The sequence below is a fragment of the Lutra lutra genome, chromosome 13 (genome assembly GCF_902655055.1).
Source record: "Lutra lutra chromosome 13, mLutLut1.2, whole genome shotgun sequence".
NCBI classification, from domain to species: Eukaryota; Metazoa; Chordata; class Mammalia; order Carnivora; family Mustelidae; genus Lutra; species Lutra lutra.
The window spans coordinates 9,664,722-9,808,900 of NC_062290.1; the positions used below are offsets into that span (position 1 = coordinate 9,664,722).

The 144,179-nt window shown below is 46.2% G+C and overlaps 2 protein-coding genes across 3 annotated transcripts; one reads left to right on the forward strand and one right to left on the reverse strand.

Moving 5' to 3' along the window:
- Positions 1–4,123: 4,123 nt before the first annotated feature.
- Positions 4,124–113,916, reverse strand: DMRT1 (doublesex and mab-3 related transcription factor 1). Of its 2 annotated transcripts, none has more exons than XM_047698938.1 (5): positions 113,387–113,916; positions 109,634–109,817; positions 69,279–69,562; positions 48,907–49,054; positions 4,124–5,318 (listed from the first exon to the last, which is right to left on the reverse strand). In XM_047698938.1, exons 1-5 carry the CDS (start codon positions 113,741–113,743, stop codon positions 5,164–5,166), a joined length of 1,128 nt encoding a protein of 375 aa, XP_047554894.1. In that variant the 5' UTR covers positions 113,744–113,916; the 3' UTR covers positions 4,124–5,163. The 2 variants fall into 2 exon arrangements, with proteins under 2 accessions (XP_047554894.1, XP_047554895.1); XM_047698939.1 differs by having other exon boundaries at positions 48,907–49,051; positions 113,387–113,915.
- On the forward strand, positions 74,063–75,451 carry LOC125083044 (syntaxin-7-like). Its single transcript, XM_047698940.1, is given in 1 exon segment — positions 74,063–75,451. A coding segment is annotated over 1 exon segment (786 nt). The 5' UTR covers positions 74,063–74,201; the 3' UTR covers positions 74,988–75,451.
- Positions 113,917–144,179: the final 30,263 nt, after the last annotated feature.

Genomic DNA, 144,179 nt, shown 5'->3' on the forward strand with positions numbered 1-144,179 from the left:
GTGGTGTGTATATTTAAAAGCTGGGAATGCAGACGCCCTAGCTAAGAAGCCAAGGATGTTCTGACTCCAAGTCCAGGAGTCCTGGGGGATGTTCCTCCCCGCAAAACGAAACAAACAAAAAAACAAAAACCAAAACAAAGAAAAAAACCCACTTAATCAAAAGGACAGTTTCACATTGTCCCGGATGTAGAATGCGGCAGGAAATTTTCTGCTTTGCTGGCTTCTCATGGAGGGGGAGGTCAGGGTTCTTACTTTGCGTTTTAATCGCGACCACGGTGACGCTGGAGGCCGGGCCGTGCAGAAAGCCGGGTGCATGCAGGAAAATGAGCCCCCTCTGCCCGCGCGTGAACTTCTCGGCTCTCATCCCGTCCACGCCTCTAGGCATGGCTCTCTCTGGCCAGCTTCAAACTGAAAGTGGGGAACGAATGTCCGGTGAGGCGGTGGGCCAACCGGCAATTGATTTCTTGAGGTGACAATAATGCCCTTGTTCTCCCTCAATTAAATGGGGAGAGACTCCTGCGCACCTCCCACAGCATCCCCGTAGCCAACCTCTGGGGCGCAGGGTCGAGGGCAACCGCCGCGCGCGGCCTGGGGCGGGGTGGGGGTGTTGAATGAACACGTCTGATGGGCCTGGAGACTGGGCCTGGGCACAAGGAGAGTTAAGGACGGTCCTGTCCCCACACCGTTTTGGCAGTGGGCAGCCTGAGGATCGTTAAGGGCCAAGGCATTCTTAAGTAAACGGGGCATAGACCAGCCCTCAGGCCCTGTGCAGACGGCAGGTGCTACTGCTGGCTCGGTGCTTCACGTTCTCGAACTTTCGAAACCATCAGGGGCTCAAGCCTGGGCGCGAGCGCTCCCATTCGCGCAGGTGCCTCAGACCCCGTCCAAACACTAGGCCGTGCCCGCCGCCATCCTTTCGGGGTGGACTGGGGAGTGTCGCTCCAGCTTTGCTGCATCTGAGGGGCCCACGGAGCGCCCACCTCTGCCCCGAGCTTCGCAGGGGGAAGTGGAAAAGCGCATCCTCAGGGCGCTCCCCAGGACAGACCCCGACCCGCTTCGCCAGGAGGCCCCGGGCAAGGCCTCTCCCTTCCCGAGGGTGCGCTGGGGATGGGGCTCCCGGGCCCGTCCCGACTCACCCCCCCCCCCCCAGGCAGCAGGGCCCGGGGTGCCCTTGGGGCGCCGGTGCTGTCCCTACAGCACTTTGTCGAAGGCTCGCCGTGGGCGGCCTGCAAACCCTGTCCGCCTTCTGAGCGAAGGGGGAAAAAAAATAGCATGTCCTCCCCAAAAGAAAATTCCAGCAGCGCGGGGCCGAGAACATTCTAAAGATGTTTCCCCTGCGCCTTCAGCATTCAAAACAAAACAGAAGGCCAAGGAAATCTTTTTAGCTACTCTGAGCAACACCGAAGGGGCAAGGAAAGTTTCTTTTCACCGCTGCTCGCTCTCGGGGCCTTGGTTCACTTCTTCCCCAGGACCAGCCGCTCTGCCAGGACACCCTTCTCCCCCCGCCTCCCCTCTCGCCCCGCGGCCCGGGAACGAAGTCCCGCTGCGGGGGAAGCGCGCGGCGGCGCGGGATTCCGGGAAAGACGCCCCAGCTCAACGCTGGGGGCCCGGGGATAGCGGGAAACGGCGGGCGCCACCCACGCCCCAGGGACCCTGGCGGCGAACTCCACGCACGGAAGGCCGACCAGAGGCGGGAGAGTAACGCTGGGAGGCGCGGGGCGGCGGCCTCGTAAGGCGCCCCACACCCGGGCCTAGGCCCGGACGTTCGGCTCTCACCGCCTGCTCCGGAGCCTCCTGGGCGGGGCGACTTCCGGGGCGCTTGGGGCTCCGCCCACCCAGCCAGCGCCCCGCCCGCTGCGCTCTTCGCCCCGCCCACCCGCTCCGGGTGCTCGCGGCCGGCTGGGCCGCCTCTCCGAACCCGTGGAAAGTAAGCGGAGTGTTTTGCCCTAGAGAAGGGAGGGAAGTGGGCGAAGTAGCGGCTGAGCGAGATCGCTCGCGTTTCTGTGAAGGGGCGGCCGGCGTGGGGCTGAGCGGGCAGCCGCAGGGCTCAGGCCGCGTCCGCGCGGGTGCGCGCAGAGCGGGAAGGAGGGCGAGGGCCCCGCGCGGAGGCCCGGGCAAACTTCCTGTACAGGCAGCCGGCAGACAGGGCCGAGAAAAATCCCTCTCTTTCCACCCGCAGCCTTCAGGCATTTTTTGTCGCGTGGCCCCTTCCACAAAGCTCTTTTAATACAACTTGATGCAGAACGTCAAAATGCGGGGCCGTGTGCGTGTACGTGTGAGACCGGTCCGGCTCCGAAGTTCCCGGGAAGCGGAGAGGGGCTCGGTTTTTGGGTGGGCGCACCAGGTTCCACGAGGTGCGAGGGAGACAGTGATGACGACTCGGCGGGTCTGGCTCACGCCCCTGCCCTGAACCGAGGTTTCGTGCTTGGGTTTCGGAGGGAGCCCCCGCTATGACTGTGGCAGTGGCTGTGACAGCGAGGAAGCAGTGTCATCAGGGTCGCCCCGGGCCTGTAAGGCAGCTTTCTCTGGTGCCCTAGTCCTGCAGCTCATTAGGATGAGTGCAGGGGGCACCGGAGTGGGGCGCCGCAGGTAGTGGGGGGACGGTCGCCTCGCCCGAAGCCCCTGCAGGAGCCCGAGGTGGCCTTGGGGAAAAGCACGCGTTTCGTTTGTCCACTGCCCCCACGTCGCGTGGCGGCAGCTTACCCAGCTCCCGGGAGGGGAAGTCTCGGTGAGCCCGCCTCGGTTCCCCCGAGATGGAGCAGCAGAAACTCCTGGAAAGGTTCAGGTCTGTCCCGAGCCAACGCCAGACGCACAGGGGATGCCCGACATGCCCACACTTGCACACGCGTGTTGGGCACACTCGTACACCGCACACTCCATGGATATCGCCTGCACGAGGAAGCGGCCTTGCTGTTAGAGGCCTCCGTACAAAAGGGGCAAAGCTTTAGAAAAGTGATTTAAATACGTGTATCCAGATAGGGTTAAAACCCAGCCACAAAGCCTTCCTTCTTCCTTCCTTCTTTGCTGTACCTCCGGTTCAGAATTTGCCAAATTCCTAACGCGGAGCACCTGCTGGGCCAGCCTGACTCCCTCCCTAGCAGTCAGAAATAAACACCACCAGGGGAGTAGTGGACCTGGGGCCCCGGCCTTCCCGCCAGGACTGGCCCTCCTGGGGGCAGGGTAGCGCAGGGTTCAGAACCAGATTCAGCACTGGGCGCTGCAGGCCAGAGGAGTCTCTCTAAAGACAGGAGCTGCCCACCTGACCTGATCCTGAGGCTTGGAAACCGGAGCCCGGCCCAGGGTAGAGTGGGGTGGGCACCCGGGGCCTAGAATAGGCTAGGCCACGGCTTTGACAGCGCGCTGGCCATGTTTCCCCAGGCTCCCCTGGCTTTTCAGAAACGCAGGGGCACTTAAGGGGCAGCCCCCACCAACCCCACGGAGGGGGTGTGTACAGCTTCTCCAACAAAACCACCCTGCAAAATTCTTGTGCTGGGGTCCTCTCTAGAACGGCTGAACTGGAAGAGTCCTGGATCCACAAAGCCAGGATTATTTTTTTAAAAATGTAGGGGGCCGGGCTGTGGGCAGCAAGGGCACGATGTATCTTCAACTTGGGAAAAGCCACCATGAAGGCCTTGGGAGGCGGCGACTGCACCACCAGGTCCCTTCCTGGCGTGCCCCGCAGCTTCCTGGCTACGCCTTCACAATAGCTACAGCCACCCCGAAGGGCACACGGCCCACAGTAGCAGCGGCCTGACAAGTGTGATAAAATGATCTTCCTTAACTAAACTCGTAAAGCACTGGGCAATAAAACTCAATCTTCTGTAAAATCCAATTAAGTCATTATCTGACTGATTGTATCTTTAATTGAAAACAGAAGTGACAGTAAATTTCTGTGATATATCAGGATCAATCGATACCACTATACGATTCAGCCCCAAGAAGTGATTTATAATGTCAAACCTATATAGGTAACTCCACATTATTCTCTCTAAAACCACTGGTGGATGAAATTAAGAGTAAGTGCATTTAATAAAAAACAAGATGGTCAGGTTATTGATTACAACAGACGGGGGTGAAATCAAATAGATGTTTTCAAAGCACAGAGCGAAGAAAATACAAGTAATTTCTTTTTTCCTGTTTAATACCGCTCACCAAATATACACACAAGGAAATTCAGTCATCAATAACATTTTTATTTCAGGTACAGCTGCAACTACACAGAACAATGAATTTTTTTCCGACTAGTTTCATTTCAGGATGGCTTCTGTTACATAAGGAAGTACTCCACAAGCAATTTTTAACAAAATAATGAACTCAGAAATCCGTAGTAACTTTTAAAGATGTACTTATTTTCAAATCAGATTACAACCTAAGGTTACAAAATAGTCTAGATTGCATCCATTTTTTTCCCCCTGTAGTAGAAAGAATGTGTAGGATAAACTCTCCTATTATTCTAGAAACAAACCCAGGAATTCTGTATTGCTGAGTTTACTTTAAAATGCTTTGTTTTGAAATTACACCCTTTACAGAAAATGCAGTGGTTCTTTAGGGCTTTAATGTCTTTTTCCAACTGTATTTCAATCATGTTTTTGAGTTGGGAGGATGGAGGAGGGCTTGGCTTTTCCAACAGCAACACAAACACACAGTACTTCCAATTACTCTGACCTTCTACAGATTTCTAGAACAATCACTAAGTTTGCGCTCTTCTTCTCACTGGTCAGGCACTTGGCTAAATTTATATTTTTGCGGTTTTATTAAAATACTAAAATAGAAACGTCTAAGGCACCTAAGATTTCATTTTAAAACCAGAAGTAATATCGAATTATGACACATTTAGATGCAAACATACTCCCTGACTTTAGTGAATTATTGTATTTTTTGAAAACTACATGTAAACCAGAATCATAAAAAATGGGGGGAGGGGTACTACTATTTAACTCCATGAGCAAAGCACTTAGTTCTTGCAGATGGTACTCAAGGATCCTAAACTATTCCAAATGTATTTTAGCCTCTGGGCTAAGCTCTAAGGAGTATAAACCAAACACGCTCTCAACAGTTAAGTCGACATGAGTCAAGGCAAAATATTAACAACAAACCCCATGTCTAAATGGAATCAGCCTGCTATTCCAAGTGAAGGAAACAGCCAAAGGCACGAGGCATCATTTACTCGTCCTCTTCGATGACGGGAGTGACGGTGAAGCTGCTGGGCTCGGAGGCAGACTCACATTCGAGCACTCCCTTTGTGCTCTCGTTACTAATAGGAGAGCTGCTGGAGAGGGAAACCAAGCCAGAATCTTGACTGCTGGGCGGCGAGAATACTGGGACGTGGGGAGAGACAGGGAGGGAGAAGAGTGTTAAAAGTGGCTAGTCTTTCCGCATTCAGTATTCAATTAGGTTCCAACAAAGATAGAGGCACTGTGCATTTCTATTCTGAGTTGAAAGTGTTGTTCTAGGCACTCATTAAAAACCCCAGTGTTTCTTTAGGAAAACACACACACACAGTATTTCTGCACAATATCTATTCAGTTATCTGAGTTGAAGGGGAAAGTTAGGTAGCAGAGTTCTGAATTTATGTGCATAAAGAGGAAAATAAAAAATTAAAAAAAAAAAGTCTTTTCCCCCTTCCCCCTCTGTGGAAACTATTTCCTCCCTTCACTGAACCCCTCCCCTTTATGTAAAGGATGCTAATAGACTTGTCTTGTCAAATGATCCGTCTGACAAATTACCCCAAGCAAGGCTCCATGCATGTGTTTCTACTGTTTGACAGGTAACCCTAAGTTTTCCAACATGTAGCCAGCGAAGGTGATAGATTAATATACCTGGTATTTCTCTTGGACTTACAGGGCCAAACACTTGCTATTTATATAACTTTTGAAAACTAAAGAGTTGTTGTTGTTTTTTTAATATAAAAAGTTAAAGGAATACCTTCACTAAAATAGGAGTCAGGTAGAGATATTAAAAGCAAATCCATGAACGTAAAACTCTACTAGGACCTGACATTAAATATGAAGGATGATAATGTGCTGAGCAATTTCTGCAACCTTACAAGCCACAGTAGATACAAAATTTAAGCAAAAGGGTCTCTGACCTTCTTAACCTTAGCCGAGTTCAGACCCACCCCCAGAACTCCCTTCCTGCCTAGAGTGAATGTAATTAAGGCGAAGCCGCAGTGGTAATTTCTCTCCTCATTAACTTCCTGATTGGTTTCAGCCTCAGGATTCTGCCGGGCAGTAGTTTGTCACCAATTCCAAATGGCCAATCGTTAATACTAATGTTTGTGTAACTAACTGCCAGCATCTGCCACGGCTTCTTGTACAACAATAATGGTGAAAGGGTACATTAGTGCTCCTGTGTTAATTCAGTCTGTGTTCATCAATAGGGAAATCTATGATGTAATTAGCAAAATGCACTGGGAGCTGAGTGCTGGAGTCATTTGTAGAGAACTAAATCATAGTAGAAGCTGTACCGGGTCCTGATGTGTTTGCCATCAATACTTATTATGTTTGGGATTTAATAAGGTATATTACCATGCTGAAAAGAGACCTTTTTACAAGAGAACACTATTTACGCTTGTTATGGGTTTGGAAAAGGTTTGCTGCAGCTAGTGGAACCACACAGAACTAAAAGAACAGAGCTGGGATTTAAGAGGCAGACCTTGAACCACACCACTAGACCAACTCGTTTCAGAAAGCCCCTTTATTCTCATGTGACATACAGATGGACAGACAGAAGGACGGAGAGTTTTATATGACTACCTCAAATACCTCCAATAAGGAAAGGCACAGATCTGAGAACTTAGTGAGTAAATCTGAGAAACAATTAAGGCAATTTCCTGACCAGCAACTATCTTTGATATTGATAGTATTTGTTTAGTCGCTTAAATAAAAAGCAAAAGTGTGTAAGCTCTTTTTTTTAAATTTTTAAAGTAGAACGTTGTTAAATGTACTTTACAGACACCAAAAAGCATACCCATGCTTATGTAAATACATATGGCAACCAAAAAACCCTGTGAACCTGTGAAATCTGAAGCCTTCATCTTATTGCAGTTCATAAAGGCTAAATTCAAATTGTTCTATGGATGCAAAGTTCCCTGCAAATCCAAGATGATTTATGAATGGCGCTGTGTGCCCACAAGGCTATATATATATACACACAAAGAAAGGTTTTCCAAAAGCAGCAGACTTTGCTCTGACATCTTGGTCCCCTACACAGATCTGGACAGCGCAGGGCCAAGTGCAGAGTCCATGAGCTCATCAGCCCACTGCCCCATCCCACCTCAAACCAGTGACAGAAGGTCCTCTGTCAAGAGCAACGGGGACAGGAGGGAGCCTTTACTGCCTACTTCCTGCGTGCCACAAATCTTAACAAAGTATGTAATGCTCCAACCATTCACTGGAAGAATTATTCTCAAGGGGTGACACAGGGGACCCCCTGGAAGCTGAAGGGCAGTGTGGCACCAGCCAGCCTGACCCACAGTCTCACTCTTCCTGCACCGTCCCCCACCCTTGGGCACCACGTTTAGTGACCGGCCACGGAAATGTCCTAGTCTCTGAGTTTAAGGAGGCAAAATACCTGACCCTTGTCACACTCAGGCAGCAGCGGGGAAGGGGTGAGTGCTCCCCTGACATGTCCTGGGCCCCCAGTCTGCCTCTTGTCTTGGGTCAGCAGCCGACCTAGGAGACGCCCCCTCCCCATTACACCCCAGCCCTACACCATCCACTCACAGTTAACCTATCTGTGACCAAAAAGGGGAAGGGCAGGAATTCTGCAAAAGGAAGAAATCAGGGGATAGCCCCCTTTGCCCTCACTTGCCTTGTGGGTGTTTTCTTGGGAAGTGTTCCTGAGCCTCTGGCTCCAGAGACACAACAGGGTGTCACCTGCACAGACAGGGGCAGGGCTGCAGCCGCCTTCACGCATGACTGCACTCCAGAGAAGACGCAAATAAATGAACGCAACCTGTTTTGAAAAATGCCAGTATTTTCCACTGTCTGTCTCTGTTGTCTATGTCGTTCTTACTTACGTCGAGGCTTAGCAGCGTCTTTGAAAAGGAGGCTGCTGAAGTTCAGGACAGGATTTGCTGAACTTAGTTAGTGTGACCCCTCCCAATAGTAGTTACAGTAAAGATGTCCTCAGCATTCTCTTGGGAGAAAAATGTCCAAACCGTATTTTACTACCACCCTCAAAAGGACCCTCTCCATTTTAATGCAGCTTCATTAAATGTTGTTGGGGGAAGAGTAATCATTGACAACTATAAATTATTTTATACCAATTAAAAATTCAAAAGTCAGAATTATCTTTTCTGCCTTTCAATTTGATTCTAATGAGCCTGACACAAGGCTAATTTCAACCCAAAATGTTCCCCTTAATTATTTTGTGGAAATGCTAATGCCTTGTGTCAGTGGGACTGTAAGAAAAGATACACTGTTGGTAGCACTAGAAATCGGTTCAGTCTTCTGGACAGCAATCTAGGGACATGTAATAAGAACCGTAAAACTGTTCATACCCTCTGACCTGGTAATTCCACTCTGGGGAATAAGCCCAAAGAAAGAAAGAATAATTGGTCCAGAGATGCTCAACACACAACTATTTGCATCACTGAAGATGTTAGTGCTTTGCTTGAGTGGTGGGGGTGGGGATGGGGGGCAGCTGGGCTTGGGGTAGGGGCTGGGAGGGGAAGCAGCGAGCATTCACAGGCAATAAACAATTCAGGATTCTGCTACCCTTCCATAGATCACGGACAGGCTCCCAGCATTTCCCAGCATTTCCCGAAATGCAAAAAATGACTTCTGGACACCAAAATAGAGACTAAAAAGTAAGAAACAGAAAAACTTGCTCATTTGATTTCTTGTCTGTGTTTCAATGAAAAGTGGGCAAACCTCTTCCAGGCTGACCCTCGATTGAACCAGCAAGCCCAGTATCTGTTTTCTCTCAAGTAGCCTGTTTGTCTAAAAAGCTAAAGGGGCTTTCTTTTACAATTATTTAAAAGCAAACAAAAAAATCTTATACGTAAACACTAACCAGTGCTGGGGGAAAAAAAATTAAAGATGATTCCAGCGATACTATCATCTTACAGCACTCCCGTCAAAAAAACCCACCTCACGAAAAAAACAAAACAAAAACCACTCTAACTGCTAAATCTTTCAACATTGCAAAGACCCCTGACTTTTAACTTGAATGATCTGTTGGAAGTCAGTGGGCTGGAACGAATAATTCTCCTCCAGTGATGTGAGAAAACAGGATATTCATGCTTGAGAAAAATTTTCTTCCTCTCTCTGTTAAATGCTGTTAAACGCCCACTAAGAAACCCTTTAAAAATAAGAATATGAGTGGCACTCCTCAATTGTTAGCAGCTCCACGCCTCCATGTGGACAGGAAGAAAACAAAAGTGCTGGCCTCTGGTCTCCTGAGTTTGCAGGCCTCAGAGTCTGATGAAAAGCTAATGAAAATTTCTCAAACAACAAATTCTTCCGCTCGTGATAACTGCCGTGTTTGGAAATAAAATCACGTCCAATCAACACCACTTAGCAGATATGTAATGTTTCACAATGGGACTCTTTTCCACAGCGGCACTGCTGCCCTTCTCACTTGCGTCTAAAATAATTAGGATTATCGGAGCCGTCCAAAGCTTGGCAGGTTCAGTCTGTACTTTCAAACAGCATTAATTCTTGGCACTTGGAACAAGGGATAAAAGGTAAAGATATGAATGGAGATCTTTATTCAACCCGATCTATCACGGATTAGCTCATTCTTTTCCAGTTCATGCCTGCACTCTAGTTAAGGGCAGGGCTAAGCTGTAACTGATGTAATTAGAAACCACAAGCTGAGAAAAATAGCCCTTTATTAATCCCCCCCTTTACTATATATTTGCTAAAAAATATATATATAATCTTTGAAACAATTAAATGTGTTGTTTTTTACCACCTACGTGTACTGAAAGGGCAGTGGCAAAGTGACAAAGAGGGGGCTGTTAGGATTATGTTCTTGGAAACACATCTTCGGGGCAGTGGTAAAATCCAGCCCCCATTCTGAGAGAGGCCAGCTCTGCGCTCTGTGTGCTGTGAGGAGAAGCGGCCCAGGCCCGTACAGGGGGTCGCTGAGGCAGGAAGCAGGCCCACAGCAGTCCTTCTCCCCCCACAACGGCACCACCAGTGCCAGCACCGGACGGCCACTGCTAAAAACTAAGTGACCTCGCAAGAGAAAGAGCGTATTTATGCACTAGTAACAGTACCTCTGTCCCTCCAAACGTCGTGTATGACTTGGATCCACAAATCCCATGGTTAACGCCAGGACAACTCTTTGGTTCTCAACATCTGCAGGAGCTGATCAGGCAGCCTGCAGCGCGCTCTCCTGCTGCTTCAGGAAGTCAGGGACAACACACCAAAGCCACTCCCTTACCCACCGACAAAGTCCAACAGAAAGGGAAGAATCCTTTCTGGATTGTTTTAATGTAGCACACAAAAAAGGAACCTGGGTAGCTCAGTCGGTCAGGCGTCGGCCTTCGGCCTGGGTCTTGATCCCAGAGTCCCGGAATCCAGGCGCACATTGGGCTTCCTGCTCAGCGGGAAGTCTGCTTCTCCCTCTGACCCTCCCCCATCTCATGCTCTCTCTCACTCTCTTGAGTAAATAAAATCTTAAAAAAAAAAAAAAAGGAAGAGCGAGAAGGGACACCATTCAGCCTCTTACCCCCAACCCCCAACCTGGGACCCAGGTAGAACCCTCTGGAACCAGACGCCCTCCTCGGCCCCCATCACCACCCCCGCAAGACAGACATTCCTAACTAAGGCATGGCAGCCTCTGGGGCTCCCCATTCCTTGCTTATTTCTTAGAGGGAGGTCAGAAAATTGGAGTGTCAAAGCAAGCCCATGAATAAGCAATGTGCCCCGACAACAGCCCAACCTGATGGGTGCTCAATGTCCCCAAGGACCTTCCTGCTCACCTTCCCAAAGCCCCCTACCCATCAGCAGTGGTGATACTGCTGGTGGCTCCCTGACCCCGAACTGTAGAGACATCTCTCCCTGACTCCTTCATTCCTGAACTCTCTCTGAAGGGAGCCAAGTGTGCACATGAGGTGTTCACTCATCATCACGGGCCCACAGACTTCCCTCACCCTGGGAGGCAGCGTCTGGGGAGATACACCATCCAAACGTTCACAATGCCTCACTGGGTTTTCACCAAAATATACTCGGTCTTAAAACTTACATATACTGTGGCTTTCACTTCACTTAGGTAACAACACCCCGAGACGAATCCTCACACTGGCCAACACTGCTCTACTTTGCCCTTCAGTGAACCAGACACTAGGCTGACTCTGAAGAAATCCCCTGTATTACCTGGGGGATGGACAGAAGCATCCTGTGCCTTGGTTTCCCCATTGTGACATGAGGCTAACCACAGGCCACTGTGCTAATTAGTGAGTAACAGTAATTAGTTTCCTTATTCCATTGGTCAGCAGTCTACGTCTCAGTGTGTTAAAGTTAGAAAGTTCTTGCTTTTGAAGGTGTAGGAAGTCACGGGGGATTTGGTACAAGATCTGCTCACACATACACGTCCCTTCCTGAGAGAGGGGAATGAGGAACACACCTGTACTTCACGGGGCCTAGAGCCTAGCCGGGGTGTTTCAACCAACCTAATCCTCACTTGGACAATAGGCCCCTTGTGACATAAGCTCTTGGGGGTGTGTGTGTAACAGGATGGCTGGTGTCAAATCAAAATCAAATAGCAGAACGTCTGTGGGCATGCTTTATAAACTGTACAAAAAATAGTGTTATCATCCAACGATCAAGGAAACCATCCCTTCAGACAGTAGTATCCGGAAGCAGGAAGACTCTTTTGTTTGAGCCTAAGTTTGTCTAAGAGGTGGGAACTCTGGGAAGTAGTGGGCAGAGGCATTCATGCTCCAGAAGTAGGGTCTCCCCAGTTTCCAGTCCACAGTGACTGGGTACCCGGAGCCCTGAGAATGGAGGCTTGCTGGGGCAGCCAGAGCTGATCTGCAGACAAAGGCAACAGGGCACAGCCAGGGGAAGGTATGCAAGTGTGGTCATTTCCACACCCTCTCCATGCCTCAGTGTCCTGTCTGTAAAATGGGAATAGGGTAGAGCACTTAGGATAGATGGTTCTACATACACTGGTGGGGCCCCATAAAGCCCGATGCAGCTGAAAAGCCCACTTTCAAAACACATAATGTGCCACGATTTGGTGATCCGCACGTGGGGCCTGGCCACAGCAGCACCTTGGCACTATCTGGGCTCTGCCCCAGCATCACTTCCCAGCCTCCCGCCTCCTCCCCGCTGCCCTCAGAGGCCTCTAAGAGAATGTTCTGAAAGACTGTGGATCTGACATCAGACACTAGCACCTCAATAAACAGAGTCTGGGTTTCTTTAATCGTCAGAGGATTTATAAAGAATAATTATGTGTCTCACAAAGCTGCTCTGAGGATTGAGATGATATATGACAAAACAGCTTGAAGACTTGATGACTCTACATACTTGTCAGTCATTACACATCCCCCCACACTGAGTCTGAAAACTTCAGGAAAAGTGAGTATATGTACGCCACTGTCTACACAGAACCAAGAAATTAGTAAGACTTGTAGTAACACTGGTTGAGAAAGGGAAAAGAAATGACATCACAGGTCAAACATCCCTCAGTGTTCTCAGATGGGGTTCAATTCTGATGTATAAGGAAAGGGAACTTGTATTTTGTTCATTTTTTTTTTTTTTAAGATTTTATTTATTTGAGACAGAGCAAGAGAGAGAGAGCTAGTGGCAGAGGGAGAAGCCAGATCCCCAACACGGGGCTTGATCCCAGGACATGGGGATCATGACCTGACCCGAAGGCAGATGCTTCATGACTGAGCCACCCAGGTGCCCTCTTTATTCATCCTTCTTTACACATCTGAAGACTGACAGTTAAAACAAATTCCAAGTTGAAAACCGAGCCTTTTAGTCTGTGCCTTCTATAGCGCCAAGCTCAGCACCAGAGTCACAAGTAACATTTCCCAAGGTTGCGCCCATGGGCCAGAAACTGACCCTCAGCCAGCGGAGCCCTCAGGCCTCCTCGTGGCAGAAACAGGAAGTCAGCCTACAATCTGGAAGACAAGCATCCGGGAAACTGAGACAGACTGAGGGCAACTACCATCTGTGCTCTAGCACCGTGCAGGGCATACAGCGGGTGTTTAATAACGGATGAACCTGTGGGAAAGACCATGGCAGTCAGTCTTCGCAGGACGTGGCATAACCAGAGGACAGGGCTCACCCACACACCAGCAGGAGAGTCGCAGGCCTACTGCCAGTCTGGGGGTAGAGCGTGCGCGGGTTTTAGGTGCTTCCGTCTGTGTGTCCTGCACAGACTCTAAGCAAAGCCGGGGCACACACGTTTCTGCGGAAAGAAGCTGCAGCAGACACACCCTGGGCCGGGCAGTGGACCTGCGATCTCAGCCTGGACCAGGCCCAAAGAGCCTGGCTCCTGGGGAGCACATGGGACCCTGCTCCCCAGGGACTCTGTAATGCCAACAAGGGCTCGGGTCCACAAGTAGTGCCTGACCGTGTGTGTGGGGTGTGTGTGTGTGACACGCAGCTGCAAACACAGTTCAAACACACCCATGATAGCATCTCAGAAACTAAAGCCGACCCTGCAAGCAGGATGCTCGAAAGTCATCTCTGGAGTTGATTTCCCATTTGATCCTGGGACCTGAGAAAATGGCAGGAATCAAACCTAGGACACAGGCTGTGTGTGGCATCGATCATGCTAAAAAAACCGGCCTGGCTCTGTCCAGATGCTCTGTAGCAACAGAAGCATTTCACGGAGCCCTGCGGTTTTCTGTGCACTGAGAAGGACAAAGGGTCACAGATGTTTCAGCCTTAAAGGGTAATACGACGCACCTTGTGAAGGCTGAGAAAAAGGATGTGAGTTTTGGAGGCAACACCTCTGCCAGGAGGGCAGGTCACAAGGAGGCAGAACCTAGCATTGGAAGGAGCTCAGTTTCTGGCTAATCCACCAGCCTGTGGCCTGCTTTTCACTTTGGAATCCTATCATCTTCCATAAAACACACTCTTTTACAAAACAGTCTAGATAATGTAGTTTTAGCCACATGCTTTTGTTATTTTTAAATTTTTCTTATTTTTTTAAAAAAATTATCGTACTTATTCATTTGAGAGAGAGCGAGTGAGAGAGAGCACGAGCAGAGGAAAGGGGGCAGAGGGAGAGAAGACTCCACCCAGAGCAGGGAGCCTGACAAGGGCCGGGCTCCATTCATGACCTGAAGATCACGACCTGAGCCGAAGGCAGACACTTAGCTGACTGAACCACCCAGGAACCCCTAGCCACATGGTTTTAAAGAAGTTCTTCATTTAGAGATATCCTGACACTTTGCTATTGAAATGGATATAAGAGAAAGTCTGTGAACCATTTCTCAAATAAAAGTCGTATAAAACTTGCAGCTTGTAATTCAAAAGTAAATATTGTGCCCCAAATGGTGTGTTAGAAGAAGGGCAGAGGGTGGTGTCCGGTAAATTATTTCAACCTTACTACCCGGGGACTCAGTCTTCTTCAAAGGCAAATACATAGCCTCAGGCTATGTATTTACTGAGGCCTGATAGCCCCAGTATTGGCTATCATCCCATGCCAGCTTTTCATTCTCCTTCCTAGCTAGCATTACAGGAAATCTAAGACCAGTAATTATTAATATTTTCCTCTGATACAGAATAAGGAAGCAGATGCCTGGATTCATCTAAAAAAAAAAATACACCAGATGAAATCAATCAGGATAGAAAATTCCAGGCATTTCCGGACAGGAGGATACATGCCTAGTCAGAGCCACACAAGCTACTTTACCACCTGAATACAACACGGCCATCATGGATGGACAAGGTAAGTTCAGGTTACAGGAGCAAGAACACACTATTTTGGAAAGGTTCATGCTAAAGGTGAAGAGAAATAACAAAATAATAGCACAAACTGTACATTTTTCCAAAAGACAATTTCTACATGTACCCTAAGACCCCAAAAGCTAAAGAAAAAAAAGGAAATTCAATATACATATTTCCTTGTTTTGTTTTTTAAGATTTTATTTACTTATTTGACAGAGAGCAAGAGAGGGAACACAAGCAGAGAGAGTGGGAGAGGGAGAAGAAAGTTTCCTGCCAAGCAGGGAACCCGATGCGGAACTGGATGCGGGGCTCGGTCCCAGGATGCAGGGATCACGACCTGAGCTGAGGATAGATGCTTAACCACTGAGCCACCCAGGTGCCCCTCAATATATGTATCTCTGAAATTAAATTTTTATGTAAAGTACCATCTTTTCATTTAGCCCCCAGGAAAGGATTTACACCTTTTCCATGGGTCCAGTTAATCTGTGAGTGACAGAAGGCATTCAGGGAGCATGATGGCGCCTTCTCCCCTCCAGGTGTCTGTGCTATGTTTTAACTGTTTCGAGAGAAGAGTTCATGTGTGGACAAGGATTTTAGTTTCCCTTCAAGAAAATGGTTTCCTGGGGCGCCTGGGTGGCTTAGTGGGTTAAAGCCTCTGCCTTCAGCTCAGGTCATGATCCCAGGGTCCTGGGATCGAGCCCCGCGCACTGGGCTCTCTGCTCAGCAGGGAGCCTGTCTCCCACCCACCTCCCGCCTCCTGCCTGCCTCTCTGCCCACTTGTAATCTCCGTCTGTCAAATAAATAAATGAAATCCTTTTTTTTTTTTTTAAAGATTTTATTTATTTATTTGACAGACAGAGATCACATGTAGGCAGAGAGGCAGGCAGAGAGAGAGAGAGAGGAGGAAGCAGGCTCTCCACTGAGCAGAGAGCCCGATGCGGGGCTCGATCCCAGGACCCTGAGATCATGACCTGAGCCGAAGGCAGAGGATTTAACCCCACTGAGCCACCCAGGTGCCCCAATAAATGAAATCTTTTGAAAGAAAGAAAGAAAGAAAGAAAGGAAGGAAGGAAGGAAGGAAGGAAGAAAGAGGAAAGAGAGAGAGAGAGAGAAAGAAAGAAAGAAAAAGAAAGAGAGAGAGGGAGGGAGGGAGGGAGGAAGGAAGAAAGAAAGAAAACATTTTCCTTTTTCTCCTCAACTGCATCCCATCTAAAGCCAAAGCTGACATCAGCCTGTACTTGGGGGCTCCACAGAATGACCCCCTCCAGCTCCTTGAGGTGAGATGCTCCTGCCCAGGGACAGCTGCTGCTGGTCCACAGACGACAGCTCAGAACTGAAGGAAACCAACCCTGGCAAGTAGTTACCAAAGCATGAGATAAATTGTTACTTCACTCTTCCTTCCTCTGGTCAACAGGCTGGTTTCCCTTTCAGGATTTAGTTTTTGGTTTTGAATTTTTTTATTGTGGTGAGACACACATAACACAGAACATATCATTTTAACCATTTTTAAGTGTACAGCTGAGGGGTATTAAGTTTAGACATGTTGTTATGTACCTGCCATCTCCAGAGCTTTCTCATCTTCCCAAACGGAAACTCCATACCTGCTCACCAGGAACGGTCTTTTCCCTCCTCCCTCAGCCCCAGGGATGGTCCTTTCCCTCTTCCCTCAGCCCCGGGAACCATCCTTTTCTGTCTGTCTCTGTGAATGTGACAACTCCAGGGAGCTCCCATCAGTGGGGTCATGCAGTATTTGTCCTTTTGCAACTGATCTTATTTCAGTACACATTGTGTCCCCAAGGTTCATCCATGTTGTAGCGTGGGGCGGGACTCCCTTCCTTTTGAAGGCTGAATAATATTCCACAGTGTGTAGATACCACACTTTGTTTACCCGTTTGTTCATCAGTGGATGTGAGGGTTGTGTGTGTCTCTAGCACGGTGAATAATGCTGGTGTGATCAGTGGTGTTCAAATTATCTGTTCAATTCCCTGTTCATATATCTTTGGGGTACATCCCCGAAAGTGGGATTGTTGGATTATATAGTAATTTTACATTTAGATTTTTTTAGGAACTGCTAGACTGTACTCCACAGCAGCTACACTGTCTGACATTCCCACCAGCAATGCATAGGAGTTCCAATTTCTCTGCATCCTTGCTAACACTATTTTCTATTTGAATAATAGCCATCCTAAGGGGGATTTGGTCTTTTTTTTTTTTTTTTTAAGATTTATTTATTTGAGAGAGAGAGAGAGAGCATGGGGCACAAGCGAGAGGGCAGAAGGAGGGAGAGAATCTCAAGCAGACTCCCGGCTGAACATGGAGCCTGCTACGGGCCTCAATCTCATGACCCTGACATCACAACCTGAGCTGAAACTAAGAGCCAGCCACTTAACTGACTGTGCCACTCAGGGACCCCTGGTCTTTTTCCTATTAATCCCTTCCCTCAATTTCTTCCCACACTTCTTAATGCTGACTTACTGTCCTGTCTCCACTGTATTACCACCAAACGTGACTGAAGAATTGCCCTCACTGTCCACCTGCTGGGTTACCCCTGGCAAACTGGTGGCCGTCTTATTCCCAGGCAAGTTTTCTTCAGGTCACCCGTGATGTGCTGATCACCGCAGCCCAGGGATGCTCCAGTCCCCCTTCCTCCCCTCAGGGGCACTAGACACTTGACCTTGCCCTTCCCCCTCCACCTTCCACTGTGGCTCTCCCAGCTTTTTCTGCCTTCCGTCTCTTCTCTAGCCTCTACCCTGCAGGCTTTCTCCAAACTGCATGATTTGTCTCCCCCTTATCACACAAACTTTAAATATCACCTTCTTGCAAATGACTACTTCAATTTATATCTCTTGCCCTGATTTCTGAGAACTACTTCTGTATTTTCAATGTCTGCTGGACATCTCTACCTGAGTAACTCCCTGCAGTGTAAATTCACTATGTTTAAAAGTAAACCCACCATCTTTCTCCACAGAGTAAACCCAACCCTCTTCTCTTGGTCCTGAGCCCTCCCCACTTTACCTGCTCAGGCTCCAAGCCTCAGGATTACTTTAGGAAGCTTCTCCCATCACTTTCCTCCCACCTCTAAGCACCGGCAAAGTCCTGCTCGGGTGAGCCCCATGGAGCTCTTCCACAGATCTCTTCTTTCGGTGACCCTATCCCTCCACTCCCCAGACTGGATCCCACACTTATCACCTTGTAGCTGATCTGCTAGCGTCTGGTTGTCCTGCTCAGGCCTCTCTCTTGCACTTTACCCAGGATGGTCCCTGTGCTTCCAGAGGCCCATCTCCTTTCCTCAATCAACACCTCTTGTGGTATCTAGAAACATCCAAACCTGCTGGGCTGGCATCTGAGGAGCAAGCGGATTCTCCACATGTCCCCTGCACTGGAAGCACGTTCCAGACTCCTCCCGCTCCGAACCCTGGTGCAGACCCAGGAGCATTTGATATGAGCTTGTGCTGATCCCACTGTCCCCCAATCTCCACAGGTCAAACCCAGCTCAAAGCCACTTCCTTGGTCGCTCTCAGCAGAAACAATGCCCAGGCTACTTTGTTGTGGCCTTTCATGTGGTTCTGTCACTTCCACCTTCCTTTCCCCTTCCCTTTCCACAAAACTGACCCAACAACTCTCCCCATAGAATAGGGTAGGGGGCGCCTGGCTGGCTCAGTGTGTTGAGCATCTATCTGGCTCTTGATATTGGCTCAAGTGTTGACCTCGGGGTTGAGAGTCTGAGTCCCATGTTCGACTCTGTGCTGGGCATGGAGCCTAGTTAAAAAAAAAAAAAAAAAAGAACAGGAACAGGGTAGGATCCACTTCGTATTTGTCTTTGGGGCCCTTTGGTGGCCACCAGTTAAAGTCTTACATCTGGTAAGTACTCAACAAGCAGTGGTTGATGAAGAAATGAGAGAATGAATAATTCACTGGTTAAAGCCAGCTGAGCTGTTTCCCGGACCGCAAGCAGTTGTGACTGGCATGAGAACAATGGCCCAGAGGCAGCTGTCGCGACAAGGGCAATGGGATGGCCGCCGACCCCATATCCAGGAAGGGGAAAGGAGCCAGGAGAGCTGGGAGTCCAATTATAGATGTGACAGTGAACCCGAACCCTCAAGAAAAGTTCAGCATCCTGAAGGCAAGAAAGAAGAGAATCCATTTATAGACCTCCCTGTTATCAGACGGTGGGAGGCAGGAACTTTGGCAACAGCAGGAGAAGTGATCAGTTATTTGGGAAACTCATTTCTGTGAAATAGCTGATTTCTCAAGGATGGAGATTTAATGAGGCATCATAAATCAACTTTTTCTTTTTGGGGGGTGGGGATTGGGAGGTTGGGAGGGAGCAGAGGGAGAAGAAGAGAGTATCTTAAGCACGTCCAGCCCAATGCAGGGCTCAATCGCATGACCCTGAGACCATGACCTGAGCCAAAATCCAGAGTCAGATCCTCACCGACTGTGCGGAAACTGGAGGACAGGAAGGCATATGGGCACTTGTTTTCTCTGCAGTGAAAGAACCTTATAAAACTACTACCTTTCAACAAGTAGGTAATATGGTGCCATCAGGTAGGTTTTGGAAAGACTGCTTTTATTATCGACTGACTGAAGATGTGAACACCACAATAAGTCGGCTTCATTCAACGACCTACAGAGAAGCTGGGCCTCAACATGCCTCACAAGCGGCCCTGACACACACATCCGCAGCAGCCAGAGGCCAGTGTGCAAAGCCAGTCTCGGCTAATCTCAGAGATGTCTATCTTCCAAAGCTGGAAGTCTTGGAGATTCAAGTCTGTAGTCTATCAGAATAACAACTAAGAAAAAAAACCTTTCAGCTTAAAAAAAAAAATGATCAACAAGAAGCATATAAATTTCACTGACTCCGAGTAACCCACAAGGCAGCGTGTGGTCACAATATAATTGATTCCGCCCTTAATGCTACTGTTGAAAGTCTTTAAATGCCCCAGCACGGACTCCAGCCCACACACTCCTCCTCGAGCCCCCATTCCAAGTAGATCAGGTATTTTCACACTTGGTTCATCTTCAGTGAAGACTGTAATTAAATCTTTAATTTGAAAACAAGAGTGAAAGTCCAGCACTCTGCATTGTAAGCTGCCTTGGGAGCTTGGAGCAAAGAACAATCAGATAACGAATGGTGACCTCAGCTCCTTCAAGCTCAAGGAATCTGCTAATTTCAGAAGGTACCAGCTCATCTCAATAGTGACCAATTTACACATGGAAGTGCTTTCCACAGTCACCTGCCCAGCCTCTTGGGAATCAGGAACGTTATTTAAATTGCAAAAACTGCCGAGTTTATGTGCTGCCGGCCTTTTGATGACACCATCATTGTTAAAGCACAAGTTTCAGGACACGTTTTATTTCACATCCAAGGGGTAGGCAGAGTTCTGTTAGGGAGTTGGGTGTTCTCAGGAAGGCAACGACTCCTGGTCCTTTTTACTTCCTCAGTCACCTCCAGAACTTGCTGAAACTCTTCTTAAGCAGAAGGCAAGGCAGGGTGGTGCAAACCGGTTACCTAATTCTTAAGAGTATTTATAAGCATCTACTCTGTGCCCTGCATGGCAGTAGCCACAGGGAATAGGGCTGTAAATAAAACCAGTCTCTGTTCTCGTAAGGAAAAGGCCAGGCACACCTGTAACCAGAGACACCTGGGACCGGATTCCAGCTGGGTCACTTACTGGGGATGTGACCGTGGGAATAATGTGACAGCTCTGAACCTCGACTCCTTGTCATGCATTAATGAAAAACAGTAACGTTAAAGGCTGATGCAATTAAAAAGAAAACATACCAAGTACTCGGTCGACATGGGTGTCCTCCCTCCCCTTGTTCCTCTCTGTAGTAAGAGAGCAGATAATCAGTACGGGCTTCAAGTGTATCTGAGGCATGTGAAGCAGAATCAGGAGGAAAGTGGTATTTTCTTCCCCATTCTGTTTGTCTGATCCTTTGTGTCTCCCTCAACTGCTGGCATGTCTTCTCTGTTGTTCGGAATCTGTGGGCCCTGCCCCCTTCCCCGGTCTCCCCTCTGCCACATCACCCCTCCCCCTTCACCTCAACCCGCTCCAGAAACAGTTCCAGCCATTCAGGAACCACTTGGAGCTCTTAACAAAAAGCTCCCAATTAAACTAATTCATGAGGTAAATGCAAGCTTCACGCTTTGACCCTCTATGTCAGTGTTTTCATTTTCTTGACACCGCAGGGATGTCATCTGGGGGCAGGGAAAATCTCTAGACTGCTGCCTATATGGCTCAATACCCAGAACGTGCTGTTATCACCTGGGTACATCTTGAGTGCCGCTTTGACTAGGTCAGGGTTTCGTACTGCGCAGCAAAGACGCTCTTGCTGAGCGAGGTTCTGGCCCACGCACAGCTGGTGGCCCCCTCCGGGCATGGCCACAGCCTTTAGAGCATCTACGGTGAGACACTCTCCTGCGGATAATCAGCTTCCCCTCCTGGAGCTTAACGAGAATGAAGTCCTATGGCGAACCAGAAAACCACTGGAATTTTAAGAATCGAAGTTACAAGATAATTGCTTTCCACTAAAAGTGACTGTTTTCTAGCACTTCATGGACACTCCAGAATCCTAATGAAGTACTTGTCAGAGCACTGAATAAAATGAACTTCTAATTATTTTTGTTAGGAAGTGGTATTAGTTTTCACTAAAGCAAGTAGAACTGAGAGAAAAGGAAAAGACACAAATATTAATGTTAGCTAACCGCGTGCTTGGGAGGTAAGGGGGGAATTTACCAAGCGAAATCAAGGTCATCCATTTATGTAAAAGTACTTAGAAGCTTCTGTGTCAAAATAAGCTATCAAATGCCAAAGGACTTAAGTTTGTTAAATGTGTTTAACAAACATGTATTATTTTTGTAGTAATAAAAAGTGATATAAAAAGGCAGAAAGGAAGGATAAGAGGAAATGAAAGAAGACAGAGGCCATGCTGGAAACCCAACCCCGCCCCCGCGTGAACCGTAGGAGGGAGTTCTTTAATGAGCACAGGCCGTGGACACTGGGAGATGAAGCAGGGATTCTGAGGAAGGCTGGACCCCCAGCCTCAGGCATGGGCTGAGTGCTGACCTAGGTAAGCAGGCCTGTGAAATGAGCCTCAGCCCACGTTATTTATTAGTATAATTATTAATAATAATCATTATCATTCACTGAGGCCCTATCATGTTCCAGGCTGTACTTTGCTTATCATCTGAACAAAACACCCTTTGGGGAGGTGGGGAGTAATAACCTCACTGGGCACATTTTACAAACTGAGGCCCAGAGATGGTGATTAACATCCAAGGTCACACAAGCGCGAGTGTCAGAGCTAGAATGTCCTCAGGCCTTGAACTGGGACTGACTACCACAAGGCCACAGCACCCAACGAGCGGTTTGCGGGCTTGCTGTCTCTGCCCGCCTATTGTCGATTGCACCCAGGAGCCTGCTGCCTGCCAGCTATCCCCTTCTATATGGTCACAAAGTTGCTGCCTGAGTTCCTCCCCAGAAAGCCACAGTTTTGCTCAGAGACACCTCTGATGTCCAAGCATCACCTGAGCTGGAGGTCTGCCTTCTGAAAATGAATCCAGGAAGAGGTAGCTACCCCAGGGACCCCAATTCCCACATTTTAAAAATCTGTTTTCCAAGCAAAAGAGATTTCAGGAATCCATCAGGCGATTTGGTGGAGTGAAAGGTTGGGGACAATTTACCTGTTTGCAGCTGATTGTCAGATGCTGGGTGTTTCAGAAAATGAAGTAGCAATCACTTGGCAGAACCCTCCATTCTCTTCCAAGGCCGCCTCCTGCTGAGAGCCTTGTGGGCTCCAAGCAGCGGAGCCAGAGGGGACAGTATGCCCTGGGCCAGTAAGGAGGCCACCAGGGGCCATGGAGTGAGCACTGACTTCTACCAAGATCCCCGGCACCTGGGAGGAGAGTCTGACACAACCTTAGGATCTGGGAATCTGAGAGCTACCAGATTCCCAGATGTGGACGGATGTGTCCAAAAAGTGTTCAAAGGATCTTATTTTTCCCAAGTTACATGTGCCTCAGGAGAGGAGAGGAAAGGGGGACAACAGATCCTTCCTAATGTAAACGCTTGCTTTCCCCTGCCTCTAATCTAAGAGCATGTCGACGGCTCAGCAAAGTACACATGTGAGCAAGCAGGGGCAGGGACACACCCCCACAGACCTCACGGTCCCAGCATGCTCCCCAAGCACGGACAGGCACAAAACAACCTAGTTCTGGGCAGATCCACAGAGGTGAGTGTTCAGGGTAGATAAATAATTCTCCAGTTCCAACCCTCGTGAGCTTTTGTGAAGTCAGGATGGAGACAGGGAAAAATGAAGCACCTCACCCCCGCAGGCTCCGCACCTCACGGTCAGCAGTATCAAGGCTCCTGATACATCTAACAGAAGTGCCACAGCGCCTGACCGGGGTGAGCGGGCAAAACCTATCCATCAGGGGCGCCTGGGTGGCTCAGTGGGTTAAAGCCTCTGCCTTTGGTTCAGGTCATGATACCAGGGTCCTGAGCTCGAGCCCCACATTGGGCTCTCTGCTCAGCAGAGAGCCTGCTTCACTTCCTCTCTCTGCCTGCCTCTCTGCCTACCTGTGATCTCTGTCAAATAAATAAATAAAATCTTTAAAAAAACAAACAAACAAACAAAAACCTATCCATCAATGAAACTCAGCCAGAGTCCTGCTCAGATCGGAGACCAGAGCGTCAGGAAATGGTTCATGGTACAATAATTCATTCCTGGATTCACACAACATCTGTCCTTAAGAGCAGGTCATCTTTGGGGCCTCAGTTTCCATATCTTTAAAGTTCAGAGGTTGGGCTCACTGACTTGGGCCTTTTCTCCCAGAATGAAAATTCTGTGTTATGATTCCCATTGTGCTACCATTTCTCAAATCTGCTTCCTTTAAGTTCTAAAGGGTTAAATGCCCAGTCAAAGTCAGTTAACCGAGTACAAAACAGAGCTGGGGAGTTTAACATCAAGTGGTTACTTCTGAAGCAAGGAATTAAGACCTTTTCTCCCCTAATAAAGACATGAACATTTTCTGTCAATAATGGATGATTCTTTCCAATCACTGGGATTTGGCCATTAAAAGAGATGTTCAATCTCTCCAACCTTGTGCTGCTAAAGAAAGTGGCTTAGGTGACAGGTGACAGCATCTGCCTCAGAATCAAACACTGATCATGTGCATCAGCTAATTTCCTCACAACCGGTCTCCTAACACTACTGGTTCTTTAGTACCCTGATGGATGGACTCAGTCTGTGAATCCAGTTCTCGAGGAGTGTCAACCGCTGCTCTTGTGGGACTCTCAGCTGTTGTCCACATGACCTCTTGGGCCTGGACACACACCCCTTAGCTCAGCGAGGATGTATCCTCAGCCTCTCCTACAAAGGAGACCGTGCGTTTTCAGCTGCACTGAAAACACAGTTCTCTCTACACCATGTCAGCAAGAAGGCAGGTGGGATTCCCTTCCTCCTTCCTGTATTTTGGGCTGCCTATTAGACTGGGACCTCTAGTGACACGAAAACAGCCACAGAGACAAGAATTGCTGGGGTGTTGACAAGCACTTTTGCTTGTCCCAGAGCTGGTGTTCCTATGTGACACTGACTGGGATTAGGAGCAAGCTGACCATAGACAGACCACGTAGAGGGGTTTGGCCTGGGATCTATCCCCTGCTCTTGTTGACCAGATGGTAGATAAGAGCACCCCCCTTCCCACCAGGCCACTCAAGAGAGCCTCCGGTTCTCTGATGGAAATGAAAAGCCACCACTCGGCTCCATTCTCCACCCACCAGAGTGACCAAAATATGAATGTTAATAGTATCATGCTAGCAAAAGTTTGGGGGAAGCAGCCTCTTCATACAATGCCACTAGTGAACCAGCACAGCTCAGTGTGGCAGTTAATGGGACAGCATTTAATACAACATGAGATGTAGGATTTTCTTTGAAACGCCCGTTCTTAGTATCTCCCCAGAAAAACTGCAGCATGTGTGTCTAAGGTTCTGCAACACTGGTACCAAACAGCACGGCTGTCAATCAACAGAGAAATTAACCAGTCAACTGTGGTCCATCCAAACCATAGAACTGCATGTGCCAGTTAAAGAAAAAAAAGCAGGGGTGCTGGGGTGGCCCAGTCGGTTCAGCACCTAACTCTTGGTTTTGGCTCAGGTCATGAACTCAGGGCTTGTGAGATGGAGCCCCATGCTGCGCTCTGTACTAGGCGTGGAGCCCGCTTACGATTTCTCCCTCTCCCTCTACCCCTGCCCTTGCTCATGTACATGCTCTCTCTAAATAAATAAAATCTTAAAACAAGAAGAATACAGCAGATTGACATGAACCAACATGAAAGATCTCTAAGGCCAACTGTTGATTGAAAAAAACAGATGTTAGCAACAATGTGTCTGCTACCACCCACTTTTCTTAAGATTAAGAAGCAAGCAAACTGCGTATCTCTAGACGGTATCTGCACTGACTGAATTCACAGCTCAAAGTCTGGAAGGACATACAGTTAAGAATTTAGCTTTTCAGGTAACTTAAAATAAATGAGGAAAAAGTTCACAACACAGCACACACGCTGAGACTACAACTGGCTAAAAAATATATATGTGTATTTTTAAAAAAAAGACAACAAATCACAGACAAAATAAAAACATCAGTGTTTTGTTCATTTAGGAAAAAAATAAACTTATTTTAACTGTTCTCTCAGAAACATGTTCTGAGAAACCACAGTTTTCCAAGTTATTTTTAACTGGTTTCTTTTAAATCTGACTTAAAAAGGTAGTTTTTAGATGAATAAAGCATGAAACATAGCTGTGTGGCAAGTTTCATCTTGATGGAAGAATGAAATGCCTGATTGCAAACTACTTTGAAAGAAAAAACATCTAACTAGAGAGTCTAGTGATGATGTTCTTATGAGCCACTTGAACCTATTTTGATTTTTGGAAATGTTACTTCACAGAAGGTCTAATATGCTGACAAATTCTGCAGTGTGTCATTACCACCAATTTGTTGTAAAACAGCAGGTCTTCAGCCAACAATTCTAGGTAATTCCTCTGGTTAAGCTGGTCATTTGGGAATGTGTGCTTTAGACAACTAGAGCTACTAAAGTATCTTGTTAACTTAATAACCTTCTAAAACACAACTTTATACACTTCCAAAAGCAAACAAGGGACTAGAAAGAAAATATACCATGATGTCTATGTTTGAGACATTACAGAATACTAACACTTTATGACACATTCCCTATTATTGTAAGAGTGATATTATAATACAGGCACAAATAAAATGTTTGGAATAAAGTCAAATTTAAAGCATGCTAAAAACCCAGATGCCTGAATCAGGCTTGGCTCCATGGACACAAAAGATGCAGTGACTTATGAACAAGTGATTTGAGATTCAGGGGGCAAAGATTCTGTCCTCAAAATATACCCGCTACCCACAGACTGAAATACCTGAAATGCCACCAATAGAGATTCACTTCTTCAGAATAAACACTGATGTCCCCTGAAAATGCAAATAATCAGGAGAACTAGGACATAAAACTGATATTATTGTACCATGTTATTTATCAGACTGTTTTCTCTCAAAAGAAGAGGGCCACAGGGGAGCAGGCCCCCCAGAATAAGAACAAGGCCTAGATGTGTGTGTGCCCAGACTCTGTGAAGAAGTTGGATAGGATGTTGAAAGCCAACCCTACTAATCCCTCCAATTCTGTCCTGGAATTGGTCCTGCCTACAAAACTGTCAACTGTAATCTTTCTAAGAATTTTGGCAGGCACAAACTCCATCAAGAACATAGAATTAAGAGCATGGAGTTTCTAGGAAACCAGTAATAGTAACTACAATTTCCTGAGCACTGGCCATATGCCATATGGGACAGTAATCCTTTGTCATACATTACTGTGCTCGATTAACACTAAAAAAAAACTTAACGAGATACATACTCTCACCTCCAACTTACAGGTGTAAAAACTAATGTTCAGAGGAAGGAAGACACCTGTCCAGGGTCGTATGGCACTAAGTGACAACCCAGGTCTGGCTGACACCAAACTCAATGCTCCATTATTCAATTGTGTCTCACAGCCCCCCCCCCCCCCAAATTACAAAGGAAAAGAAAGTAATTTGACCATGAATCCCTGTTGAAGCCCCCAAACCAACCAACTTCTCTGAATGGTCACTCATACTTTTAATCTTTCTTTGAATACATATGTTTTGGTTAAGAAAGATTAAAAGAGCTTCTTTCCCATGGTGACTTTCCTGCCTTTCTTACCACAATAAATCTTCTCTAGAATGTGGTAATTCATCAGTAAGTTGGAAACTGCTGGTAAATCTTCCAACATGTTGATTTCAACCGGTCTTTCCAGTCCCTTTCCCCGGTTGAAGTTCCCAGGTGGGAAGGAAAGCCGTTTGGCCATGTGCCATGGATCCCACCATCCCAGTGACTTCTGGACTGAAATAAAAATAATTCACACTACTCAAATCCAGGAAATAAGGGTCAGGCAGCTATGTGTTACTTTCATGGAAAACAGAGCTAGATTAATTCGTTGTCCTGTGTGAGCTGAAATAAGATTCCTATAAACAAACAGAACTAAACGCCTCTGGTGCCTGACTTACATCCACACAACTTCATGCTGGCTTTTGATCCTTTCCTCACTCTTCCTCCTTGGAATATATACACACAATATACCACAGCACACCGGTCCTTGTTGTTTTCAGTTCTGGTCTTCGGTAGAACCCAAGATGAGACAGACTTACTTTATATTCCACCAGGTGTGAACATGGAAGACAGTTCTGAGTTCAAATCCAGACCTCTGCCGTTCATTGGTCCCAATTTTTTTCTTTAAGATTTTTATTTATTTGAGGGCGCCTGGGTGGCTCAGTGGGTTAAGCCGCTGCCTTCGGCTCAGGTCATGATCTCGGGGTCCTGGGATCGAGTCCCGCATCGGGCTCTCTGCTCAGCAGGGAGCCTGCTTCCCTTCCTCTCTCTCTGCCTGCCTCTCTGCCTACTTGTGATCTCTGTCAAATAAATAAACAAAATCTTTAAAAAAAAAAAGATTTTTATTTATTTGAGAGCAAGAGAGAGAGAGAGAGAGCGAGAGCAAAAGTGGGGGCCAAGGGAGTGGGTAGAGGGAGAGAGAGAAGCAGACTCCCCGCCAGCAGGGAGTCTGACACAGGACTCCATCCTAGGATCCTGCGGTCATGCCCTGAGCTAAAAAGGCAGACATTTAACTGACTGAGCCACCCAGGTGGCCCCCACTGGCCTCATTCTTTGGGAAAATGACTTCTTGAAGGCTGTTGGCTTTATTACCACAAATACCCATACATATTTTTTGGTTGGGATTAAAAGAAAAATCTGGAAATAATTTCAAAAATCTCTTTAAGAACAACTTGAGTTATGTCAACCAAAACCTATGCATAAATAAACAAACTTGTATGATGGTGCTAGAAATGACTAATAAAACCTGTGAACCTTTGAGAGATCTGACCATGAACTCAAGAAACATATAAAGAGAAAAGCATTAAACAGACAGTAGTGTTTTTACAAATTTAAAAAATCATTTTAATTTCATATCATTCTGTTTCATCCTATGAGCTTATGACAACCGTGATGCAAGGAACATGAGAACATGATTAAAAATACCACAAAAAGAGGCGCCTGGGTGGCTCAGTCAGTTAGGCATCTGCCTTTAGCTCAGATCATGATCCCGGGGTCCTGGGATCAAGCCCCACATTGGGCTCCCTGCTCAGCAGGGAGTCTGCTTCTCCCTCTCCCTCTGCCTGCTGTGCCCCCCTGCTTGCCACTCTCCTTGCTTGTGCTCATGCTCTTTCTCTCAAATAAATAAAATTTAAAAAAAAATACCACAAGGGGCGCCTGGGTGGCTCAGTGGGTTAAGTCGCTGCCTTCGGCTCAGGTCATGATCTCAGAGTCCTGGGATCGAGCCCCGCATCGGGCTCTCTGCTCAGCAGGGAGCCTGCTTCCTCCTCTCTCTCTGCCTGCCTCTCTGCCTGGCTTGTGATCTGTCAAATAAATAAATAAAATCTTTAAAAAAAAAAATACCACAAAAAAGGAAAGTAGGTTGAACTCATTTAAGTACAGAAGTCCTAAAAGTGAACCCAACAAAATGCATTAAAAAGATGACCAAGTAAGATTTATTCTAGGAATATAAGGATGATTTTACATTAGGAAACCCATTAGTGTGACTTACTGCACTAAAGAGAAAAATCACATGGTTATTTTGATGGATGCCGAAAAGACACGTGATAGAAAGGTAGAGCCCACTCTTGTAGGTATTCACGGGCATTACCACAGCACACACCGGAGAGGGAAGGAACAGAAAATATGTAAATCTATATGAAAGAAATGAAAAAACTTCACTCTGCTTTCCTGTATTTCCTGATTTCTATATTATTTGATTTCCCCCCAATGATCTTTTTTTTTTTTTTAAAGATTTTATTTATTTATTTGACAGAGAGAGATCACAAGCAGGCAGAGAGGCAGGCAGAGAGAGGGGAGGAAGCAGGCTCCCCGCTGAGCAGAGAGCCCGATGCGGGGCTCGATCCCAGGACCCCGAGATCATGACCTGACCCGAAGGCAGTGGCTCAACCCACTGAGCCACCCAGGCGCCCCAGATCTTGTATTGCTTTTTGTAAAAATAACAATACTAATGGCCCCTTGAACCAGGAGTTATGCAGAGAAAAACCCAAAGCCATCTTCAGGCAGCTGTGGTCTGTAGTTAAGTGCCAATAAAGAAATAATAAAGTTCAAAGAACAAATGAGGAGAAGAATATTAACAGAAAAGGGTGCTTGGGTGGTTCAATCGGTTAAGTGTCTGCCTTTCCTTCAGGTCACAATCCCAAGGTTGTGGGACGGAGCCATGCATCAGACTCCCTGCTCAGTGGGGAGTGTGCTTCTGTCTCGGCTCCTCCCCTGCTCATGCTCTCTCTCTGACAAAAAAAATAAATAATCTTTTTAAAAAAAGAATCATTAACAGAAATAGGAATAACTATTTTCAGCATGTGTGTAGAAGTTTCCTTCTCCAGGGACCAGGGAAAACTAACCCTGTTGTAATTCATTTTGGAGGACGTCGGGACTTAGGAGTTCTAGAACAGCTACTTCAAGAAGAGAATTCAGCCAATGAAGGTGCTCCCGGACATGGGACAACATGGGAGGTAGTTCCACAGCAATAAGCAATTAAAAGGAAGTCCTTAGTAGCCTGGTGAGTGGCTCCTGGCACCTGGCAGAAGGTGAGCACCAGGGTCACCTCAAAAAGAAAGATCTTGAACCATCCAGGACATACATATGAGCAGGAGAAAGGTCAGGATCCGGCAGTTAGAGAAACAAAAAGGATTTTTAGGGGAAAGGGTCCATGAGGGATGACTGTGGGATCACTGATGTCCTGGGGGCATCCCTAGACTGCTGGGGCAGCCCAATCAGGGAGGGGTCTGGGGGGGTTAGTTAGAAGGCCACCCCGGAACTGCCAACCCCACCGGCCTCCTCTCAGAGATCAAGAACTGCCTCTGACCTTGGCTTAAACTTAGACTGTTACACGACCCTATAAATATGTATTTTTAAAAAAGATTTATCTATCTCTTTTTTTAGAGAGAGAGAGAAAGCGTGTGTGTGAATGGGGGAAGGGCAGAGGGAGAGAGAGAATCCTGAAGCAGATACCCCAAGGCATGCGCAGCCTAAGAGCATGACCTGAGCTGAAACCGAGAGTCAGATGCCCGACGGAATGAGCCCCGCAAGAACCCGATCCTGTGAACGTATTGGATGCCACTGAACTATATATTTTAAAATGGCCAATTTTATGTTATATATGTGTTTAGCATCATAAGAAAAAGTATAATCACATATAAATGATAACTAGTGGGTCAGTGAGACAGGCGTTACTGACGCGGCCCAGCAAGTTCTATGGAAGAGGTCAATGGAAGAAGACAGCGGCCCAACCAAAAAGAAAACAGAAGAGAAGGAAGACAAACAAAGGAGATGATAAGATGGTTCTTTCAGCTGGACCGAGAGGAGGGCTCACGGAGCCAGAGACGGCACTGGCACACCTGCCACGTCTGCAGCTCAACCTCTGATCACCTGAATTTGCAAAAGGACCGAACGCAGCCCTCTAACCAGTCTTCTCAGTGACCTAGGTAAGTAAGAACCAGGTAGCCCACGCCCTTCATACAGGAAGTCGTGCCCAGCAACCCAAGGTGAGAAATGCGTTTTCCAAAGCATGGTTCTTTTGCCCAGGAAGGTCTGGGGCGAGACAGCACGCCCTCTTCCCAGGGCCCGTGCACCACTGGCTCACGGAGGCACTGGTCTGAGCAAGGCTGACGCCCAGAGCGGGTACAGTTACCATCAAGTGTTCCCAGCCCTGAGAATGATTTGGGGATAATATCACTTGCTGCGCAGGGTCCCTTTCCTACCTATCAATACCCAGAACAATGAACAATGAACCGCCCTGGTTTAACAGCAGCAAAGTGCTACTCACAGGATTAAAAAATGAGCAAATCATTTGCCTCCATTTCCTGGAGACAAACATTCGGTTTGATAAGTAAACAAAAAGTCATTTATACTGAGAAGACCACTCACGTGGATATGAACAGTTCTGATTTACTCCAACGGGTCTGGAGGGGGTGTCATTTATTTCAGTCCACTTAGCGCTGTAACAACTGCTTTTCAAAAACCGACATTGATTCATGAAAATGAACATACGGAGTCTCTTTGCAGCGTAAACCCCGACAGCCTCAGGCGACAGAAATGTAGTACAAGGTGCTGGAGGACGGGCTGAGGACGCGAGCAATTACGCCGGTATTTAACACAATCTACTGCTCATCAGAAAAGCGCTTAGCACGGGAGTCAGACCCAGACAGCCACTTAACTGTCCCCTCCAGCGATTACACTCTCTCAACCCAAGAGTGTGTCAAATTAAAACAACTACACATTGACTTTTTGCTTCTGTAAACATTAAGGGGTGATTGACAACTTCAGGCTGCCGTCAGCCAGGCGTTAGCACCCGCCCTCTGGCTTCTCTGCTCTGCACTGTTTCCTTAGGAAGATTCCCACGGAATGCCAGAGGGTTTCAGGGCTTTCCCCCCAGGGGCTCAGCTAAGGAGGGTCTACCATCTCTTACATAGGAAAGGCTTCAGATGACCTTAAAAAACTGGGCATTTTAAAATTTAGTATTTGTCACTATCCTTTACGAGAGTTCTACGCACTTCCCTTTAGGAAAATGGAAAAACAGCCAGTCTTTTCCCCACACTACTATTCTCACTGCTCTACTGTGATCCTGGTTTTGGAAGGATTCCCTTCTCTTACCTTATTCTCGTTTCACAACTCTAAGGGGTGGAAAAAAGGTACAGTTGAAATAGCAGGGAAAGTAAACAAAAGTAAAAAAAAATAAGAAGATCTATTCGCCACTGATACCCTGGTGAATCAGCAACTGGCAACTTGACAGGCGTGTTCTGTGCCGTCAACACACAAGGCCTAATGTTCTCTGATGATCACAGAAAAAGGCCACAGGCAAGTGTGGAGCATTAACCCTTCTGATACTCTTCCCTCTTGGTGCCAAGATCATTCAAAGGGTGAAAGGAGTCTTCAATAAGGGAAAATTGGATATCCACATGCAAACGAGTGAAGGCGGACTCTTCCCTACCCAATACAAAAATTAACTCAAGATCGATCAAAGACCTGAATGTTACAACTCAAAGCCCAGTACTCTTAGAAGAAAACATGGGGGGTGGGGAGCTTCAGGATGTTAGATTTGGCAATGGCTTCTTGGTCACGACCCCAAAAGCATATGCAACAGAAAAAGACAAATTGGGATTTCATCATGATTATATATGTCTTTTTTGTATCAAAGGATACAACACAGTCAACAGCGTGAAAACTCACAGAAGGGGAAATCATATTTGTAAATGGTACCTCTAACCGGGGATCCAAGCCACTTGTCCCCTCCTGCTTTTAATGCAAGAATCCTTGGCGAGTCCCCAAAGACTCACATGCTCACATCCCACCCCATGGCCAGAAAACAACTTTTCCACCCATTCTTGGACTAAGATCAACCAAGTTCTAGCCTACTCACTTGCTTTCATCTAATTAAAGTTAAAAGTGTGCAACGCAGGTGAATCAGTATTTGATTATTCTTCCCCTAATTAGTCCTCCTCAACCCCACAGGTTATTTGAAGAAAGGCTGATGTTGCCACAAAAGTTAGGCTTCTACTACCTTTGCTGAATATTTATTTATTTATTTAAAAGTTATCTCTACACTCAATATGGGGCTCAAACCCAGGACCCTGAGATCAAGAGTCACACTCTCTTCTGACTTCGCCATCCAGGCACCCAAAAAGTTATCTTTGAAATGGTGTTTGTTGAACTTGTGTTATTCCTTTGTCCCAGGTTTAAACACTAGGCTGCCCCTTCTGTAACAAAATAGACCCCACTTGTCCCAGATGGAACTATGTTCAAGAGAACACCTGTGATGACAGACGGGTCTTATTTCTGCATTATCCAATGTGGCAGCCACTAGCCACACATGATTGCCGAGCACTAGGAATGTGGTTACTGTGCCAGAAGAACTCGATTTTAAATTTTAGTTCGTTTAAGTTAAAATAGCCCTATGTACCTAGGAGCTCCTATTATAGTATAGGCCTCAGAGAGCAGGCTGAAGACAAGAGTTGCAATGCTGACAGTCTGAGGTTGGACAGACAAGAGAGACATGGAGTCAGGAGACAGGCCAGGCTGTGTCACTTAGTGTCTATTGAGAAGATTACTGTGTTGTAAAATAAGGCCAGTGATTTTTGCTCTACTGCCTGTGGATTCACAGAAAGATACTCGGTCTTTGTCCCTGGTTCCTTACACAGGGCTCCTAAAAGCCCTGGAACCTGAGTGATAAAGGGTGACAGAAGCTTCTTTGATTCTTATAAGGTGGCGCTTGGTGGGCCCCTAGACATCTTTGGGATGGGGGCTGAGCACCAGAGAGAACCAGCCTTAGTTAGAAGTTAGGAAATTCCAGCCATACCCCATCAACATCCAGGGAGGGGAGAGGCACCAATGGCCAGTGAGATAATCAATCATGCCTCACAGTGAAGCCTCCGTAATGACAGCATTCAGAGAGCTTCTAGGTTAGTGAACACATCAAAGTGCTAGGGAGGGGGTGCCCCTGAAAAGAACATGGAATCTCTCCTCCCACTCCCCATTCTTTGTCCTATGCATGTCTTCCACTTGGTCCTTACAGAGTGACATCCTTGATATTACACCAGTAATGATCCTATGTGTGAAGGCCCCAAAATCTCACTTGCCAGGAAAATAAGCAAAGACTAATTTTGTAGCATCATCCTGGCATGAGTTGTTTAAGGTCATGCAGAGCACTACAAGGGCAAAGAGGACAACGAATCAGAAATCATTTTCCCAAAAGTCAGAAATAGGAAAAAAAAAAAAAAGTAAGTAACCAAATTCTAGGGGGAAAAACGTGGGAAAGAAGAGCAACAATCTGGAAAAGAAGTGCTCTGGGTGAGTGGGGTGTGCATGACTACAGAGCTCTCCATCTCTGCACAACACCTCTGGCTCTGGGAATCGCACTGTTAGATGAGGGCCTGCCATGGGTTTGGCTCAGCATGTCGGTCTGGAAGGTGAGTGAGCAGTCAGTAAATTCCAGACATTCCACACGAGACCAGCAGCACACTGGCTCATCAGGTCTCAGCATCCTTCTGTGTCCCAAGAACCTTGGCCAGAGGAGGAGACACTGAGAGACACTGAACTCTTCAACAGTGTCACAGTCTCCGCAAAGTCCCCCAAGGAGATTGCACTGGAAATTGCACTGGAAACTGGGCCTTTAGGGAGATTAAGTGAATTCAAATGAGGTCATCTGGGTAGAGCCTGGTTGGATAGGACTGGTGTTCTAAGAGGAAGATGGGGGGATGCCCAGGTTGGGGGGGGTGCTCAGTCAGTTAAGCATCTGACTCCAAATTTTGGCTCAGGTCACCATCTCAAGAGTTGAGCCCCAGTAAGGCCTCTGTGCTCAGTGGGGAGTCTGCTTGAGCTTCTGTCCCTCTGCCCCTCCCCTCTACTCACGCATGCACCCTCACACACTCGCACATGCACGCGTGCTCTCTCTCAAAGAATAAACCTTAAAAAAGAAGAAGAAAGGCAAGGAAGATGAAAGCTCTTTCTTTTTCTGACTCTGCCACAGAGAAAGGCTGTGTGAGGTCACAATGAGGCAGTGGCTCTACCCTCAACCGCACCTTGACCTGGGGCTTCTAACCTCTGGAACTGTGAGAAAATCAATGTGCTACTTAAGCCGCCCAGTGTGTGCTCTGCTACGGCAGCCCTAGCAAAGTAACGTAAATTATGTTAGCATAGAACAGGAAAACAGCACAGCCCTGTTTGTTCAACGTCTGTGCACATGAGCTCCTCTCCTGCCACACAGTAGTAGGCTCTACTCATTACAGGAATTCATGTGTCAAGATGGAAGACTGGAGATTTACTAAAATAAGCTTACACACATATTTCACCTTGAGAATCTTGTGGTTTCATAGTTTTTGTTGGGCCTTGCAATAACTTTCCAGTCAAAATAAAACCGACCCTTCCACATGATGGAGTATTATTTTGCCACAGAAAGGAATGATACATGGTTGCATGGGACAATATGGATGAACCTCAAAAATGTACTACTGAGGGGCACCTGGGTGGCTCAGTGGGTTAAGCCGCTGCCTTCGGCTCAGGTCATGATCTCAGGGTCCTGGGATCGAGTCCCGCGTCGGGCTCTCTGCTCAGCAGGGATCCTGCTTCCCTCCCCCCTCTGCCTGCCTCTCTGCCTACTTGTGATCTCTGTCTGTCAAATAAATAAATAAAATCTTAAAAAAAAAAAATGTACTACTGAGGGAAAAAAGCCAGACATGAATGGTCACATAGGATTCCATGTCTATGAAATGTCTAGAAGGGGCCAATCCACAGAGACAGAAAATAGAACGGTAGCTTCCAGGGGCTGGGAGGGAGGGGCAAAGGAGGAGTGACTGCATATGGGGAACCCTTTTGGGACGATGGAAACATTTCTGGGATTAGGCTGTGGTGATGGTTGCACAATTTTGTCAATATATAAAAACCACTGAACTGTATGCTTTAAGGAGATGAATTTTATGGTGTGTGAACTATGTATCAATAAAGCTGTTATAAGCAAACAAACAAATCAAGCCCCAGGCCACCTCTCTAAGCAGGTAAGTAACAAAGGCAAAACATGCCCGGACAGGACTGTGTATCTGCCCACACAGTTTGGCTGTAACCCTGGTTTCTCTAACTGAAGAAGACTACCTCTCCCTTGGGTTACAAAAGGACCGCGACCAAGTCCCACGTAAGAGCAAGACAGCCGGGCACATGGCTATGCCTTCCACAGCACAGAGAGGGAAGGCTGTTCTCTGTGGACACGAAGGGAAAAAAGCATGAGACTCCAGGATCTGCTGACATTTAAGGGTGACTGTCCCACGCTCCCTGCCGTGTTCATATCCTAGGCATGACGCTGGTCCACGGAGAGCTGGCTCTCCAGTTTAGTACCTGTGTACTGACTGAGCCGTCAGCTTCCATCCTGGTGGGGGTTCAGGATGGGGACTGAGAGGACCCAGTCCTGCTCAGTTTCCAGAGTCACTGTTCTGTCTGGAGAAGTTGTATGAGGACAGAACTGAACCAAATGCACAGAGAGTATAAATTTCCAATTTGATTCTGAGCAGCAGTGGGTTAAATTTTATTTGCTGCTGTATTAATGGATCTAACCCATAAAACATGAAAAAAGAAATGTGTGGACCCATGAATTACCCAAATGGAGGAAGAAACACTGAGAAAGCCATGAGAGGCTTTAACCAAAGAAACCCCTCCAAGCATCATCAGCCTGCCTATTGTATGATTTTGACAGAAATGCAAATGAAGCAACTCTTTAAAACTGCTGAGTATGCTTCCAGAAAGTACTGCTGTCCTCTGTCCACATTTTGCTTTTGTCTCTTACCCCATGGCCTTAAAATTGTCGTTCAGAGAAGACTCGAATGGAGTATAAAATCGCCATATTTCCAAATAAAAACACAGGATGCTATGATTTAAATTTCAGACCAAATAATTTTTTATCATAATAAGATACTGTGGACATAATTATATGAAAATAGTTGTTTGGGGTTTTATCTGAAATCGAACTCTCGCTGGCCATCTCGTGTCTGATGGCGCAGCCCTCCCAGAACGGGCGCATCGGGCTAACTCGGGGCCCTTCTCTCCCTGCCCTGGTGGCGGAGCCAATGGAAGGCTTCTGGCCCCTGTCCCACCTCTAGAGGCCAGCACCATAAGCCTGAAGTTGTGTCCTGCGCCGCTCCAGGAAGCTGGGAAGTGGCACCGTTAATCAATCTCCAGTAAGAAGACATTGCAACTAAGAGGGAACAGCCAGAAAAAGAGCAGAGGGCAATGACGGGAGGGCTGTGTGCCCCCGCGTTTCAGGTGGGGGATGCCCTGCCCTAGACTTGGTGTAAATGGGGGAGAAACTCCGGATTCATTGTAGCACCAGATACAAAAAGGCCACAAAATGGTTCTCCTAACTTCCCTGCTACACTGAAGAGAGGATTTAAAAACAAGTGTTAAGAAGATGACTGTGGGGCTGCAGGGCCTGAATATTATTTTTATGAAGCTCATTTTTAATATCAGCACTTTTAGGGTGAATGTAAATAAACCTGATCATGCAATAAATTCAGTGTGCTCTTTTATTTTGCAGATTCAAGTTAGAACACCATAAATCTTTTTTTGGAAGCAGCATCTTTCAAGATAACAGAGGCAGCACCCGGATTTTGATACCCACTGAAAAAACAATAAATAAGCAACTGACTTCAGAGACCTCCCCAAGTGCATCCACTTGGCTGACAGGCAAGGCGCTCGACAGTGGGTGGGATGGTCCTGCGGGGTTTCTCCGCTTGCCCTATATCACAGGGATCGTTCCCACGCACCACAACAATCCCGGGAGAGAGGGTTCCCTGGCTTTGCAAGAAAGGACAGTAAAAATGACCACTGCACAAGGAACAGAAGTAAACCCACTCCCACGATGAAATAACCATCCACTCTAGTTCCCCCCGAAGAGGCCGGTTACGCCGATTTCAATGAACCACCACTGGGCGGTACATAAATGCCGGTCGCCATTCTTCACAGCTGAAGCCCGGCTGGAAGCTGACCTCAGCATATACGGTGTACCCGTGTATATGTGCAAGGTGGGAAGTATATGCCCGTATATAAATACATATAAAGCTAACTTTCAGTGTTCGGAAAACAAAAGCTATCCCCATATAACAGCCAAATTCTGACATAACTCAATTTGGACACCTCATCTGGTGTGCACTGCACTCATTCCCAATGTAAACCCCACCGCGCCGGGCAGTGATATACTGTAATGTCACGGCGCAATCTGGATTTACTATAAAGGGCCGCGGACGAGCTTCAGAGCAGTAAACATTGCGGCGAGGTGTATTTCACACTGAGCTGGTTTTTATGAAGAACACTTCACCGCCCAGGCACGGCACCTGGATGATGGATGGTGAAAGATGCATGACAAGCTTCATCATTGTTTGTAAATCTTAACTGTTCCTGCTCACTAACTCTGGAGGCAATTTTCAAAGACAGCGGCCGACAGAAGGACAGCACAGCTCTCCTGAAGGTTATTCAAGTTGTACTTGGCCAGGGCCGGGCCTCTGAGGAGCTGAGGAGGGAAAATAAACTCCTGAGTTGAGTCACACTGCGCCTGAAGAGCATGGCCGAGGCCCAGCGGATCTAGACCAAGATGAGGGAACCTCCTGCATGAGGACGTGCGTTGCTCCAACCAGAGTGGCCACTGTCGCCTCCAAGTTAATGCCTGTGTGGACGCTGCCTCTTTAGGAATTAGAAATGGAAAGAGTCCCTCAATGAGTAACAGAATCGGCAAACTCGCTGTGTGATGTGCTCACAAAAGTTCAGGTTCCCTGCACTGATCGGGCAGGCTGGGTACCAGACGTCACCCCTGAACTCCAGTGAGATAAGATTAGCACAGGCACCCCCAGGGAAGCACTGACCCCCAGTAACTGTGTGCAACTTCATTACATCAGGACATGGAGGAACTCCCAGGAGTGTGGTTTCCAGAGCTAACACTCTTGTGTGCTGCTCTAGACGGTCTTCTTTAGCCCAAAGGAAAACCGTTGCAAGGGCCTTGAGTTTTTCAAGAATAAGTTAAAGATGTAAAAGCAACCCCATAATAAGCCAATGACAGACTAGGCAGAGCATAAAATACTGCCTCAAAAATTATCTGGAGAAAACAAACAGGCCTTTTATTCATCCTAATTTTTTTTTCATTTTTTAAGGATTTATTTATTTGGGGGGTGGGGAGCAGTGAGGGGCAGAGGAAGAAAGAATCCTCAAGCAGACTCTCCAATGAACACAGAAACTGACACGGGGCTCGATCCCATGACCCTGGGATCATGACCCGAGCTGAAATCACGAGTCAGACAGTTAACTGACTGAGCCACCCAGGCCCCCCTCACCCTAATTTTAAAATGATGCAGAATAGCCACAGAAAATAAAAACGACTATAGGAAAATAGTTGATTGTGTTTCTATCTACACTTAAAATTTCCAAGCTGGTAACTCTTTAATTTATTTAATTATTTATTAACTAAAATTAAGTTATTTAATTTTCTAATGTCTGCCTTCATCATATATTAACACTCTCTCCTGTTAAACACAAAGAAAATGCACATATAGCAACAAAATTAAAACTTGACTTCTCTGTGTTAAGTCATAAAGTATTCTGAAGTTTATATTGAGCTTTGGGAAGAGCACTGTAAATACTGCGCCTGATAAGCTGGTGGGTTGTTTCAAGGCTGCTTTTCAGGGTTTTTTTTGTTTTTGCTTTTTCTGTGACACCAACACACTATAGAAAGACACCCTTAGAAGGGGTATTTCTGCATGACGCATATGCTAAAGGAGTAGTTTCTAGAATTTTATCATTACAGAAGAGTTAATATCACATGCATATCTTCAGACTCAGCAGATAGAACCCAAACCCCAATTACAGCCATCATTTCCTTGAAAATACTTCACACACAGGAACGCCAGACTGTTGCCCAGTAAGGCCTTAGACAAGCTAAGTAAGGCATCACTGGGCCTCAGTTTCTTTCTCTGCCTCTTGGAAATGAGGACCTTTCTCCTCTCATTGTCTCTGTGCCTCAGTGTTCTCATCCATAAAATGGGGTAGTTACACTACTATTAAGAACTAAATGAGTTATCCCCACTGAGTGCACAGAACCTTGTCTTACAGACACTGTAAGAGCCACCTGCTTGTGAGGAGAGGAAAAGGAAGGGAGGGAAGAGAAATCAAGGATACACCATCAAAAAGAACGCCCAGGGGAGTGGTTTGGAGACCTGAGTTCCTATGCTGGCTCCTGTTCCCCAGCACTAGCAATAAGGCTCAGAGATGTCACGGCGCTCTGCCTGCAACCTCACCACGCTGGCCCAGCCTCTCTGGTTAGTGTGCTTAGTAAGGAAGACCCTCTTGACCTTGCTCATAGGGCTGTGTTATTTGTCAAAAACCAGTATATGCAAAGAAGGAAGTCTTTAAAATTTGAGTTTTCCAAAGAGAATATATGGAATATTCTGATTCCGATATGGATCCAGGATATGCGGTAGCCTGGAGGTCGTAGCCTATGTCTGCCCATGTCTGCTTTATTTCCATGCCTGTTTTACTGGAACTCCAGACTCTGGGCCAGTGAGGCACAGCGGGAAGGATTCAAGGTTTCTTATTCATTCAAGAACCATAGACCATCCCAGGAGCCCTCTGGGAACATGGCAGGATGAGTGCCCCTGGCACCTGGCAAGGGGCAAAGCTGAATGAACATGATTCCCGCCCTGTGTGTCAGACCACAGCTCGATGACTCTCACAGGAGGGCCGTATATGTGAACCTCTTCCTTATGTGAGCCTGACACCCCTCACGTGGGCAGTACTCGCTCTTTCCAGGCTGGTGGTGGCCTTGTCGAAGGGCAGTGTTTTACACACAAGGCATGCTAGGGGCCCAACAAGTCTCAGTCTTCCCACGGTTTGCCTTGTGTGGTGCTGTTCTCATGGAGGGAGAGAAAGGTCTGAAAAAACAAGGGAAATCTGTGTGTTCTCGTCAAACGGCATTTCAGCTCGCCTTACCAGTGCTGTTCTTCAGCCACGAGGTGACCTGCTGGTGTCCTTCCACACTCCTCTTCCCTCATTCCCTCTGCTTTACTTAGCAAACATACCACATACAATATATTAAAAATATGCCTCCACAGCCGCCATTTGTTTATTATACGCTTAAAAGGATTACACTTCATCTTCCTCACTCAGAAGACCACAATGTCTAGCTAATTTCAAAATCCCAATACACATATGATTAGTTTCAAACAGGGCCCCTGTAGGGCTAAAAACGGGCCATCTTAATGACTGTGGTGTCATTTGCACAGCCCCCTGCCAGGCACTGGCAGGAAGAGAAAGATGTGTAAGGCATGGTGGCATGTCTTCAGATGGAAATAAGGGAGTTGACAACTTCTGCCATGGCTTTTTTACGTAGCTTTTATGTAAAAAATTTTTTGACCCATATGTAATAGGTAAGGCTGTTATTTTCTTTCAACTTTCCAGATAAGGGAAGTGAGGATGGAAGAGATGAAGCGAGCATGTTACAGTCAGGCCCAGTGCTGGGGATCTGAGCCGGAGCTCCTCTCCTGGGGTGGGACCCATCGCCTTGCAAGCACTGGCCTCCATGGTCATTGCCAATGAATCCTCCACTTACCTCTCTGTTCAAAGCTGGAGCTGAGGGCGCCTGGGTGGCTCAGTCGGTTAAGCGGCTGCCTTCGGCTCAGGTCATGATCCCAGGGTCCTGGAATCGAGTCCCATATCAGGCTCCCTGCTCAGTGGGGAGCCTGCTTCTCCCTCTGCCCCCCCCAACTTGTGCATATGCAAGCGTGCCCACTCTTTCTCTCTCTCTTTAAAATTTAAAAAATATAAAGAAATAAAAGCTACACCTGAAAATAACAAGGTCACTAAGGAAGACAGGTTTCGCAGTCAAGTGCTTTTCTTTGAAATTTAACCCATTTCCTAAAGAGTCTGACCTCCCTCAAATCATTTCCTAAAGAGAAGTTTAAACTCAACATTCCATAAAAGTTGCATAAGACATATTCGGCTTTCCTTAAAGCAGAAGAAAAAGGTCAGTGTTTTTTCTCCCTTGTAGGCTTGCCATATGCTTCAGAGAATATACACAAAAAAGCGAGCCCTCAGATTCTTTGGTCTGCTCTCCTTCCTGTCTGAGCAGGACTCTAAAACATTTCCAGAACATCTTTCTCCCTGACAAGAAGAACTGCCTGAAATGTCAACACACCCCTTACAGAAAGGAATGGTGGAAGTATGTACAGTATTTTGCCATCTCTTGCCATATTTGGTGATTTATAGAGCTTGTTTCCATAAGGGACATGATTTCACCCTCACAACACCTACCTCCTCACCCTGTGTTAAGGGTGACGGAAGTAAGGGTCTCAGAGAAGAGTCTCATAATCCCAGGGCTACACAGTCAGCAAGCGGCGGCTCCATTCCGATGCTAAGCACAGAAAGCTTCTACCACCCCAGCCAGGGGCGCTGGCAGAAGGTCACCTCAGCTCACCAAAGGGCAGTTCTGGCCTCCCGGATTGTGAGTGAGGGAGACCTGCGGGTGCTTCCAACAGGGAGTACGTGCCTCACTGTTCTCACCTACAAAACTAGATGGATGGTCTTTCACTAGAATCCCGTATGTGGCGGAAGCACATCCATTCCACGGAGGGAAAGCTTAGCCATTTAGTCGTGGCAATTGCGGGGAGGGTTGGGGGGGCGTGTAGCATAGGCCATCAGTGAAATCAGGCACTTCCAGATTCACTGGGCTACAAAATTGCTGATGTTGCATGGATTCGAAAAGGCACGTTTGGGAACACAGACGCTTCTGCAAGCTGCCCAGACATTACAGAAAGAGCATAAGCCCTTCAACTCAGAGACCCTTCCAACGACTTGGGCCATCTGACCTTTGGAGAAAACATAAATGCTCTGTACCCTGCTTCTTGGAGCTGCAGACATCCTATGTGCGCTAAATGAATAATACAGGAACAGCTCATAATACTTAACGAGCATCTCAGACGCTGGCTTCTAGCTTCTGGCTTCGGGCTTCTAGCAAGAGCAAAGGTTGAATGTAAAGGGAGGGTGAGTTTGCACAGGGGCCTGCCACTCTATCCATGCTGGAAAGGGCCAAAGACGGCAAAGAAACTGGCTGTACCAACTCTAACGTTCAAACTGAGACTGCAGGATAAAGACACGAAAAGATCAAAAGATGCTCGTTTTAAATTGAAACCTTTTCCCAGGCACTGGCCAGCCAAGTATCCTCCAAGAACTTCTGTGCAAGAATTCAACATGTAGAGAAAGATGCTTGTTTGTGACATGAAATGCTGCCCACCTGTTAACATGAGTGTATCTGTTAACACAGAGGCAGGGCTGTGGAGATGCCCCTCTTTATCCCGAGTGAAGAAGCCTCATTTCCAGGGTGCTCCGACCACCACTTTGTGAACCACTGGCATCTGTTACTATGAAGAGGCCAGAATCATGCAGAAGCCAACCTTCTATCCGCACACTAGGATCAGTGCTTCTCAAGCTATCTGTGGGAAGGGACCTGTTTTGTTTTGTTTAAAATTTTAAGACTTATGTTTAAGTAATCTCTACATCCAACATGGAGCTCGAACCCACAACCCCAAGATCGAGAGTTGCAATGCTCTAGCCAATGAGTCAGCCAGGCACTCCTAGAATTTTTTTTGTTTCCAATCCTCCACGGTCTCGTACTTTCATAAGATACAACAAAAGTGAATTACTAGAATCATAATTTAAAAAATGGTACATAACATGAGATGGCTAAGGAAATAGGAACCCTCACACACTGGCGGGAACATATAATGGTGCGGCACTACAGAGAATAGTCTGGTAGTTCCTCAAAAAGTTAAACACAGAATTACCATACAACCCTGCAATTCTGCTGCTGGTATGCTCACAGAAGAAATGAGCACAGCTCTCCAAATGGAGGACATGAAAGTTCACAGCATAGCAATTCACAATAGCCAATAAAAGGTTCAATAACGTAAATATTTATTGACTGAAGAACAGAAGAGCAAGATGTTTGGTTTATCCACAACAATGGAATCTTAGTGGGCCATAAAAAGGAGTTCAGTACTAATACTTGCTACAACCTGGAGGCAGCTCAAAAACGTTATGCTCAGTGAAAGCAGCCAGTCACAAAAGGCCACATGTTATAGGACTCCATTCACATAAAACATCCAGAATAGGCAAGTCCATTAAGACAGAAAGCAAATCAGTGGCTGTCAGGGGCTGGGGGAAAGGAGAGAGTAGGGAATGACCGCTTAGGTACGCACTTTCCTTTTGGGGTGATGAAAATGCCTTTGAACTAGATAAAGGTCATGGTTGCCTAAAACTGCAAAGGTCCGAGTGCTGCTTAACTATACACTTAAAATGGTTAATGGTTCATCTTATGACAGGTGGATTTTACCATGATAAAAAAATGAATTCCTAGAAAAATGAAAGAAAAAATATTCAAACCCCAATTTTCGAATTAGATTCAATAGACCTTAAAACATGGTGTCAAACTGTTAGTAAGTTTTCCTTTATGTTTAGTTCCTTTATTCACTTCCTCTTAAACCATTAATGAAGCACCCACACGCCCGCATGCCAGGGCCCACTGCCTGGACCCTGACTAGTGTTGCTTACTCAGCACCCCACTAGTGTCCCTGACAATGGTGGCCCCTACTCCACACAGCCCATGGGGCAAACCTTCCCTCTACTGGACCACTCCCGTCAGCATACAAACTTACTGAGCTATCTCCTTTCTTTGAAAAAGAGGAAAAGATCTTCCTTGAACTCGGCTCCCCTCCAGCTGCTGCCCCATTTCATGACTCCCCCTTACAGCAAAACTCCTTAAAGAAGTGTCTGTGCCCCGGCCCCTACCTTCTCTCCCGTGCACTCCCAAACGTAGTCAGGCTTTCGCTCCCCCATCCGCACCCAAATGGCCACCTATCCAGATTCCTCCATCATTCCTACCATACAATAGTCGGTGGTTGATTCTAGCCCTCTTCTCACCTATCAGCTTCTTTGGCTATGTTCACTGAAATGTTTTCTTTGCTCAGCTTGCAAGACAACATGTCCCATTAGTTCTCCTCCTACCCCGCTGGCCACACCTTGTCACTTTACCCTTTGCTGGTCCTTCTCAACTGCGACACATGTCCAGACCCCAGAGGGCCCTGGGGCTCAATCTTCGGTCCTTCATTCTCCACCATTTACACTCAATTCTCCAGGGGCTCTCACCAGACTGGCTTCAACTAACATCTATGCACACGACCCTTGAGCTTTTATTTCTAGCAAGAATGTCTCCTCTCAACTTGAAACAGACTTTACACATCCATTCCTATTTGATGATCCACTTGAGGACTCACGAACATCTCAAACTTCATGTGCAAACTACTCCTAATTCCCACAAACCAGGCCCATCCCACCATGGTCTTCTTTACCTCAATAAACAGAAACTCTAATTTTCTACTTGGTGAGGTCAAAAACTATAGTTATCCCCTCACTTCTCTCTTACTGGCACATCCCAAATCCATCAGCAAATCGTCTTGGTTCTACCTTCAAAGCAGATCTAGAATTAAACCGCCTGTCAGCACCACCACACTCCTACCCTCCCTAGGTCACTGTCACCTTTCGCAACGATTACTCAGTGCCTTCTACTGGACTCCTTGCCTCCACCCTGCATTCCTACAGTCTGGTCTTACACAGCAGCCAGAGTGAGCTTCCAAATGCACAGGACAGACATGTCTCCCTGGCTGCCCCTTTGCTGGAAAGCTTGGCTTCTCACGTCACTTGAAATAAAAGCCAAAGTGCTTGCAATGTTCTACGGAGTGCTACATGACTGGGCCTCCTTGTCTCTCTGATCTACCTCCTGACACTTTTCAGGATATGGAAGGGGGAGGAAATGCCTCCTAGCCTCTTTACCAAGGAGAACATTAAGCAGTAGTGACACAGCAAAAGGAACTTTCCCTGGAATCCCTATGACATTCTATTTGCATGTTGCCATCTTCACAAAAGCAGAGGAAGACTTTGAACCAGGACTCCTTTCTTTACATGGTAAAGACAGGTTAAATTTCTTTTAAAAGAAAGTGAAGAGGGGCACCTGGGTGGCTCAGTGGGTTAAAGCCGCTGCCTTCAGCTCCGGTCATGACTCCCAGAGTTCTGGGACCGAGCCCCATATCAGGCTCTTTGCTCAGCAGGGAACCTGCTTCCCTCTGTCTCTCTGCCTACTTGTGATCTCTATCAAATAACTAAATAAAATCTTAAAAAAAAAAAAAGAAAGAAAGTGAAGAAACACTGATGTAATGGACAAATTTATAAAGAAAACATTAAGCCTATGGAAAAACATTGTTTTTCAAATTACTTGCAAGTCCCCACTTAGATCTTCCAATCATAACTTATTTATTAAAACACAACCAACCCAAGGATCTCAACCCAAACCTAATGGAAGTGATAAATGCAACTGGTTATTGGCCAGCCTCTGTCACCTTGTCACAGGTGAATATACTGCTGTCCCTCTCCCTACCCACTGAGCCCTGCTACCAGCCTCAGCCCCACTCAACACAAGGGCCTCTGCTGTCCCCAACTGTCTACTTGTGTCAATGCTGATGATAAAACTGAGGCTCCAATGCTCCAAGAGATGCTCCCGGAGGTGTCCTTTTCACCCCCAAACACAACGTCCTCTTCCCTTCCCACTTGCTCTGTAAACATTCCATGTAACACAGAAGCCCCACCATGCATTTGGAAGTCATAAAGCCACATTTCTTTAAACAATTAGCTGCTATTTGGATTTTCTATTTATTCATATTGTCCTTTCCCATGGCAATTCGAAAGTAGACATTACAGAGTTCCACTAACAGCTCTTCCTAGCTAACTCCCTCAGGTGTGAGGCTAGTGGTGAGGAAGGGGGCACCAGGAGAGTAAGCACCAGGAGAGAGAGAGTAAGCCTCCTCATGCTTTCAAACACACGTATCACCAGCGAAAATGTAAGAAATCCTCACTGCTATTTGCCCTGTCTTTCTTGGTGAGCACTGGTGCAGCCGGTCCTTTCTGTCCTGGACTGTAACCTCTTTCCTTCTGAGCCTTTCCTGCCATAAATTCAAATGCCTCCTGCTCCTCTTATATCTGTCCTTCTCTGCTCTAATAAATTTCCTCTTATCTTTTTATCTTACTGCCCTGCTCTGAATTTACACCTTTCTCTCAAGAATGTGAGTGCTTCTAGAAATACTCCATTATTCCTGGAGCAAGAAGCTCAGGCAATTTCTTCCCGAAAGAAGGTTTCACTCCTAATTTTCCGTATGAACAAACGTTTCCTTAACTACTTCATTGCTACAATTGGCACTAACTCCACAGACAATGGGTTAGGGTCCTGACCCTCTAGGCTGGTGTTTCTCTACAGAGTAGCAAGCTCACTTAAAAAATCATTCATTCATTCATTCGCTCAACCAATAAATAACAAATAAAAGGCAACATAACAGGTAAAAAGGTAACTAAGATGTGTTCTCTGTCCCTAAAGAGCTTAAAAGCCAAACAAATACATAGAATCAAAGAGAGTGTGAAAGAAGGACCACATCGGCATATGTTCTGTGGTATGAATATTTATCATACGGAGCTGTGCTTGTCCATTCCTGACAATAAATGGTCATTAATGAAAGTCAAAGTGCAATCAATAATGGGTATTTCAGCCCCTCTTCGGTTCCAAAGGATCCGTTCCCTTGTCCTCTACGCTCTGCATTAATGAAACCCTCTATTTCATTTCAGTACGGCAAATAAAGCATAACTTGCCCAGCTTTTTTAGACTTTCTTATTCTGAATTTGGAAATCAAAGCATGGTTTCGATTCTCGTCTAAACGCCTGCTTTACAAAGAAACAAGTTCTCTCTAGAGTGTCAACTTACTCAGAGAACAACCCTCTTCTTATTTGGCGCAGGCCAAGGGCCAACCGTCGGTTTACTAGCAGGTCACACACTATTGCCCCGATTCCTACTTACAGCCTTGACTGTAATCTTCTCACTTTCCTTGATCAAAAGATAAAGCTTAAACATAAAGAACTTAAAAACGGGGGGTGCCTGGGTGGCTCAGCGGTTGAAGCCTCTGCCTTCAGCTCAGGTCATGATCTCGGGGTCCTGGGATCGAGCCCCGCATCGGGCTCTCTGCTCTGCAGAGAGCCTGCTTCCTCCTCTCTCTCTGCTTGCCTCTCTGCCTACTTGTGATCTCTGTCTGTTAAATGAATGAATAAATAAATAAATAAATCTTTAAAAAAAAAAAAAAAAAGAACTTAAAAACGGGGCCTACAAACACAGCAGTCATAAAAGACCTGCCCATCACCACGGTGTAAATGCTCGGGAGAAGGTTAAAACTGAAGTTGAGGAATTGTGTATTGCAAACCGCTTTGGTTCATTAAACAGTCATTTTTTATTTTAAAGCTATTACATCAGAGTTATTTGCATCGCTACTGCATAAACTCTGAGATCTATTGTATTAAAAAATATTTTATTAAGTTATTTCATTTCCTCCCCCAAAAGATGAATATGCCTTCAATTTTGAAATGGAAAAGTTTTCAATACAGTACAAGTATTCAATACAGAGAAATTTACCTCACCAAAAATATCAGGGTTTGAGCCACATTTTCCTCTGAACCTGTATTTCATAGCAGTCCTCCAGAAAATACATTTTTTTTTAGGTTCTGAAGGGAGTCTCTCATTTTATTCTTGTCACTCCAGGTAGTCAGAAAAGACGTGATATTAAAGCGAAAGCATTCCCTAATGAGATACCGTAAAGGATGCTCACAGAGGAATCACATGGCAAGCTCCCACAAGCTCCTGACTTGTAAGACCTTGGAGAGGTCTAGGGACCCAGCATTGGCCACTCATCCTCCCTCCACCCCAATCCAAGCTGTGCATCCAGACACCTACCACTGGCTTTGGCTTCTGAGTAAGAGGGGCCATCCTCGAAAGTGAAGATCTGCGACACGCTCTGGCCCAGGTAGGAGGGAGGCGGGTAGTAAGAATGCATCCTGTACTGGGAACTCACTGCGTGGCGGTTCTCCGGGTTTTTCATCTGCTTGAGAAAAAAAAAAGAAAGGAATACACTGAGCCCAAAGTTGCATTTTACAATGATTACAAGAACTGCCTGACTCTGTAAGAGAACAGGCTACTGCTGCTGGAAGTCACCTTCGACCATGAAAATGTACCAGCCCCCCGCAGCACAATGACCCTAAAAACTCTAACTGTGCATCCTTTAGGTGACTTTTCTATCTTGGGGTCCTTACTGGAGCACTCCTGAAGCCCCATTTGGTCACGTGATACTCAGTTAACAAGCACTAAGGGACACAGCAATAGAGGAACAACACGGCCCAGGAGCCAACACGTTGCCGTAGCTCTTTCTAGTTACTTAGCCATAAGCAAGTTATTTGCTTCCTCACTTTCCCTCACGTGTAAAACAGGCATCTCATTTTGGTTACCTCACTGTGTTCATATAAAAAAGAACATTTAAAAAAAAAGACAACACGCAAAGCTTGTATAAGGGTAAGCTGTTGCCTTTCGTGCAATGACGTGCCCGATACCATCCTCAACGTCTCTTCCCAGCCCCCTTCCATGCTCTCACTATAGCAAAAAACCCAAGTCTGGGATCTCCACTTCCCAGACCCTCTTGTCACCAGGGTCCTGAGGTGATGTGGATTCTGCAAACAGGACATGCAGGGAGACATTGAAGGCTGACTTTACAGTCATGTAGACACATGATTGGCAAATGAGAATCTGACTTTGGGACACTGGGGCAGCTTTTATGTATGGAGCAGCTCTCCATTGCTTCCTGACCTCTCACTTAAAGGTAAGGTGATGTGACCTGAAGACTTAGAAGCCCCCTACCCACTTCCGCAAAGGTGCAGAGCTGTTCTATTTCCTGCATGACCCCCGGTACAGACACTGAGCATGTGATCTTGTCTTCCCAGCAAGAACAGCTAGACTTCAATTATTTACACTACATTTAAAAAAAAGATTTTATTTATTTATTTGACAGACAGATATCAGGCAGAGAGGCAGGCAGAGAGAGGAAGAGAAGCAGGCTCCCCGCTGAACAGAGAGTCCAATTTGGGGCTCGATCCCATGACCCTGGGATCATGACCTGAGCCGAAGGCAGAGGCTTTAACCCACTGAGCCACCCAGGCGCCCCTATTTATACTACATTTAAAAAATTAAATTTAAGTGGTATTAACTTTGTTTAAAAATTCAATTTAAGGGAATGTTTAGGAAAAATCAACTCTGTCCGTGAATTAAAGAGTCAGTTCAAAATCATGTTTTTCAATCCAATAATGCGACTTGATTAAGAAACTCGTACTAACATGACAGAGGCTGGCAGGGCAAATTTACGTACTGGGCTTCCCCAAGATTATCTACGAATATTAAATTCTGGACAATTTTCCAATGACTACAGGCCTGTGTGTACTTTTTCAACCCTCGCAAGTGATCCCCAGCACAAATGAATACTCTGATGGGTTGCTTACTTCTTCTCGGCAAAACAAAGACAACTGTATTCCAATTGATTATTTTCTCTCAATTGAAGTTTATCTGGCAAGCTCCCTTTATCCTTCCTACTCTGTTTCTCTGAAGCATACTAATTGGTATCTCTTCCAGCTTAATCACACCATTTTCATCTCCTATCATCACATAAATCCTTATTAAATAAGAGGCTGAGCAGGTTATACTTGGAAGTAGCCAAAGGGGAAAACCTGCCTGCCCATAATGAAGAACCCCAGGTCAGGAGAGCCATTAAAGGGCCATGAAATCACTGAGGAGGGTAGGGACCACTTAACTGCACAGAAGCCAATATCGGTTAGACCAGTGCATCCCAGGGCTCTCTTAATATGTATGCAAATGGCCTGGGGCTAAGCAGATTCTGATTCAGTAAGTGTGTGGTAAGGGCCTCGTCTGGCACAGGAGATGCTGATCCTTCTGGCTCAAAAACCTCATGCTGGTGACAAGGAACTAGAGTAAACAATCCTTTCTCTCATACTTCACACCTTCAGGGCCCTACAACCAAAAAGGACCTTCTAAAAAACTCTTTTGATCCATTGTTTATCACTGCCAACTTTCCACTTGCATGGAGGGAGGATGGAAATCATGTAAATAGCACTGTAAGTTTTCATGATTTTTCCTTTTATACATGAGATTCCTCAGAGCTAAAGGAATTTTCTCAGATGTCTGCCATCTGAGACCAAACTCCAACTCTCTTCAAATGAAAGAGCCATTGCTGCCTCTCCAGACCTCCCTGAAGTCCCCTGCAGACTACGTAATGAACTTTGAGCAAGAAGCCAACTGTCTGCTTTAACACACACAACATCGCAACAAATGGTGAGGCTTCCCCGCCACCCACAGCAGGTGCTAAGCTGGTCACATCTTCTGGTTTGACATTTGCAAGTCAGTTCTTCAAGGAAAATGCTTTTCAGTGTTCTCTGTGTACAAGTAAACGGACAGGTTTTGAGACCTGCAGGCTCTGCAAAATGCTGGATTTTTTTTTTCTTTTACTCTGAATTTGTATAAAGCCTCTTTTCAAAATGTTGAAAAATGTTCACTATGAGTCCAGAGCAGGGATCAGCAAATGTTTTTGGTAAAAGGCCAAACAGGAAATATTTTAGGCTTTGCAAGCCAGAGGGTCTCTTGACAATCGGTAAATGAATGGGCATGGCTATGTTCCAATAAAACTTTATGTATAAAAAAGGTACACTGGTTTACAACCTTCACTTCTCACTGGAGTAAAGGGAGGAGATCACCCAGCACTCTGGTCTGGGCTCCACCACTGGAGTATCTGATTTCAGTGGTCTGGGAGGTGGCCTGGCCCTGGGCTATTTCAAAGCTCCCCAGGTAACTGCATATAGTACATCATTAGTTTCTGTTGCAGAGTTCAGCGATTCATTAGTTGCATGTAACAACCCGTGCTCATCCCAATAGGTGCTCTCCCTAATAACCACCACCCGGTCACCCCATCCCCCCACCCCTCCCTTCTGTAACCCTCAGTTTGTTTTCTGGAGTTTCTCATGGTTTGTCCTCCTCTCTGATTTCTTCCCATTCAGTTTCCTGTTCTTTTCCCTATGATCCTCAGCACCATTTCTTATGTTCCACATATGAACGAAACCGTATGATAACTGTCTTTCTCTGCCTGACTTATTTCCCTCAGCAGAATCCCCTCCAGTTCCATCCATGTGGATGCAATGGTGGGCATTTCATCTTTTCTGATGGCTGCATAATATTCCATTGTATATATGGACCACATCTTCTTTATCCATTCCCCAGGTGATACTAATGTGATGTCAAGATTGACAGCCAGTGACCCAGACACTGACATATTTCCCACACCCCCAAGAAGTATGAAACCCCAAGATCCCCAGTATTAACTAAAAAATGCAAAAGGTTACGTCTGACAGACAGGTCGACTCCTGCCAACCTCAAGTTGTATTCTATTTGTAGAGATTCAAATAAACTGAAGAGTTTTTTCCCTTAAATTAAAGCTTACCGAAAAATAAACAATTTCAAACCCATGCATGTTAATTTTTCCCTTTAATTCCTGCTATTTCTAGAAAGCATCACATAACAAGGATTATTTAGAAGTAAGAGTTGAGGGATTTGAACTCAAACACTGAATTTCCCGAATGAATCCCAAGATCACTGAGCTACAAAAGACTTCAGGGAAAAGAAAAAGATACGAAGGGTCAGACTCCAATTGAGGTTATTAAAATACGACTTTGCTGAAGCCATTTATCACATCAGCCACATTCAACTTGAGGAATAATCCACAAATAACCATCCATGGTTATTTCACCTGGACGGAAGGATGGTTCCACGCACAGCTGACTCTTCAACGACAGAGGAGGGCAGTCGAAAATCCACATGTAACTGCTGACGCTCCCAAAATTCAACTATTAAATAACCTGCTGTTGACTGAAGTCTTACTGATAACATGGTAAATTAACACACACAAACAGTATCCTTAGAATGAATTAAGCTAGGGGGATAAAACACTATTAAGAAAGCATAAAGAGGGACGCCTGGGTGGCTCAGTTGGTTAAGCAGCTGCCTTCGGCTCAGGTCATGATCCCAGCGTCCTGGGATCGAGTCCCACATCGGGCTCCTTGCTCATCGGGGAGCCTGCTTCTCCCTCTGCCTCTGCATGCCATTCTGTCTGCCTGTGCTTGCTCTCTCTCCCTCTCTCTCTCTGACAGATAAATAAATAAAATCTTAAAAAAAAAAAAACATAAAGAAAAGAAAGCACATTTACAGAACTGTTTTATACTGACCAGAAAAAAAATTCACATAAAAGTGGACTCATGCAGTTCATACCTGTTCCTTTCAAGGGTCAACCGTAGCATTTCTAAGCATGTATATAAGTCTCTGAAATGTGAAGCTAATATCAGATTGTGACTTGTTTAGGAAAAGGCATGGCAGAATGTGATTTCAAACGCTAGGTCCCTTCTAGTTACCTTCTAACCGCCGCACCCCCCACCCCCCGAAAAAGAACAAGAAACAAAAGCCACAGTCCTGGCTGCTTTTGGATTAGACAAATGGGTAAACAAGGAAATGTTTGAAACTTGCTTTACTTGAAAGCAGTAGTACTTACTGGGGGCAGTGTGTCCCCTGGGAACATCTGGTGACTTGGGGAGACATTCCTGCTGGTCACAGCTGGGGGAGGGGAGGAGAAGGGTGTGCTGTGGGCCTCTAGTGAGCAGAGGCTGGGGGGATGTAATGCACAGGATGGTCCCTGCACAACAGGAACTAGCCACCCAGCATTTCAAGAGTGCCAAGGTTGAGAAAACTTGCTTTAAGCACCCCTAGTCCTGGCTTATGCTCAGCCCCTCACCTCCAGCTCAAGCAGCCAACTGAGGACAGAACTTGTACACAAATTAGAGGCAGTGTTCAGTTCTGCTAAAAGGATCTAATTTTTTCCCCTCTATTCAGGGAAGCCTTGTTTCTTCTCAAGATTTTATTTTTTTGTTCCTTTAAATTAAACAAACGAACCAAGTAAAACCTAAAAACCCAGTATCCAGTGAATTATGAATCCCATTACTATTAGCATGTGGTAGCTGGCAAGCAAGAGACATGTTTTATAATCTTATTACCCACTCTAAGTCTCTGAACCAGAGTGTGACCCACAGATAGAAACTGGGCTGGTGGGGAACATGCGTGGGGTTAGCATTAACCCCAGAGGAACACCAAAGAGCTTTGGGTTTTCTTTTATTAAACTGTTGAGGACATACAGCACAACAAACCTGAACCACAGGTTTCTTTTTATATACCTTAGTCACTCTTTTTTATAGTTACAATAAAATCCCAACAAAACATAAAAATGTAAGACCCTACTTCCTTTTAAAAAAAAAAAAAAAAAATCCTAAATACTGTTCCCGGTTGTCTGGGGGCACCGGGGCCTGGAGAGCGTGATCTTGCAGAGAACAGCCCACCCCATCCAGGCTGAGAGGGGTCGTGAAGACCAGACCGTGGACTAGCTGTTCACAGACCCCTGCTCAGCTGCAAAGCAGGGCTGGCCAGGAAAGGAAACAGCCTTCTGGAGAACCGTACAGGATAAAATTCCCAAGTGCAAGCCCTGATATTAAAACGAATAGTAAGAAGATAACCTTGGCAATACCATGTGCTTTACAGCCCTTTAAGGCGCAAAAGCCACATTTGGGATGAACCTTTGATTTTATGAACAGAAATGTTTTTCTGAAAAAAAAGGCAGGGCTCTTCACACGCTGTGGAATTCCAGGTCTCCCGGTGATGTGAGGAGTGAAGGCTGGGGGCTGACTTTCATCCTCATTAAAGGATTTCTTCGGCTTTAATAGAAGCTTCTTTTCAAACCCTCGAATGGGATGCCTGCTCCCACACTCACCTCACCACACCCCGTGAGCCCTCCTCGCCCACAGACCTCACCTGTGCACGTGCTTTACCCAAAGGGCAATGCCCATTCACCTCCTGAAACACACGCCTCATTCATCCTCTGGGATGCCACACGTCACAGCTGGAAAGGATTCTTCTTAATACACAAGCTAAAAATGATGGCTGTTACGTGCATATCTCAGAGATGACTGAAATGTTAACATGGCAAATGCTGACTCTTGGGACACAGCCCGTCCTTCCCCTTTTCCCTCCTTGTCCCTCGGGTCCTCTGGCAGTCAGCTTTCTCTAACCCAGCTTCCTTAACTTCCTCTGCTGTGTTCACCTTGCTTTCTCTTCGGGGCTCATGTTACCGGGATGCCCTCCACGTCCCTTCTCAGTGTGAGGAAGACAAGGGGACAGCACGTCGAGACTGGCCTTGTGCCACCTCAGGCCCTTGCAGGAGATTTCCCCCAAGCCTGGGTAGATCTGTCCAGTGAGCCATGGAGGAAGAGGCTGGCTCGGAGGGTCAGCTGAAGAAGCTAAGAGCTATGCGCCCAAAAACGGAAGGCAGGCTCCTCAGAGAGGAGGTGGGAGAAAAAACAGGAGGAGAAGGACGGCCACGCAGTAGAGCAGGAAGGACAATCAGTTAAGCAATGACAGCTCTATGACACCTGAAACCCCACAATTCCCCAAGCTCCAGGAAGTCTGTGACAAGACAGGCAAATGTAACATGAAACTTGTGTGAGTGGGCCTTCTCAGAAAGAATGGAAGGAAAGGAGCTCGATGTCAGGTCTGGATTCACACCAGCGCAGATACAAAACACAGGAAAAACAGCCATAAGATGCACCACAAGATGCGTCACCGAACAATAAGCAAGTCATCTGGAGATACAGAACCAACACAGACTGTGAGAACATACAGCAAGCCTCCCTCGACTCCCAGAAATCCCAGAGAGGACACGAAGAGCCACACCACTCCCACACACAGTTTAAGGAGTGGACACTCTACTGGGATCAGGACAAGCACATTTGTCACTGGTCTGTTATGCTTGTCCTTATACAAAACAATTAAATAGGATTATTTCCACATTTTAAAAAACCCAAATTAATTTTTAACTTGTGCTGCTCAGTTGGTTGGTTTCACCATGTGCATCTGTGGTGTTGAGAGAACAGGGTTTACTCCTTAGACAGTATTTTCCAAAACGCAGCACTGTGACTGCAAGTGACCTAATTCAGCAGGTTGCGATCAGTATCAAAAAAAAAGAAAAAAAAAATAGGGGCGCCTGGGTGGCTCAGTCCTTAAGCGGCTGCCTTCAGCTCGGGTCATGATCCCAGGGTCCTGGGATCCAGCCCTGCATCAGGCTCCCCGCTCAGTGGGGAGACTGCTTTCCCCTCTTCCACTCCCCCTCCTTATATTCCCCTCTCGCTGTCTCTCTCTCTGTCAAATGAAACTGAATAGAATAAAACAGAAGAAAAATCTGAACACTCATTGTCTATGGTATGAGGGAGAACTGTTGTATGAAATGTTTCATTTTCTGTTTGTGTGTATGTGTAAACATGAACTCAATCACAATATAAAACATTAAGTTCTTACTCTGGATCTGTCTAAAATGTTTGAAAGACATTGGTACATAACTCTGGTAAAAGGAAGCAAGGACTTTCAAAAAACAGGTGCACACAAGAAAAAAAAACCCATTTTATAAAATGGTTCCTGGGGTGCCTGGGTGGCTCACCACAACTGCCTTCGGCTCAGGTCATGATCCTGGAGTCCCAGGATCGAGTCCCACATCAGGCTCCCTGCTCAGCAGGGAGTCTGCTTCTCCCGCTAACCTCTCTCCTCTCATGCTCTCTCTCTCATTCTCTCTCTCTCTCAAATAAATAAATAAAATCTTAAAAAAATAAATAAATAAAATAAAATAAAATAAAATAAAATAAAATAAAATGGTTCCTTTCATGAACCCTGGAAAGATTCAGATGCACTTCAGGGGGCTGGGGGGGCTGGTCTGCCTGCCCACAGTCTCGGCTACAGCCAGCCCAGCACCTCCCTTGTCTTCCCAAGCCACGCCTCTCTGCTGTACTACCCAGCTCCTGGGTCACGAATTCACGAATCTAAACCACCTGAAGTTTTCCAGAGCTAGACAGAAAAGCAAGCATCATTTACCTGAAAGCCAACAGAAAACACAGCTTCAGCAAAGTAGCTGGTGGAAAAGGGTATGGAAAGTCTGCATTTTTAGAACGGGGCTCATAACTCTCCAGACACAGGACTCCCCGTTTTGGCGAACATGGTGTGTCTCTGAAATCATTATAACCCCTCTTCAGCAAGGCGGTGGGGGCTTGTGATGGCGACTTTCTTAAAGTAACTTTCTTGAGAAAATGTTGGTTCTTGACCACAGGATGAATGGACTTTCAGAGGAGGAAAGGAAAGTGAAATTGAGTAAATTCATTGAGAGATGCTAGAAGAGACCTGTCCTGTGCTCTCCTGGCGTCCGCACAGTTAAATAAGCATTAACATAAGAAGAATCAACAGCTCAGGGGGATGAAGTGACAGGCTTCCACTCATAAAGAGATTAAACAGAGAAGCAGGATCCAAACAGAGCAAGTCCACCTTGGAAGCCTCTCCACTAATCCTAGCCGCCCTGCCTGCTGTAAGTTAAGATGTCTGCTGATTATAAAGACCTCCTCACTAACTTTGGTTTTTACCAGTTCTTCCGTGTTTTCCCTGCTTCAAGATCAAATAAGAAACTTTTTGGTAGGGGTTGTGTGGAGGGGAACGTCTGAAAATGAGAGGAAAATGAGCCTATAATCACACATTTGGGAACTTTGATTTTAGGACCGAAAGCGTTAGCGGCATCCATATCCGTTCCCATCTTGATGGACAAACTTAATTAACCTTTGCTACTCTGTTCCAACCTGCTGTTTTAGACGAAACTAGTGACCCACAAACAATATGTTACCATCAGAATCTCAACGGCTGTGACATCAAGAGATATAGCCCTATCAGCATTATCGGGAAATAAGCCACTTGGATTAGCTGCTCTAAGAAATATGGATTATATTCACGTCACACATGAGCTGTCAGAAACATTAGGATACTTTTAGCATAAATCAGCAGTGTGAAGGGTATCTTATGAGTACTGAACATGACAGACTGCTCGGAGGGCAAGGTGAGACTGTCTGGGGCCTGCTTCTACACGTGAGCACACACACAGATACACACTTCACCTGAGCTGGTATGAAAAATTCAAATGCAGGCTGCTGAGGGGTGATGGGTCCGCCCAGCTCCCCCTGGGTCAGCGGTATGGAAAGGCCACTCCAAGACTATGACGGACAGCCCACCTCTAAGTAACCGAAATGACACAAGAATGACCAGAAATCTGCTTCCCTGAAGTGCACAGAAGAGGGAGTGGCAGGAGAGGGGACAGGATGGGGAGCCACAGAACCATGCTTAAGGACAATAAACTCCGAGATTTAAATTTGGTTAATCCTAGGCAGACATAAGAGTCTCCACTTTCTCTAGTATAACCGGTCTCGGAAAACAGCACCTAAGATATGTTACATCCTCTAAGATCTGATAAGACATATCCTAAGATATAAGAAAACATCATATAATACCTGTCAAGGCTTCTTGCAAGGAAAACCAAGAATGTGGGCTGCCCTACTAGGAAGGCAGAGATATAAGGGAACAGATGTGCCCTCTGCAGTCAGGTAAACCTTGGCTCAAAGCCAACCCCGCGCTCAGCAGCTGTGTGATCCTGGCAAGTTACTTCCTCTCCCTGAGTGTCCATTTTCTTACCCACAGATGTGGTAGCGATCCCTGAGGGCTGCCTGTAGGGGGTGAACAGACAGCAGATATGATGTGCTCAGACTAAGGCTGTTTAACGCCTGTCCTGCTGCACCTTCTCCATCCCTTCCCCCAACGGGGCCTCCCTCTGTGGGTGCACTAGTGGGACGGCAATGGTCACACTCCAGGACCCCTCTTTTGGGGTGCCCTTTCCCAGGTATGCCAGGGAACTGCTAAAAAAGAGGGAGACAGACAAACCTTTTTACCACATACATAAGTTTTTTAAGTATATGGACCTTTTGCTTGGTATTTGAAAGAAAACTCCCCTCTCTGAATTTTTTCTACTTTTCAAATCTTAAAAATTTGGAAACCCTACTCCAGATGCTACCCTGCCACTGTTACATAGAGAGTGAGAGAAAAACAGCGAGAGAGAAGGATGTGCCTTCACGTTTTTTGGAGCCCATACCATTACTCAAGATGGGATTATTTTGTCCTCCTGCATTCTCCCAGGACTGGCTGATAAGAACGACTAACTGCCAAGAAGAATGCTCATGAGAAGGAATGAGATGAAAAGATGTGAAAAAACAAAATAAGGACATAATCCCTTTTCCCCGGTTTCTCTGTCTTCTTATGAACCCGCTCGCCAGAGACTGTGCATGACCAGGGTGATGCCCACAGGGCCCTGGGAGCAACCTGTCCTGGGGGTGCTCAGTACGGGGGTCTACTCTCTGCAGAGAACTGTTAAAAATTAATAAAAGTCATGGGGCACCTGGGTGGATCAGTCGGTTAAGCATCCAACTGGATTTTGGCTCAGGTCATGATCTCAAGGCTTGTGAGATCCCATATTGGGATTTGTGCTCAGCAGGGAGTCTGCCTGAGATCCTCTCTCCCTGCCCCTGTTCCCCCACACCCATGCTCTCTTACTCTAAAATGACTTTAAAAAAAATGTAGTAAAACTCGTTTAAGTCAATCTGCTTTGAACTGTCACCATCCAGTGGCCGTTCTCAACAACAGCGGTGATGAGACCCCGGCCTCACCCCGCCCCTGCACACCACCGCACAGGAACACAGGAACGACATCTCCACAGCCCTCCCCAGGAGAGCTCCAGGCTCAGTCACAGCAGCATCTGAGAATCTCGTGTGTCCTCTGATTCTCCTGTAATCCACTTCCCTGCGACCTGTCCATGGGGCTGGAGAGCGAGGCTAGCACAGCACCGGGGGCAGAGCTGGGACTCAATACATGAATGGTAATGATGAAATGGGTGAATGCATTTCTCATACACTCTCTGTAATGGAGATTTTATTTTTAAGTAATCTGTATACCCAACAACGTGCAGCTCAAACTTACAACCTCGAGATCAAGAGTAACACATTCTACCAATCCAGCCGGCCAACCAGGTGCCCCAGAGATATTTTGTGACCCTGTTCTTTCAACCTTTCTACTGTCATATTCCTAATACAGTTTTCTAAAAATAGGCAAACCAGCCTCTCCCATGCATTCCCCCTTGATTTCGGTCTTTATTTCAATTAACGAGGGACACTTAGCAAGCCATATAAAATGAGCTCTCAAGAAATTTGAAACTCACCCAGCCATGTACTTAAACACTCTGAAAAGCAGCTGATTTTGTATCACATTCACATATGCTTAGGAAAAAATGTAAGCTAAAAGGGCAAATATAAACAGTTAAGATTTTGGCCACCAGCCCAACCAAATCAAACCTGAAAGCTTTCAAGAACTGTGATCTAATTATCTGGTGTTCAAGCAGATTACAGAATCCCCAAATGACTGGATTCTTTACTAACCTGGTGCTACTGTGTCAGAGATCAGGTTGTGTAAAAATCTTGCAACAGACCGATAATGTATTTCTTTCTGCCCCCGACTGAATACAGAGCAGTCCCCGGGATACACACGAGCACTGTGCAGGGTTCTCCAGCTCCGTCCAGGTGACACTGAACTTGTGTTAGAACGGACATGAACCTGCATGTACAGAGTCTTCCCAGGTTCCTAAACACCTGAGCCCCCCTAAACATGGGGGCTGCCTAGATGCTACCGGACTGCTCCCTGCAGGCTGACAAACAGCACCTCAGGATGTTAAGGGCCCAGCCCCTGGTCAGCACCGCCCGCCCCCTGGGGCCAGGTTTCCAGAGGCCACTTCTATTTTCTTCTGTCATCTGCACTTCTGTCATGGTGCACACCTGCACCAAAACACTTGGCATAAATGCCCGCCCTGTGCCCTGCCACCCTTAGGAGAGAACCCTCAGCCCACCTCTCACCATCTGTCTGGGGTCAGCTTCCGAAATGCCCACTGTCTCCCTCAGCTCTGTTCCAGGCCCAGAGCCACCCCCCACCCCCGAACCACTCCTTCCCACACTGCCCTCACTGCAGGCTCAGAAGTGCTCGGGCCACGAAGTCTTCATCACCTGTGAGACAAACCAGCAAGTCCTTCAAGAAGGAAGCAGTAAATGCCAGATGCTGGCCGCCATGCCCATCGCTGGTGATTGCTGAGAGGCAGGGAGTAGGGGCTGCACTCATGCAGGCCTCAGGGCTCCGTGGTCCCTGGGGGCTGGCGGCCAACAGAAGCCTGCTGCCTACAGGAGCAGGACTGTGCTGTGAAGGCCCCCGAGGGCCGGAGCCATTATCCTCTCCTTCCAAGAGAAGAATCTTGGGAGGAGGTATAAATGCAGCGAAGATTTGACAGGCCTCTGAAGGGGGAAGTTCACAGCAAAGGCAAGGTAGCCCCAAACCTGGAGAAGCCGCATGCCTTCCCTTTGGCTTTAAACTTCCTGAGGTCTGTGGGGACTTCTGTGTTTCCTTAAAGAGAAGATTCTGAGACTGACCCTCTGACCTGGCCGAGTCCTGAGTCCTCACCGAGCCAGACAGCAGAGCCTACTTGGGGTTTGTGGGAAGGAGTCCCACAAAATGCTGGGTGTTCACAGAGCTGCCGCAGAAAGGAAGAAAGAGACTAAACCACTCTGCCTGCAAAGAGTTAAACAGCGTGTAAAGTGGACACAATCCCTAAAAGCAGCAGCTGAAGACCCAGGGAACCCTGCTGTTGTCATGGTGACACACAGTGACTGACGCAGAGGTTTCCAGACTCTCTCTGGACTGCAGGCTAGTAAGATGGAGAAGAGACAGAGACAGGGAGGGGCAGGGATGGTGCTGAGTGAGGGCATTTACACAAAAAGAAATCCTGCCACCTCATAGAATCATTTTATTTTCACAAGACATTGGAGAGCATAGTCTCAATAAAAACAATTAAAAAAATGTTTTGTTAAAGTAAGCTCTTCACCCAGCGTGGGATTTGAACTCACGACCCTGAGATCAAGAGTTGCATGCTCTACCAGCCGAGCCAGCCGGGCGCCCCTAAAAGCAATTTTTTGAATTGAATAATTGAGCTTTATGAAAAATTCCCTTGTCCTTCTTTTCTCGTTTCTCTGTGAAAATCAGCACAGGTAACAACAACCCTCACAGAGGACAGTGAAGCACTAGACACATTCCCAGACAAGTAAGATCACTCTAATATCCGCTGCAGGTATCAGAACTGAATAATGCACCAGGAACATATATGAGAACTGGGGGCATCTGGGGGGAAACGGCAGTGCTAACATTTTTCTGTGTCTATCCTGGATACCCCAAAATAAGCAACTACAAAATGATCAAAACTACAGATTTCACAGAAGTGGTCAGATACGAAATAAATATACCCCATCTCAGCAGAACCCGTCACACTTTCAATCAACATAAATTTACATCTCTCTAATTCCCCTTTAAGAAACCAAATAAAGGTTGTTAGCACTAACAGCCTCAGGCAAATAACTGAATCTACTGTAATTACCTTTTCCTAAGGAAAGAAACTGCTTGAAATATTTTAAATGGTATCTGCTCTCATAAACTCTCCTTGTGTGTGTGTGCTGGCAAACTTTGCCAGTTTTTTTCTTGAGAAAACAGGCAGTCAGCGTCCACCCGCCAACAGACAGTGGCCAATACCCAGCTTGCTCTAAGAGGAGAAGCGTCGGCTAGTTTTACCAGCTGGCATGGGACAGTTTGGAGCAGGCAGCCCGGCAATCACAAGACTGTTTGGGGAGAGAGCCCCTGACCAAGGGTAGAGGGCCCAGTGCTGGGTCTTGGCTCCCCTGTACCCAGCCGCGTTCCACTGATCCCTTCGGCCTCCTCAGCTCAGACCTAACCTGGAATCTGAGGTGACCAGATGTGCGTCACCCTGGGGTCCCTGATGGTACAGCTTGGTGGCCTGAGGCAAACAAAGAATGGATCTCAAGTCTGTTAAATCTTAAAAGCTGACGTGGATTTTGCATTCTACTTCCTTTTCTCTGACATACTGTTTTTTAGGTTTAAGAGTATTTTAAAACACTGACTGTTAATGAGAACAGTCTCCCTGGGAACAAGAACCAAATTTAAGCCACCCGCACCCCCACTGGGCCCTCCTGTGGGACTTCTAGAAGATGGGGAGGGGCCGCTCGCTGCCCCCACATAGCGCAAGCTCCAGAAGTCACTTCCTTTTAATCTTTTAGCTAACACGTTGTTCTGATGCTGAGCAACTCGAATGAAAGGAGGAGGCAGTGTGAAAAGGGCCCCATCAGGCTGCTTGTTGTAGGACCTAAACCATCAAAGCACAGGGGCTTCTGTAAGGCCCTGCTGCACCCCCTCCCCCACCCATGGAAGGTGCTAGAGGGCCATCCCAGGAATGCTCACAAGGGGCACCTTCTCCGAGCTCCAAGCTCCAGATGCCGGAATCAGCTTTCCTTCTCGCTTGTAGCTCAGTTTCAAACTCAGGGCTACTTAGATGACCCTCAAGTTCCTGTCTCTTTGTCCAGGTGACCACGGCAGGATTCCACCCCAAGACCTGCATTTCGCATGTTTGTCTGATTCAGTGGCGGATGCCTACCACACAGCAGGCTCTCCGTGCCTGCTTATCTAATAAGCGAACACACCCAGTGAGAGGCATCAGCATACACAGCATAAGACACTTCAGACTGGGCCCAAAATAACCACCTGAATGAACGAAATCACCCGCGTTGCCACTGTGACCACACCAGAACTGTGTTCTAAATGGGAGTCTGCCTGGGAGTCTACACATTGGCGGCCCCAGCTTCTGCAAAGCAATCCAGAGGCCGCCTGCCAGAGGGACAGAAAGGAGACCCCAGGTACAGCTCTGAGTCCTCCCGTATTTATTTCTGCTCACTTGATATGTACCTCTCCCTTGTCAACCTGGTACAACATGTTTATTTAAGAGATAATGTTGCTGTGGAGGAGTGCACAAGGCAATAAACAGCTTTTGCAGGCAATTAAATGCAGAAGTGAAATTGAGCTGCTGGTCAGCGGAACTAGCCATTCATCGTGAGTCTGTTCCAGTGTCACAAATGTTATTCCTGTTTCACAGCAGGACAGGAATCTGTGATTGGGCCACAAATCTCCAGAGGCTGGAGGCAGACCCTGAGGCGATTACAGCAGCTCTCAGCATGCAGGGCATGAACACGGAAGAGGGCTGAGATGCTGGGATGTTGACCTACTATGCTGCTCTATTTCTTTTAGTAGATTTTGCATTTAATAGGTGCTCAATAAATATCTGTGGCTTGCTTGATTTTATAGGGACACCTACCGGAAGCCTCACCTTTACAATAAAAAGTCAATGATTTCTTTCTGCAAGTAACTCAATGCCCTCCCTACTGATCTCTTAGAAGACTAGCTTTAAAAAATGATGCTGATCTGCACTTCTGTCAGTTCTTTCTAGGAGTCAAAAAGTCAGCTCTTTGTTGAGAAACATGTGCTGCTCCGTCAACACACACTGATCCACCGAGCAACAAGGGGAGGAGGATAACAAACAGAACGGTGGCTTGCTCTGGCGAGGAGTGAGGAAGGAAGTCAGCTCCTAGCAGCAAGTCAAGAAGGTAGACAGAGAGAGGGACGCCTGGGTGGCTCAGTTGGTTGGACGACTGCCTTCGGCTCAGGTCATGATCCCGGGGTCCCGGGATCGAGTCCCACATCGGGCTCCCAGCTCCATGGGGAGTCTGCTTTTCCTCTGACCTTCTCCTTGCTCATGCTGTCTCTCACTGTCTCTCTCTCAAATAAATAAATAAAATCTTTAAAAAAAAAAAAAAAAAGAAAAAGAAGGTAGACAGAGGAGATGCTGCCAGAGGTTTGGGCCCTTGAGGTGGAGCCAGGGTCTGACCAAGAGAAGACGCAGACAGAAGAGGCTAGCGCGGGGCTCTCCGGATGCACATGTGGGACACCTGCCACAAAGGAGATGAAGAACATGATGACAGCCTTGGGAGCACCCACATGCTGCCCTCCCCTGGGAAGCTTCCACCAGGAGGGCACAGGGCATGGCCCAAAGAACAGAGCCAGGGCACCTTCCCGAAACTGTGGGGCCAGAGCTCAGATGTCTGTTCCATACACGCCTGCCCTAACAACTTGGTTTAAGAAGTGAGTCGTCCAGGGCGCCTGGGTGGCTCAGTCATTAAGAGTCTATCTTCTGCTCAGGTCATGATCCAGGGTCCTGGGATCGAGTCTGCTCAGCGGGAAGCCTGCTTCTCCCTCCCCCACTCTCCCTGCTGCGTTCCCTCTCTCGCTCTCTCTCTCTCTCTGTCAAATAAGTAAATAAAATCTTTTAAAAAAACAAAAGGAGTGAGTGATCCAGTTCTTTTAAATAGCAAGAATGCGTACTACTTGTAAGAACAGCTTAAAGGTCTTCACTACTTAATTAACAGTTCTCTATAACTTACACATCTTAAACATAGGTTGCATCATTATAATCGTTGTCTACGCTTTCGGTTTTCTCTTTGCTAAGTGGAACACATTCTTTCTTCCCCAACCCTGATAAAAATTATTCCCAATACGTTCATACTTGGCCTCTACTCACATGTCAGTCTTTTAACAGCAACTAAAACGTGCCTTATGTATCCTGTATCTTGTTACCGAGGGGATCTGAGATAACTAAATAAAATACATATGAACAGAAGACTAAAAATGCGTAGATTTTTAAAAAATAATGCTTAATGAAAACAAGTCACTGTGGTTCACGCTGGCATGGCCCTTGGTGTGCCCAGAAGCTTCCCCACGCAGTAGTCTCCTCACTGCAAATGCACTACCTCTGTGTATCCAGGCAACAATGAAGGCAGGACTATGCCCACTTCACAGACAAAAACACAGAGATTCAAAGGCTGTTTTGTATTTTGCTCAAAGCTTCAAGAACAGTTGAATCACAAATTAGAAACGAATATAGATGTTCCAGCACGAGACCCCAGGTTCCTCTAATCCAACAGACCTAGCTGTCAGTCTGGCCTCTGCCATCACTGACTGTGGGTACGGAGTGAATCCCTTCTGCTCCAGACCTCTGTTTTCTCTGCAGCAGGATGGGCTGAACTGGAACCGAATAGGACCCACTGCAGCTCTGATCGTCACTGGCCTGATGGTCACCTGCCACTCTGCAAACTGACGGCTTGCATCTCTATAGGCTCTTGCATTTTAGAAGTTAGGAATTTATTTCCAAGAGAACTACTTTTTGCAGGTCTCACACCAAAGTTATAAGTCAAGCTTGTGCTGGTTATAAGGTTATCCAGTTATCTGGTTATAAGGTTAATCCAGACTCCTACGGTATCAGACTTAGAGGGAATGGAGAAGCCAAATGGTCAAGTCCCCTTGTCGCAATCATTAGGATCATTTTCTAGGTTACAGACATACTGCAGGTGCGCCTAAATATGCTTTACTGATAATCACAGTCAAAGGAAAGTTGTATGCAGATTCCAAAAACAACTTTCAGACAGCAGGGAACTCAGCATATTTTAAACACTAACTGCCAAGATGGCATATTTCAGGAAAGCTTCAGAGGTCCCATTCTCAGCCATCTGAAGTAAGCACACACCCACACCGCTCTAGAAGTTTCTGCCTAATTCCAACCTCCATGAGTGAAGAAAGAAAATCAGAAGAGCATTCCAAGAAGATCCCCAGTGAAAAGCAAAGCACTTAGGTAGAAATTCTAAACCCAAAAGAACTAAACAGGGTGGCCTTAATGTTCATATTAATTGATGGTCGTTCCTGTGGCCCTGAGATTTTGGCAGACCCAACGGTAACTAGTGCTGAGAAACACTGTGGAGCCAGAACTCCAGCTCTCCTGTCTGGTGGCTGTGTGACCTTGGCTAAGTCAGCCCTGAGTCTCAATGTCCTGCTCTCTAAAGAGGAGACAACATGATCTGCTTCCTGAGGCCATGAGGAGGACTCACTGGTCAGCAAACGCTGGCTGTCATCACTGGTGCTATTACTTACTAAGAGGAATGGGAATCAACTACAGCATCAGAAAAGGATCTGGTTCTGCAAAATGATTCGTTTTATGAGAACAGATTACCAATGGCGACTGGCTAGGAAAGAAAAAGGCTTAAGCCCAGCCTCCTGGGAAAATAAACTCCTATGTTACATGATGTCTTGGCATCTCTCCTGGGCAGCTAACCAGGGACACCTCTCTCCATAGGTGGCGGTGCAAGGGAAAGCATGAGCAGCCTCAAAGCTGGCTGGCCCCACAGGATGAAGCAAGTTTGGGCACGGTTCTTCCTTCCCGCCTTGCGAGCCAGGGTGCAGGGACGTGCCCTCGGGGTACTCTCTCCTTGCACATAGCACCTGAGATGACTCTCCAAGACCAGGCAAGGAAGATGGTTGACAGAGCCCGTCTCCTCTTGGCTGTCCCTGGGAGGGAGGGACTTGGCAAGAGTCCTCCAAGGAAATCCAAGACCTCTGCCACCCCCTTCCCGGCTTTTCCAGATGGAGTAAGAAGCAGCATTAGGGTGTCGAGCGCCATGCGCCAGTCGCCATCTGACGCCTGCTGAACGAATCTGATGAAGTAGATGTTGGACTTCACTCTAAAGCTGATCATGAACTCGCCGGCTTTCTCTCGCAACACACTTAAGATGTTTTTCGCTCATCTGTTTTCTCATAAGCAACAGGTTCACCTTCCTACTTTATCCTTAAAGCCTGGAAGTAGCCAGGAAACCAGGACACTTCAGTAGTAGTCCCTGCTTCCCGGGAATCTACAGGCTGCACTGTTTTTTTTTTTGTTTTGTTTTGTTTTGTTTTTTTGTTTGTTTTGTTTTGTTTTGTTTTTTTTCAGAATTATAAGATACTTCTTTCTCCTTCCAGAGAAGAGAGTCTCTGATAGAAATCAACCTAAAACCTGCCCCTAATAATAAAGTCCAGCCGGCATGTGGACAGACTTGCAGGGGTCCAGGCTGACTGATCCATAAATCACTGCACTTCCTCTATCTCGTATTACTCTGAGTTCGCACACCCACAGGCTGTAAGGTCTCTTCTTAAAAAGTATGATTCTAAAAAATAAAATGTGTGGAAAACATGAAAATGTGTAGCCCAGCAGATTACAGCAGACATACTGATGGGCTGAAGAAGTCTGATCCCGAAGTGTAATGAGAGAATCCACAAAGTGGGGAAGCGTGAATATTAAGAACTTCCCCACACCTAAGAAATGCAAAATAGAATAGAATTGCTCAGAGGAAAAGTTCAACTCACATTTTTTAAGGTGCACATAAGAAGGTCAAAGATTTGCCCTAAACTCCCAAATATGTCTGTCCATTGTGCTGGAAGCCCCACTGACAAAGCCTGAACGTGGTAAACATACCCAAAATACGTTCTCCCACAATCATAACACCGAGGTCGGAGGGGGCTTGGCAGGGGTGAGTGTCAGCACTTGTGTGTCCACACTCCTGCAGCATGGGGACCCAGCCTGGGAATGCTTTCCCTGCCTCCACCTGCCTCACACATACTCCAGGATTGAAATGGTTAAAGCTGAAGGAGCATGACAGCTTCTGGTACAACACTCCTTTCCTGACAATGCAAAACGCTTTCTTTTATCTGAGATGTTAATTTAAAAGTTCTTGGTTAGGGGCACCTGGGTGGCTCAGTCGTTAAGCATCTGCCTTTGGCTCAGGTAATGATCCCAGGGTCCTGGGATCAAGCCCCTCATTGGGCTCCCTGATCAGCGGGAAGCCTCCTTCTCACTCTCCCACTCCCCCTGCTTGTGTTCCCTCTCTAGTTATCTCTCTGTATCAATTAAATAAATAAAATCTTTAAAAAAAAATAAAAGTTCTTGGTTGTACACGGAGTATGACTGATGATCTTCATTTCCAGCTTTAAAAAAAAAAACAAACAAAACAAAAAACCAACAATTTGGCCCAGAATGACAATGACCCAATTCGTTTTCTTACCGTGCTTCCACAGAAACATACAGATGATAAAACTTCTCCCTCCCGAGGTGCTAATTCATCACTAATGTTACTGCCAGCCAGAAGGCTGCACCCACCATGTTCTAAGCTGCTCAAAGAAAGTAGGGATGAGCCTGGAGGGGGAGAGACCTCACAGTGAACCCCTTGTGAATCTGACTCTACCCAACAGGGTCTTTATGTAAAATGATAGTTAAAAATGAGAAAAGTAAAATTTCAAACACAAATGTATACAAGCATACTCCCTTACAATCCCTGCAGCCAACCTCTGGGGTCACATGACATCATGGGAGAGTGAACCCCTTTCCACAGCATTGGCATAACGTGTACACACATGTGTGAGCTGGTCATGGGTACGTCTGTGTGTGCTCTCGACACATCCAGTTGCTCTGGGTAATGTCTTACCTGCCACTGGTTTCCTGTCTGCCCAGGCACATAAGGTGCTGGGAGACTCCGAAGGCTGTTCTTCACGGGGGACCCGCCAAGGGGGCTTCCCACGTCCCCAGAAGAGGAATCCGCAGCCAAGGCCATGGAGTACTGCGGGTAGTTGTACAGATTGTTGTAGTAAGGGAACAGAGATGGCTGGTAGAAGCTGCTGTAGTAGGTGGAGTCAGACACCAGGTCAGGTGTGTTCTCCACGTGCCCTCTGCTGGTGACAGCAGGAATATCCTGGATGACCATGCGTCCCTCTAGAAAGACAGACAAAAAGACCATAAGGTATTAAATGCGGGAGCGGGGGTAGGGGGGTGGTCCACAAAACTTTAACTCGAAACCCTGGTGACCTATGGCCTTCCTCATCTCCAAAGGGGTAGGGGAAGGGTCTGGAACACGCTGCTTCCTCCTAGGGCTGAAATACAGGATAAGTGTCTAAGGCTGGCGGAACGAGTAACACAGCTGGGCAACCCTTGCTGGTCAGTTTTTATTGAGAATACCAAAAACATTTTACTAATGTAAAGCTTGACCAGATTTAACTTCTCCCCAGAGAATCCTATTCTAACCTCAAGAAATTAGAGATCAACTCTAGTTAACTTGGCTGTCTGTATCATTTCTACAACAAAATTAATTGTACTTCACTTTAAATAAATAGAAAAATCCCACTGCCCTAACTATGGTAGTCACACTGATATATCAAAGAGCCAAAGTGAAAGGCTAAGAGTTGAAGCAAACATTGTTTCCTTTACTTCCTTCCACAGCTGATACTGTATCCTTCAGGAGTCTGGACAATAGTATACACTGGGGGAGACAAACTTCTGTAAAAGGTCAGTTCCTAACTATTTCAGGCTTTGTGAGCCATTCAGCTGCAGAATGTCCGGTTGCTGAGTGGCTGTGTTGCAATAAAACTTTATTCACAAGCACAGACATTGGGCCGAAGCAGCCTAAAGGCTACAGGTTCTCAACCCTGGGTCTAGATATTAAATTGTGTCGATGGCAATCAACAAGCAGACTTCTAAGACATCTCTCCAAAGGACACCCATTAAACAATGTTCAAAGAGTGGGTCCACGTGCCTGAAATGGCCGCAAGGTGTCAGGATGCCCCTCCCCAGGGAGTCTGCAGTCAGGGTGAAACATGTGATGGGATTACAAACAACAGCAAGAATGATCACACAGGAAGACCCAGAAACTTTTATGGAAACCCAAAGACTGGGAAGATGACCTGCAGCCTAGAAAAGATTACAGAGATCTTGGGGAAAAAACTGTACCCCAGCTGCCCTCTAATGGAGGAGCAGAAAGAGGTGTAAACAAGGACAAAAGACTGGGAGCAGGAAAGGGGGAGGGCTTGGGAGTGCTGGACAGGGCGGTGGGGTTGAAGAACCGGGTGCAGGGAATGGGAAAAAGTGGAGCTGGAGCGAGGGGTGGGGAAGCCTCTTCAGACCCTGCAGGTGCGGCAGGACCTCAGATGATTTCCAAGCCAGGAGCACATGGTCCGATCTGTGCTGCAGAGTGATTTACCTGATGGCAGTCTTAGGACAAGCAAAGGAAAGAGAAGCCTGAAGTCTGCAAAGAGAAGTGAGGGACCTATGCCATGCGTGGGGAGACAACTCGGCAGACCTGGAGGAGTGGTCTGGGGAGAGGGAGGGGGCAGGTTCTGCTGAATAGAGGAGACGCTGGAGGCACATGCAGGCTACTACCGGGGAGGGGGAGAAAGTGCACTCCTGGCAGAGAGGAGGCTGACAGCAGGGATCCGGGCACCCAGGAGGTGCTGGCTGCCTCTGGGGAGAGGAGGAGGGAGTTGTTAAAAAACAGTGTGTTCGGGGAGAAAAGAAGGGATCCGGGGGTAGAACTGGGAGAATGGAGGAAAGAACACAACGTCACACAGGCCAAAGTTGATGGGGATCCTGGAGGGGCCAGGATGGCTTGTCAACTGCAGCTAAGACATCAAGCAAATCCGTTCTGGAAAAGACCAACTGAGGACTAGTTAAGTCTTCAGGGCCTTGTGGGTTTTGCACAGTGGAAGGAGTAGGAGCTTCCAAGAGATGGAGGAACAAGTAAACAATGAGACAGACAGACCACATGAGCACGGACAGAGCCTTCTCTTCACCAGAGTGCTGGTCCAGCAAGCAGGCAGCACGCCTCCGGGTTCACCCGCGCATCCCCGTATCTAGCAGTGCAGGTCATGCAGCGGTCAGTATTTGCAGAAGGGAGTAAGGCGTAATGGTTTTCCAAGTAGCCAGGCATCAAAATAAATGTGAGGAAGACAGAGAAGCTCCTAATAAGATGTTATCTCATTTTTAAACCACAGAAAAGGGTTGAGCATAGATAAGCAGGGAGAAGCCAGTGGATAGAAATTCCCCAGAGTCAACACATGGCCCAGAGCAGATGCTCAGATGTCCACTGGCTAAATGTGGAAGGGGAAGAAGAAAATATAAAAAAGGTACAAGTTCTGTTTTACAACCTCATTTTAAAGTCAGTGCTAACGTCTCTTTTCTCTCAAAGAACATCAAATCCATCCCCTTAAGCTCCTGCCAATGTTCTGTCAAGCCAATTTTTATTATAATTCTTCCCTTTCTTCTCTCCTCTTCCCAGATGGTGAGATGAGAAATTCCAATTTTGTTATTCTATACCGCATTGAGAGAAGACCCATGCCTATTCTCTCCTCCTGAACTCCCCTACTTTTTCTTATTTTAAACACCAAACTCATACCATAACAGGTGGGTTTCAGTAGCTAATTCAAGTGTTTAATGTTGTGTCTTCATTGTTTTCCTGATTAAATTAGCAATTTAAGTTTTGCAAAAATGACAAATTGTATGGATATTTAAATCAGAGAAGAAATGAATGACATATACTTTTTAAAATTTTTTACTTAAATTCGATTTAGTTAACATATAGCATATCATTAGTTTCAGGGGTAGAATTTAGTGATTTATCAGTTGGGTATAACATCCAGTGCCCATTACATCACATGCCCTCCTTAAAGCCCATCACCTAGTCACCCCAGCCTCTTCACCCACCTCCCCTCCAGCAATCCTCAGTTTGTCTCCTAGAGTTAAGAGTCTCATATGGTTAGTCTCCCTCTCTATTTTTATCTTATTTTTCCTTCCTTTCCCCAATGTTCATCTGTTTCGTTTCTTAAATTCCACATGGTGAAATCATATATTTGTCTTCCTCTGACTGACTTATTTTGCTTAGCATAATACCCTCTAGTTCCATCCATGTCATTGCAAATGGCAAGATTTCATTCTTTTTGATGGCTGCATACTAGTCCATTGTATGTATATATGTATGTATGTATGTATGTATGTACGTACATATGTACGTACATATGTGTGTGTATATGTGTATATATACCACATTTTCTTTATCTGTTAATGGACATCTGGGCTCTTTCCACGGTTTGGCTATTATGGACATTGCTCTATAAACACTGGGGTGCACATGACACTTTGAGTCACTATGTTTGTATCCTCTGGGATACAAGAATAAATACCTAGTAGTGCAGTGACTGGGACATAAGAAAGTTTTATTTTTAACTTTCTGAGGAACTTCCATACTCTTTTCCAGAGTGGCTGCCTCCGTTTGCATTCCCACCAACAGTGTAGGAGAGTCCCCTTTCTCTGCATCTGTTAGTTTCCTGAGTTGTTCATTTTAGCCATTCTGACTGGTGGGAGGTATTATCTTGTTGCAGTTTTGATTTGTATTTCCCCAATACCAAGCGATGCTGAGCGTTTTTTTCATGTGTCTGTTGGCCATTTGTATGTCTTCTTTGGAGAAATGTCTGTTCATGTCTTCTGCCCATTTCCTGACAAGGTTTTTTTGTTTTTTTGGGTGTTGAGTTTGATAAGTTCTTTATAGGTTTTAGATTCTAAGCCCTTTATCTGATATATCATGAATGACATAGTCTTAACCACTCAGTCACAAGCAGTGATGGGACATCCATACACAGTCTCAGACATTTAGGAAGGCATTTTAGATGTTCATCTGTGTCCCCGCAGTGAGAAACCTGGATACCCCTTATGACCTGCCCTTCAAAAGCAAGGGTCTCAATACAGAAAACAAAGTACTTTAGTGGGCAAAGAGTTAAATAGAACCCCAAGAACACTAGCATTCTACGGACATGGGTTCATGAATTTCTGCATCACAACTCAGTCAGGATCTTTTAGCAGGTCTCAGCTCTACCCAGCAACAAAATGATGCTGGTAATAATTCTCAAGGCAACAAGAAGATAGACTGAACAAACTACAAAGGGAACCTCAAATGACATGCTATGTCAGGTCAGAGCAAGGATTTGCTTTGCTATAGCAGACTGTCATTAGCTAGTGATGCCATCACTTTCCCACCCACCCATATTTTATTTCTTCTTTCAGATTATAGAATAAATTAAGATACATGTTGGAAAAGCTTCATTTCATACCAGTATTCAAATAATAAAAATCATTTGAGCTCCTTAAGAAAAGATGCCTTAATATTTTCCAATCCTAAAATGTTTAATTACTCTTAAGTGACATTTCAGGGATGCCTCGTGTCTCAGTTGGTTAAGCATCCACTCTTGATGTGGCTCTGGTCATGATCTCAGAGTTGTGAGAGGCTGGGCATGAAGCCTGCTTAGGTTTCTCTCTGTCCCCCTCCCTCTGCTCCTCATCCACCACTCTCTCTCCTCCTCTCTTAAAGAAAAAAACAAAAAGTGACACTTTAAAAAGCTCTAGGGGGATGCGGACTGGGAGCCCCAGTGCCACCGCCCATCAGCTGAGAACCGTAGCGGGGGGCTCTGGGGCCCGTGGGTGCCCACGGCCAGAGGAGGAGAAGGATGAAGCCGAGGAGGTTGGGGTGACTGCTTAGAAAACTGTCCAGCCCGCCAACATCTGATGAAATTAGTGAATAAGCGAATCAGCTATGTCTTACACTCCGGGAGTTGGTGGTGACCCTGCTCTACTGGCCCAGCGTATCTCTTCTAACATCCAGAAGATCACACAATGTTCTGCGGAAATACAGAGGAGTCTGAATCAACTTGGAACACCTCAAGATTCACCTGAACTGAGGCAACAGCTGCAACAGAAGCAGCAGTATACTAACCAACTTGCCAAGGAAACGGATAAGTACATTAAAGAGTTTGGCTCTCTGCCCACCACCCCCAGTGAACAGCATCAAAGGAAGATACAGAAGGATCGCTTAGTGGCTGAATTCACAACATCACTGACAAATTTTCAGAAGGTCCAGAGGTAAGCTGCAGAGAAAGAGAAAGAGTTTGTTGCTCGAGTAAGAGCCAGCTCCAGAGTGTCCGGTGGTTTTCCTGAGGATAGCTCCAAGGAAAGGAATCTTGTATCCTGGGAAAGCCAAGCTCAACCTCAGGTGCAGGTGCAGGATGAAGAAATCACAGAGGACGACCTCCGCCTTATTCAGGAGAGAGAATCTTCTATTAGGCAACTTGAAGCTGACATTATGGATATTAATGAAATATTTAAAGATTTGGGGATGATGATCCATGAACAAGGAGATGTGATAGACAGCATAGAAGCCAACGAGGAGAATGCGGACGTGCACGTTCAGCAGGCAAACCAGCAGCTGTCAAGGGCGGCAGAATATCAGCGCAAATCCAGAAAAACCCTGTGCATCATCATTTTCATCATTGTCATCGGAGTTGTAATTCTCGGTCTCATCATATGGAAAGTCAAAGGCTAAATTATAAAGGAGCGTGCTATTGCACTACATTCTCTAAATTATCTAGGAAGATTCCTGTAATCATGGGGCTTTTGTATTATTATTTTTAATTTACTCCATAAAGGATGGCTCCCAGACTTCATTATTTTCATTTGGGAGGAAATTTTCCTTTGGATTCAATCTGGTATTTTCTAACACTGAAAGTTTTTCTCAGTATGACTGCTGGCATTACTTCCACACTTTTCAATCTAATAACTGTGAGGTTTTGTCCACATTGTAGATGCCTTTCACTTATAATTTATTTACCTGTTGACTTAGTTATTGGAATCAGTAAATGTAAAGGTGTGCATGTGTTTCATGGGTGTCTGTCTCTCACAGAGTGATGTATACCCAGATTTGGGTTCCTTCAATTAAAAATCTCAAATTTAATTTCGATTTGGGCCAGCAGAGGAAATATTCTCAATAATTAAAAAAAAATTATCATACCTGTTTGTGGTGTTTAGTTTGTTTGTTTGTTTTCCCTGGTTCATAGCAGCACAAATTACCTATTTAACTTTTCTTGTTGGTTTTCTCTTAAGACCCTTGTTTACTCTAAATGAAATCAGTGAATAATTTCCTAGAGTATCTCATACTCCCGATGTGTATATATTAAGCATTTGCTGTAGTTTGCCTAGTAAAATACGAAGGATAGATTGTTTTTACATAGGCCCTGTGTAAGTCTGATGTTTGCTGGGGAATGTGTAGTCACTATAAATGTTTAATTTGAAGGAAGAGTATGAAAAATCCATACCTATTGCATTAGGAATCTGAAGATTCCACCTTGTTATTCTGTTGTGTACTTCCACAGCTATTACTGTGGAAAATTAATTACCTTAAGTCCCTTAGAGTAATGGCTACATGTGTATCCTTGGATCAGAATTACTTTGGGGAAGGAACTTTCCCAGAATTATTGTTTTTGAGCACTAACACTTAAAATTTAATGTTTACCTTGCATACCATTTTGTACCTTCCTTCATTAGAAAACAACTTGGATCTTTGCCAATTAACTCACTTGCTTTTTTAAATCAATGTTGTTTTAATGCACTAATCTGAATACTGTAAAGAGGATTATCTTAGTTTACAGTTTGTATTTTATAACATTCTTACATAGCAGTTTGATAGTGAAGTCAGTGTTTTACATGGCAAAGCTATGAGACTTCAAATGGGAACAAATAAAATACTACATGAGTAAATTGTATCTTTGCAACCAAAATAAAGATGATTTTAAAAGTGAAAAAAAAAAAAAAAAAAAAAAAAAAAGCTCTAAGGACACATGGAACTACCAAACACTGTATCTTATAAATCACACATTTCATTTTCAAGTTCACATCAAAACTCTTGGTCAATGTTAAAAACAGCTTTAGGAATCCCAGTCTTTATGCGCATGCTACTAGTTCATGGAAATTTCCCAAGGTTGAAATAAACATCCATCATACAGCAGGTGTCTGATCCAGCGGCGCTCAGAGTGTGGTCCTTGCACTGGCAGCATCTGCACCACCTGTACACTTGCAGAAATGCACACTCTCGGACCCCACCACAGACCCACTGAATCGGAAACTCTGAAGGTTGGACCCAGCAATCTTGAGCTTTAACAAAGTCCTCAGGAGGCTCCGACGCACTCAAAGATCAAGAATCACTGGTCTATTTTAAAGATTCAAAGCAACTGCTCCACAGGTTATCCCTAAAGATGTGACCCCTGACTGCATTATTGTGACACTCCTCACTGGCTACCAAAGAGGAAGCAAATCAACGCGACTCCCACCGAAATCTCTGCAGAGCCCCAATCGCAGGCGGTGTGTGTGCTGCTGCCAAAAGGCTCCGATCCTCTCAGCCTCCACCCAGCCTTTCTTCGTGTCTTCTAACCTCAAAAGCTTAACTCCATCTGAGCATCTATCCCCTTTGGAAAACTTTAATATTCTACATAGGGCTTCTGGAAAAATCAAGAGGAGCAGTTAATATAGAAGTCATTTATTCTTGACCTTAAATTATATTTTTGTATTTATATTTGATTCATTCATTTGTTATCTTAGAACTATGTTCAAAGATTTGCTTTGGTCTTAAAAGGCACAAAGAAATATTCAAAATGTTACATTTCTTCTTAAGAGTGTGCCATCTAGGGGTGCCTGGGTGGTTCAGTCAGTTAAGCATCTGCCTTCGGCTGAGGTCATGATCTCAGGGTCCTGGGATCCAGCCCCATGTTGGACTCCCTGCTCAGCAGGGAGTCTCCCTCCCCCTCCGCCCTCCCCATCCCCCACTCGTGCTCTCTTTTACCTTCTCTCTCTCAAATAAATAAAATCTTAAAAAAAAAAAAAAAAGAATGTGCCATCTACTTGGGAAAATAAGCACAGATTGAGAAATCTACAAAGCATTCAACTCATTGCCACAATGACAGTATAGGCAGATGTCACCATCAGCGAAAGTAGTGGAGATGGGAGCCAGGATGGGGATTTAGACAAGATGGCATGGGGACACACTTGAAGGAGAATGACAGCAACAGGGTCATGAAGGAGGAGAAGCACAGGAGTGTTGCAGAGACAGTGCCCAGATGAGCCTGGCAGGAGTCCAGCGTTGATGTCAAGGGCCCACAGGTGATGAGAATGGGAAGTTGCGTTGGCTCAAACCATGGAAAGCCTCAAACGTGGAGGCCAGCCAAGGACTTCTGGTTTCTTCTCAAGCTATAGCGAGTCAATGAAGGTTCTCAGAGTGAGGGAGTAACATAAAAACATTTTAGGGGGGCACCTGGGTGGCTCAGTTGTTAAGCATCTGCCTTCAGCTCAGGTCATGATCCCAGGGTCCTGGGATGGAGCCCCACATCGGGCTCCCTGCTCAGCGGGAGGCCTGCTTCTCCCTCTCCCACTCCCCCTGCTTATGTTCACTCTCTTACTGTGTTTCTCTCTATCAAATAAATAAAATCTTAAAAAAAAAGTTTTAGGAAAGGTGATCCAAGCACAAACAACAGATCTATGAGAATAAGGAGACAGGAGAATGGACTACACTAGAATCGTTTCTTCTGAATAGATGGTCTAGAAGTGAGGCTATGCTAGACTTTTTAAACAGTCGGGGCCTGGAGGGTTAATTATGAGCTTGTACAGGGAGGCTGCAGTAATACCCAGAAATCCCTGGCTCGTCCGTGCTGTGGGCACTCCCATCAAACAACCAAGTTACACTGCTGACGCCTGGCACCCAGGGAAGCCACCCAGCTCCCCAGTCAGACCCTTGCTCTGCTGCCAAGTGATCACGTGACACTCCAGCCTGTGAAGAGCAGAGCTCTCACCTGGACTGGGGAAGAGTAAGAACAGAAGCAGAACATGCCACCTCTCCAACCTCCGCTCCAGCCTAATTCCCAAAAGAGTAACTAGAGACCTTGTCTGGAACGTTGGGACGTCGTCGTCAAAGCTGGTCGGTTGGGCCACGTGTCACTACTGATTGGCAATAAACCCAGAGGCAGAATTATTACTCCTAAATCACAAAACTCATATAAACTAACCATGCACGATTTGAAATGTATATGTATGTATATATTCAAAAAGTGGTTCCCCACGTATGAACTCTTAATAAGCTATTCCTAACACTTTTCTGAGCCATAGAGGGGGAAAAAAGGAAACACTGGCAGCTGGCTCCACAGACTTGATCTAAACGCTGTGAATTCCTCCTGCCCAGCCCCATACCTGACACACACTGTGATGGGGGCATTTTAACTGCATGGCCAGGATGATGAAGCACAAAGACAGGGGAAACATCTTACTGAATTTGCTGAAAATTCTTAAGCTGGATCTCACTTTATTTTTCTAGAGTACACACGGCCAAGATGACTTAAAATGGTATTAGTAATAACAGAAAACACAGCAGCTTGTGCTTTCCCAAGACAATGTGGTAGCTTTTTTAACCAGCAGTCTCTTGTAAAAATTATCAACCTCCAGGTCCTCTGCCAAGATATCAATGGAAGAATGAAGCTGGACCTTTTCAGTGCTGGTATTTATTACTGGTACAGTACTAATTTGTGCTAGAAGGAAAACAGGTCAGCAGGACTGGATGCAACAACTAAGAAAGCAAGAAGGAGCTAGAGGAGCATGTACCTGGAAAAATGACCAATGGCATCCGTCTGACAGAGACGTGTGCGGAAATATTGCCTGCAGACTGGATCCCTTTTTATTGCCATGCTTGTGTTCGTAGCTCAGTACATTTACCTTCCACCCAGCCAGTTCTTTGATAAGGCTTCCCAATGCCTCTGCTACTTTTTTTTTTTTTTGCACTAACATATGCAGCTTGAAATATGATTCACTCCTTCATGAGAGATCGATACCCACACTTGATAAATACCCGTATTGATCTTGCAGTGTTATATGCTGGTCTCCGGGCCCATGGCATATTAATAGTAGTTAACCAGTAATTCATTTTAAGGTATATGAAGGCTTTTTTTTCTACTCTTCTCTAGTGTCAAGATTCTCAGAGTTGTTGCACTTTGAGTCCTTTACATTCAAACCAAGAGTCAGACTCCCTTTTTAATGACAAAACCAAACCCCAGTTTCCAATATGAAAGATCGTACAGAAAACCAGAATTAACCGTTTACAAATAATAAGACTATTTATGATTCACAGTCATCTCAGTTAATTTACTGAGAATGGTTCATTTACATATAGCAGGTTTTATTTTTCTTCATGATCCCATGCCTTGCATGGTCCCTGTCTTACTTAGCTTCTGGTTCTAAGAGTTACCCACCAGGCAAAATTGTTCACTGCTAAGTTTGAGATCTCAAAATTACCCATCTAATGTGTTGTGCTGAATATGAGGAGGATACAGAAAAAGTGTCAGTCATTTCCTCTATTTCTTTTTATTTTTTAAGGAAAATTAAGGTCTTAAGACTGTGTTCAATGATGACCTGTCAGGGAACTGGGAAGACAACAGGGCTACCTCCCTGGGATAAGAAGACTTGCTCAGCAACTGGCTTTTTTTTTTTTTTTTTACACCTTTCTTGTCAGCAGGGCTACCCCTATGTCCAGATTATCAGCTCCTGGCATTTCCTAGACGTAGGAATAATGGAGAGACCCTGAGAGATGTTTCCGGTCTCTCCCCATCAAGGGGAGAACCTGGAGAAAGACACAGGGAGAACAGACATCCTGTGAGCTGACCGCTGGAACCTCTAAGCACACACACAATTCCAACACAAGCTTGCCATCCTGACAAGGGTATGGGTGGGTTTGCAGAGGGAGAGCAGAGCTGGTGCAGCGGGAGACCTCACCATGGAGGGGGCCGTGTGCCTACTGTCCCGTAATAGGTGTCTGTGATGATGAACAAGGGACCATCACCTCTGCTGGCACCTTCCCCGGATGGAGACATAATTCATGTTCAGCATAAGAAACTTACTGTGCACAAGGCAACCTGTATGGGACCTCGGGGCACAAAGTGCTGCGGGACTCACAGGGACAGTGTGAGACAAACACACAGAAGGACAGACTGGCCAAGGCTGTGGGAAAACACAAAGTATGCGAAGGGAGGGAGAGATGAAGTCCAGCCTTCCAAGTACATGTTCTGCTGCTGCTGGCTCACTCACGTCACTCTTGTGCACAAAGCAGGGAATGTGCTTGAGCCAATTTCTCCTTTTTCCCAAGGGGTTTTTAAAAAATGTAATCTGGTCCTGGAGGAACTGCCAAGTTCAGTGTTCTTAGGGTGAAGGCTTTTCAAAACAAAACGAATCTGAAGTTGGTCTTTCAAGCCAGGCGCAGGTCTGGTTCAAAGGTGTGTAGAGTATCAATGTGGGATACAAATGGATCCGAAGAGACATAGAGAGGGAGAGACAGAGGGAGGGAGAGACAGAGAAAGGGAGGAAGACACTGACTGATGAACATGACCACATCAGAGAAACCAAGCAGCAACTACAAGAGAAATGGAGAAAATATAAAGAGAGAAAGGCCTTCCAAGGGAGCTGGTCACAATTTGCAACAGGCCGCGCTGGGGCCATTGGAAAAGCCCCAGGAGTAACACATCCATTGTGTGGGCAATCCCTGAACTTGGGCTTCAAGGACCTCCTGACCTCAAACTTTCTCGAGTGTGTTCTTCTTCCTAGCTGACCTCTTAACTCAGGGCAAAGACCCTGTGGGCAAAGCTTCCCTGGAACAGGATCTGACATTCACCCCCTCGAGCAACCAGGCTGCCCTGATCGAGCAAGACCCCCAAGAGACTAACCGCAAGACAATGCTTGACTTGACCTTTGCTGCTCACCTGTGGGGACCCATCCACTATTGCCCCGCATTTTCCTTTGGTAACCCTGGAAGTATTTTGGCACTTCAGAGAGTCTTTGAGGCATTCATCTGCTGTCTTCCAGGTGCTGGCCTCACTAAAAGAAATGCCTTTCTTGCTTCTCTTCCACTTGGCTCTCTGCGTGAGGATTTTTGACAGCACCAAGTGGTCGAACCTGGTCTGTTTGGGACCCCCAGAGTTGGCTGCTCCTGCATCCCCACACCCCAGCTTCAAGCTCAAGTGCTGGTCAGTCCATCCCTGCCTTCAAGGTGCTTCTCTCTAATGGTGAGAAAGAGCACCAAGGAGAAATTAAAAGATCACAAAAGGTTTTCATAAGAATCTTTAAAAAATACATATATATACAAACACACATATATGTACACACACAAATATACATATATATAAATACCCACTCATACACACATATCCCTCCAGCAGGAGGAGAATGAGGGTGTTGCCGGCATACGATGGAGTTCAGAATCTCCTCCCAGAAGAAAATCCTAAGTGGATCTGAAGACTGGCACCCCACAGCGCAGGCTTCCCCATGTGGTCCCAGAGAGCAGCTGATGGCATCGCACAAGTTCCCTCCCACATATGCACATCTACCTGTGTTCCCATTCCCGGGTTTCTGCTCTCCCTTCCCTCCTCTCCTTGCATGTCCCCCCTCCCACATCCCCTCCCAGGGCCACATCCCCAGAACTTCCCGGGGCCACCCAGGAAAACTGCTGGCCGGCAGAGGGAAAGAGATGGAGAAGATGCCATTTCTCTGACTTTGCTAGAAAATGTCTCATGCCACGAAAGTTTTCTCCCTTTTAGGCTAGCACAGAATTCCCTATCATTGGCAAGAGGCCAGAGACAGCATGCGTCTCTGTGGATATCGCCAGTGGGCCTGACGAGTAGCAGGGCCACCAACAGTCCCCCAGCCAGCCCGGGTTTGGGAGGGGATGGAGAAGAGAGGAGAGATATCCGGTGCTCTGCTCTGAAAGAGACCTTACAGGGAGTCCCTTCCTCCCTCTTTTTTGTATCCCTTGCACTGGGAAAACTTGAAGTTAGGAGCATTTGTGACAGACTGTGAACACAGACCTGTGTCTGCTCTGGACTGTGTTCAGACAACTTCAAACGCAGAGGCTCTGTCAGGCTCTCCCGCTTGGCCACCAAGGATGCTGGGCACCGGGGTGTCCGTCTGCAAGTTTCCTCCCGGCCAGCATCCTTTGGTTTCGGATCTAGATTCCTTCATAACTTTCTCTTTGAAAATAAGATCACAGAGTGTGGTAGGTGAGGGATGGGCAGATGGATGATGGGTCCCAAACAGGGCACTTGCGATGAGCACTGGGTGTTGTCTGGAAGTGACGAATCGCTGAAATCTACTCTAGAAACCCACACCGCGCTGTTAACTAACAGAATTTAAACTTGAAAAAATTACTGAAGAATAAACACAAGGAGATCACAGGTGTTTTTGTCTTTGCTCCTGCAGGTCTCAGATGGTGATGGGGAGTTTGGACGTGGACACTTCAGTAAATGTGAAGAAATAAAACACCAGTTTCCTCTCATCACATTGTTTCACACAGCTTTTGCTCAGCTTGAGGTTCTGCCTGGTGCCCGAGTCGCTTCAGTGAGGACTCTGTCATGCACTGTGCTTCTGGTCTTCAGGACCGATCCCTGAGAAGGCCTGCCCCCGACCCCCACAGCCTGCCTCTCAGCCAGCTGTCACCCTTGGTGGCAGGGGTGGTCTGGGGGAGAATGCCTTGGGGCCAGGCCACACCACAGCCCCTGTACACAGCAGCCTCCTGCGAAGACCAACCGCGGGCACCCACGGTGATGCCTGGACCAGCAGTCGGAGTCCAGCTCTAAACCCAGCACAGGCTGGCATGTTTGTGTCGAGAAGTCACACCTCATGTCCGACCGCAGCAGTTCCACCAATGCAGAGGCCCCCAGCCACAGCTCCCTGTCAGGGGTCCACGAGGTCAAACCAGTTTCCACAGTAATATACAGATATTATTTGCCTTCTCCCTGTGTTGACCGCTGTGCTGGTGACGTGGAAGCAGTGGTGAGGACATCAAGGCAGTCCTACCAAACCGCTCCAGTGCTCACTGGGTCCCTCACAGCAGTCCTCATTTGTAATTTTGTAAAATTTTAAAGAATCTAAAAATTTTTATGTCATCTTGCTTAAGATGCCCTTGATGAAGCAGGAAAAAAAAAAAAAAAAACCTTGATTAAATCTCTACCTTTGCCCGTCCCTTTTTAATATCCCGTGACAAAGTGGGAGGGATGCATAAAGCACTTCTCTGCGGCAACCTGAGGGCGATGGTTTCCTTGAACGAGGTACTTTGTCCAAACGACTGAATGAAGAGCTAGACGCTCGGCTTTTTTTATGGAACACCGTATATACTTGAAAGAATGATGACAAACTGGCTACTGGGGCTTGGGCGCTTGGCACGGTCTTCAAAAGGAACAAAGCGAGCCTGTCACTTCAAGGAAAACAACCGACAGTATTTATTGCCCAAAAATCGAGCTTTCAAGTAAAAATCAGAATTTTTGGAAACTTACGTCTGCCACCATGCACTTGACAGCTTCCCAAATTTGAAGACTGTTTTACAACGAATGGGATTTTTTCTGATATTTTGCAATGAAATAAGGCCTCTGGAAGATCTGTACAACTCAGTGAACTAGTATTTTCCAAATGACCAAAGAATGATGTTATAAAATAATGCAAGGGTGAAAGGTCCATTTAAAGTGCAGGATGGCAGGTGCCTGGGCGGCTCAGTCCGTTCAGCATCAGACACTTGATTTCGGCTCAGGTCATGATCTCAGGGTCATAACAAGGAGTCCTGTGTTGGGCTCTGCACTCAGTGGGGAGTCTGCTTGGGATTTTGTCTCTCTCCTGTCCTTCTACCTCTACCTTCACCTACACACGTGCACACCCACTCTCAAAATGAGTAAATCTTGAAGTAAGTAAATAACTAAAGTGCAAGACGAACCGATGGGTTTTAATTTGGAAAGAACAAAAGGCTCGTTAGCATGGTTTCAGACTTTACCCTGCAACTAATCTTTGAGAAATCATCACCAGGGCACCTGGCTGGCTCAGCTGGCTCAGACTCTTGGTTTTCGCTCAGGTCACCATCTTGCAGTTGTGAGATCCACCCCGGCCTCAGGCTCTGAGCTCAGCGTAGAGTCCGCTTCAGGTTCTCGCTCTCCCTCTCGCTCATGCCATCTCACCCTCTCTCCTTCTTTCTCTCTCAAATAAATAAGATATTTAAAAATAAACAAATAAATCATGTTTCAAGTTTTGGTCCGCTATCAGAAAACAGGCACAAGGGTCTCAAAAGGCTATTCAAACACTACTCTCCGTTCTCTAAATATTTATCTATGTGAAACTGAATTGTCATGTATCTCAATCAAAACAACAAGCTGAAGAAACAGATGATGGGAACTCAGCCACATCTCACTAAGTCAGACTTAAAACAGTTTGCAAAAACGTCAAAACAATGGCACTCTCCTTCTTAAGTTTTGTTTTGGAAAAATATACTTATTTTTTTCATTAAAATATGTTGCTTCTGCTAACAAGTTTATTAAAGGAATTAACAAATATGTTTTTAAATTTCTCGATTTTGGGCTTTAATTCCATAAATGCTGATAGAATCCACATCCTTACAAGCTCCTTGAGGTCCTTGATGATTTTTAAGAGTGTGAAGGGGTCTTACCCCTGAAGTGTTTGCAGGCCTGTGTCTTGTGAGTCTCCTTCCAGGAGGACTGACTTCAGAGCAACTGGAGTCTGGGGTCCCATCCTGCTGCCGAGTTAGCAGTTAGCGACGAGTCCCGGGGGGCACCTCTGGCTCTGACCTTAAGCCAGAAACACTCCTTTCAGTGGAGCAGACACTAACCACTGCCCCATATGGCCAGGCAGCAGCACTTCTGGGTGAGAGCACTGGCTCCCACGTCCAACTGCTCCATCAGATCTACGCTCTACTGCCCCAGGACCCGGATCCAGGCACTTCGTGCTCTGCGCCCCATGTCTCCGTGTAACGTGGGGATAAGGCTGCCACTGACACCAAAGAGGGCCCAGAAGGCTCTGACGCACTAAGTGCTCCAGAGATGTTAGCTATTATTCTCATCACTGTCACAACATAGTGGTGGCCTTCTCTGCCATCAAGCAAGAGAGCCACCAAATAATTCTGGAAAAAAAAAAAATCCCTGCCACACATGCTCATCTTTGGGGTACCACAGAAGGGCTGCGCTGCACCTGGCAGAGGCTTCCTGAACGCAAATGAACTTGGAAAGGAACAGAATCCTCCGCGCCTGGCCTTCTCTGAGGTCAGACGGTAGCCTTGAGTACAGGCGGTGTGGTATCACTCCCTAAAGTCATAATCAGGAAATGCGAGAACAATCTGTTTCTCCCACAAGGCAATCGTGACAGGGCTATTTTAAACGTCAAACACGAACCTAGAGCCAGGAAAGCAAACGAACTCTTCCCTATGTACCTGCCACAGGCCTGAACCCATCTCGATCCAGTGAAGTGAAGATAGCCGTGGGGAGGTGGGCAGAGCTGACCCCTGCTACCTGTCCCAAGCTCTCTCCCTCATCCGACCGCCTCAAGTACTCAGTTCTGCTTCTGAGAAGCATAGCGACGACGGTGCCGCTTCCCTTCAGTCAGTCATGGATTTTATTTATTTGGGGGGACCGCTGCTGTTCCAAGGCTGAACTTTTAGCTTGCTATAAAGTTAATGTGCTATTCAATGTTCATTCCAGGCAAGACTGTGGGGCTGTGTATTTTCTGCCACCCCCAGAAGCCCATTATCTGTAATTGCCCATTACCATGCATAATTATTTCTCCTAGCCTGGTCTGTGACCTCCAGGCCTGCAGGCTGTTACAGCTAACCGCTCCATCTCACCAAATTTGTGAAGGCAGCTCTCCTGACTCATAGTACCTGCAAGGGGCTGTTCCGAGTCAACACCGGAAGCATCCGCAGACGCGCTTACCTCGGATCGGCAACATTTCAGATTTCTTCCCGATGCACCTTTCCCACCTCCATAGAGTCTTACCTCCCCACGAACAACAGGAAAACGAAGCATAACCCACTCTCCACTGTGTGGGAGCTGGTAACCCAACCGGGAATCATCTGCAGCCCTTCGTACTCCCTTTTCTTTGCAGTTGGCTATTTAGTTGTATCACACTTTTTAAAGGCTGGTACTGGGAGAAGGTGGAGGTGAGGTTGGGCGAAACTTTAAATCTTAAATTCAATATATATGCTCCCACATTTAGTGGGGGTTTTTGTTTGTTTTTTGAGTAGGAAGAGGTTCTGTGTTCTAATCAGTGATGACAACGGACCTCGGGGATTCCATGTGCACTTAAGACATTACTTCTAGGATGGACATTCGGTCCCCCCACAGCAAGTCACTCTACAGCCATCCCACTTTCCAGTGTTAGCAGGGAATGGGAGGAAGGGACGGGACGCTGGCTGCATGTGGCGTGGGGCCTGGGGGTGCGGCCATCCCTGGGCACTCCCCTGGCTTCCCCACAACGGCCTCCTTCCGGAGCCCTGCTGCACAGTGCCGGCCTGACAGTGGGAGACGCGCCTCTAAGCACGGACCCAGTTCACGCCAAGATCCGAAAGAGCAGTGCTGTTAGAAATGAGACCACTCAACGGCTGCGCGGCCACTCGCGGCTGCTGCCCCCACGCTGTCCGCCAGCACCTCCTGGATGTGTGGCCTTTCAGCGTTTGCCATCTTTATGCTCCCTCGGTCTTTCCTTCCTTTTCAATGAAGCTCCTCTAAAATTAACAGAAGTCAGTTCTAAGTATAAACCCTGGTCCATCCGCTCAATGCTCTTCGTTACCAAAGCCAGGTCGGGTGAACTGAGAAAAGGAAGCCTAACAAGCTTTTCAGAGTCGGGCACCAGGGAAGCCTACGACGTAATTCTGCCCCTTGTTCTGATGTCTGGAGAAGTAAGAGGGGCGAGTCTGAGCACGTGTGCACAAGAGGGGTGAATAAGGCTGAGGCTCCCGCACTTGGCCACAGGCCTCATTGTTAGGGGAAAAGGAGGCCGTGCAGACACGACCAGTGAATGTGCCAGGTTTAAAAAACATCTGTTGCTGCTAAAAAAGAGTCAAGCCTGACAATTTCCTGGGGGAGCACATAAGTGACTGCTCACGGTTTAAGTGCTGACACGGCGATGCATCAAACACAGAGTCTAGAGTTCTCAGATTCCAAAGACAGAGACCTGATCAGAACCTCATCTCACCCCACTGGAGAAGGTCGGGCAGGACAGCGACTGAGAGCTGTGATCTGGTCTGAGGGCACCACGGCGGTCTGAAGCCCCTAGCCTGTGGCTCTTCCGACTCCTCCCTGAGACAGCTCGCCAGCCACACTTCCCAGCTGCTGCCAACCCAGCAGCCACGCTGTTCTCCAGGTATGCACACAAGTCACCCAGACTTGCAGTGACCTCCTCGCAGCTAGATGCTCCACCAAACATGTCCCTAACCATAGGGACAGAAGGTCATGACAAAAGACAGTGTACTTGGGACAACACCTGCCTCCCCGATATCGGGCCAGGACCCCACCCCCCAGCCCCGGTGCAGTGAGGCCTCATCACGCACAGAAAGCAAGCTCTGCCAGTCATCTTGCCCAAATGAGACTTCCACTATGACAGTGCCCTTTCCTTCCTTCTTTCTTTCTGGCTGGAGTGAGAGGTTTCTGGCTTTTAGTAATAACGGCAGAGACAGCAAGTGCAAAGCCCTGAAGACTCAGACCATGTGGGATACGGACTTGTGTATTCAGACACACAGGCACACACACACACACGCGCACGTACACACACAGACACAGATCTATATGCACACCTGTATCAGTACCTATGTATCAATCAACATCCTAACAGCAAAGAAAGGCAAATCTTAATTCCAGGAAACCCTTTTGCAGTTAGCCAGAACGCTATCCGGCAGCTAAGACACAGCAGGACAGGAGCTATGGAACTGGCCAGCTCCGCGTGCCTCCAGGCACAGCCGCCCCCATCCACCTTTACTGTGTAGGACTCCTGCATGTCTGGAGCACTGGAGATCTAACATGCTTTCAGACACTCCGCTTCGCAGAAAGGTCTCCACTATCAAGAGCTGGGGGCCACCACGGAAAGCACACTTAGCCCCTAGGAACATGTCTGCAGTGGGGTATAGCCCGGGGCCCGGCGGGAGGGGCGCACGCACTCTAACCCTGGGGGCCTGCACAGAGGGGGCCGTGTGTGGCGAAGGAGTCGGCCAACTCTGTGGGCAGCCCCTGCTGTCACCTGTGGCTGCGTCACCCACCCACCTCAGCAAGGCCTCTCAAGGTTTATTCTGGGACCACTGGACTGACAAGAGAAGACGTTGTTGTTGTTGTTGTTGTTGAATTCAACAGTGAGACAAGGCTAAGTAACTGAACAGCAACAAAAACTGCACACACTCCTAGAAACACACAGGTTGTAAAAGTAAGTTGTCCTCCAGCCCCAGGGAAAAAAACGACAGAACAGACAGAGCCTCGAGCCCACAGGGGTCCTCCTTCATCCTGGACTAGACACTGACCAGAAAGGCAGCAAGAAGGCTGTTCTCCCGAGAAAAGACTGCAGTGCTGGGACCAGATGCTGTCACAGGAAGGATTCGCCAAGAAGTCAGCCAGAGTGGAGGAAAGAGAGCTCTTCTTTCGTATGAGCTGAGCGCTCCCGGCCATTTGCCCCACTTAAGTGTAGTGGTAACTCCACTTGTAAGAAAAAGCTCTCAAAACTCAAATTCATTCGGGGCGCCTGAAAGGCTGAGTCGGTTAAGTGTTCGATTCTTGATTATGGCTCAGGTCATGATCTTAGGGTCATGAGATCAAGCCCTGTGTCGGGCTCTGCCCTGGGTGTAGAGCTTGCTCAGGATTTTCTCTCTCTTTCTGCCCCTGCCCTCTGCGCCCCCTACATTCTCTCTTAAAAAGAAAAACAAAAAACCCACCCAAACTCAAATTCATTCATTCATTCATTCATTCATTCATTCATTCAGTACCAGCTGGCTGCTCACCTGCTTATCTCCAAGGTAGGAAGGGTCACTTTACCATGACATTACCACGTGCACCCGCAGGTGCCTTCGGGGTCAGCCTGAAACTCGCTCCTAGTTTCCTTCACTGCAGCTTCCTTTACTGCAAGCCAAAACACAGACCATGCAGACCTGCCTGTACAACTGAAACACTGTAGACAAGGAGAAAAGACTATTAAACAGTGCGACAGAAAATATGACACCTTAGGTAAAAGTAAAACTAAAGCAGTAATAAGCAACAGATTATTCAATTCTCAGGGACTGGAAAACCGAAAGCAGGGAGGAGAAACAAAGTCACTGTAGATTAAATATGGTGAGTTTTAAGCCAATTATAAAAGATCAAAGAGAACATGAGAGGGGAGGAGTAGCCTTACAAGTAACCGAGATAGGAGACCTTGGGAGAAATATGACCAGAGTAAAATCATTACAGTTTACAGTAAAAGTAATCTAGGAATGACTTCAGAGAAAGAAATTCACTGGAGACCACTACTGGGTGAACAGCATGGGGACAGAAATCAAAAAGCCCTTTTTTTAAAAAAAGGCACACGACTCCAGAGGGAAGGTACCTCCTCTATAGAACGAATAGGACTGGCAATATGGAAAGTATGAGTAAAAAATGTCAGGACCATGAGCCACATTTTGGGTTTCTAGGTCATCAACATCTGGCAAGGAAACTGGGCGTGAACTGCACCCAATGCCTGCATGCACAAAGGGAAGAGGCAATGTTGTATATCTGCTGGGCAGCGTCCTTGAAAGTCATCGGACACTTGCTGTGTCGCCCCCCAGTGAAAACCTGACACTGCCCTCTCTGACTAATGTCAATTGCCTCGAAAAGTCTCAATCCTTACTAACTCCCCCTTAACTAGCAGAGCTAAGAAAACAGCTGCTAATACAAATGATGCTAACTTTTAACTTTAATATCAGCATTCATTTCTAGAATATCCTCCAATTTACCAATTTACATACAATCTTGCAGTTGCTACCTGCGAGAGCTCTGCACTTACCCTGAGGGGCTGAGAGAGCAGGAACCAGGTTGCCCCCTGGCAAGAGGAGTCACCTGCGGCTTAGCAGGGGCCCTGCACACCGGGGAATAGAGCAGCCACTGGAGTTGGGATTCAACCCAAGCCTTCTGATTCCAGGTGTGGACCCCTCCACTGACCCAAAAGCACAGGAAAAATTCTGACATCCAGTTCTTCGCCCTTGTTCTGAGTAGTTAATTCTGTGTGCTTTGTTTTGTTTAGCAATCATCAATACATTAGATACTACAAATATCAGAGCCAGAAAGCCAAAGGAGGCACAGAACATGGCTTAGGGATCCCTAGGACAAGCACACAAGATTGAGGGTAACACCTGCCTTATAAAATTTCTCTTTCTTGGGGCGCCTGGGTGGCTCAGTGGGTTAAAGCCTCTGCCTTCGGCTCAGGTCATGATCCCAGGGTCCTGCATGGGCTCTCTGCCCAGCAGGGAGCCTGCTTCCCCCTCTCTCTCTGCCTGCCTCTCTGCCTACTTGTGATCTCTGTCAAATAAATAAAATCTTAAAAAAAAATCTCTTACGTGAAATTCTACAGGTCACGTAGAACTGTAAGGATTAAAAGCTTGTGTATAACTGAATTTATAAAATGAGAAAATGTAAAATAATAACATAGCACTTACTCACACTGAGAAAATGTATCTGAAGAAAACAGGGAGAGAAAAGAAAAAGGAGTTCTGGACATCAATTATTTTATTCACCCCACACCTGGATACAAACTGTTTACCTAGCTGAGCACCCTGTCTCTCCAGTGGGTCCCAAACCAAGCACACGAGCCTGGGCTCTGAGTCCTAGACCTGGGTCAGAATCCCCACCCCAACACTGAATACACGTGTGATCAGAGCACATTACTGGGCCTCAGTTTCCTTCTAAGTGGAAGAAACAGTTCCTATTTCACAGAGTTGCTGTAGAGATTAAATGAGAATATAAATAACAAAGCAGCGAAGACCACACCCAGCATGAGTCCTAGCTCAGTAATTGAGAGCTAGTGGTAGTTTAAGGATTATCACCGTCACCACCTCTGAACACACAAAGCCGGAAAGCTGGGAGTTAAAGCCTGCACTCAGAAGGCAAAGAACAAAAGCAATGCCCTCCCTTCTCATGGAAGTATCAAGAAAACGCTATTCACAATCGTGCGTGGATCCTCCGTTTCAGAAATCCCACTTATTCCTGCCATTCGGGTTCCTGGCAACACAGGCTAATGGGAGAATTACATTTCTCTGCTTAATCGCCCTTAAAACACGTGGTCTTTCTGGGTCTACCCAATTTTCCCCTGCTCCAAGATGCAAGCTTGTGTTCCCTGTCAAACTCCTCCCCGCTGCTGTAAATAATCTCTCTCCCTCTTTTATATTACCTTTCAAATATTTATAGACTGTTATTCTCCTCCTCTCCAAGCCATACATCATTTTTGTTGTCCTTCCCCTGGATTCTCTCGAGTTTATCTACTTCTTTTAGAGAAAAACAAACCCCAGGTGCTCCATGATGAAAACAGCACAGCCAGAGTGAACAACCCTACACCGGTAAGGCCCCTTCTTCCAGAGCCACAAGAAAATTCTTTGATGTGCTTCTTACTCCTTTTCTCCTGTAACTCATAACTCCATCTCTCAGATAAACACTGAGGCACCGTGTGATAAGGGAAATGAACACCACCCTCTCCAAGAGGATGGCTGGGGCTCTAAGAGGTGGCAGCTCCCGGCTGGGATGCTGAGCAGCCCTCTCAGACAGGCTCCGACTCGACTCGCTAATGAGGAGCTGTGTGCTCCTGCTTTGATTCGCTCTTGCTCCTCCGTCTGCTGCCTTCCACACTCGTACATCAGAACCGTGTCCTTGATGCTTTCTTTGTTCTACCCCTAACAAAAACATCTGACACTGTATTTTCAAACAGTTTATTTTGTTTTCTAAAACTGTTTATGTTCAACACAAGTTTTGTTGGAGTGTTTTTAAAAATAAAAATTTCTCGGCCTGGGTGGCTCAGTCGGTTGAGCATCCGACTCGGGTTTCTGCTCAGGTCAAGATCTCAGAGTCCTGCGATCCAGTCCTGCATCGGGCTATGTGTTGAGCCCAGTGTGCTTGGGATTCCCTGCCTCGCCCTCTGAACCCGCCCCACCTGCTCACTCATGCATGTGCTCCCGCTCTCTCTCTCAAATAATGAAATAAAAAACTCCTAAAACTAAACACAATAGACTCAACGCAGCTCAGCCTTCTCACGCTTCACCTGGAAGGTGGTGATGTCGGTGTCTCCTCCCCCTTGTCCCCGGCAGGTCTGTGCTGACACCCTCTGCTTCTTATGCTAACATGTAGCACGTGTGGCCCAAGGTTTCTAAAATGTTGTGCCTTCTGTCCAAACTGTGAAGGGCAACAAGATACTGCGGTGCTTTCCCTATTTTGCTGGCGATAAGTTCCTTGTCTCTGACTCCCGAGTATTTGTGTGGCGACACAGCATTCCTACACCCTTAGGAAGGATAAGAGAGGCTAACACTAAAGACCTAGATCAGTAAAAGTCATAAAACAGAGAAAAGTAAGGCCAAGAAAAGAAGGGGGAAGCTTACTCATATTCTAATGTGAAGACACCATGTATTCACTGTGTTAAGCACGAAGGTGCACCCCTCATTTGGAAGAACCAATATCGTCAAGATGTCCCTACTATCCAAAGAAATCTACAGAGTCAGTGTGAGCTCTCTCAGAAAACCCAACAGCACTTGTCACATAACTAGCAAAATCCTAAAATTTGTGGAACCACAGAAGACCCCAAATAGCCAAAACAATCCATCACAACCCCAAACTTCAAGATATACTATAAAGATCAAAACAGTATGGTACTGGTGCAAAAATGGTTGGAGATCAATGGAGCAGAATAAAGAACCCAGAAATATACCCATGATTATACTGTCAATCTTCCACAAAGCAGGAAAGAATACACAATGGGAAAAGAGAGCCTCTTCAAGAAATGGGGCTGGGAAACTGGACCACTCCCTTACACCAAACACAAAAACTCGAAATGCATTAAAGATCTAAATGTGAGACTTGAAACCATAAAAATCCTAGAAGAAAACATAGGCAGTAATCTTTCTGATCTCAGACTTATAGCAATATACTTATGGAGATGTCAAGGAAAAGAAAAGCAAAAATCAACTACTGGCAACACACTGAAATAAAAAAAAAACCTGCAGAGCAAAGGAAACCATCAACAAAACAAAAACCCAAGCTGAGAAGATATGTGCAAATGATATATCTGATAAGGGGTTGATATTCAAATTGCATAAAAAATGTATACAGCTTAACATTAAAAAACCCCAAATAATCTTATTTTAAAATGGATGGAAGACTTCAATAGACACTTTTCCAAAGAAGACATCCAGATGACAACACACCCATGAAAAGATGCTCAACCTCACTCATCAAACCCACACGAGGTATCACCTCACATCTGTCGGAATGGCTAAAATCAACAACACAATCAACAACAAGTACTGGCGAGGATGTGCAGAAATAGGAGCCACTGCGAACTGCTGGTGGGAATGCAAACTGGTGCAGCCACTCTGGAGAATAGCATGGAGGTCCCTCAAAAAATTAAAAACAGAATTACCATATGATCCAATAATTCTGCTCCTAGATATTTACCCCCCAAAAACAAATATAGTAATTCAAAAGGATATATGAACGCCTTTGTTTACAGCAACATTATTTATAATAGCTAAGATACAGAAACAACCTAAGTGTCTCTTGATAGATAAAGGCATAAAGAAGTGGTATAAATACACAATAGAGTATTACTCAACCATAAAGAAGAATGAAACCTTGCCATCTGTAACAACATGGATGCATCTAGAGAGTATAATGCTAAGTGCAACAGACCAGAAGGAAAGACAAATACCATATAATCTCACTCGTGGAATTTAAGAAACAAAACGAATGAGCAAGGGGGAAAAAAGAGAGAGAGAGAGAGGCAAACCAAGAGCTCTTAACTACAGAGAACATACTGGTGGTTGCCGGTGGGGGGCGGGGAGTAGGAGAAGGGGATGAAGAGTACACTTACGGTGAGGAACACTGAGTAACATACAGAATTGTTGAATCATTATACTGTATACCTGAGGCTAATACACAGTCTACGTTAACTATACTTGAATAAAAATTTAAAAAAACTTTTAGGGATACATTCCTGAGATTCCTGGCACCTGGGGTGCAGGTGGGGTGGAGGGAAAGATGAGGGGCTACGTAATCTTCACCCAGAGACATAGCCCTTGTCCTGTCCATCCACGTGGCTTCATGTGCAGAAGAAACCAGCTCAGGGCTCCAGAGCGGACAGTACCGAGGCTCACCCCTCAGCCCCCACATCAGTACCTGAGCCTTGAGTGCTAAGCATGTTTCTGCCTTCCTCAGGGCTGACAAAGACCTTTCACGCACGTTTCTAGGCAAGCACTGTAAATCGGGCAAGCATTACCATTTTCTCCACTTTACCAATGAGCAAAGGGAAGTGGATGGCTCAACCTCAGACAGGGGGCAGGTACCTGAGCCAGGCTTTGGACTCTGGGACATGGAGCTTCCTCCCCAGATGTGAAGTTAGGAGATACCAACAAAACCCTTTCCAGATGTCTTTGATCTCCAAGACCTCTGACCGAGCTTCTGCTGCCTCGTACCCTTCTCGCAAGGAGGAACCCAGCATTGCCGTGTGGTGGTTAACATCTCACCCCAAGGGGAAGCAGGACCCTAGGCACATTCCACACCAATCCAAGAAAGCAGTAAGTATGAAACGGGTAACGTGCTTTGTAATTTCATTAAGTAACCCTGGTAATCACGAGATTAGTCTCCAGTAAGCAGAACATCTGACGCGATGATGTAATCCCACTCCCCAGTCACAGCCATTCCAGTCTGTCACCCACCAAACAGTCAAACTGAACCTGCTGGCCCACAACACTGGGCAGAACCATGAATGGTTTAATCTACTGGGGCCATTAGCTTAGCTTCAGATCTGCCCAAAGTTAAACTGAAACAAGGAGTCGAAGCTGAGAGAATAGGAAGAACACAGCAGATTTAGCTCTCCGCCATGGCCATTTTCACTTGGCTAACGGTCCGCAAATGGGGAACCAGAAGAGCCACAGGCTTCCACTCCTCGGCCTGAGCTCCAGAGAGTGCAGTGACCAGGGCTCAGTCCTCGGGCCCCTCCGCTCTGCCCTCTGTGCCCAGTTAATCCCGTGGGTGAAACCCCAGGCAGTCCGGGAGGTGGGAGTTGCCCCCCATAGCACAGCAGACCCATCTCCATAATACATGAGGAACTCCTAGGTGTGGGGGATTCAAAAGAGTAACGGGCAAAGGACAGACACAGAAAAAAATTAGAAACGGCCCTCAAACATATGAAGAGATGTTCAATTTCACTAACAACAAAAAAGAGTGATTACAAACTGTACTTTATTTCTATTGTTATATAGCAATTACCACCACCTTAAAACAATATAAATTTATCATATAATTCTGTGTGCCTAAAGTCTAATATAAGTCTCTAAAATGCACGGTGTCAACAGGGCTGCATTCCCCTCTGGAGGCTCTGGGGGAGGGTCCGGGTCCTTGCTCGATCAGGGAGCCAGCAGAATTCAGTTTCTGGCAGTTAGTTACAGGACCAAGGTATCCGTCCCTGCTGACTGTCAGCTGAGGGCTGTCCCAAGCTCCTAGAGGCCTCCTGCACTTTTTGGCTCAGGGCCCCTTCCTCTACCTTCAAAGCCAGCAGCAACGGGTCAAGGTTCCTGCTTCAAAACCCTCCTGCAGCTCCTTCCACTTGGCATCTCTGGGGGGAGCCGGGAAGGGTTTTCCAGTTCTACAGATTCACGCCGTGAGGACAGACCCACCTTGAAAACCCAGGGCCAACTCCCCATCTCCTGGTCCTTGACACTTCATCACATGGATGGGGACATCTTTGCAGGTACCAGGGACTGAGGTGGAGACATCTCTAGGGGGCTGTTATTCTAATGACCACCCCAACATACAATGCTTCAACTTTCAGGCCAGGAAGCACCAAAGACAACCTCGTCCTGGCAATGCTGGGGCAGCCACTGTCTGCAGGCAGTGCTGTTGACGAGATCCCCTGAATTTACACGTAAATTTACCTCCAAGAGAAACCTCCTGTCCCACAATTTCTTTCCACCTCTACTCCCACCACCCCAGGGCAAGCAGCTCTCCCTCTGCCTGGGCACCTGCACAGTCTTCTCTTTCATCTCTCACCCACTCCTCCCCTTCAATCTATACCCCACGCCTCAGCAGAGACACCTTTTGAGAAAGTAAATCAGATCATGCCATTCACTGCTTCAACACTCCACTGACTTCCCACTGTACTTAAAATAAAACCCAAACTCTCCCCCATCTTACAACGACCCCCAAGATGCAGTCCCCAGTGATGTCAGCCCCTGCTCCCAGCACACTGGCCTCCTCCCTATTTCAGGTGAGGTGTCCCTCCACTGTGCATTCAGCCTGGAAGCCCCAGACCTTGACCACCAAGGGCTCACGATCACTCAGGACTCTCCTTCGAGCGGCTCCCTTTCCTTAACTACCCTATCAAACAGCCGCTGACCCTTTGGACACGTCTATCATATCATTTTGTCTTTCTTCATAACTCTGACCACTTTCTGAAAGTATCTTGTATTTGCTGGTGTACTTGCTTATCAGTCACCCCTGCTGGTGATGTAAGACCCACAAGAGACACGTTTCACGTGCTGCTGTATTTCCCAGACCTGGAAAGGGGTCCGAAACAACAGTCACATGGTGAACATGTGTCGAATGAATGAAAAATAAGATAGAAAAGCAGAAGGAAGAAAGGCAAGAAGGAAGGGAGGGGATCTTGTCCTGAAGGCAGACTCCCTAACCAAGATGAATTCAATTCAGTTCAGCAAACACTTAATGGTGTTTGATAAATTCAACCTGCTTCCCTGAATTTATTCACATGCTACGTTTTAGATAAACTCCAAAAACTCAGGACTAGAGTTAAGGGTGGTGCAAAAATAGTAGTTTTGTTAACTGCTGAAATCAACAGTCATTTGTTACTATACAATGAACTGACACTCATGGTTGAAACAATATTTAAAAATTCTTACTGCTTGGGCGCCTAGGTGGCTCAGTGGGTTAAGGCCTCTGCCTTCGGCTCAGGTCATGATCTCAGGGTCCTGGGATCGAGCCCCGCATCGGGCTCTCTGCTCAGTGGGGAGCCTGCTTCCTCCTCTCTCTCTGCCTGCCTCTCTGCCTGCTTGTGATCTCTGTCAAATAAATAAAATCTTAAAAAAAAAAATTCTTGGGGCACCTGGGTGGCTCAGTGGGTTAAGCCGCTGCCTTCGGCTCAGGTCATGATCTCAGGGTCCTGGGATCGAGTCCCACGTCGGGCTCTCTGCTCAGCAGGGAGCCTGCTTCCCTTCCTCTCTCTCTGCCTGCCTCTCTGCCTACTCGTGATCTCTCTCTGTCAAATAAATAAATAAAATCTTTAAAAAAAAATTCTTACTGCCAAGAAACATCAGAAAATTCTGCTATAACACTGAGTGGCATCTGGGTGGCTCAGTCGGTTAAGCGTCTGCCTTCGGCTTGGGTTGTGATCCTGAGGTTCTGGGATCCCCTGGATCTGAGCCCTGCATCAGGTTTCCTGTTCAGTGGGAGCCTGCTTCTCCCTCTCCCTCTGCCACTCCCTCTGTTTGCGCTTTCTCATTCACTCGCTCTCTCAAATAAATAAATCTTTTTAAAAAATGAAAGAAGAATCTGACATAATACTGAATCCATATTTTCTTTTGACAACTAACCAGCTACTTACCCTGTACTTTCAGAGTTTCTTGTGCATTTTCTTCTGAAAAGCATGTTGAGTAGGATCGTACAGTAAGACCAGAGTGATGACTGTGAAGTCCACACGCAGACATACGAGACTAGAGTAAACTGGGGTTTGAAATGTTACTTGGTTCAGCAACAGGGATCAATATTTATGTGATTTTTCTTAGGAGAGTCAAAAAGGTTGTCACACTGAATATTTCTGTAAGTTGAAAAATAAGAGAGGCTGAGACAGAAACACAGATCTGTACTTACATAATTGAGTGTGACAACGACAGAAGGGACCGTGACAAGTCAAGACCCCACAAGACAGTGTCTGGAGCTGTGGGGCCCGCAGGCCCCGCCCTGCTTCCCCTGCATCCCAGCACCACACGGAGCAGCACTTGGAAGAGGCTCTGATGGGAGATTACCTGGCAGAGGTACAGAATTTACAGTGTCCTGCAGGAGGCGCACTTCCCTGCGGTCCCCTCTCTACAAACCTCAGTCCTTTGAGAAACTTCAGATCTCATTACCCTAGCGCTACAGATTAGACCCGCATATAAAACAGACAGAGAAGTCAGCAATAAGGCAGAACGGGAGCGGCCTGGGAAAGAAGAGAGGAAGGGAAGGATGCTGACGGAGATAAAAGGGATCATCTTATCTCAGGGGAGTCTGCAGATGATTTCAGAGGCTGAAAAGCTTTGGAGACAGCTCTGCTAGCAAAACAGGCTGTTCTGAGTCCAAAGCCAGTTCCTGAGAGGGAGAGAATGGCGAGTTACTGCTTGGAGGGGAGCACGCTTCCCTTTGGGGAAGATGAAGAAAATTCCTGGTGTAGGACAGTGCTGATGGCTGCACAACGGCACGACTGCTTCGGCTTCAGAACGGCATGCCAACCAGCAGTTAAAAGGGCCAGATTTATGCTATGGATGTTATGACATGATGAAAATTTCACTTTTTTTTTTTTTTCAAGGAGACTCCATGCCCAGTGTGAACCCCAGCATGGGACCTGAACTCACAACCCTGAAATCAAGACCTGGGCTGAGGTTAAGAGTCAGAAGAATCAGGCATCCTGATGCAATAAAATATTTTAAAAGTTAGTTTATAAAATAGCTGATGGGACTGAAAGGCATCCGCAAGACCCAAAGAACAGCTGAGTGGTGAGGGGGTGGTCCATGGACAGGATCCTTGAATTAGCAGATAACCGGGAATCCGTGGGATCCTGGGATCACTACTTGAGCTGAAGGGAGACGCTTCACTCACTGAGCCCCCCAGGTGCCCTAAAAGAGGAAACTTTTTTAAAGACTGAATGTTGACATATATCCAGGAATAACAAAAAACAAACCTAAAGAACCTTCATGATGTAAACTTCTAATCTTCAGAGAGACTCTCACCGGGTATTATATCTGCAATGTTTACTAGGATGAAAGCATCTTACCTTTTAATTTAAAAAAACTGAAGTTTGAATTTTCTGGAATCCTTATACCTTGCTTATGGGAATGCAAAGAGTGCAGTCTCTTTGGAAAACATTCTCAAAAGTTCCTCAAAGGTTAAAAAAACATAGAGTTACCCTATGATTCAGCAATTGGGGCTCCTTGATATATAGCAAAGAGAATGTTCATACAAACACTGATACAGTGGAGCCCGGGTTGCACAGCTGGTTGAGCATCTGACTCTTGGTTTCAGTTCAGGTCGTGATCTCAGGGTCATGAGATTGAGTCCCGAGTGAGGCTGTGCACTCAGCATGGAGTCTGCTTAAGACTCTCCTTCTCCTTCTGCCCCTCCCTTAAATAAGTAAGTAAAATAAGTAATAAGTAAATAAGTATTACTTGCTATTTAATTAATTTACTTACTACTTACTTACTTATTACTACTTAACAAGTAGTAATTTACTTAATTTTAAGTTTAAATTAAGTAGTAATTTACTTAATAAGTAAATGTTACTACTTAATAAGTAATAGTAATTATTACTTACTTATTACTAATTACTTAATAAATAAAATCTTTAAAAAAGGGTATAAAAATGTAATAAAAGAATCATTATTTTTTTAAAAATATTTTATTTATTTATTTGACACAGAGATGGCAAGAGAGGAAACACAAGCAGAGGGAGTGGAAGAGGGAGAAGCAGGCTTCCCACTAAGCAGGGAGCCCGGTATGGGGCTTCATCCCAGAACCCTGGGATCATGACTGGAGCTGAAGGCAAACACTTAAAGACTGAGCCACCCAGGTGCCCCAGAAGAATTACTCTCCCCCCCCCCAAAAAAAAAAAAAAAAGAATTACTCTCAATAGCCAAAAAGTATAAGCAACCCAAACGTCCATCAGTTGATGAAGAAAAAAATAGGATGTATGCATATAATGTATTTTTTTTCTTAACTTAAGTAGGCTCCACTCCCAGTGTGGAGCCCAATGCAAGGCCTGAACTCAAGAACACTCAACTGACTGAGCCACCCAGGAGCCCCTGCATATGATGGAATATTAAAGATTTAATTTATTTGAGGGGGGTAGAAAAAAAGAGAGAGAGAGAGCACACGAGCAGCAGTGGAGGGAGGCAGAGGGAGAGAGAGAGAATCTCAAGTAGACTCTGCACTGAGCATGGAGCCTGATTTGGGGTCTTGATCCCATGAACCTGAGGTCATGACCTGAGCCAAAATCTAGAGTCAGACACAGCTGACTGAGACACCCAGACACCCCTACTGAGTTTTAATTTTAAAAATGAGTAATAAATGCATGCTACAAAATGGATAAACCTCACTAACAGCAGGAGAACAAAAGAAGCCAGATACAAAAGGTCACATATACAATTCCATTTATATGAGGGGCCAGATATATGAAATGTCCAGAGTGGGCAAATCTATGGCAACAGAAAATATATTAGAGGTTGCCTGTGGTTGGTATGGGGAGGAGGTGCACAGTGACTGCTAATGTGCACAGTTTCTTTTTAGGAGACAAAAATGTTCCACAATTGGGAGTCTGGTGATAGTTGCACAAATCTATGAATTTACAAAGAAACAATAAGTCACATATTTTGAATAGATGAATTGTATAATATATTAATTATACTGTTCAATTACATTTGAGTTTATACCATTTTGAAAATTCTGGAATACATTTTTTTTAAAAAAAATCACAAAACAAAACTAAAAAATGCAGCTTGAACATAGATGAACTTACTCTCTGGCCATCTGCAGATGGGCTCACGACAACTGGTCTAATGTTTTAAAACAACTTCCAATGTGACCATCACTGTCCACTCACTCAGCAAAAGTATACTGACCATTTACTGTAAAGCTGAGTACCGTCCTGTGCACGTGAACACAGTGATGAACAAAATGTTCTCCCTAAGACTGCATGTCCAGAAGGGAGATACAGATGTAAAACTATCAAATATTTTCATTTCTTTTGAAAATGCTGTTACCCAACTAATTTTTGGCTTAATTTAGTTTACTTTTTTGGTATTTATCTTTTTTATACAAGATTTATTATTTATTTGAGAATAAATAAATGAAAGAAATTAATAAATAATAATTTTGAGAAAGAAAATGCAAGCAGCGGGAGTGGCAGGAGAGGGAGAGAGATTCTCAGACAGACTCCACGCTGAGCACAGAGCTGGACATGGGGCTCGATTCCAGGACCCTGAGATTACCACCTGAGCCTAAATCAAGAGTTGGAAGCCTAACTGACTGAGCCACCCAGGTGTCCCCCACATTTATCTTTGTGGCTCTAGATGTTTTCCAAATTTTCTTTTTAGCCAAAGTTAGATCAGAATGTTACCTGCTGTGTATTCTGTTGCTACAACTGCTGTATGTAAATACTACCTACAGAGAATTTCCATCAGGCCAATTAATTACCAGTATCTGACATGGAAGTGAAGACTGCCCTTAAAATCAATAAAACTGAGTGAGATACTATCTAAAACAACAGATATCAAATGATCAGAAGCATGACTCTGCAGGGTTTGTTTTTTTATTCAAGCTTCCAAATGTTGCTTCAGTGTAAGGAGTTTTGTTTTGTTAGACAACCTGGAAATCTCCTTGACTCTGAAAGTAAAATTGGGAAAATAATGGAAAGTCTTCTTAAAAATAAACACCTAGGGGCACCTGGGTGGCTCAGTGAGTTAAGCCGCTGCCTTCGGCTCAGGTCATGATCCCAGGTCCTGGGTTCGAGCCCCACATCGGGCTTTCTGCTCAGCAGGGAGCCTGCTTCCTCCTCTCTCTCTGCCTGCCTCTCTGCTTACTTGTGATTTCTCTCTGTCAAATAAATAAATAAAATCTAAAAAAAAAAAAAAAAAACAAAAAACAAACACCTAGGGTGCCTGGATAGCTCAGTGGGTTAAAGCCTCTGCTTTCGGCTCAGGTCATGATCCCAGGGTCCTGGGATCGAGGCCGCATCGGGCTCTGCTCAGCAAGGAGTCTGTTTCCCTTGAGCTCTCTCTCTGCCTGCCTCTCTGCCTACTTGTGATCTCTGTCAAATAAATAAAGTCTTTAAAAAAAAAGTCTTAAAAAAAAAAAATCAGTGGAGGTCATCTAGCGTATTAGTGGCCAGAATCCTCCAAAAATGAATTCTCAAAGAGATTTAGATAAAATACTTTGGGCGTTCATTTAAATGAAGTGCTTCTCTTATACAATATTGGAAAACTGCGAAGATAAAAACTCAAATGTTATTTTAAATTTATCTAACTCCATCCGGGATTTTTAGGTCAGTGAAATGACTCTGTATAATACGATGATGGTGAATGTGAGTTGTCACAGATCTGTCCAAACCCATAGAACACATCATCCTTATGTGAGCAAGAGCTGTCAGGAGGTGATGCTGTGTCAACACAGGTTCAACTACACCAGACATCCCACTCAGGTGGGGGACGTGGATAGCAGGGGAAGCTGTGCCTGTGTGGGAGAGGCGGCATATGGGAAATATCTGTACCTCCCTCTACATTCTGACGTGAATCCAGAACCGCTCTAAAGAATAGTTTATTTTTTGGGGCGCCTGGGTGGCTCAGTGGGTTAGGGCCTCTGCCTTCAGCTCAGGTCATGATCCCAGAATCCTGAGATTGAGCCCCACGTTGGGCTCTCTGCTCAGCCGGGAGCCTGCCTCCCCTTCTCTCTCTGCCTGCTTGCGATCTCTGTCTGTCAAATAAATAAATAAAATATTTTTTTTAAAAATAGTTTATTTTTTTTAAGATTTATTTATTTATTTATGGGGGCGGGGCAGAGGGTGAGGAGAAAGAGAGAATCCTCAGAGCCCATGCTGAGTGCAGAGCCCCATGTGGGGCTTGATGCAAGATCATGACCTGAGCCGATTTCAAGAGTCAGACACTTAGCTGACTGAGCCACCCAGGTACCCCAAAAAAGTTTATTTTCTTTAAAAAAATATCTATAAACTTGGAGCACCTGTTGGGCTCAGTGGGTTAAATGTCTGTCTTCAGCTCAGAGCATGATCTCAGGGTCATGGGATGATCGAGCCCCACATTGGGCTCGCTGCTCAGCGGGGAGTCTGCTTCTCCTTCTCCCTCTGCCTCTCCCTTGTGCTCCCTTGTGCTCTCTTTCCCTTTCTCTCAAATAAATAAATAAATAAAGTCTTTTTAAAAATCTATAAACTCAGTATCTTTAATTGTTCATTAGTGACCTTTCTTACCAGTAAAAACAGCATGGGCACAGGACTCCATAAATTTTCAAACTGCCTCTTTTCATATCCATAAAGCAATACTAGTGCGTTCCCCTACTAGCCTATGTGCGGTCTGTCTGTATGCTGAAATGAGAAATCACTGCTAAAGGGGAGACGCGAAGGGGAGGTCCCGTCACTATCAAACACAGACCTGACTGACCCTTCTGACAGGGGCAAGGCGAGGGAGAGCGGGCCACTGGCCCCAGGAAGCCTGGCTGCAGGGGGAAGGCCAGAGACCGTAGGAGGCAGTTGGATGTGAGGGAGTGTGAATGTGAGTGTGTGTGGAAGTCCAGGGTGCTCCAGAAGGGAGGGCCTCAAGGGCGATAACATTCAGGTCCTTACTTACAAAGGGCGCACAGGCAGAAGCAAGGGCTCTACAATGCAACCCTTCATCTGTGCCAGCCGTGTGCGGAACAGGAGAGGCCAGGAGCTACACTGACCTCAGCGGGAACAGCGGGGGAAACCGCCTCCGGCTGGCTGCTGGGGTTGAAGAAGGGGAGTAGCAAACAAAACAGAGGAACCCAGGTTTCAAAGTGGAAGAATGTCTGTGAAAGTCTTTTTAAAGTTAGCGGACACTTTGGAAAATTAAAATATATCAATCTTTTGCTAAAATTCAAAATGTAAAGCCATGGAGATAATGCTGACGTTGCTTTAATTTTATAATAAAAGAAGCTCACTTTTTTTTTTTTTTTTTTTTTGATCCTACTAGTGTGAGAAATAGCAATGCAGGGTACTGCTTCAGAAGGCTATTTCTTCCACGGTGATACCCACAGTCGTAGATGACAGTAACAGTAAGAATCACTCACACCCATCGTTCCAGGAATCTTTGGTCTGTGTTCTGTTTGATTTTAGTCAATCTCTGGTTAAGGATGGTAGAGATGTTTTAGGTACTTTACTCTACTCCGAGGAAGTCCGTTCTCCAATAAATGAAATGACAGCCTGGTAATAAACCCAATTTCCTTCACAGTGTCCTCTGCATTCAGCCAATAACCTCAGCAATAATTCTTGGGCACTTTCCACTCTGCTTGGGCACTTTTGGGAGCCAAAAGGAGATAACAAAGAAACTTCAAGGACATAAAAATCTACTGAATTTCACTAAGCTACTGCCCTTGTAGACACTTAACATAAATGATTAGAAAGAGAGCAGCTTGCCCCGTATTTGCCAGGTGGGTAGGGCCCCCATCGTCTGATCCCACCGACAGCTTTTACCTCGCCTAAATAATCTCAAGGCCTAGCCTTTCACATCCATATAATGGAATATTAGCCCATTATAAAATTTCAATCTCTTGTAAGTGAACGAAAAAACCCTACTTACACACCAGTGGGAACAGTACACTGCCATTATGTACAATACATAAATAATATACACATCTGCAAAAGCGACAGACACATGAGGCTGTCCAGGGAACTAGTGATCCTGAAATGCCAGACAGAAGGAATTTGCAGGTTGGAATTGGAAGGACAATCCCATTTCACATGATGTGTTATTTTAATAATCCCACTCTCTGGAAATATAAGATTTACCTGTTAGCAGCAAACTATTTCCAGAAGTTGGGCCCCATGTGCTGCATGAAACTTGAAGGACACACTTCAGTCTGTCTGTCTTTTCTACCTCTCCACTTTACCACCTCCCTTTCTTTTCCTCCTTCTTCCCCACCCCCCTCTATTTATGTAGTTTATTCTATTGGCCCAACCTGGAATTATTGATCTCAACTCAAAAAGTTTGGTGCAAGTCCTGGGAGTGAGACCATGTATCTGTGGCTCCTGCCCCATGGCGGTGGGCTGACAAGGGGAGAGCCCCCTGCCCAAGGCAGGCAAAGCCTCCAGAGCCCGGGAGCCCAGCACAGAGCTGGCTCCCATGTTCCCCTCCCTTTGAGTGCCGATTCAAGATTCCAAAATGACTCTACAGTCTACCAGCTCCAGAGGCAAAGAAGAGAATCTGGTCACATCCTCCTTGACCCTGAACCTTCTATCTTGTTCCCCTGCTGCTTCTCTTTGTTGCTTTCCCTGTTGCCGCTCTGAAATACTCTGCCCCGAGGCCTTTGTCAGGCTGAACTCCATCTAGCCTGAGATCCCGATCCTGCTCTAAAGCTCCTAGCTTGGGGTAGATGATCGAACTGTGGCATCCCTTCCCCTGAGGCGGAATGCAAGACAGCAGGCTAAACCAGGTTCACCCAAGAGGCCCCACACACTGCCCAGCTTGGACGTTTATCCATTACTGGTGGTTCATTCCCTGTATTCCTCCCCAAACTCAGTGGCCGCAGCCTTCTAGGACAACAGTGAATGGGAGGGACTTTTGCCCCTAATGTTGTTCTTATTTGCCAAGTGGCCCTAAAGCTCTTCTGAGGATTAAACCACAGCCTCTGATTTTAATTGTCCATTACCTAAGGAAACAAGGCAACAGCTCCCACAGTCTCTCTCCACAGGCAGGTAAAATGGAAAATCCAGGGGCTTTGGGACCATACAGCCCTGGACTGAACCCCAGCTCAACTCAGCTTTATTCTGGGCACCTTCCTTACCACTGGTTTCCTTATCTGCAAATGGGAATAGTTCCTACCTCATTTGTAAAAATCCAGTGAGTCGCTCCCCTCTTTATTCCTTGGACACACCCCTTTCCCATTTCAGCCCTCCAGCTAAACCCACCAGACCAGCCGGGACCTGGTATTATTTGGTAATCAACCTTAAACACAGTGTATAATCTTGGAAGTATAAAGATCCTATTTCTGATAGATATACTCCACCCCTTCTATTAAAAGGGAAGTTTGGAAAGCCTTGTAAGCCTATGTTATAAGCAACGAAACAAACAAACAAAAAAATGTGATTGGCCTTGATAACTACAGAACCTATCGCCACAGCAACACACAGAGTGACAGGTACACAAACACACACACACACACACCCCTACCTGCTGCCCAGGGACCAGGGTTCCATCCCTCACTGGCTTTCTTTGGTGCCTGCTAACCTTTACGTTCACTGTCATGGTCAAGACTCAAAACCCTCAAAGACCTCCTCCCTCATTTTTGGTAAGAGAAAACAAAAGGCCCAGAGAGCTAAAGTGACTTGTTCAAAGTTGCACAGGGTGTAAGGGGCAGACAGCGGATTAACTGCTACCCAGGTGGTGGGCACAGAGAAGGGAGTAACTCATGAAAAGCTTGGTTAAGAGGAACCACACGGTGAGGCTGTATTTCATCCTCAGCAGACTCTAAAGATGTTCTGCGACTCTCCGCATGTGTTTTTAGGATGACACACAGTGGACTACTGAACAACACAGACCTGAACTGCAAGGGTCCACTCCCTGCTGATTTTTTCGATAAATATGGTAGTAGTGTTAATGTATTTCCTCCCCCTTATGATTTTCCTAACATTATCTTCTCTCTAGCTTACCTGGTTGTAAAAATACAGTGTATAACACATGTAACATACAGAATATCCATTAATTGACTGTTTCCTGTTATTCCTAAGGCTTCTAGTCAACAGTAGGCTATTGGCAGTTAAGTTTTTGGAGAGTCAAAAGTTAGCAGGTGCATTTCTGACTGCGCGGAGTGGGGGTGTTGTTCAAGGGTGAACAGTATGAGTATTTACTTGCCAACAGGATTTCACAGATCTTTGGTGCATTTCTTAGAACTCCTGTGCTCTAAGACCAGTGCCATTAAATGGAACTCTGCGAAAAACAGAAACGTACACTTTCCAGTAATTTAAATAATTAAAACCTGAGCTAGCTCTGCCTACAGGGCTCTTAAAACGTGGCTTGTACAACTGAGGAGCTGAAGGTTTTAAATTTTTCAACATTTTTCACAGTGGCAAAATACACGGCATAAAATTTAACCAACTTACCCATTTTTAAACGCACCCTTCGGCGATAATGAGCACATTCACACTGTTGTGCGACCGTCGTCACATCATCCATCTCCACAGCTCTTTTCATCTTGTAAACTGAGACTCGATCCCCAGGAAAAGGTAACTCTCCTTTCCCTCCACCTGCCCCCCAACCCCTGGCAACCACCATTGAACTTTCTGTTCCCACGATCTTGATGACTTTAAGTACCACCGTATAGTATCTGCCTTTCTTATTTTTTTTTAAGGTTTTATGTATTTATTTGTCAGAGAGAAAGAAAGAGAGGCAGAGTGCACACAAGCAGGCAGAGAGGCAGGCAGAGGCGGAAAGAAAAGCAAGCTCCCTGCCGAGCAAGGAGCCCGATGCAGAACTCGATCCCAGGACCCCGGGATCATGACCTGAGCCAAAGGCAGTGGCGTAACCCACGGAGCCACCCAGGCGTCTCAGTATCTGCCTTTCTGTGACCAATTTATTTCACTCGGCAGGATACTCTCAAGGTGATCCAAGCTGCAGCATGTGGCAGGATTTCCTTCCTTTTGAAGGCTGAATAATATTCCACTTTATGTAGAGACCACATTTCGCTGATCCATTAGGAGGTCAGTGGACCCGCGGGTGCTCCCACATTTTAGCTACTGTGAATGCTACTATTGACACGGCTGTACAAGTATCTCTATGAGACCCTGCTTTCAACTCTCTTGGGTAAACACCCAGAAGTGGAATTGCTGGGTTGTCTGGTAATTCTGTATTTAGGTTTTGAGGAAGCTCCATATTGTTTCCTAAAGCAACTGTGCCATTTTATATTTCCACCAAGAATGCGCAAAGGTTCTGATTTCTCCCCATCCTTGTCAATACTATTAATTTCTGGGGTTTTGTTTGGGTTGTTTTTTTTGTTTTTTGTTTTTTTTTTTGATAGTAGCCATCCTAGTGAGTGTGAAGTGGTATTTCACTGTAGTGCTGATCTGCATTTCTCTTGTGATCAGTAATACTAACCATATACCTTCTTTGATTTGATGTTTTCATTTCATTTCACTGTAATGAGATTAAACTCAAATGGCCATATGTGGCTAGGGGCTGCCATACTGGACAGTGCAGCTCTAGACCACACTGATTCTTAGGGTAATTTCAAGACCCAGAGCAGCAAGCACAAGATGCTCTGGATGCCAATGGACCAGTCAGATACTTTCTAGTTCTGTGGACCTAGCCAGTCACTTACACATCCCATACCTCAGGCTTTACATGTGTAAAACGGGGGTTGTACATCCAGAATGCTCTATCTAAGAATGAAATGAAATGAATCAGCATGCATGTAGCCCCTGGTACAGTCTAAGCACACAGGAGAGAATCGAAGCTGATGGGACATGCCTCTCATTTCCCAGTTCCCACCAAAACTAGACACCTAGGAGTTGGCCTTTTCAGACACTTTCCCCAAATAGACTGCAGTCCTTTCCAGAGAAATGGACTTTCAGTTCTAAGAAACAAGGATCGTTAGCTCCCACCAAAAGAACCCCAAGATGGAGGGTGGACAGAGATGAAATCTGTAATCTCAGCCCTCTGATAATCAATGAGTCTGACTCTATCCAGATTCAGACTTAGCTAATAACCAACAAGAAAGTAAAGCTACCAAACTTCCAAATCTAGAACTCCTGGCCATCTCCTTCAGGAGGCCCCCAGAAACAAACCTGCAGAGGGAGAACCCTTTAAGAAAACTCTGTAACGGGCACCTGGTTGGCTCATCTGGTTAAGCTACTGCCTTCAGCTCAGGTCATGATCCTGGAGTCCTGGGATCAAGGCTCACATCAGGCTCCCAGCTCGGCATGGAGTCTGCTTCTCCCACTGACCTCTCTCCTTTCACGCTTTCTCTCTCTCATTCTCTCTCTCTCTCAAATAAATAAATAAAATCTTTATTTAAAAAAAAAAGAAGAAAAGACAAAGAAAACTCTCTTACGTCCTGAATGTGAGGCATGGCTCTGGACAGTCTGAGACCGTTTTTTTGTGGCCAAGGCCCTCCTTCCGTCCTGGTTGGCGACCACCTGGGTGAACCCCAGGCACCTTACCTGACGCTGCAGTGGTGGGGGTGCTGGCCGGCGCGGGCTGCGAGGGGCTGCTGCTCTCGGTCATCAGGCACGGGTTGCTGCCATTGCTCTCTCTCTTGACAAGCAGCTCAGCAGCGCTGGGCAGCGGGATGGGGTGGCTGATCCCCAGTTCTTCTTCCTGGGCCTGCTGCCTTCTCAGGGCCACCTGAAAGCACAGGGCAGCAGGTCAGCCCCCCACAACCAGAATCTCTTGCACGGCTTTGCCAAAACCCCCTGGAGTCCCAGTCACCCCAGATATCACAATCCCTGAGCTCCAGGAGTAAGGTCTAGGATTCTCTCACTCCTTTTGAATGCTACCCAAGTCACCAGGATGTGCAGCCGAAGCTGAGAAATGGCGTCAAGCCGACAGTAGGTCAAAAAATGTCCATTACACTAATGAGTATGTAGAGCAGGGAATAAGGCTGGCTGCAGAGAATCCAGAAAAGCTGTAGAGTCAGTCAAGGAGAGGAGTTCCATCTGAAGGGAAGTCAGCATTGACAGATTAGGAAGGAAGGAGAATGGGATCTCTCACTCTTTCTGGCCACACATTTGTCAAAGGCTACTGTACTGGGGCCAGTGACCAGCAAGATACAGTAAAATTAGATTAGATCCTAAGGTAGTCACTGTTTAAAAGCAGGAAAAGGGGGCAGGCACACATGCGAAGGCAACTCAACACAAAATGCGGCAAAAACCATAGGAGAGGGACACCGCTGTCTCACAGCAGGACTCTGGAGGCAAAAATGGTTTTAAGGGTAAGAATCAGCCAGAAGAGGTACTGGAAGAGGGCCTTGAAGAACAGATTGAATAACACGCACACAGGCAAGAATGAAGGAACCCAATCCAGAACAAGGGAGCAGGGTGGGCAGGAAAGGCAGGGGCTGCTAAGGAAACCCTGCAGGGCCAGGCTTTCCGGAATGAGGGGAGCATGTAGAGCGGTAACGGGGGAAAGGCTGGAATAAGGTGTTGAAGTCCCTGGAGAAGAGGCTGCAGGTAGAAAGAAAGTCAGAGGACAGGTCCTTCCTCTATGCCAGTAGGACGGAAGGAGCCGGAAGTGAGGGTATAAAGGACTTAAACTACCTAAAAGACTCCTCATGGTCCCTCTTCAACTTATCTGCTTTTAAATAACATTGTTAAAGGTTGCAAAGAAAAAAGTAAAAAAAAAGAAATTGTACTTTTGTCTACTACATGTAACAAAAAAGGAGACTTTCTATTGAAACTTGACTATTAGTGATAGTGAAATGAGAAAGTAAAACATCTGTACCTCAGAGGCCAAAAGTTGAAATCAAAATGGTAAACCAGAAACACAATGACTATTTATTGTTTTAGGAAAATTGTAGTCCAAACTTAGCAAGCTGATTAACTTACAAGTGGATTTTCTCATAACAAGAGTTTTCAACTTAAAAAACCATCCTTAAATAATCAATTAACATTAAACGATTAAGCACCGCTCTTGGATTTTTTTTTATTATTAACCAAGTTTAGAAACAGAATATTAAGGATTTGATAAAAAAAAATACCAACAAAAAAAATCCACAAATCTCTGAAGCATATCAATGCATGCTTATGTCCTGATCCACACAAATTCCATGCACGCACAAAATGCACAGGGTTATTTATTATATGAGCCATAAACTAAGGACACTTTTATAAAGGCCTCCCAAGGATTTTAAAGGAAAGCTATTCAGTAAGGGAAGGTGGGGGCAACTGATTAAAATGCAATTATTTTACGGTCATATCAAAGATCAGTTTCACACTATTTCAGAAAGAAAAAAATAGCCGGTACACAAAATTTTACAGGATTTCATCTAGCACTACACAAGATTTCCAGCGTGGAAAACGTTGACTTTTCCTATTATTGAAGTAATCCTGAGTCGTTTTAGTTTTTAACATAGCAAACGGGCTTTTTGGAAATTGGTGCCCCAATTAATGAAGCTTATACAAAATGAATGGCCCTACTTAAATACATGTTTTTATTACATTTTGAGAAAAGTCCCCTCCCAAGCATACATATTCTGCACTCAATATTTAAAACCACTCTATGTTCAGAAGATTTTTCTAGCTACAAATAGAACTTCGGGGTCCCTAAGGCTTTTTCAGTAAAGTCACTGTAATGCATTTTAACGCTACATCGGGGAAATCTTTTCACCCACTACAGATGACGCCGCAAACCCAAGAAATCTGCGAAGCCAACATATATCCAATGTAAGACACATTTGTAAAAAATGAGACGCATATAAAAAGCATAATCTTCAAGCATTTACTCAGTCTTTGTTAAAACACTCTCATACGAATTATTTTCCACGGAGAATATTTACACGTTCCCAGTCCAAAGCAGCGCATCCGTAGTAAAACACCTCTTTGGTATATTTTCATCTTAAATAAACTTCCTGAAAAGGATGAAACAAATTTTAGCTGGAAAGAATGTGTATTATTCTCTCCGAAAAAAATCCTTTCAGTTAAAAAAAAAAAAAAAAAAACCCAAAACTTAAAAAAAAAATCCTTTCAGGACGCCAGAGGACTTGGAGAATTTCAGCTTAAGACGCTACGTGCCTGTCTTCCTCAGGACGTTTCTTTCCTTTCTTTCTTTCTTTTATTTATTTACTTTTTTAACACGACAGACATACCCGCAAAGCCGTGCCATTTCCCCCCTCGCGCTTCCTTTTAAAAACTCGTTAAGCGTGCTTGAACACACGCCGAGTAGCCGGTACCTGAGGGAGTCGGGACGCGGGAGCGGGAGCCGCAGAGCGAACGCTGTTCCCGTCGCGCTCAAAATGGCTGCAGCGCGCGGCGCGGACGCTTGGGCGGCGAGCTCGGAGCCGGCGCCGGGAGCTCCTCGAGGACCACGCGGCCTCCGCGCGCGCTGCCGCGACTTTTCCAGAAGCACCACGCGCCCCGCGCGGTACCCGGAAGAGCGGCGGCCGCCGTTCCCGCCAGTCGCTCGAGCGGGCGCCCTCCCGCACCCTCTGCAGTGTGAGCGCCAGTCTCTGCTCGGGGGCCGGGGTCCCAGGGCCTCCCGAGGCGGGGGGGTTCCCCAACTCTCCGCTCGGTGAGTGAGGGCCGGGGTCCACCAGATGCCCTCCCCCCCCACCCCCCCGCGCGCGCAGCGGGGCGAACCCGGCAACTCTCCGCTCTGAAAGCGGGAGCTGAGATCCTGGGGCCCTCGGAAGGCGCGAACCCTGCAACTCTGTGCTCTGAAAAAGCGACCGGAGAGCCTAGCAATGGTGGGGACCTCCGAGGGTGCGAACTCCGCGATTCTGCTGGAGGGCGGGACCAGGGACTCGCGAACAGAGCGAACCCCGCAACTTACTGCTCCGGAAGCTGGAGCGGAGATTCTGGGGATGGATTCTCGGGATCTCCGACGGGGTGAACTCCCCTCTCTGCTGGAGGGCGGGGTCAGGGATCCCGGGACTCCCAACGGAGCGAACCCCGCAACTCTCTGCTCTGAGAGAGGGATCAGAGGTCCTGAGGAAACTCAAACGGGCGGCCCCGCCACTCTGCCGAAGGTCGGGATCAGGGATCCCTCGGAGGCCGAGCAAACCCCGCAACCTCCCTGCTCCGCGGGCCGGATCCCAGAGGACTCCCGGCCCTGCGAGCCCGGCGTGGCGCGAAGCTGGCAGCCGCGGCGTCGGCGAGCTCCCTCGCCGGCCTCCGGAACCCGGCACCGCGTGGCGCCCTCCCGGCCCGAGGGACTTTAAGCTGGGGGCGGCCGCTCGGTTCCCGGACGCCCGCACTCACCTGCGCGGCCATCACGCGCTGTCTCTCGGCGATCAGGTTGCACTTCTTGCACTGGCAGTCCCGCCACATGCAGAAGCGCTTGTGGCCCTTGAGCGGCGACGCGTAGCCGTGGTTCCTGCATCGCGCGCACTTGGGCAGCCGCGGGGACTTCTTGCTCCCGGAGCCCATGCCCGACGCCCCGGAGCCCGAGGAGCCGCCGCCTCCGCCGCTGCCTCCGGCGCTCGCGCCACCACTGCTCCCGAGCAGCGCCCCAGCCGCTTTGCCAAAGCCCCCGGCCTTGCCTTGCGGGGGTGCCCCGGCGGCGTGCGGGGCCTCCGAAGAGGCAGAGGGCTTGCTGAATGCGTCGTCGTTGGGCATGGTGCCCTAGCGAGAAGTGCGAGGACCCGCCGGGCCCCTCTCGGGTCTGGAGACGGCTGCAAGCGAAGAACACAGGCGACGGCGAGGCTCCCACGGGGAAGGCCCAGAAGACGTGTGCGCTACAGCCGGAGGTGCAGCTGGAGTGTCGCGGTCTGGACACGCAACGCCTAGACTGGTGGGGGGTTGTGCCCTTTCTTTTGGCGCGCGCGCCGCGCAGAACTTTTAGATACTTTTCAGAACGTTCCCGGGACTGCCTGGGCGGGAGAGGGCGCGAGGGAATGCGGCCACGCCCACCGCCCCCCAACTCCAGCCACTGCGTTCCCGCCGGGAGCCAGCTCGCACTGGCTGCAAACACCGAGGGCGTGGCTGCAGGTGGCTGCAACGCACCTCGAGGTGCAGAGCCACCGGGGACAGCGTGATCTCTGCGCTCCCCCAGGCACCGAGGCCCGGCTGCCGGGAGCACGCTGCACAGGGAGGGAGCTGAGCTCCTAGATCAGGAACGTAGCTGTGCACCTTCGTCGTGCACGCCGCTTGGAGGAGGTGCAGACCACCCTGTGGGGTCCTTTAGCTCCCTTCCCCCATTCTCCACGTTAGCGCAGTAGGGCAGAGGTGGGCAGAAGCCAATTCGAAAAGCGGTTTCTTACTTAAAAGAAGGATCAGATTGGAGCCCTGAGAGAAGAAAAGTCTCTGCCCTTAATCAGCAAATAAGACCCTCACTGTGGAGCCGAAGCGCACCCAAAAGTGGGTCTTTCTGTGCACTCAGCCTTTAAAAAACCTCACTGGGGTGGGAGAGGGGTCATACTTAACAGATGTAGACATTTATCCAAAATTCATCCCGCATTTAAGATCTGTACATTTGCTGTGTGTAATTATACCTCTAAACACCGTCGGTGGTCTTACAGCCTTCCACCCATACCCCAACAACACTCCTCTGAGCTTCTGTTCACTTACAGGGCAAATCCGAACCTAAGGCCTGCTGATCAGGTCATTTTTCCTACACACCCACAATGTCCCTACAACACCAGCCCTTCCCATGTCTGGATCTGCAGTAGCTTCCAAAGGGGCTCCCTGTTTCTTAATCTTCAGTATATTTCACATAAAACAGCAGCTGGCCCCTGCAATGGCCTGGTGTTGTTCGCCTTGTGAAAAGCAAAAGTTAAAGACCCAAGGCTGTGTTTTAAAGGACTTCAGTGATCTCCCCACCCCACCCCCCCCCCCCCGCCCCACCTTTCTCAGCCTCACAGAGTTTCCAACAAGCTTGGAAGCCCTTTATCAGTTTTGTTCAGTGCCACTTCCCTAACCTCGCCATGGCCCTTGTCCAGCCAGGGGGCTGCCCTAACATCTCTCCCGGACTCTCCCAGCTTTTCCCCAGTATTAGCTCTCGGGTTCCAAATGCCATGCCCCATCTAGGGGGGTTAGGTCCGCAAAGGATGGAGGCCACCCTGCTTGGCTTCTCACCGAGGTGGTTACTGGCATTTCACTGAGCTCTGAAATCCTCCAACCTACTCTTTGCATTCTTATTCTGAAGCCCCCCTCACAGGCTTTTTCCCTGAGCCTGCATTTTCTCCATTAGTATTCTCTGGCCGAAAATCACTTCCTGAAGAAGCCTCTAGCTTTACACAATACCTCGTATCCTTACCACCAAGCCCAGTGAAGCTCTACTCTGGACGGAAGCCAGGATGCAACCATTTATCTCATTCTGGAATCTGTTAAATGATAACTACTATTTTGTTGAGCAATACTCCTAAATCTTCCACTGAAACACACCTGCCAATTGTAGTTACCTACCAATGATCCTTTTCCATATTTTTATACTTGAATACATTAGCTAGCGCTGAATTATTCCGAAGGCCCAATCCAGTTGAAGAGAACGAAGTAAATGCTGGAAGCAGCAGCTGTCGAGTTCCAAATTATAGGGGAGCACATGTTTCTTAGGGGCCTCCCATCACTAGAATCTGTGATGGAGAGATTTAAGGCTACAGACAATGTGGGGCTAGGAAGCTGTGTGATCAAGGTACAAAAACATAAAATGTGACAAAGTTAATAGCCTAATAAAGTTTTATTTGCAAACCACAGAGGAAGTATCAGGCACAGGATGATCCAAAAGAGAAGTCAGGAGCCCTCAGGGACAAGCAGATTGGTTCTGGATATTTTGAGCAGTCTGGCCCAATTGTCTCCTTTCTTCTCCGCACCCTTTCCAGAAACCAGAGCTCTGAAGGCTGATGATGCAGTTCTGTATGCACTGAGTTGGACAGATGGCCAAGACATGCTGATGAGTGGGGTGGGGGCAGAGGGAAGTCTGTTCCAAAACTTAGTAGGGTTGGGCAAAGACCTCTCAGATATGACAGCAAAGCACAAGCATTAAGAGCAAAAAATGACAGACTGGCATTATCAAAATGCAAAACCTTCGTGCTTCTAAGGATAGAATTAAGAACCTGAAAAGCCACAGACTGGGAGAAAATATTTGGAAATCATATATCTGATAAAGGACTTGTATCTAGAATATATTAAAACCCTTATGATTTAATAAAAAACAGACAACAACCAAAACAATGGGCAACATTCTGAATGGACATTTCACTGAAGAAAATATTTGAATGGCCAATAAGCACATGGGAAGATGCTTGCTATCATCAACCATTAGGGAAATGTTATGTCTGAACAACAGTGAAGAATTACAGTACAACCACGAGGATGGCTGTGCTCAAAGACAGAGACGAGGGGCGCCTGGGTGGCTCAGTGGGTTAAAGCCTCTGCCTTCGGCTCAGGTCATGATCCCAGGATCCTGGGATCGAGCCCTGCATCAGGCTCTCTGCTCCACGGGGAGCCTGCTTTCTCCTCTCTCTCTGCCTGCCTCTCTGCCTACTTGTGATCTCTGTCTGTCAAATAAATAAATCTTAAAAAAAAAAAAAAGACAGAGATGAGTGGAAGTATTGGCTAGGATGTAGAGACACTAGAACTCTCAGCTACTGCTGGTGGGAATGTAAAATAACACAGCCATTTGGGAAAATTTTACCATACAACTAAATAATTCACTCCTAGATAGCAACCCCAGAGAAATGAAAACATCTGTCCACACAAGCACTTGGACATGAATATCCGTGCAGCATCACTCACGTGAAATAATTCAAATTCATCAATACTTGAATGAAGGTATGTATGTATGTATATACAAAATATGGCATATATATACCACGGACTCTCCAGTCATCAAAAGGGATGAGATAGGGCTGCATTCATAGCAAGAATGAAACTTGAAAACGGGACGCTAAGGAAAAGAAGCCAGGTTCGTAATATTGTACGTTCCCATTTATATCAAATGTCCAGGAGAGGCAAATCATTACAGAGAAGATTGCCAGGGCCTGGCTAGGAACGGAGAGGAAATGCAGATGGGTATATGGGGTCTTTCTGGGGGTGATGCCATGGTCTAAAATTGTATTGTGGTCATGGTTGCAAAATTCAGCAAATTTATTAAAATTATTGGTATAACTAAAGTAAGAGAATTTTATGGTATATAAATTATGCCTTGGGACGTCTGGGGGACTCCGTTAAGCATCTGCCTTCGGCTCAGGCCATGATCCCAGGGTCCTGGGACTGAGCCCTGCTTTGGGCTCCCTGCTTAGCAGGGACTCTGCTTCTCCCTCTGCCTCTGCCCCTCTCTCTGCTCACACATCTCTTTCTCTCTCTCCCTCAAATGAGTAAAATTTTTAAAAATTTTGCCTCAACAAACAATCAAATAAACAAAAGAGCACCACAATATACAATGCGATTCCATTTCTGAAATAAGAACTAATGTGGGTTTATAGCTGGATAGGCTATTTAGCTCTCTCTGGGTTACCAGATTATGAGGGATAATCTCCTTATACTTTGTTTTTATTTTATGTTTTTGCAAAGTTGATCCAAGTTCTGGCACCCCCCCCCATTCTGTCTCTCCCCCCATGGCTGTGTGGGAAGAGCTTATATCCGGGTTGGGCCAAGTCCGCCCAGCCTCAGCCCTGTGGTCAGCCTCAACTTTCCAGCATTCTCAGCACCAGAATTCAGAAACCAAGCTCATTGTACAAAAAATTATTACATGTTGTACTTTCCAGTTGTCATAGTTCTGTGGTGCTTATACTTACTATCTGATTTTTAAAAACATTTGGCAGGCATTACTTCCACCATCAGTAAAAAAACAAATACATTAATTTATTAGTGAGTCAGTATAGCACCATATTTAAATGCCTGGCTTTGAATCCCAGCTTTGTGAGCTTAGACGTTTTCTTAACCTCTCTGTGACTCAGTCTGGTCATCTGTAGTAGGAGGATAATAATAATAACTGCTTCAAAGGATTGTTAGAAAGGCTAAATCAGTTAATACTTATCAAGTGCTTGGAAAAATATCTGACACCCAGTAACAAGTCTGTTGTCATCGTTATTATTATTTCCATACTGGAAAGAAAAAATGAGTGGGAGAAAGCAGGATACATATACATATAACCTTCCACATGTTAGTATAATTTAGTGTGGGGAGTGGGGAGCTTTATTAGAAAACATCAATGATCAATTTCATCTACTTTGCATTTTGTCCATGGAAAGCAGTCCTAGCCCTGGGTCTTGGTGCCACAGGTCATGGGGAAAATTCTCTGGTGCTTCTGACCCTCTACACGAAGCTACATACTAGGGTCAAGTGTGAAGCCCTGAGTTCGCTGGCCTGAACTAGAGACTCAGTGTACAGCTGTGTGGGGGCAATGGCCGGCGGTATGAGCAGTAGGAATTTAGGGAGGAGGGAGCACAGTAGAGCCTCAGGCCCTGCATGCAGGAGGAAGAGTCTGTGGCCACAGTCTTACAGGATCTGAGCAGGCACAAAGGGGAAAACAGGACCTTCTAGGTCGTGGGAACGACTGATGGAAGGCTGGACACTGGGAGTGATCCTGTGGGTTGGGGGAGAGGGCCCAGGCCTGCCAGTCTGGAACAGAGGAGTCAAGCTGGAGCCCAGCAGAAGATAAGGTTGGAAAGATAGGGTGGCACCTTGCCTACCAGTGAGGAATTTGGCTTCTATCCTATAGGCAAATGGAGAAGGATAAAGGTTTTCGTCCTTGAGGTGTTTGAGGAATGAAAGTAGGTCTGCCAATTGCTGGGTGATTTGAACAAGCCACTTAACCTCTCTGGTCCTTATGAGGAGAGGACGATATCGGAAGGATCAGTGTTATTTGCAAGATGTCCAGCTCCATGCCTGCCACACACAGATGGAGGAGGGAGGACGTCAGTCAGTGTCCTGCAGAGCGTGGGGTATAGGGACGCAGGCTGCCTGTGTTAGAGGTATGGCTTTGCCACTTAGCAGCGATGTACTGCTCCTGGGCAAGTCACTCACCCCTTCCAGGCCTTCCTTTCTTTATCTGGAAATTGGAAAGGACCTGACAATTGACATAATGCAATTACGAACATATGTAAAGGGCTTCGGTCCATGCATGCAAGAGATTAAGCACGATCTTAGTGTGAGGCGTTGTTTCAGAATCCTATAGGAGGAATCTTGAGCCACCAGTGGAAGGTGAGGGGAACTGAGGCAGGTTCTAGGATCTGAGCAGTTGGCTCATTCTTCCTGAGTCTGTTCCCGGCAAGGTCAGTAATTAGGAGCCTAGCCTGGAACTTGGAGATGAGGGACAGAAACTCTGAGTAGCAAACATCAATCACAAAGCATACTGTCCCCACATTATCTGAGCACTTGGGGCCAGTCTCAGGCCCTGAGGGAGACTGAAGGATACAGTAAGGTGGTCCGTCCAAACCATCAAGCAAGCTGAGTGGCATGTGTGGGAGCCCATGGGTGGGAGGAGTCAGCACCCAGGGAGGCGGGGCTCTGTGTCACTAGAGGAGATGCTTATTGCCTGCAGGGGACCCCGGGGTCATCCCTGTTTCTAAGGCTGTGCAATGATTGACTTTCACAAGTAATGCCCCCCATGAGTTAGCAACAGAAGTTTAAATCAGGTTCTATTCCTTACCCTTTAAGAAAAGGATATAAATATTTTGTCATTTTTCCCAGGAAGAATTGTTAAAATGTAAACATTATGACATTTAAAGGGAAACCTTAAGTTATCTAGAAAAAAGAAAAATCACTGGACCTGAAAGTTAAATGAAGTGATCGGGAGAAAACGCACTTGGCCTCCAGAGAAAGTAAAAAATGCATTCTGAAGATAATAGTAGTTGACGCTTCAGTATTAACTGCTGTTCTGAGATTGTCAGCAGCATACTGACTTTTTTATATTAACCTAAAGAAAAAGAAATAGCTTGCCATCATAAGTTTTTTTGTAGGATCAACTGCTTAAAATTTCAAGAAGAAAATCTGTTAAGAATACTTATTGTAGGGGCACCGGCGGGCTCAGTTGGTTAGGTGAGGACTCCTGGTTTCTGTTCAAGGTCATGATCTCAGGGTCCTGGGGTCAAGGCTCTCCTCTCTGGACTTCTGCTCAGTGGGGAGTCTGCTGGAGATGCTCTCCCTGTGCCCCTCCCCTCACCCCCCCCACATGCTCTCTCAAGCGCTCTCTTTGGAATAAATAAATAAATGTTTATATATTTTTAAAGATTTTATTTATTTATTTGTCAGAGAGAGAGTGTGAGAGAACCTAAGCAGATGAGTCCCTACTTGGGGCTCATTGCTCAGTGGGGAGCCACAGGCAGAGGGAGAAGCAGGCTCCCCACTGAGCAAGGAGCCAGAAGTGGAACTCAGTCCCAGCATCTTGAGATCATGACCTGAGCCATAGGCAGACACTCAACTGACCGAGCCACCCAGGTATCCCAATAAATAAATCTTTAAAAAATATATTTATTTGAGATGAGGATTAAATAGTATGCTTATTATAATGAACTGGGAGTAAGGTACAGGATTGTTGAATCATTAAATTCTACACCCAAAAGTAATATTACACTGTGTGTTTACTAACCGGGATTTAAATAAAAACTTAAAAAAAAAAAACCTTAATAAGAAAAGTAAAATGTTAGGCTCAGAAAAATTATTTTACAAAGTTTAGTTAGGTGGAGAAAGAATAAATAACATACAGGTTTAATGTTTGAGATTTGTAAAGAGCAAACACATTCAAATCGCTCTTCTAGGATTTAACTTACAAATGCCTTATTTTAACTAACCATTTAAAAACAAAGGTGTCCGCTTTTTAATTTTAGCAATCCCCCTGAAATTACTGACTGTTTAGGTAAGTACTTCCTCATACAGCTAATCTCTGGTAAACTGAGGCTCTCACAAGGCTTTCCTGGGCCTTCTGCTGCGATAGTGTTAAAAGACCAGAGGAAACAGTGAACACAAATCCTGAAATAACATTTCATTTAAGAGTTTCAAATGAATTGGAAGTTAAAATGTATACCAACAGAAGGGCTCTGATACATCTCCCATTGGGTTCAATAGCCACTATCTTGCCGATTTCTGAGTTTGCTAACAAAATAAAAAGAAGGCAAACAGAGAGTTTCACAGTGCTAATACTACCAAGATAAATAACAATGTAAGTGTGCCTGAGTTTTTACCGTGGGCCATTCACATGAGGCAGAAGCGCTGAGAATAGTAAAATGAATATTTTGTGGCTGATTCCAAGTTTAAAAATTGAAACCTTTAGTAGACACATATTTCAGTTATTATGTGGCTCAACGAGCTTTTTTTCCGCCCCAAAGAAGTCCTTGTCAGGTTTCCACTTTCCCAACAAATGCAAGAAAACTACACCAAGTTTTAGAGATACATTATAAAAACAAAAATTCGTCTAATTCCAGAAGGAAAAATGATGGGTCAAGAAGCCAGAGAGTGAGGATGGCTAACCCTAATCATTACAATTATTGGCATAAATTATTTAAAAATAATTTATACCTGTAGGGGCATCTGCGTGGCTCATTCGGTTGTTCCTGACTCTTGACTTCCACTCAGGTCGTGATCTCAGGGTCATAGGATCAAGTCCCGTGTGGGGTTCTGCACTCAGTGCAGAGCCGGCTTCAGATTCTCTCTCTCCTTCTGCCCCTCGCCTGCCAATAAACAAACAAACAAACAAATAAAATCTTAAAAAAAAAACAAAACAAGAAAAACTACCTGCAACTATAACAAGAAATAATTATTTATTTCTATACATTTCTATACTACTATCGATGAATACTGCTTCAAGTTGATTCCTGTAATTTGTCATTGTCCGAGTTGGCACCCCTAACCAAACGTGACTTCGGGAACACTCTAGAACATGTTTCTGGTGCTCAGAAAACAAGACAAACGTGTGAAATATCTCGGCAAAGAAAATATCAGTAACAGTTCAGTTCAAAAAGTGTCTTGAGGGGCACCTGGGTGGCTCAGTGGGTTAAGCCGCTGCCTTCGGCTCAGGTCATGATCTCAGGGTCCTGGGATCCAGTCCCATGTCGGGCTCTCTGCTCAGCAGGAAGCCTGCTTCCCTCTCTCTCTCTCTCTGCCTGCCTCTCCGTCTACTTGTGATCTCTCTCTGTCAAATAAATAAATAAAATCTTAAAAAAAAAAAAAGTGTCTTGAGTTAGTGCAAGATTCATCCCCAACGAACGGTGACGTTAAGCATGAAGGAGTTTCGAAGACAAAACCCTGAAGACTGAAGGGGGCCTGGGAGGCTTCTTAGAAGAAGCAAGCTTTCAGGGGAGCAGTTTTTGGACTCATGAGCCAAGTCATGAAGGGATGGTAAATTGATACAAACTCGAATTACATCTCCCAAAGGGGGAAATGGGACCGCCTCAAGATGGGGACATTCAGGCGACTCCAACTTGACCTTGAAATGTTCATCCGTGGGGTGCCCACGTCCCCAGCCCGCATCATTCCTCATTGCCTTCCTTGGATGGCCATTCCTAACGGATGCATTCTGCTTGCTTTAATAGACTTGGGAGGAACACAAAGCCTTTCTTTGCTTTGAGGAAACTTTTTGAAACAAGGGCGGAATATTTTTTTAGTTATTACTACTTAAAAATATTCATAAAAGTGGAGAAAAGCAACAAGGAAATAATCCCAGAGCGCCATGCGTGGACATTCTCCAGCCTGCAAAGTGAAATCCTCTATTCCTCTTCCTGGAGATGCCAAGGGGAGGGTCATTGGTTGGGGATCCGCCAGCCCACAGCCAGATTCGCAACCACCAGGCAGGTGCCGTTTGCAAGCCAGTATGTCTGCCCCACGTGACTGCCATCTTGTAGACATTGCACTGGTGTGGTGGGGGTCCTGGGCAGGGCAAGGAAACTTCTCCTTGATCCCTGTCAGGCCCTATTTCCTGCCCGGAAGACAGGCAGTGTGTGTTTCCCCCTGCCCATCCCCACACACTGTGAACTTGAAGGGGGTCTCCGTACGGGAATAGACATAATCAGCTGTTGTGGTAGACCCCAGCCCTGTGTCGTTGGAGGTGGTAGGTGGTAGGAGTAGAGCGTGGGATTGGAAGCCTTATACTTAGAGAATACTACTAATACTCTCTGAAGTAGGGGTGCGGGATAAAATACATAAATATTGCATGGGACATAATACACTAAAAACTATTTTTCCTTGTTGATCTGAAACTCAAATTCAACTGGGTGTTCTGTATTTTTTATTTGCCAAATACAGCGACCCAAGTTTTATAGGTTCTGGGAAACACCATTTCCCCAAGTCCTTTTAGGAATAGGAAAAAAAATAAAACTTTTTTTTTTTTAAGATTTTATTTACTTACTTGAGAGAGAGAAAGAGAGCACCAGTGCTCCCTGAGGTTCAATCCTAGGACCCTGAGATCATGACCTGAGCTGAAGGCAGACACTTAACCAAATGAGCCACTCAAGTGCCCCGCCCACACTCCCCCAGAAAACCACTTTTGTATCATCAGCTCCCTCTCTGTAGTCCAAATTCTGATGACTGTATGTTTGCTAGAGCCTGTGGGAGAAGCATAGCTTCTACATTTTTAAATGGCTGGAAGAAAATGCAAAGTTGAATTTTTATGACATGGGAAATTATAGGAAATTCAAATTTTGGTGCCTTTAAATAACGTTTTATAGGAACACAATTGTACCTGCTCCTCTATGTGCAGTCTATAGCTGCTTTAAGATAGGAGGGCAGGGTCCAGGAGCTCCAACAGAGCCTGTAGGGCTCACAAACCTTAAAATATTTTCTATCTGGTCCTGTTACCTAAAAAGAGTGTGAATCCCTGCTATGGGCTTCCATTTGTTTTTGAGGCTCCCAGAATGATTTTTTTTTTTTTTTAAGACAACAGTTCAAAATGGGATAACACATTTGGAAATACATTCCAAGTCTTTTGTGGATAGCAGGCTTGGTCTGAAATGATGGACCTGTCCTTGCCCTTCAGGTTCCCCTCCCCTCAGCAGGCCTCACATGGCTGGTGGGTTAAAGGAGGAACACGACCTAGACCCTCTCTTGGCAGAGCTCAGGATTACCTGGAGAGACAGCCACATAAATACAGTGTTCGGCTGGATGTGTATGGAGGAAGTGTATCAAGTCTGGGGAGGAGAGGAGTCACACCAGGCAGGCAGGGAGGACTATTTCAGCCCAACAGGAGGATAAAAGAACAAATGCATGCAAGCCTAGGGTCTACTCCAGAAATGAAGTGAAGGGAAATTAAGCAACAATTAACAACAATTGCATAGAGCTTTCCTCATGTCCAACACTGATCAATGCTTTCTCTATTAATTCACTGAATTATCACCAGGGCTTTTGACCTAGGTCCTGTCATTATCTCCACATTGTAAGTGAGAAACCTGAGGTCCACGGAGGTGAAGTGGCTTGCCCAATCAAAAAAAAAAAAAAGAATGTCAGCAAGTGGACCCAGGCTCACATTCTCCATGTGTTAAGAAAGATCCAACAGCTCCTCCATTGTCCCTCATAAGGGGCACAGGGAACAAGTGGGTCATGGGAACGGGGAGGGGCGGGATGTTTCTGGGTCCCAGGCCTACGGTGGACAAGTGTGCTGGGAAAATTAATAAAGGGAAACCTCATGCAAAATGGAGATGGGGGAGCACCAGGATGGTGCAGTCAGTTAAGAGACCAACTCTTGATTTTGGCTCACGTTGTGATCTCAGGGTCCGGAGATAGGGCCCTGCAACGGGCTCTGCTTGGGATTCTCTCTCCCTCTCCCTCTGCCCCTCCCCCCACATGCCTGTGTTCTCTCTCTCTCAATTGAATAAATAAAACTTAAAAACATTAAAAATAAAACAAAATAAAATGGAGTAGGGAAGCCAGAAAAGAGAGCTCCACTGCCCTACCACTTCCAGACGCCAGCGGCAGGAGACAGTACCTTGCATCCCGATCAGGAAGAGGCCTATCCTTGATGACTCTGGAAGGAGGAAGGAAGATTTTCTCCTTGCCCAGGAACAGCCCAGCCAATGCGAGACAGTCACAATCCGGCCAATGAGAAGCCACTATACTTGGAACTGCCAGTTTACTCCAATGGATATTTTGCTTATAAAAGCCTCTCCCAACTTACCCCTACCCTTTATAAAAAGGTATTGCTCTCCTTTATTCTCAGACTTGCCTATTGTTTTCGCCTAGCTTGTGTGTGCTGAATGTCATTCTCTGCTATTCCTAAATAAACTTGGTTTTGCTGGTAGAATAACTGACTATTTTTTAAGGTGAACAGAGTGAACCGTGATAGCAGCTTAATTAGGGAGATCTGCACTGAGCACTCTTGTTTGCCAAAGCAAACAAGACAAAGGGGTAGGTCATTAACAGTAATTTGCGATGCAGATGAGAAAAATGCTGTAGAAAATCAGGGAGGAAAGGGGGGGAAGATTCCTGTTCATCAAGGAGTTATGACTGGTGTCAGGGCAGCTGGCTTTGAGCTGGTCCTCAGAAACCAGGGGTGTGAAGTGTATGATGAGATTCTTTTCCATGTTTTTGTTTGGTCTTATTCATAGCTGTATCTCCACCTGCTAGCCCAGAACCTGAGATGCCCTAGTAGCTCATTCATGTTTGTTGAATGAATGAGTGGATTTTTTAAAAAGATTTATTTATTTCAAAGAGAGAGTGAGAGAGTACGAGCAGGGAGAGGGAGAAGCAGACTCCCCTGCTGAGCAGGGAGCCCGATGTTGGGCTTGATCCCAGGACCCTGGGTTCATGACCTGAGCTAAAGACAAGTGCAGGTCCCGCGTAACAATAGGCACCGAGCTAAACCTCAGTACTGGCTCAGCCTCCAACTGCTGGGTGACCTTGCAAAAGCCCCTTTACCTCTCTGTGCTTTGTTAGCCTCATGAATTAATAGAAATGAAATAAAAAGAAAGAGGTAGAATTTAATGACCTAGGGTCTCTTTGCTGCCTAAAAGTCTGCAATGGGCCTCCTGTCTCGGGCTGGTGGGAGGGAAGAGGGGAAGCCAGAGATAGGAGAAGAGCAGAGATACTGGCTGGGCCTCTCCCCTCCTCTCTCTGCCCTGCTCTGCACCCTGCCCTCCCCTTGAACCCTAGGTCTTTGTTCGGCTTCCCTCAACCCTGGAAGTCCATGCAAGCAGGGGAGAGTGTGAGGGCTGGGTCAGGTCAGGGTCAGAGGAGGCCTGGACAGGAGTCTCACCCACAGATACGAGTCCACTTTCTGGGAGAGATGATCGACCTTGGGAAGGAAGGAACTTGGGAAAACAAATGCAGAGCCAAGGCAAATTTTCCAGGCAAAGAGGTGGTTTTCCATCTCCTCATAAGGACAGCTTGGCTATCAATAAGTTTAATTAACATCTTTTAATATGAGAGGGACCTGTACCAGATGACATAAGTGCATTATTTTTATTGTGGTAGCATTTACATAAAATGCACCATTTTAACCATCTTTGAGTGTGCGACATCCCCACCATCCATCTCTACTTTAAAATTTTCAGATGGAAGGGAAAGAAACAGAAACTGCAGGAACCCTAAGCGTTCCCATCCACGCAGTTTACATTGTATATACTCGGATGACGGCCATCCAGGTCAAGCGACGTGCTGCTTATAGAACTCCAGAAGGCTACCTCTTGACCCCTCCTGTCATCCATAGTTTGTTTTTGCGAAGTTTAACTCTTTGCGGGGAAGGAAAGGTCTACTGCAAAAAACCACCTAGGTGGTTTTGCAAATTGCATAGTCAGTATCTCCATGTTTCATTCCTGAAGGTTCAAGTCCCCGTGTACTGGGGCAGGAAGGCACTGTGCTAGGTCAGTGAACGTGCTGCTCTCCAAGAAGGTTTGCTCGCCTTCAGCCCGCTGGAATCCCCAGACCGTGCATCCAGGGGCCAGTTCAGGGATGGAACAAAGGCGACAACCTTTCTGGGAACCAGAATGCAGAGAGGTTTTCTTCTTGCTGCAGGTAACCTGTCAGGGGAGGTGTCCCAACCGGTGACCCATCAGGGACATCAAAATGTCTGTTTGTTCTGCAACTGCTTTAAAAGGGACATCGCCTCACCCACTTCATCACTCCGTAGCAGAAGCTGAAAGCTAAGGTTAGCATTAGCGTAGGATTTCTTTTTTCAGACCTTAAAATTTAATTTTCTCATTGTGATATAATTGACAAAAAGCATTTGTTTTAGCCGTGTGCCGAAAAGTTTCCAAGTTCGTCCACATTGCAAAATGGTCACCACCATATTCCGGTTAACGTCCATCACCACACACTGCTACAATTTTTTTATTGTGATGGGAACTTTTATTAAGATCTACTCCCATAACAACTTTCAAATATAAAATACAGTATTATTAACTGTAGTCACCATGCTACACAGGACATCCCCAGGCTTACTTGTGTTATGAGCAGAAGTTTGTACCTTTGACCACCACCTTTACCCATCTTTGTTTTCAGTGAAATTGAGGCCGGCTGAGGGAAGTAGAGGAGTTAGGGCATAATTCATCAGACTAAGAAAGCAGCCCATAGGACACTAGGGAAAACAGATGACGAATGATGCTTGAAGGACAAATTGGGGGAGGATCCTATCCAGCCCAGAGAGAGAAAGAGATCACAGAGCTCTCCTTAAGGAATCCAGAAGAAGGCAGCAAGAACCCCCTTGCTGATGGGCAGCTCCAACCTTCCTACCTGCAAACTGGTTTTGCATTTTGTTACCTTGGCCAGAAGCACCATGTGGGTTTTACCCACCACCGAGCCTCACACGGGGGCCTGGTATGTGATTAACAGTGAAGAACCAGGGAGCAAAGGAGGAGAAACCAGCTGGGATGTCCCCTTTCTAACGAGAGAAAATGGCTAAGGCAGGGATCGTGGGAGGCAAGGAGGAAGCGTCACCAGGATAACTGTCACATACTTAGACTGAACTGGACTGGTACTGGGGCTTCCCGGAGTAGGCACAGGGTATATGGGACAAGAAGGAGATAAGCCTTAGGGTTGTTGTTTTTTTTAAAGCTGAGGGTGGGGATGTAGTTACATGTGGGGATGGATGATAACTAGACTCAGATGGTGATCACCTCACAGTTCACAGTATATGCAAATATCGAACCATTCTGTTGTACACCTGAAACTAATAGAATGTTACCTGCCAATCACAATCAAAATAAGTAAGAGCAAGGGAAGTAAACACTTATAATGAACGACGCAGAAGTACCCAGGGAAGATGGTGGGGGGGAGCTCTTTCTTTAAATCAGTGGGAAGGAGAGCCTGGGTGGCTCAGTGGGTTGAGTGTCTGACTCTTGATTTCCACTGGGGTAGTGATCTCGGGGTTGTGAGATTGAGCCCCGAGTTGGGTTTTGCCCCAAGCCTGCTTGAGATTCTCTCCCTCTCCCTCAGCCTCTCACTTCTCTCTAAGTAAATAAAATCTTTAAATCAATGAGAATAAGGCAAAATAAAAATCTAAGAAAAATAAAGAAAGGGGAAGCAAGGCATATATTGAGTTTCTGTTGTGTTTTTTTTTTAAGATTTTACTTATTCATTTGACACACAGAGAGCACAAGTAAGCAGAGTGCAGGCAGAAGGAGAGGGAGAAGAAGGCTCCCTGCTGAGCAGAGAGCCCCACATAATCAGGCTCTCTGCTCAGCAGGGAGCATTGGATCATGACCTGAGCTTAGGACAGACTCTTAACTGACTGAGTGCCTTAAGACCCGTTTCAAAATTTGTTGTTGTTGTTGTTGTTTATTTGTTTTTCAAAGAGAGAGAGCACACAAGCATGCAGAGTGGCAGGCAGAGGCAGAGAGAGAGAAGCAGGCTCCCCCCTGAGCAAGGAGCCTGATGTGGAACTCGATCCCAGGACCCTGGGATCGTGACCTGAGCCAAAGGCAGTGGCCTAACCCAGAAAGTGGGAAGTAAATGGAACCACACCCACAAGTGCTGAATCTCCTTGGCAAATCAAAACCGTGGAAACAGGTTTTTAAAGTGAATGCTGTAAGCTTTCTGGCGACAGGAAAATGAATGTGATTTGGTTTTCCCAAAAATAAATTCTCATATTTAGAATGTATTAAGCTTTTCTGTGTGACTTAATACATGATCAATTTGGGAGCATGTTCTACAGTTATTGAAAAAGACTGTGCTCTCTCTACTAGGTATTTACCCCAAAGATACAAATGTAGTGATCTTCAAGGGGCAGCAGCACCCCAGTGTTTATAGCAGCGATGTTCACGACAGCCAAACTGTGTGGATAAAGAAGATGTGACACACACACACACACACACACACACACACACACACACACACCATGGAATACTATGCAGCCATCAAAAAATGAAACCTTGCCGTTTGTGACGATGTGGATGGAACTAGAGGCTATTATGCTAAGCAAAATAAGTCAATCAGAGAAAGACAATTATCATATGATCTCACTGATATGAAGAAGCAAGACAGAGGATCATAGAGGAAGGGAGGGGAAAATGAAACAAGACAAAGCTAGAGAGGGAGACAAACTTCAGGGGACTCTTGGTCTCAGGAAACAAACAGTGTTGCTGGAGTGAAGAGGGTGGGAGGGATGGGGAGGCTGTGGGATGGGCATTGGGGAGGGCATGTGCTATGGTGAGTGCTGTGAATTGTGTAAGACTGATGACTCACAGACCTGTACCCCTGAAACAAATAATACATTATATGTTAATTAAAAAAAAAAAAGCCAAACTGTGGAAAGAGCCCAGATGTCTATTGACAGATGAATGGATAAAGAAGATGTGGTATATATATATACAATGGAATACTATGCAGCCACCAAAAGAAATGAAATCATGCCATTTGCAGCAACGTGGATGGAACTAGAGGGTATTAAGACAATTATATGATTTCACTCATATGTGGAATTTAAGAAACAAAACAGAGGAGCATAAGGGAAGGGAGGGAAAGAAGTAAACAAGATGAAATCAGGGAGGCAAGCAAACCATGAGAGACTTTTAAACTATAGGACATAAACTAAGGGTTGCTGAGGGGCGGGGTACAGGGACGGGGTACCCGGGTGATGGGCATGAAGGAGGGTACATGATACAATGAGCAATGGGTGTTGTATGCAACTGATGAATCATTGAACTCTACCTCGGAAATTAATAATACACTATATGTTAATTAAATTTAAAAAATAAAAAAAGACTGCTATTTCTGGGAGGTGCAAAGTGTGAACATACACTCAAGCTTAAATGTACATACAAATTCATTTTGTTTTCATATATTCCCCATCCTTACTTTATGCCCTGTGATCTGTTGATGTCTCAATGTGCTCGGGTGTCCCTATAACCACATACACGTATCTGTTCATTTCACCTTTTGTATTTGCTGCGTTTTGCTGTATATAATTTGAGGCCATGGCTCTGGGGACATAAAGATTGTGAACTCATGATTATTACATCTTTTCAGTGCACTGTACCTTTAATGGAGAGTGAAATATCTCTCCTGATCACTTGCAATGATTTTTTTTTTCCTGAATTTTGTTTTCTCTGGATCAATATTTTCTACACCTGATTTTGCTGTCCTGGTGTATCTTTTCGCACACACGGTTCTTTCATTGCTACTTTATAAAGCAAAGTGAACCAACATCAAAAAACACACCCACAACTTGAAAATTTCCATTAATTGTTTTTTTTTAAGACTTTATTTATTTATTTGTGAAAGGGAGAGAGAGGGAGAGAGAACATGAGCAGGGGGAGGGGCAGAGGGAGAGGGAGAAGCAGACTCTCGCTGAGCAGAGAGCCCGACGCGGGGCTCGATCCCAGGACCCGGAGATCATGACCTGAGGCCAAGGCAGACGCTTAACCGACTGAGCCACCCAGGCACCCCCCCATTAATTGTTTTTCAGTACAACTTTATTGAGGTATTATGAGATATAATTTATAAGCCATGCAATCTGCCTGCTTCCAGGGTAAAACGGAGAGATTTTTAGTGAACGTACAAGCGGTGGGCTCATGGCCACAATCAGGCTTGAGAACATTCCCTTGTGTCCATTTGCAGTTCCCGAGCCCAAGGAGCTACTAATCCACTGTTTCCACAGCTTTGCCTTTCCTAGACGCCTCACAGATGGCACTGTATAATATGTGGCCTTTTGAATCTGTCTTCTTTTACTTAATGCAATGGTTTTGTGGTTCAGCCACACTGAATAGGATTCCGCCGTATGGAACCGTGTGGGACACCACTATACTCAGACGTAAGCAACATAACCAGTCAGTGGACGTTTGGATTTTTGGACTATTGTGAGCAATCCTGCTAGAAACCTTTACATACAAGTCTTTGTAAATGCCTATGTTTTCATTTCTCTCAAACAGATCCTAGGAGCGGAATAGCTAGGTTACATGACAATTTTATATTTAACCTTTTTAAGAAATGGGCAAATTGCTTCCCAGAGTGGCTATCCCTGTTTTCCCTTCCCATCAGCAATGTAGGCGGGGCCCGGTTTTTCTACATCCTCTCCAATGCTTAATGATTTCTGCATTTATTATTATAGCCATCCTAGTGGGCATGAAATGTAACTCATTGTGGTTTTAAATTTCCATTTTCCTGCTGACTAACGATGTTACACATCTTTGTACGGACGTGTCGATTATCCTTCTACCATCTTGGGTGAAATAACTATTCAAATAATTTGCTCATTTTTTAATGGGGTTATTTGTCTTATTATTGACTTTTAATAATTCTTATTCTAGGGTGCTTGGCTGGGTCATTTGGTAGAGCATGTGACTCTTGATCTCACGGTTATGGGTTTGAGTCCCACATTAGGCATAGAGCCCATTAAAAAACAATAATAATAATTCTTATTCTGGATGCAAGTCCTTTAGAAAATACACGATTTTCTTTTTTTTTTTTTTTTAAGATTTTATTTATTTATTTGACAGAGATCACAAGTAGGCAGAGAGGCAGGCAGAGAGAGAGGAAGGGAAGCAGGCTCCCTGTTGAGCAGAGAGCCCGATGCGGGACTCGATCCCAGGACCCTGAGATCATGACCTGAGCCGAAGGCAACGGCTTAACCCACTGAGCCACCCAGGCGCCCGAAAATACACGATTTTCAAATATTTTCTCCCGGTCTGCAATTTGTCTTTTCATTTTCTTAATGGTGCCTTTGGGAACGTAAAATTTTGAATTTTGGTCAGGTGTAATCTATCACTTTTTTTCCTTAATGTCTTGTGCTTTTGAGTGCCATAGCTAAGAACTTTTAACCTAGCTCAGAGGAAGACCTGGTTCATCCAGCTGGAGGGTAAGTTACCTGCAAATAGGTGACATTTCTAGGTAATTTTTAAAAAAAAGATTTTATTTATTCATTTGAGAGAGAGAGAGAGCACAAACAGGGGGAGCGGCAGAGGCAGAGGGAGAAGCAGGCTCCCTGCTGAGCAAGGAGCCCCATGTGGGGCTCAATCCTATGATCCTGGGATTGTAACCTGAGCCGAAGGCAGACACTTAACTGACTGAGCCACCCAGGCATCCTCATTTCTAGGCATTGATGTGAATTTAGAACTAGGGTTTCCTGAAGGCCTTTCGAAGTAAAAATCTGAGTTCATGTCTGATGAGATATCATTTTTTAGGCTCTTTTGCACCTCTGGAGATTTCCCTTATTTTTCTGGTCAGCTATGAATTTATAGGATATCTATAATATTTTATCCAGAATTTATAAATCTTTCATCGTGGGAAGTTGTTTCAATATGCATTCTGCCTTTTCTTTTCTTCTTTTTTTTGGGGGGAAATGGGTATGAGCCAAGAACTGTGTTTATCAGCCTTTGCATTTTCCTTAATATTAAGCCAGTACCACGCAGAGGCTGGATGTTCAATCGTAAGTAATGGCCACGTGAATGTCCATGCTCTTGCCAAGAGAAAACATATTAGCACAGGAAAATGCGTTCGTGTGTCCTCTTTTAATTCTGAACTGGTGCCAAATTTATTCTCCCAAGGGAGGCGCGACACAAGGTCGGGGTTTAGTGAAGAGTAGGGAAGACCAGGGGGCAGTGGGGAGATGGGATTCCAGAGCACGGAGAGCTGCTCAGGAAGGCCATGCCAAAGCCCAGGCAGGCTCCTCAGGGGCCCCGGGAAAGGGGTGGGCATGTCCCGGGAGACAGGTCACTGCAGGTCAAGGTCACTGTTGTTCACGCGAGGGACTTATGTCAACCCGATCCCAACTTTTGCGAATTTTTGTTCCAAGGGCAGTTCCTTGAGCGTCATTTTTCCACCGAGCACGTCTCTGAAGTTTTATTAAGAAGATTAAGCATGGTGTGAACAGAAGTTCAGTGTTCTTTCCTCCTTTTGTGTTTTTGTTTTACGAATCAAGGATCCTTCTGAGGAAATTAGGAAGGGAAAATCAACCTCAGATTTTTCCTTCAAGTTTTGGGGAAGAGAATCTTAGGAGGGACAGGCATGTTAATTCACTTTTAATAAATATTTGTTGAACACCTCCTAAGTGCCAGGCCCCGTGCTGTGAACACACAGACGAGGAACAGGCCTCCTGTAGCATTCATTCCAGGAGCGGAGACAGACATTTTACCAAGAATCACAGATATAAACATCTGTGTACAGACTGTGAGGAATGAATCCACTAAAGGGAGCAGGGACAGATTGTAACCAGGGATTTAGACAGATAGGAAACCTAGGAGGGCTTCTCTGAGGAGGTGACTCTGCAGAAACCTGAAGGATGACCCAAGTGGTCAGGCCGACCTTGGGCGGAGGGAGGGAACAGTGAGAGGAACAGCGTGTGTGCAGTTTCTCCTTAGTGATGACCTCTTTGTGGAAAATACTGGGGCTTTTGCCCCATTATAATAAAACCTGACATCCGGCGGCACTTCCTGTCTTCCTGGGTTGTTTTTCCAGAGTGGGACAGGCTGGCATGTGGTAATCACCACTTTCACGATGAAGGAGACCAGGCTCTGCGTTGTCCCGGTCCCTGCCCCTGACCGTTTTAAAGTAGCTCATGTTGAAAAGGAAACTCCGAAAGTTCCCCAGACACAAGTGGTTTCATTTCAGGTAGCAGTCAGGCAGCTCGTTTGACGTGCAACCAAAATAACTAGCTGTTTCTCGAAATAAATGGCATTTTGAAGAGGACAGGGGCCTAGGAGGAAGAGGCCCCGGCTGTGGATTTAGCTGTAAGTCATCATCATCAACAGAACTTGTTTCATCAGGGCTGTGATATGGTTCTTCTGGGCAGAATGAGCGAGGATGCGGCCGCGGTGGGGGGCGAGGGGGCTTTGAGTCATGGGCCAGAGCCCCGGGCTCCTGACAACACCACAAATCTCTACAGAAATTAATTTTAGGATTGAGTTACTACAACTGAACGGCCACATTTTTCTAAAGATTGGCTAAATCACAGAACACAAATGCCCCGCGTCATTCATGAAATTAAAGATGGAACAGCAGAAAGGGTCAAAGCCAACCCAGTCAATGAGGAACTCCAGGTCGCGCCCATCCTTTGCTGGCTAGAGCTGTTAAAATACGCCTACAGAAGGGTCCCAGGTGGTGTCCCTCACCTTTGCCATTCACAGTCACCCCCACAAAGAGAATATTTTAATTTAATAAATGCAAGTCAATTAACTAAGCTTAAATAAGTTAAATTGTATAATGTGAAATGCCTAGTATGTAATTTAACTTCTTCCTAATGAGAGAAATTAAACAAATGCTGAGAAGTAAGTTTCTGTCAGATTGAGTGTGACTTTGGAGGAGCACCAGTCTGTAATGTCCAGGAATTTCTCTGTCTCCCAAGAAATCAATCATTAACTCTCTTTCTCTTGAGAACTCAAGACCTAAAGGAGAAGCAAAGAAAGAAAACACACACACACACTCACCCACACCCACCCCACCCCCCATACACAGATGGTAGAGCGACATGATCCTATGGTCTTTAAAAGATAACACTATGTGGAATGTGAATGGCCATTGTGCTGGTTACTATACTCTGTCAACTTGGCTAAGCTGTGGTGCCCAACTGTGTGGTTAAACACTGGTGTTTTACAGCACTAGTGTTGTAGATGTTGCCGTGGAAGCCTTTTGCAGATGTAGTTAATATTTACAGTCAGTTGACTTGAGTCCCTGTTGTAGGTGGGCCTCATCCAATCAGTGGAGGGCCATAAGAGTTTTCCCAAAAAAGAAGTTCTGCCCAATGGCTACAACATAAACACCTGTGCAGGGATCCAGCCTGCTGGCCGGCCACCCAGAGTTCTGATCCATGACCTCCACAGTTGTGTTAGCTACTTCCTTAAAATGAATGTTTCTTTCTCTCCGTCTCTTTCTCCTTCATAATGATATCTATCTATCTATCTATCATCTATCCATGTATTTACCTATCTAAAATCTTGGTTTCAAAAGAAGAAAATAAAATCAAGTGCCTCCTATGGGATCACCATTCTGCTTTCACTGGACCCTCTGAACAGGCCTGTGAGGTAGGCAAAATCACCTCCCTTTCATGGACGAGAATGCTGAGACACACAAAGTTGACGTAAAACCTGCTCATGGTCACGTAACCATGAAATGACAGAACAAGATCTGAACCCAGGACGTCCTGACTTCCGAGCTCCCTGCTTTCCAGACAGTACTTGCTTTCCCCCCACGACCCTCCCATACCTCCCCGATCGCCGAGCCAAAGGTTTCCACTTAGCCTCCCAAAGCACTGGGAACAGAAACGCTGAGCAGCTAACAGCGTCCCTAACAGCTGTGCCTGGGACACTTGGCCGTGGTGGGAAGTGTCTGCTTGTGTTATACGTCTACTCTTCATAACAACCTTAGTAAACATATCCTGTTGCTGTTCACCTTCTTTTTTTTTTCTTTTAGGGTGTACTTATTTCAGAGAGAGCGAGCTGTGGGGAGGAGCAGAGGGAGAGAGAAACTCAAGCAGACGCCACGCTGAGTGCAGAGCAAGGTGCAGGGCTTGATCTCCTGACCCTGAGATCATAATCTAGCCAAAACCAAGAGCCAGAAGCTCAATCGACCAAGCCACCCAGGCGCCCCACTGTTCGCCTTTTCTAAATGAAGAGGTTCTGTGCGGTGCGGGGGCCCCCAGCTCTTAGGTACCAGAGCTGTGACTCCTACCAGTCTCCGATCCCTCCAGGGCCCCGCTGTAACCAGGATACTAGACAGCCCTCTAGAAAGTCGTCTTTAGGACCCTGGCAGAGTCTGTTCCTGGGACCACATTCCCCTTCCCCCTTCTCTACCCTCCTGGCTTGCTCTTCCCGACTCCCTTGTCTATTTCTCTCCGCAGAAGCTACTCGTCCTGGGACAGGGATGATGATGAACAGTTGTTATTATTGGATGGAAGGTTCCTAGCTGTTGGCCTTCACACAAAGGACACCCGGAAACAGAAAACCTTAACCCACAAACTGAATGGTGGGCTCAGCAGGGGGGCAGATTGGAGCAGGCAGGGGAGGGGTTGGAGGAGGGACTGGTCAGGGTACCCACAGGAGCGGGATGGCACCCCCAGGAGAACTGAATATAAACACACTTTACAGGGGTGCGAGGACCATCAGGAGAAATCAATACGGGATGACACAGCACCCAGTGGCCGGCATTGCCCCCTCGTCCTGAAGGGGTGGGGAGGAATGGCCGAGGGAACCCATGAGTTGCTGACACCTAGGAGAGGGCCTTCTGGCAGAGGCTGTGGCTCAGCAGGGACCGAGCCAGCCTCTGGCCACCAGCAGGGAGAAAACCAAGGAAAGAGGTACTGCTTCTCGCCCTTCTCTTGCCTTCCCAGGCTGTGGGGCGCACCTCCCACTGACCCCAGCCAAACCGAAGCCGCAGAGTAAGGGGCCCTGTGGATGCGGTCCCCAGAGGCCAGCATCCCAGGACACGGGGCAGAGCAGGGAACAGAAGACTGAGTGCCTGGAGGGCAGTGCCCACACCCAGCGTGGTGGCCCGCTGTGACAGGTGAACACAGGCCCAAGTTCATACGCGGAGCCTGCAGACAACGGTGAAGGGCACAGGCCTGGAGCCAGACTGCCTGCCGGGGGGGCCCCTGGACGCTTACTCCACCTCTCTGTTTTAGTTTCCTCATCTGGGAAGTAGGGAGGGTTCTAGGTACTTGCTGGGCTGTGGCGAGGATGAAATGAGTTGTGGCACTTGAATGAAGCCTGCCAGCATCCGTGCCAGCATTATTATACTCCAGGCTCAGGAAGCAGGTGCCCCCAGGGTCTTCACAGGCTGCAGAGCTGGCGGTGGGGGCAGATGCACCAGCACCCAGGGCCAGGTGGGCTGTGGGCCGGGAAGGACTCAGCAGGAGGGGGGCTAACTCTGCCTGGGGGGGGGGGGGGGCGGTCAGGGCGGGCTTTGCAGAGGACCCGACGGAGCAAGTCCTTGCACAGAGTCAGTTTTCAGAAGGTCCTTTTTGCTCATAGAACAGGGACTGGCTTCCGGTGAACATCAGTTAGCAGCCCCGGGCCTTTAAAGAAGGAAAAGAAGGAAGGAAGTCCGACTGGGGCTTTAAAGAGATTAGAGGATTTGTAGAAGGTCAGAGGCCAAGAATCAACCCGCCTTGAAATCCCGGCGTGACTCAGCAGTGCCGCCGGGATCCAGCAGGGGGCATCAACGGGCCGCTCATTCGGAGGGCCGGCCATTCCTCACGGGGATTTTTTGCAATTTGGGAAAAATTTTTTTCCCTTTCCTTTTCACAGCCCTGCACCCCTTATTTACAGAGCCGGGAAAATCCTTTACAAAAGACCCACTGAACAATCCTAATACATTTTTTTTTTCTTATCTCCTCTCTCTTAGAGTTTTCTGGTCAAGATTCATGGTTTCCAGACATTTCCAAGTGCATCCATCACCTATTTTACCAAGTACATACTGCCCATGTCATTAATATAGCGATTAGAAGTTTTATATGGTCTTTATTTAATGAGGTTAGATTATTTTTAAAAAGTCAAGGCACGTTACTTACAGTTGCTATCATAATTCAGCACCTTCTAGGGATGCCTGGGGGGCTCGGTCAGTGAAGCCTCTGTCTTTGGCTCAGGTCATGATCTCAGGGTCCTGGGTCTCCTGCTCGGCGGAAAGCCTGCTTCTCCCTCTCCCTCTGCAGCTCCCCTTGCTTGTGCTCTCTCGTATTTTCTCTGTCAAATAAATAAATAAAATCCTTTTAAAAAAAAAATCAGCACTTTCCAGAAATCTCTATAGAAGTATGAGCCCACGGTATCTACAGAAAGGCTGGTTTATGTTGAGGTGGAACTTAATTAATTAATTAACTTGAGAGGGCATGGGGTGGGGTGGGGGAGGGGCAGAGAGAGAATATCAAGCAAACTCCCCACGGAGCGCAGAGTCAGACTCCAGACTCCATCTCACAACCCTGAGATCCTGAGCTGAGCCGAAATCAAGAGTCAGAAGCTTAACTGAATGAGCCACCCGGACGCCCCAAGGTGGAACTTCTGAACCCAGTTCTGATTATACAGTGTTCCAGAAGCAAGATACAAAATAGAATACTTTTGAGTAATTGAATGTGATCAGTTTCTAAGTTAGTCCTAACATTTCCAAAAGCAGATGCAAATGTTCTTACTTTCTTTGGGTTCTTTGGAGTTGGTTTACTAAGGGAAAAAATTATGAATTTATCACAGTTTGGAATATACAATTGGACTGTGCTTTTTATGTTTATGTGGGCATTTTGAAAGACAAATAATTTATTTCATTATAATATAGAATAGTATTATAGAAAACATAAAAAATACAGAAAAGAAGGGGAAAATAGCCCTTAATTCCAGTAACTGTGTAGAAAATGCTCGCAATAAATGTATTGTCTTCCTTTTTTAATGCATATTTTCATTAGTTCATAGAACAAATATTACCTGACCGACTTTTATTCTGGGATCTGGGGATCTACTAGTAAATGATAAGCAGAGTTCCTGATGTCATCGAGTAAACAAGAAAAACAATAATGAATACAGAAAACAAGAATAACTTCGGCCTTTCACCGGCACTAAGGAGAAAATCAAACAAGGTGATAAGGAAGCATGAGGTCTCTTCTTTGGATCAGGACTCAGGGAAAGCTTCCCAAGGAGGTGATGTTGAACCATGACTTGCACCAAAGAAAGAGTTGGTGTATAAGAAGAGGGGAAAGGACATTCCAGGCAGCTAAAAGAACACATGCAAAGGCCCCGCAGTGCAAACACGCTGGGTGCATATAACCGTAAGAGGTGCTGGGGGGGCTCTAGCACAGTGCAGAACCTGGACAGGGAGAGAAGATATAGTCACAGAGCCAGGTAGAGGGCCAGAGAGCCATGTAGGGGGCCAGATCATGCAGGCCTGGGTGAGAGTATGGGACTTTATTTTGTTAATCATTGTATATACATTTATAAAAATACATTGGTCACCCTGATTTTTCTCTGTGACATTTAAAATATTTATTTATTTATTTATTCATTCATTCATTCATTCATTTTAGAGAGAGAGCATGTGTATTGGTGGGGGGCGAGGAGCTGAGGGAGAGAGAAAGAGGGAATCCCAAGTAGGCTCTATGCCTAGCACAGAACTCAACACAGAGCTCAATCCCACCACCCCGAGATCACGACGCAAGCCAAAATCAAGAGTTGGATGCCTAATGGATTGTACCTCCCAGGTGTCCCATTCCTGTAACATTATTAATATACTTCTCCTTATGTCATTACATAGACTTCAAAACCATCATTTAAAAAGAATACCTAAAATTCCACCGAGTAGATCTTTAACAATTAACTTAAACATTTTCCCTATGTAAGGCATATTCTCTTAACAAATAAGCCTGTGCAGCGATATATGCTTCAAATAAAATTATCTCCTTTCAAATGACGAGATCATTCCAGCGGTTACTGATTTGAATCGGTTGCGATAGGCTCTCTTGCTTCTCTTAAGCAAGTTCATTTGTAGTTGGAGAATGTGACTTGTTCACACTGCCACGAACTAAAGGAGAAGCGGAATTAAACAATTCTGTCCTTTTAAAAACCATGCACAGAACAAGAAGCAAGAAATTCACAGTGGTCCGGTCCTTCCATTTCTCCCCGTCTGAGATGGTATCTCCTTAGGAAAGGCTAAGAGCAGGACCGCTATTGCACAGAGGCAGGAAGGATAACATTCTGGAGCTAGCGAGCTTTCGTCTGCACTTCTGTTCAGACGTCTGAAAGCCAAGGAAATTTCACAGAGCTTTGCCCAAGAATAGAAGGAAAGAGTACAGAGTGGTTTCTCCAGTTCCCCCGTGTGCTGGGAGGTGATTAGATCAAGCTCGCCCCAGATGCTTATATTTTCATTGTTTTACGAACATGACTGTTTTAGAGAACGATTTTTTCAAGGTGCTCACTCTGTGACCTGTAAGGAAGAATGTGGTTTTTAGCAATGGACGACCCAAGTCTTGGCACCCCGTGAGAGAGCAGGGTGATCTATGCATTTAATGATTAGCTTTGATTTAGTTGTTATTTCTGACTGTGCTCATATCCCAGGCTGTGTAGATGACTTGATAGCTGTGCCAGTGACCCTAGAGGAGGGCGTGTGTCCATGCTGGAGCCAGGATCCTCTGGAAACTTGGGGTCACTCACCTAATTACTGTGTGCATAACACTGGCGGGAACGGGTCTACTTGTCTTACTCAACAGCCGCAGAAACCTACTTTAAAATGGTTGGTTACGGGGCCCACAAGGGGGGGGGCTCAGTTGGTTGAGTATCTGCCTTTGGCTTACTTAGTTCATGATTTCAGGGTCCTGGAATCGAGACCCACATTGACCTCCTTGCTCAGCAGGGAGCCTGCTTCTCCCTCTGCCCGCTGCTCCCCTTGCGTGTGCTCGATCTTTCTGACAAATAAGTAAATAAAATCTTTAAAAACAAAACGTTCGGATCTTCTTTTATTATTTGACCATAAGCCCACTGTAAAACTGTCTGCATTCCATTGTCAATACAAGTCATAAATTCTCCTCTGTGCTGTGGGCTTAGATTTCTAATACTGGAAAAACCTTAAGTTTATCTCAAACTCATTTTTATAGATATGGGAATAGAATCCAGAGAGATTATAGGACTCACCCAAGGTCATTTAGCTAGTTAATATTCAGAGATTGTGTGTGTGTGTGTGTGTGTGTGTGTGTGTATTTTAAAGAAATCCAACATTATTTTCTTTATTTATAAATCAGCTTTGTGTTGAACAAAGACCAGGTTCCTACCGGTAGATTTCATTGAGCCGCTCCATCATTTTTCCTGGAAATAAAAGCACAGACATCTGTTGGGAGTTGAATTGTGTCCCAAGGACTCGTGTGTTGAATTCCCAGCTCCCAGTGCCTCTGAACAAGGCCTGCTTTGGAAGTGGGGTCCCAGTGGGCATAATTAGTCAAGCTGAGAGTCAGGGGAGCTGGAGTAGGCTGGGCCCCTCATCCAGAACGACTGATGTCCTCATCAAAGGGGGACATTTGGACACATTGATGCACTCAGGGACAAGGCTGTATGAAGATGAAGGCAGAGGTCACGTCGACAAGCCAAGGCCAAGGAAAGATTGCCCGAGGACCGCCGGAAGCTAAACGAGAGGCCCGGGACAGATCCCTCCCTCACGGCCTCAGGAGGAGCCCTGCCTCTGGGTGTCTCCTCCTGATGTTGGACTTCCAGCCTCCGGTCCATAACTGTGAGGCAGGAAGTTTCTGTTGCTTAAACGCCCTGGTTTCCTGTACTTTGCAGCTCACGCACTCATGGATTATCTCATGGATTAGGGAGTCCAAAAATAATGTGCTTGTGCCTTCGAGGAACGTGTAAGAAACTCCTTGAGCCCACAAATACCTCATATGAATATGGAAGCGATTTGTGGCTGCGGACCTGCGTGCCACCAAACTACAGATTGCAAAGGCTTCCTAAAATCCAACATCATATCAGTCCATGGGGCTTCTAGAAACTTCCGAGTGCCTCGCCTGCCCGATCACGGGGTGTTAGAGCAAACGGTGCTTCCCCATATAACACTGTTGGGGGAAGCTAGGGACGGAATTTTAAGCATTCTAGCTAATTCTTTGTTATTTTTAGGGTTTCTCATGTGCTAACTTGATTTCTATGTAGTACAGCGCGTGATAACGACTTTAAATTTTGTTCCCTTTCTTTCCTGAGAGCCATTCCCTTGTATTACGGGAATAGCCATAGTCCTGTCGGATTTAAAAATCCTTCTCTCCTCAGTTGTCATTTCCTTTTGCATGTCCCCAGCATGCGCAGTGACATAACAGAGGGCCATGAGAGGTGGACAGCAAGGGGGCCGTTTATCAGCTTTTTGGTCCTCTTACACCTGGCTACAGGATAGCCTGGACCCCTTCCTTCCCCAAAAACACAGCCAGGAGGTGACCCCAGGGGAACAAAACCTCTCTTATGAGGACTCAACAGGGAAGTACAAAGTCTCCGCACACAAGCGAGTACGGTCTAACCTTTCGAAGCCTTTGTCCTATTAAAGACTGTTTACCTGAGTTGGCAGGTAAAATTATGGCCGGGAGGTGGAAATACGGAGGGCAGCAAATGAAAGAATTAGTGCACTGTTAAAATTAGATTTGTCGATCAAGCAGGGAAACCCTTGCCCGCTGGGGCTGATCAGGGCGTTCTCCCAGGTCCCTGGCCAAGGACGCCGCCAAGGCCACCAAGGAGAGGACTTTGAGCACATTTCAGCGAGGGTCCTTCCAGCATCCACCTCCACGTTCTGCCCTGGCAATAGCTCGGGAAGGGGTGCATTCCGGGTGAGGGCGGCCTCGAAAATCCCCCTCCCCTGTCCCACTCCCCCCTTCCCACAGCCCCGTCCCCAACTTCCTCCAAGGCTGATTTCCTCACCTTTGTTTTGTTTTGTTTCTTGGTTTTTTGTTTTGTTTTGTTTTGTTTTTTCCTGTTTGGTTCTGAAAAGGAATCAGACCTTTATCAGACCTCCTCAGGTTGGGGCCCCCAGAATGCTTTTGCTTTTCTGAAAGCAAGGAAATTACCAAGAATTATAAAGAGGCGAGGCAGAACCACGGCATTTAGAAACAGCCCTAGGACTCCGCGTCGCCTGGCCTTTGCAGAGGGGAAGACAACTGAAGCAGGAGCTCGGAATTCCAAGCGGCTTTGCACGACTCATTAAACTGCCATTTTGAACACTTTTGCCTTGCGCTGCAAGAATGATAGAATCCTAGAACAATCTATGCGTTTAAGTTCTTTTATAACAGAAAAGCCTCGTGCTACAAGGGCTTTCAGACGTGAGCACAAACATCAATTGAAATACAAGACAGTCATAATAGACCTAAATTTGATAAGCCACTCGAGCATGACCCAGGCAGCCTGGCCTCTTAAATCAGGACGCACAACTAATTGCTACTCTTTTATTTATTATCTTTAATCCCTCATTGGATACAGTTGACTTGCTACTTCCTGGGATGAGGCCACGGTATGGGCGGCAGGGGTGGGGGGGGGAGGATGAATGATTTTAAAATTACGAAGCGATTTCTTTGTTACAAACCTGGGCTGACAATGTCAATCCCAGGCTTGTCCTTTTCCCAGCGCAACAGCCTCTGAACTTGGGAAGGGCATTCGTTTTTCCTTCTTTCTACCTCCGGCAGAAAGTCAGGCGAGTCCAGTTCTTGGAAGTCACTGGTGTCTTTCTTCTCCTTGCCAAGGAATTGGCATTATTTCCCAGCATCTCCTTCTGGACACCCCAAAGACTCATTAACAACCTATATCATATTGAAAATAGTAAACCTCTCTCTGGGGTGAGCCTGCCCTTTCCACAGCCTCTTCTACCCCTCCTCCAACTCGGTTGATTCATTCCTGGTAATTTGATCAAGTTCTGCTCTTCTCAGGAGATGAAGATTTTGCACTTCGAACTGTCCGTTTATTTTGAGCTGGGTCAGCCGAATGTCACCGCCAGGGTTCCATTTCAGAGGTTTGCGGGAAATCCTCTCCCATCCCGCTTGTTTAACAGCATCCTCCTTTGTCCTCATGGTGTCTAAAATCCTACTGTTAGGGATGTCATCCTTTGTCTCTGTTCCCCGGTAAAACATTTTCGTGGGAAGCACAACACTTGAAGCATTACCGTCTTTTACAGTTGAGCCTGTCGAAGTTCATAGACTCCTATCTCGAGAGGAAGCCAAGTAAGGGAGAAAGGAGGGAAGTGAAAAGACAGGACAGCAGTGGCGGGGAAGGGCCACACACAGTGGGGAGACCAAGAGACTAGGCAAACAACACTTAGCCCCCCACTTTGA

Excerpts from the sequence above, each read along its gene's own strand:
- DMRT1 (XM_047698938.1), bottom strand. The coding sequence starts at position 113,743 with ATGCCCAACGACGACGCATTCAGCAAGCCCTCTGCCTCTTCGGAGGCC. Across the intron at positions 69,563-109,633 it reads CCCCACCACTGCAGCGTCAG|AGGGACGCATGGTCATCCAG; the intron begins GTAAGGTGCCTG and ends CTGTCTTTCTAG. Across the intron at positions 49,055-69,278 it reads AGACAGGAAACCAGTGGCAG|CAGATGAAAAACCCGGAGAA; the intron begins GTAAGACATTAC and ends TTTTTTCTCAAG.